The sequence below is a fragment of the Vipera berus genome (assembly GCF_964194415.1).
Source record: "Vipera berus genome assembly, chromosome: 1".
Classification (NCBI taxonomy): domain Eukaryota; kingdom Metazoa; phylum Chordata; class Lepidosauria; order Squamata; family Viperidae; genus Vipera; species Vipera berus.
In genome coordinates this window covers 235628517-235772695 of record NC_138202.1, presented here as the reverse complement: position 1 = coordinate 235772695, position 144179 = coordinate 235628517, and the positions used below count along the sequence as shown (strand labels likewise).

The 144179-nt window shown below is 39.2% G+C and overlaps 1 protein-coding gene across 1 annotated transcript; it reads left to right on the top strand.

Moving 5' to 3' along the window:
• Positions 1 to 42814: 42814 nt before the first annotated feature.
• COL9A1 (collagen type IX alpha 1 chain) lies at positions 42815 to 135751 on the top strand (the record flags this gene model as incomplete). The annotated part of the gene is made up of 38 exons (XM_081314266.1): positions 42815 to 42867; positions 43428 to 43501; positions 45200 to 45277; positions 45627 to 45759; positions 59270 to 59666; positions 65204 to 65287; positions 66173 to 66193; positions 70877 to 70951; positions 71481 to 71516; positions 71621 to 71683; positions 78109 to 78162; positions 78937 to 78972; positions 83999 to 84022; positions 85708 to 85761; positions 87740 to 87793; positions 88272 to 88304; positions 88693 to 88749; positions 90328 to 90381; positions 91409 to 91462; positions 93454 to 93507; positions 97030 to 97083; positions 97413 to 97466; positions 97867 to 97920; positions 98083 to 98136; positions 101539 to 101592; positions 102994 to 103038; positions 106861 to 106914; positions 107037 to 107090; positions 110287 to 110340; positions 111105 to 111176; positions 115493 to 115528; positions 115639 to 115683; positions 116975 to 117007; positions 121330 to 121476; positions 123184 to 123238; positions 127125 to 127313; positions 133246 to 133323; positions 135567 to 135751. Exons 1-38 carry the CDS (start codon positions 42854 to 42856, stop codon positions 135749 to 135751), a joined length of 2766 nt encoding a protein of 921 aa, XP_081170392.1. The 5' UTR covers positions 42815 to 42853.
• Between the last annotated feature and the right edge of the window lie 8428 nt (positions 135752 to 144179).

Below are 144179 nucleotides of genomic sequence, written 5' to 3'. Positions count from 1 at the left end.
AAACTTGTTCTTGAGCCTCCATGTTTTATAACCTAATTTTTATTGCTTGGAAATTTTGGTAAAACTTTTATTAGAGACAATTACTGTGCATCTTTTTGCTTTGTTGCCCAGCACATTTTGTATCATTTTAATTAAAACTTTAATTTTTTGGTCAAGAAAATAGAGGTAGTCCTTGACTTACAGCAGTTCATTTAGTGACCGTTCAAAGTTACAATGGCACTGAAGAATGTGACATGACCGTTTTTCATAATTACGACCTTTGTAGCATCCTCATGAACACGTGATCAAAATTCAGATGCTTGGCAACTCATTCATATTTATTTTGCTGTGTCCCAAGGTCATGTGATCCCCTTTTGTGACCTTCTGACAAGCAAAGCCAATGGGGAAGCCAGATTCACTTAACAACCAGGTTACTAATTTAGCAACTGCAGTGATTTACTTAACAACTGTGGCAGGAAAAGTTGTAAAATGGGGCAAAACTCACTTAACAAATTTCTCACTTAACAATAGAAATTCGGGGCTCAGTTGTGGTTGTAAATTAAGGACTACCTGTACTGTGTAACCCAGTGGAACTCATAGTTAAAATCTTAATCATTTTTGTGAATTCTTATATTATTCCTATTCAATAGTATATTATATATACTGTTATCTGAGTTATCAGAGGGACCATCTCTACTCAATTATATCTGCTTGTCCAATCACATGTGGCAGAGATAGCATACTGTGGATCCCGTCTGCTAGGGAGCTACACTTGGTAGGTCCCAGAAGATGGACCTTCTATGCTGTAGTGCCTGCCAGATGGAGTTTTCTCCTCCCAGAAGGGAGCTGAATTCCATCCCTGTTATCATTCCACAAGTCTCAAGACCTGGCTATGTCATCAGGCCTGGAGATCCTATGAGACTTGCGATGGCTCCATTATTTTGGTTAGCATTCTCTTCTCTTGTTCTTGTGCTTTTTGTAATTTTTACTAGTGTGTGTGTGTGTGTGTGTGTGTGTGTGTGTGTGTGTAAGTGTATATGCATGTATGTAGGTATATATATGTATGCATATAGTGTCGTACACTATCCAGAGTCACCTTTTGTGAGATGAGGGGAGGGGCATACAAATTTGATAGATAGATAGATAGATAGATAGATAGATAGATAGATAGATAGATAGATAGATAGATAGATAGATAAGTAAGTAAGTAAGTAAGTAAGTAAATAAATAAATAAATAAATAAATAAATAATTTCATGCTGCTATAGGGAGAAATTAATTTACCTCTTGTGATGGTAAAATATTTGTGTAATTTATGTACATTAAGTTTGGAGGACAATTTCATGTTCCTGTTTCTTAATTTATATATTTTGGACATGTTAATTTTATTATTTAATTGATTCCCTATATTCATTTTAATAAACAATTAACATTTGATCTAACCTCCAATTAATGATCCAAAAATCTATACAATGTTTGTTTTATAGTTTAGTTTTGTAAGCTTCAATATGCAGTGAATAAAAATGTCAAATAAAGTACTATATAATAATGGAAACAAATAGTAGAAGTGAGGTTTACATAAAGCTTCAATAATTGGATTTGCCAATGGTTTATATTTTTTTTCTGAGGCTATTGGAATGTTATTTCAAAAAATGGTGCCCTAAACATGTTCAACATAGGGATATTACTGTGATCCTGTGATTCTAATTGCATGGGATCTTTAGAACAACTTCCAAACAAGCACATACTTTTCTAGGAAGTAGAGGAAATCAGGAAAAGAATAGTAATAAAAAGGAAAAGAGGGTGATTTTCAAATGTAAGAATCAAAGAGATGGAGAGTTTATAAACAGAAACTGGAATGCTCAGTGGTCAGATTGCAGCTGGGGTGCCTCTGTATAAGTCTGTGTCCATGTTCATTCATTCATTCATTCATTCATTCATTCATTCATTCATTCATACTGGGCTTACAAGATGCTCCAGTCACGAATGGATCTGAGCAGCATATCTCCTAACCTCTATAAATTGCATTAAACATAATGCACTAAAGAAAAAAAAACAGAAATATTACACAACCTACATATATCACTGGTAACAATCATAAATATAAGCACAAATTTTAGGTTATGAAGAGTCAAATTTATAAAAAGTCATATTTGTGGGGTATTAAAATTCACACATGGGCTCCAAGTGCCATGTCCATATTTCCCTTGGGAAGTAATTTGGTTGTTCCTTGCTGAACAAGGGACACATATTTTATTTTATTTTCCTCTTTTTAAAATGTATCTGTAGTCTTGACAGATGAGCAGATGAGTACATTGAGTGGGAATTCCTTTATGACTCCAAACATTCTAAATTCTTTCTCTTCTTTGTTAAATCTGTAGCAGAGACCAAAAGAACTATTCTAGAGCACATTCCCTTCAATTAATAAATTTGACCCATTGAGCATGATGCTATTTTAAGAATTTTCTTTCCCCAGCTTATTATATATCCCTTCCATACTATCCTTTAAATTGCTTTTGAAGATTTTGAATATTGGGACAAAAATAAAATCTTGGAAGATCATACTTGATACAATTTGCAAGTACGTTTAACCAGTTGAAAATCCATTAAAGCAAAGTATCCACAGAGAGAGAGAGAGAGAGAGAGAGAGAGAGAGAGAGAGAGAGAGAGAGAGAGAGAGAGAGAGAGAGAGAGAGAGAGAGATATTTCATATGCATATTTTATGATGAATTACAGTGATCCTTCTCAAGGTCCATGGTCAAAATCATGCTGCTGAATGCTACACAGTTCTATCTCCATAAGATTTTGTTCCCTTCATCCCCGCTGATTTCATCCACTGTTTATTTTTAATAGTAGAAGAAAAATAGAAGAGTGGACTTAGTCTCAATACAAACACAAAAATACATGAATATAATAAAATATATAATACAAAAATAAATCTGATAAAAATAATATGAAATAGGTCAATTTATTTGTGAGCTATTTTTTTTCCAAGCTATAATATTACTTTTGATGATTCTATGTTGCCTTTTCTCACTTCCCCCCTTTTTTTCCCCAAAGGGAATGGGGCATTGAACTTCTATAGCAAAGACAACATTAATGCCCAAATTTTTAGAAACAATCAGTAGTTTTGAAAATGAACTACTCAAATGGTATATGAATTTTTGTCAATTCTTTAAAAAAAGGGAACAAGAAAAAACTCAAAATAGAATTCTCAGTATCGAGAATGGATAATGAAAATTGAAAAGTATTTTCTATTTTATTGAATGACTTATTCCATAATGAATGAGTTTAGGTTTGCATTGGCACTTCAAAAATCAGAATACTACAATGCAAGTAAACATTTTTCTTTCAAATAATTTATAGAATTGCTATATGTCAAACAGTATTTACAAGCTGACATGTACAAGTACTGTACCTTGAATGAATGACCTGCTTTTTAGTCATCAAGCCACTTCTTCTTGTGACCTAATTCATAGAATAATCTGTAAGTAACAACTTCTCTGAGTTTTTATAAGCTTTTGTTTATTATAACAGTGCTAGCTATCTTATTTTCTGCCAACCAATTTTTTATTATGTAAGCATCATCATCTTAATGAAAACTTTTGGTTCTATGTTAATTGTCTGAAATATTTAAGCTTTAGCTGCATTATTAATGTTTCCAGTAACTGTTTGGTCTTACTTTAATATGATATTATTTCTTGTTGCTACAAGGCATTGATTTTTCCTCTTTCAATCTTTCTGATAGTCTGGTTTTCACAGATATTTGTTACAACTGGAAGTACATGGCCTCCACAGTAAGTACTTTTGTTATAAATATGTCTCTGCTCTTTAATATTTTGTCTAGATTTACTTTATCTTGAGAAATAGAAGACTATTAACTTTAGAGGGTCACGATTTGCAATATGGCTGGCATGCTTTCCTATGGACGGAGAAACAAGGTCTTTTCTCGCATTTTCAAAGACACCGGATCAGGCAAGCGCTACTTAATACTTGGAAAAAAATTAGATCTCACAATTACACCAAAATACCGGTCTGGCTATCCACCCTTGAAGCGATAGTTTACCCAAATCTGTTTGATTTGGGTAACATAATCTCATACAAGGATATTCTGAATGAGGAGGGGGAATTGAAACTTAGGAATGAACTAGAATTACAAGGTATAAAACTCGATTGGTGGGCCTACTTACAAATCCAATCGAGATTTAGGAAGGATAAAAATGAATGGGGGATATATACCTCTGAAACAGCATTGGACAAAATATTATTGGGACCGGACTCTAAACAAATAAGGAATTTTTATAAATTACTTTTGGGATATAAGCTGTTTGAAGAGCAAGTGAAAGACCCCATGTTGACCTGGGCTAACAATTTAGGACATAACATCGACCTAGATACTTGGCAAACAATTTGGGATAGGAATAAAAGGATAACACTGGCCTCATCGTATAAAGAAAATTTATTTAAAATGTTTTACCGATGGCATCTTCCCCCAGCCCGCTTAGCAAAAATGTACACAACAGCATCTCCCAAATGTTGGAAGTGTTCTGAAGAGATAGGCACATACTTCCACACGTGGTGGTCTTGCAGTAAAACACAAAAATTTTGGAGAATGATTTGGATTTGGCTGAAAGAAATATTGAAACAAGATCTGGAGTTTAGTCCAGAACTTTTCTTGTTGGGAATCACGAAAGAGAAATATCCTAAAGATGTGCTATACTTAACGATCCATATTATCACAGCAGCTAGAATATCATTTGCGCAAAAATGGAAAAAGAATGAGATCCCAGGACAAAAAGAGGTTATTAGGAAAATTTGGGATTGCGCTGAAATGGACAAATTAACTTTGGAATTAAAGAATAAAGATCAATCAGACTATTATAGAATTTGGAACAAATTGTATCTTTGGATGGATAAAAAGAAAGGTCTCTATTAGGTTTTACAGACTAGCTCACTGTTTTAAATATTGTGGTATTTCACCGATTTGTAATCTAAGTGTATTTAAGTGTATTTTTGATGTACATATATACATGTATATATATATATTTAAACATTGTAGACAAAAAGGTTTGTCAGCTCGCTGGTACTGTGTCCAATGTTTTTAAATAATAAATTTAATAAAAAAATAAAAAAAAAAAAAATATTTTGTCTAGATTTACTCTTTGATTTCTCTTTCACCCAAAGAGCAGATTTAAAAAATGTAATAATTACAATTATCACAGATTTTTGAGCACAGGAAAATAAAGTACTACTGTTTATCGTCACCTATTTGTAGTGGATTATTACTGCAATATTTCCATTTGATGTAATCGTGGGGTTTTTAATATTCAGCCTCAATTTTTGTCTTCACCAAGAGATTACATCATATCTGAAATTCTTAATATTTCTTCCTGCAATTTCTTCCAGCCTTTCTTATAATATGTTCTACATAAAATAGGATGATGTTATTCGGGTTTGACTTTTTTTTCTATTCTAACTTTTTCTTTCCAGTCAAATTGTTCAGTATGTAGGTAAGCTCAGGCATGTCAAACTTGCGATGTCACATGATGTCGCACAACGTATCAGGACTTTTTCCCCATTGCCGGCAATGGGGTGGGCACGTTTTCGACGTGATGCATCCAGCCCACGGGTCGGCCTGATCTAGCTAGTCACAATGTGTGGTGATTTACAGAATAAAAATCCATAGAATAAAAATCCATTAATACAGCAAAAGTAAATTACATGTAGTCCATTTAGTGATTGTTTGAAGTTACAGCAGCACTGAAAAATGTGACTTATTATCATTTTTCACACTTGCCACCATGGTAGCAACCCCATGGTCACATGATCAAAATTCAGATGCTTGCAGTGTCCCGGGGTCATGTGATCACCTTTTGCAACCTTCTAAACAAACAAAGCCAATGGGGAAGCTAGGTTTACTTAACTGGGTTACTAACTTAAAAACTGCAGTGACTCACTTAAATGTGGCAAGAAAGTCGTAAAATTTAGCAAAATTCACTTCCCAAATGTTTCAGCAACAGAAATTTTGGACTCAATTGTGGTTGAAAGTCAAAGACTACCTTTATATTTTTGTAATTCTCTTTCTTTCTCCTCTGCTTGTTTTCAATGTGATCCTAGAGCCACTGCATCTTCTGAAACAAGCTTGATATTTTTACCATATTTGTTTGTTTATTTCATTTATTTGTTTGGTTTGTATAATTTTGTTGAAGTCTGGATTGCATTATTTTACTAGCATGCAAATTAAGTACACATGTTAGGATTTTATTGTTTCCGATTTATCTTTATTCTTTGGTGAATTTATTTGTAACAACATGTAATGATTTCAATTTCCATGAAGATGATAGGCCACGAAGTGAGTCTGATTGATCGGAGTAAGTATTCATCCCTATATTTTGGACTGTTCAGGGTATCTGTGGTTGAGGCAAGGGGCCTAAATGGCAGCACAACAACATGATCAAAATACATCACAACAACATGATCAAGACACACAAAAAGGAGGTAGTGCTTAAATTGTACGATTATGGTCCCTTGGCCTTCAATAGATTATAACATTCCATCTCACATCTTGGTATTCAAGAGAGAGAGAGAGAGAGAGAGAGAGAGAGAGAGAGAGAGAGAGAGAGAGAGAGAGAGAGAGAGAGAGAGAGAGAGAGAGAGAGAGCGCCAGCATAACTATTTCATGTTATTATGGAGATTAGAAATGACTTGAAATAAAGGATTTCTAAGCATTTTCCCTTTGGAAATGCAATTAGCTCCATAACTTTAAAAGAATTCCTATGCATTTTGATTCAAAATTAAGGCCTCCTGTTGTGGGCAAATAGGAATTACTCCCTGTTAAGTATGCGTACCATAGCAGTAATTCAAACTTGGAGCTTCTGGATCTTACAAAAGGCATAATCACTAGAAGAAATGTTTAGCCTCCCAATAGAGTAATGTTCATTAAAGAAAGGTCTGCAGCCCTTCATCATCCAATCGTGGAACATTTTAAACCATTTTATTTTTACTCAATTTGAATAACGTGCACTCTTGATAATGGATGAAAGATATCATGACACAAAGTGTGTCTTCTGCTTCCAGTTCAGCTCAGGGCCAGCTTGTTCCATGACATCAGTTCATTCTGAGGGCTGAATTGGCATTTTTCTGTTTCCTTGCCAGTTCATGTGAAATTAAAGCACAGCTGGCTTTGTGTGTTTGTTTTACAACACTAAGTCTTGTGAACAGTCAGTTTCTGTATCAGCTGTAGTCTTGTATCACAATGCCTCCCAGGTTCTGGGCGTAAACAAAACTTTGTTCGATAGCTACTGTGTTTTAATTATCCTGTGGAAAGAATAAAGGCAATGCTATCAGCCAACTGGATCTTAATGATTCTAGTCAGAGTTTAGCCAGTTTCACATCTCTGTTAAAAAAATAAGCTTAGTTTTTTGGTGGTTGTATGGGCAAGCATTATCAGAAAACCTAATCTTAATCCTTCTAGTCAGTTTCACAGTCCTTCTTTGAAAAACAAACAAATATACCCAAACCTGTCCAACTTGATTTTCCCTCCTTATGTAAGCAATGCTCACTGAACAGTTGTTTCACTTCCCAGCCTCTAGTCTAGGCCAAAGCCAGCAATTACTTCCTTCAATACATGCGGACATAATGGCTCTAAATTGCCATCATGATCGAAACTATTATAAGTTGTACTTTCCTACAAAAATAATGCTATGTTTTTCTTCCAGCATCTTAATCAAAAACAGAAGAAATAAAAGGCTTTATAGAAACTGGGTGTCCCCCAGTCAACTAAAAATGCTGTATGTGGTGTCTGCTAACATTTTATTTTAGTTTTCATCTATTTGGAGTGGAAGTGAGCTTTCTGTTACATCAGGAACTATGACTCAAGGGTCCATATCAGTGGTGGGATTCAGCCAGTTCGCACCACTTCGGCAGAACCGGTAGCTAATTTTTTGTTGCCGAGGCCCAGAATGGACTTCCAGAAGCGGCATCCACACAGAGAACCAGTTGTTCACATATTTGAATCCCACCACTGGTCCATATTCTGTGAGTCCTGTTTTTTTAATTTCCCTTAATGGCTACTTGATGGGAGCATTGCTTGACTATTGGTGTTCTCAGATTGGTCTCAGCAGCAATGAAGACGTTTGGAGACTGGCTTCCAAATGGTTGATGAGAGGGAAGGGGATGAAAATTGTGCTAGGAAGAAGTGCCCTACACTAAAAGAAGGGTGATATTTTGATGATCAGAGCTGGATGTTGTTGTTCTTGTTTAAACAAGTCTATTTATGCAATGTCTCTGGAATAGATAGAAGGGTGAAACCATGGCTTTATTATAAGCTAACTACACTAGCTCAAAAGGCTGATGTGACTCATAAGGTGCATAACAGAAATAAAAAAAATCTATGAATATGTTGTAGCCATTGAACACATATAACTGGTTATTAAATCCCAAAGTGAATGCTAAAATTTATGACGGTTTTCCATTACTTCAGTAATATAAGTCACAAATCCAATTAATTTGATCTACTGTGGAAAAATGGCTAGTTTTTAAAGTAAGAAAGAAAAGGAAAGGAAAATGGTTATTGATGGAGAAACTTTGTCCTCACATTGTTTTAAATTCAGCTATGAGATCCTGGATTGCTGACTATATTTATGTCGGGGCTTTCTCTATTAAGTCTACCCTCCCCTCTTCAAATTCCTCTGGCATCAGAGCCTAATTACTGTCAGGGCACAAAACAAGATACATTAACATTATAGTACTGTAGCTTTTTTGTTCTGAGCTTTTTTTTAAAAAAAATTAAAATATCTAATTTCAGTAATCATCTTTTTATCTGTATCTTCCTTTCCATCTTCTGCTTTGGTGCCTTCAAGTCAGCGTGGACTCCTTGTGACTGCCTGGAAAAAATCCCCGGAGTTTTCTTGAATTTTTTTTGCCACCATCCACAAAATGAGAAAAGGGATGGATGAATCCAGATACTGACCAGATTCTATTGAATCTCCAGCAGTTTATAAATTCAGCTTGATGCCTCTTTCAAATCCTTCTACTCCAGTGAAAAAATAGGTGCTCTAATGAAGAGCTTAATTATATGATAGTATTATCTCTACATTTTTAAAATTCTTTTCATCAGTTGAAGGAGATGGCAGCAAAGAAGTAGAATGATCTTTTTTTTTTGCATCAAACCTCTCTGAAGAATATTCAAATATCTTAGGATAAAATAAACTAAAAAGGACCTTCCTGCTATAATTATGAAATTATAATCCATCAGAACCAGGAGAGGCATGCTATGGGTCCCATCTGCCAAAGAATTCCATCTGATGGGAGCTAGGAGACAAGCCCTTTTCTGCCACAATACCTGACTTTTGGTACAACATCCCCACTGAGGAGAATGTTAGCCTCAACCCTCTCAGCCTTCCAGAAAGCTTTCAAGGTGTCTTTTTTTAATCAGGCCTGAGGATTCCCCCAACAGCAGGGACACCACACAGTGGTTACATCACGTATAACATTATGATTTCAATCCTCTCACAATTTGGTTTTAATAATTAGTTGAATTGTTTAATTGGTTCTATAATATGTGGCCTTCACTGATTTTATTGTACACTTTCCAGAGTCACCTTGTGCAAGATAGGCAGCCGCATACATTTGATTAAATAAATGAACGAATATATATTCAGGTTTCATATTGGAAGCCTCCTAGTATTTTAAGTAGAATGAAAGGCCAAGTGTTCATTTCCTTTTCCTCAACACGCTTTTCAGGAGATGATAGGCTGATATTTGTGCAAGATCCAATATGGAAACTGGATGTTCAGAAGTCCAGGAAAATGATTTCATCATAAAAATCAAAGATCAGAATTAGAAACTGCTGGTAGTATTTTAGATTTGGTAAAAGATGCATTAGACATTTGCTGTGCGTTAGTAATATTTTTTTCCTCCGAACATGCTTTCTGTTTCTCTTTGACACACTAGAAGGCAAACATCAAGCTATGCACTGTCACCTGATTATAGTATTACTGGTTTCTTTTTTCCACCAACATTAACCTTTTTCTTAAACAGGCAAAAATAAAGAAAGGGTACATTCTTCATAATTCAGCATGTGAAAGGAATTCAAGCATTCGTATCTGTACCATAATTAATTAAGTTTTGCTAAACGAAGTAATCTATATGTATTTCAGGAAAATATAAATAATGAGAGAAGAACTGTATCTAAAGCTGATTAACCATTCTTATTAATATAAACTGTTGTGCCTGCTTTCAGTAGCAGATTGTTTTGGCAGTCTGGTCCACAACCTCTCTGCCCTCAAGTCAGTAAAGTGCTTATATTTTAGAAAATGTGCAAACAATGATTCCCCAGCCTATTAATTTGAATATTGCACTTAGCCCTCTGCATGCATTTTAATATATCTATTGCAGTATTTCTATTCTATATTGCTGTTTATATGGGCATTCAAAGGTGAGATAATGTTGCATACATGATGTAAAATCTGGAATAATACCTTATTGTCTGCAGAGTGGTATATGATACCTACAGGGAAAAAGTCTCTGTAGAAGATGTATCCATTCCAATCCCTAATTGTGGTTTTAAATGTGTTCAGTTTTGTTCCAACACTTCTTAATATCCTTTAAGTAGCTTGATGGAACATTTATACTAAAATAAAGCAATATTACTGACCATCATTTAGAGGATCACTTTAAAAAAAACCAACCCTGAATCTTAATGTTGCAGCCTTTTGTGTTTCTTCTTTGGGTGGAAAACATTTCAAAAAAACTAATATTGTTATTAATTCAAACTATTATTGATATTGATCTAGCTGTCCTAGTTGGCCACCATTTAAGTGTGCTACAGCTGCCAAAAAAGTGAATGCAGTCCCAGCCTGCATCAACAGAAGGATAGCTTCAAGATGAGCAGTGATAGTACTGCTCTATTTGTACTAGTGAGGTCCCACTTGGAATACTGTGTCCATTTCTGGTCTCCATTAATACAAAAAAAAATAAATAAAAATGCTGTGAGCATAGAAAGTATGCAGAGAAGAGCAACAAAAATGACAAGGGTCTGGAGGCTAAATTAAATGATGATCATTTAAGGGAACTAGGTATGTCTAGCCTTACGAAAAGAATGATTAGGAGTGCATGATAGTTGTCTTGCAGTACTTAAGGGGATACCATAGAAAAGAGGGTGTTGACAAAGCACCTGAGGACAGGATAAGAAGTAATGGATGGAAGCTTGTTAAAGAAATCCAACCTAGAACTAAGGAAAAATTTCCTGACAGTAACGATCAATGCAACAACTTGCCTCCTGGAGTTGCTCTGAGCTGGAGGCTTTCAAGAATAATTGAACAAACTTTTGTCCAGGATGGTATAAGATTTCCTGCCTTGAGCAAGGGGCTGGAAGACCTCCAAGGTCCCTTCCAGTCTTGTGATTCTATGAGTCTATGATATGAGAAAAGCTTATTATCACGGAGGTAAATCAGAAGCTTCTATGGACTTGTATGCCTGTACTCTCAAATGGATTTTCTATGTTAGTGATGCCATTTTGAAAAAAAGGATTATTCCCATGATTTCCCTAAAATGATTCCATAACAATAAAATATATTAAATTGTCATAAACATAAGAAAATAAAGAATGGCTGTATGTATTTTGTTTTTAATTTGTAGTCTGAATTAAGCAGAAACAGAATTTAAAGAAATCACAAACTCTTATTAAGAACACCCTGAAATGTGTTTACTCAAATAAATGCCACTGAATATGAAGTGTGATCAGAATTGTTGCTTAGTAACAAAATTAACATATTAGACAAGAACTAAAATAAATGTGGCAAGATAACTAATATGAAACAAATGCAATAATAATGCAGTTATATCTTTCAGGAGAACCAATGCTTTCAATGATAATAATACTAAAAAAATCAGCCTTTTGAAATATTTCCTACCTGAATATTTTGCTGCCTAACCATAATAGAAATTAAATTAATCTGTTTTACATGACACCATCAGCAATGTTGACCTTAAAGATCCAGCACACAGTAAAGATGTTAATTGAGAAGAGTAGAAGAGGCAATTAACAGTATTAATGCAAGAGGAATCTGCAGGCAAACAATAGAATATGAACAAATCACAAGATTCTTGGCCTGTGGAAAGGTTTGGGTGTGGCTACTACTGTAGAAAATGTGCCTACAATCCCTCCTGTTGTGTATTCTACCTCTTCTCTCAGATTACTTGGCAAAAGAGTTATTCAGATCTGAATCATTGTCACAAAAAAGGCAGCATGGGCTTCTACAGGTCTTTTGTAGCTTGATGCATTGTGTAGTCTTGTCAGTCATTCAAAGCAGGCTGGACCTAAAAACCAGAGTTATGGGTAATTATACTACTTTTATTATAAGGTCCCAGTAACAGAATCTTGCAAGTCTCAATGTGCTCCCACCTCCCTTTATCTTCATGAGAACTAGAGAGAGTCATGACTGAGAGGCTTTTGCAAAATACATTTCTGCACTGGACTCAGATTTCATTTATCGGATCATTGCCTGGGTCTTCCTCCTGTTCCTCAGAGTTATTCTTACTGCCCATTACAGATCTCCTATACCTCCCAAAACAATGTTTTGAAATACAAAAGGAATTCACAATCTCTGGATGGACTGGGGAATGATAACTGGGTACTGGTAGAGTTGTAGTAGAATTGCTATGCCTCTACAGAAGATTGAGAGAAATATGGACATATTTCATGTTGTATTTATTATAATGTAGGTTTGTATGCTCATGTTGCACCCTCACTATGGTAAGTTTATTGACTCCCATTGTAAGTAGTTCACAGGTAGACATTAACACCAGTATATTTTTTGATTTTTGTTTTAGGTGGAATTTCTAGGGAACCTAACAATGTGTAAACAGTATTTATCCCTTGGGGGATGGATTTTATAGGGAGGTTTTCTCTTCCATCCACTCAAGCTGAGCGGGTATAGGATATAACAGCTAATATCTTAATATCATAACCTATTCTCAACAATGTTTAAAATATGTTTTACAAATTAATGTTAGAGTGAAAGCAGTATGATACTGAGAGCCCAGAGACTAACGTTAACTGAAACAAATACTGTCCTGTAAATACAAATGAATATAATGAATCCTCCCACTCCCAGGTTTTGATTACAATTTATTTTATTATAATTTATTGTAATAAAAATTCTTACAATGTGGAATCCTTGGTGCTCTCTGAGCTTGGTTGTTTGCTTGCAGATGATTTATTATCCATCTAGGTATTATCATCAGTGTAAGTGAGTATATAGGATTTCCTCCTTGTTTATACAAGAGTCGTGATGGAATGTGCAGCTGGAGGACGGGTGTGTGTGTGTGTGTATGTAGGAATCTTGGCAATTCTATAGTGGCATTCCAGACAGAGGCTCAAAATAAGAGACTTTGCAGTCTGAACTGGATTAGGAATAGAGGAAAAGGTTTAGGGTAGCCAAAGGTTATAGCTTTCATCTGGGGATTCTCCCTATTAGGTGCAAACAAACAAACCTGGACTGGATTGGATTTCACTGTGTGGGCTTTGGGCTTAGGCCTGACAGCATTGGTGGGGGTGTAGTTTTCTCCTTGGTATTTCCTTGATTACGTTATTGTTTTCTCTTTGATTGTTTGTCTGCTGTTAATCATTGCTTATGTGATTATTGGCTGTTGGAGAGGATGTGATCTGGTCTTTTTGTTTCCTTCTTAGCTTATTTTTTTTGTCTTCTTTGAATGATGTTTAGATACGGCTTATTTCTACATGTCTATTGTTGAATGATTTGTCTGAATATCATATGATCAGGAATTCCCTTGTGTTTTTGGATTTAGCTTGATTAGGATGCTGGTTGGGTAATGAAATGTTTGCAAGCAAGCAACCAAGCTCAGAAAGCACCAAGGACTCTACAGTTCAACCTTGAGCTACTACGTTCTATTAAAATTATTACACTTTGTATAAGTTCTCTTTAAACAAACTTTTCTGAAAGTGCAGGGAAATTTAATGGATACTATCTTGTATGAGTAATGAAGTTGGATTTGTAATTTCTGTATTTTGCTCTATGGTGAGTATAAATATGACAAGAAAAGCAACAACAGTTTCTAGAATTCTTGTTTCTAATATAGTTGCCAAACTAGAATAGAATAGAATAGAATAGAATAGAAGAGAAGAGAAGAGAAGAGAAGAGAAGAGAAGAGAAGAGAATAGAATAGAATAACTTTATTGTCACTTTAAATGTACACTTTATTGTCACTTTAAATGTACACTATTCGGCATACATTAAAATGAAATTTCATTGCATACAGCTTTACATACAGGGTTACCATCACCAATATACACTACATCAATATGACCAAAAAATATAATAATTTACACATAGCGACATATATTCTATGACACAGAGAAACAACACAGTCTAGTTCAGATGTATACGTGTACATGGTGTGAGAAGTCAGCCCCTCCCCTCAGAGAAAGATATATTTTTGGAAATATTTAAAAGGCAGAATATATTTCCCTAAAGGATTTAAAGGCAGAAACCAAACCCCCCTCCCCCCAAGTCTCTCTGTCCCAAACAGAAACCAAGTCTGCAGAATTGCAGATGATAATCTTGTCAGAAAGACTGGAACCAGGAAACTGGGATTAGGAAGAAAGATCCCTAGAATCAACACCAAAAATCTAAGAGTCATCAGCCACAGTCCCAGGGAAGCAGGATATGACCTTTGCGGCATAATAGGATTAACCCACTACCATCAGAATACCAGAAAGGCACACCCAGACTCAGGTCAGAATACATGACACAGGAAATACAAAGCCTCAGACAGGAACAGGAAACAACCTCAAGAGCCCCAGAGGGTATAAAAACCCACTCCCTACATGTGCTCTCTCTCTTTCCTTCCAGAGCCATCTTTCTGTCTGGCTCTCCTCTTCAATAAACTGCAACCTTCTTTCTAAAGCAGTCACCATGTTGTTTATTCCCGGCTTGGACTGAACCATGATGGAGACTTTTCCTTCAACAATGGTGAGAAAAACGAATCTTGCGAGTGTACCAGATTGATGGCATAGAGAACAAAGCTGTTACAGAATCTGGTAGTCCTGCTGGAAATACTTCGAAACCTCCTCCCAGAGAGGAGCAACAGAAACAGACCGTAAAGTTGGTGTGTGGGGTGTCTAACAATGCTTCGAGCTCTTACCACATAACGCTCATAAGCAGCATCCTGGATAATGGGAGGTCAGCTTCCTCTAATCTTCTCAGCTGTCCTTACCACATTCTGTATGGATCTTCTATCTGAGGCACTGCAACCCCCAAACCAGATAGTGATGCAATTTGTTAAAATGCTCTCAATCATGCCTCTGTAAAGTGGCCAGGCAGAAAAGAAAAGATGCGTTGTCCTCATCCGACATATGAAAGCTGTTACAGAATCTGGTAGTCCTGCTGGAAATACTTCGAAACCTCCTCCCAGAGAGGAGCAACAGAAACAGACCGTAAAGTTGGTGTGTGGGGTGTCTAACAATGCTTCGAGCTCTTACCACATAACACTCATAAGCAGCATCATGGATAATGGGAGGTCAGCTTCCTCTAATCTTCTCAGCAGTCCTTACCACACTCTGTATGGATCTTCTATCTGAGGCACTGCTACCCCCAAACCAGATAGTGATGCAGTTTGTTAAAATGCTTTCAATCATGCCTCTGTAAAGTGGCCAGGCAGAAAAGAAAAGATGCGTTGTCCTCATCCGACATATGAAATATAGACATTGGTTTGCACGCTTCACTAAGGATGACGTGTGGAGAGACCAATTCAGATTGTTAGTTATCTGCACTCCCAGATATTTAATACCGTTGACCACCTTTGCTTCCTTGATATTGAGCGGATTATGACTATGCCGGCTCTTTCTAAAATCTACAATGATCTCCTTTGTTTTATTCATATTTAGAACCAGGTTACTTTTATTGTACCAGTCCACCAGAGCATTCACCTCTTACTTAAAGGCGGCTTCATTGTCCTCCCTGATAAGATCCACCAGCAGCGTTTAGGGTTCACACCTTCAATCAGGTTAAGGCTGGAGGCATATGTTAAAAGTATACATTTCCTAAAATCACCTTCAAGAAGAGAAAGTTCTTTATCCTGACATATGAATTCCAATGGAAGTGTATCAATAAATTGTTATTGATGAGATTGTGACAGAATTTCTCCCCCCCCCCCCAAAATAAAGCACTATTGATTGGACATTTTGATATATGCATCCTACTGTAAATGATAAAATTAATTGTTAATCAAACAATAAAACAGAATGTGATGGTAGAACCCTGAGTTGTAGCAACCAGTATAGTCTCTGACTTTAGCAGCAACTGAGATGAGATGATAGTAGGGACAGCATTTTTATGGTTCTTAGTAAAACGCACACAGTAGAAATTGCTGTCTCTTAAATATTACAGTATTTTAATTATTTTACTCTTGTTGGCATCAATAATTTAATTTATTTCCTTGTACCCTATGAGCTGTTCCAGAGTGTGGTGTGAAATAATCACTTAGTACCTTAGGAATTTATCCCCTTGTATTTGTATATGTGTGTGAGTGTGTCTCTCTGTGTGTAATCTGGTTAATGCTTGTTGCCAATAAATAGCTAAACAGTGGGTCTGTGGTCATAAAAAATTGTTTAGTATAGCTAAAAGGGGAGGTCAATATCAGAAAGCTATAAATAAATCTTTAATGAATTTAATTCATGAACAAACGAATAAATAAATAAATAAATAAACACTAGTTTTGCTGGCTTTTTAAATATTCCTACTGGTTTTGAAGTGGAGCTAATATATCAGTTGTTAACCCATGCAGTTGTCTAGCTCAGTTTCCCTTCCCATGGAAGAAAAATTGGGCAACACTGAGCTGCAAAACATTGCATGTAAGTAAATATAAATGTTATATCACACCCACACACCCACACACCTGCATTATATCTATTTGGAGCATGTGGCGTTATGCAAAGGGGAGAAAAGGAGTAAGAAATAGTAAGCAAAAAGCTTAAGCACATGAGATGAGAGTGTAGAAAAGGAAATTAGTCAAATCCAGTTTGCACCAAAAACATTCCCTAACAATTTTCTATACCTTTCTATCCTTGTAAGACCTCTTGGGTTCCATTTATAAATAGGGCAAAGTGGGAAGACATCAGGAAATTATATATATATATACGGTGTGTGTGTGTGTGTGTGTGTGTGTGTAAATTAAATTGCTAACAAAGAATTAAGGGAGACTGATATGCATTTCAAACTTATTAGTTTTCATCAGTCAGCCATACCCTTCCGAGATTCGAACCTGGGCTGATTACACTTTAGGCAGTGAGGTTTTCGCGGGTGTTTGTATGTGGATCTTTGGTCATTCGGGTTTTTCCCCATGTAGAATTGAAGGTGTAGGAGCAACGTTTCGACGGAATCCCATCCGTCATCCTCAGGCTGGTGGCTTCAGCTTCCTTCTTCTGGGAAGGAATATATATATAGACTGAAAAATGTTTTTTAGCAACTGAAAGAAAAAAGAAAACTGCATGAGATTAGAAGGGTATAATAATGAACTCTCCATTTCTCTTTGTGGTATTTTTTTATTACCCTTATTACACGTCAACTATATTTTTAAATAACCTCTCTTCATAGTGAAAATCTTCATATGCCTTCAAGCATTTCTCTTAGTCACTTCTTAATTGCTCCTATTTTTGCTAGGCTTAGACACAATCGGTACATTTTATTTAGAAATTCTCACCATGTTACTGACATTTCACAATATTATTATCAGCAGTGTTCAAGCAAACATAAACCAAAGTAGGTCAGTTACTGTATAGTTTTAACTGGAAAACCAAATCACTTAAAAAGATCCATAGATAGTTTCATCATGTGGTTCAAAGCATCCCAAGCTACACTTTGATATAATGAAACACAATTTCAAGCACACTTCTTTTGTCTTTCTTCTTTTCTTCCCTCCCTCCTCCCATTCTTCCTTCAAAGGGCTTTGCTTTCTACAATTCCTTTGTCACGATACAGTCTGCCAGTCGAGTAATTACATTCAAAATAACCATTCTTTTCTTCTGGCGGTTTTAGAAGCAGGTAATTTTTAATATTTTTTTATAATTAGAGTCACACATAATCCCTTGCTCAACTTTCTAAAATAAAAATAAACTAATGATAGGCCAACTCAGCTGCAAATTATATCATCATTAGGCTGACTAGTTCGAGAGATCTCAGTAAAGCAATAATAGCTTAATTCATATTGGCTGTTATCCTATATCATTATGTCTAACTATGGCTTCTGCACATTTTCACGCTGCTGATTTCCAAGGTGGCAGCCTCACAACTAGAACCTGCCAGAGCCTCATTAGCATAAACAAACCCTCCAGCCAATTTTTTACCATTAAGTAATCCTAAAAGATGCACATTCCTTTCTATTATTTCTAGATCCTTCATGCAAATTCATGCAAGTGTCAGAATTAAAGAGAAAACAAACAAACAAACGTATTTAATATGCACTCATTCTAATATTTCAGTTCTAAAGATATCTAAAACAGTTCCAGGATATAATTTTTCTTAATGTCTTAATGTATGCTGTCTATAAAATGGTAGTGGCTTGGATGTATTGTTTCCAACTAAAATGTCTATGATGTTCCTGACACAATTTAGAAAGTGAAACTTCATTATAGTTTATCTTTTGTAACAGTTAATTCTCAAGAGAAACATCCTAAAAACATCCTAAGAAATGGCAATATTTTACAACATAAGTCAAGTAAATCAAGAAATTAGCCCAGTATGAAAGCATTAATAGTGAACTTAGAAACAGCAGTTTAGAAACTTGGGATTCCAAATATTTAATGTCTGTTGAAATAAATAGAGCTTACTTTTTTAAAAAACTGTTTTAAAATTTAAAAGGGAAACCTATGCAGGTCCAGGTGGAACAAAATCCTATTGGTTTCAGTGAAAAACCTTCATTTCCTTCATTTCTAGGTAAATGTATATGATTGCACCCTAAGTAATATTTCCATATGGGAATTTCAGAGTGCATTCTCTTTACGTCTGAACTTGTCTCGCAGGTAATATGATTGGAGATTAAAATTAGTTAAAGTATGAAGCAATATGTATAGGATGCTTAACTTGTAATGATATACAATGCTAATTTACCACCCATAAGTAAAACGTAATCCATAACAATACATTGGTAATACAATTTATGTACAATTCTCAGAATTGCTTATTGTTTATAGTCTCCCTAATGTACACCATGAGTTATTATTAATATAATCACTTGTAAATCTGAGCACTCTCTGCACTGTGTATTGCTTCTCATTAGATGCTTAAGACACTTGAATGAAGTTGGTCACAATTATTCCCACTGCAGAACTGGACAATTAGATTGAGAAACACTCACTTGTTCAAGCCCACCAGTGAATCCAAGTGAGCTAATAAATAAATCTTTTAACAACACTACTTTTATTTTATTCCCTGAACTTAAGAGCATGGGCAGGCCCAACTGAGAATTTAAATTTTTTTTAATAGAGTTTAATGGAATAAATATAATTTAAAAGTCATATTGCACTACTAGCTTTAATGGAGAAAGAAATGTCTGTTAAGCAAGGGAAATCAATTACATTTCTTCTACTTTTTTATTATGTTTATTGGCAAAAAGTGAACAGCTGGTAGAGGAAAGTCACTAGCAATCTTTTGCCAGTCTGATTACTGTTTGTCACAAATTAACGCACTCAACACTTATCTGCACTAAGGCCCAAGTATTATTTACAGTGCTTTAAATTTATTATACGTTAAATACACCCATAACATTATGATCTAGCACTTCTACTCCAGCTACTCCATGTCTTTTAATGCAGAGAACCGAGTCAGTCAATACATTATTTATTTCATGCTACTTGCCTCAGCTGTAAGAATCCATCTGAAGTGCTCTGGCTGGGTATCAATACAGGATCTATAATTTTTCTTTGAGAGTTTTTTTGTTTTGTTTTAGTTCAGTTTAACTATTTTAGTAGATTAAGCAAGGATGTTAAAAGTGTGTGCTGCATGGAATAAAAAACCCAGCTCAAATTATTTATTGATTTACTTGCGAAGACAATGGAGACTATAGTTTAAGAAAGGCAAAAAATATTGAATTCTAGCACCAAATTGTTGTTAAAGAATTTTTATGCTGCATCACTTAGAGTTTACATCAGTGGGAAGATAATTGATAGGCCAAATCCAAAGAGCAATTTCCATTTGTAAATGGGAATTTTCCCAATTCCCATCTTCTTTGTAAATAGAAAATTGAAAATCTTTTCAGTCTTCTGATTACATCATTCATAGCCCAAACAAAGATGGAGCACTAAATATAAAGTCTCTTCAGCTTTTGAAACATTTTTGAAACCTCCTAGCAAGTATGAATATTTTAAAGAAAGATAAAACTCTGAGGAATGGATGGCTGAAGAACACAATAAATTTTTTGCATTTAGAGACCTTGTAATCCATCTCAGGCAGTCAGAATAGAATGGCTGCCTCAGATCTAGTGCCCTCTAGAGGTATTAAACAGTATATTAATTTCTAAATTAACTCCTTAACTTCTTAATTCCCAGGATGCATGTCAAAGATGGACTGAGATTTATGAGAACCTAGGCTCAGCACAGTTGGAAGCCAAGGAAAAACTGTGGTGGGTAAGTCGGTATATTTTACATGATTCCTATTCATTCATAGCAGTTTCCCATGGCATTGCATCATCACATCAAAAGAACAGCCAGTAAAGACAATAAAGACAATTCGCAAGTATGAAGAGTTATCTCATGGTTCTGGAAACTAATCAACACATAAATTAAATTCAATGTGGGCATCCAATGAATGACTCATGTGATTAGGAGAGCAATTAAATCAAATAATCTTCGTATGTAAAAAAAAAGCTGAACTTGGCAAAAATGCAAAGCATGTTTAAAAAGACAAGAGCAGCACTAACACAAGACATCTTAGCAACTAAAAAGGAAAAAGCTTGAAGATACGACATGGAAAATGAAACAGATTGTGTTCTATAAAAGTACAATTCTCCATGAAAAATAAAGACAATAGATTTCCCTCAGAAAGCTGTCTCCATGGACAGCCTAAGTGACTATGTATTAATTTCTATCTTGCCCTTTAAAATAATTCAGTGGTGAATATATCCAACACACCTTCTTCCTCCCACTTTTTGCACAACAGCACAACTGTGAGGTAGATTGGGCTGAGAGAGAGTGACAGGCCCAAAGTCACTCAGCTGGCTAAGGTGGGATTTGGAATTGAACTCTCAGTCTCCCACTTTCTAGCCTGGTGCCTTAACCACTAGACCAAACTGGCTCTCACAGGGTTGTTGTTGTGGGGGACACAGAAGGAGGAATGGCTGTTGGATATGTTTGCCACCTTGAATTATTTGTAAACAACAACAACAACAAATAAATAAATAATAATAAAAATTTGCAAAAGGCGGCCTTACTAGGAACTGCTGCCATCCTGCGAAGATATCTGTAATACCATCAAACATCCACATCTGCCTATCCCAGGTCCTTGGTAAGGACTCGATAGATAGACAAAAATGCCAAATCCAGTCTGAACATCTGGCTGACTGTGTGATGATCAATAATAATAATAATAATAATAATAATAATAATAATAATAATAATAATAATAATAATAATAATTAATAATAATAATAATAATAATAATAATAATAATAATAATAATAATAATAATAATAATAATGATAATGATAATTTGGAAGGAACCTTGGAGGTCATCTAGTCCAACCCCCTGCTCAGGCAGGAAACACTATACCATTTCAGACAAATGGCTGTCCAATCTCTTCTTAAAAACTTCCAGTGTTGGAGCATTCACAGCTTCTGGAGGCAGGTTGTTCCACTGATTAATTGTTCTAACTGTCAGGAAATTTCTCCTTAGTTCTGCGTTGCTTCTCTCTTTGGTTAGTTTCCATATATAAATAAATAAGTACCCAAGACAAATGTAGAAAATGGAGATGGAATTTGCTTAATTTGGCCCTTGTTGATAAGGGCACAAAGTACAGTATACGTTTGGCCTTAACTTTCAAATAAAGGGTGGTGGTGATACAAAACTGCAACAAGTCAATTGCTTAATAAAATATATAGTCCTGATATTCGGTGCTGCAAAGTTTTAAAATTTGAATGCCCTCTACTTAACATGATTTTTTTTCCTGGCTAGACACCCCAAAATATTATGAACCACCTGAATTTAAGCACATAGGAGACATAATATTTTGCTGAATCTTGGACCAGGTGTGTTCATTCTCATTTAAAAGGTTTGGAATTGGGGAAAAAATAAAACAACCAGGGAATGAATAGAAGAATAATATAACACTTTCCATCATTGTCAAATATTGAATTAAATTCATGTGTTCCCTTGAAGGAAGATACATCTATTGTGCTGCTTTTTATACCCATTTCAATTTCAATATTTTAAAGGTTTCTCTCTTTTTAAATCATTTCCTACATTTCTGATGTTTACACTTGAGCATTAATGTTTATATAGCTCAAATGCCTTTATTTTCAAAGCCAAATGACATGATCTCAAAATACGAATTATGCTTAGTGACCCCTAAAGGTTAAGGGTACTCATCTAATAAATACCATATGGCCAATATGAAGTAGAATAACCTACAAAGGCTTCAATAAATATTTTGTAATACAGATGCAAGGATTAGAGACGAAAAAGTATTACCCAGTTATCATTTACCCATTTAATGAGACAGCAACCTCTACTAAAGCAAAACAAAAACAAAACAAAAGAAATGGGACCTACAATGTACTCCAGGCAGTATCATCTATTTGGGTAATATCTAGAACAGATGGTATGAAAAATATGTGATAAAGATATTACAGAAATACTAAACTTGAGAAAGTTTGGAAGTTAAGTTGGGATAAAAGGAAAGATACATGATTGAACCAGAGAAAGGAGAAATCTTTTTGATTCCCACCTGTGTTTTTGCAAGAATAATTTAGATTCTCTGTGATTTGTCTAATACGTGCCACTATCAAGGCCTCCAAAGAGTATCAGGGTAGAAGTAGGATGTCTCTCAATATCTCACTCAGACCTACAGTATGGCCTCTGGTTGCTATATGAAACTGAAGCATTTTAAATGCACACCTAACAATGAGGTGTCACATGTTTTTGGCTTTTGGCAGAAACAATTTAAATGGAAAATATATTAAATACTGGAGTTTGGCCTTTGAGCATTACACATTCATTAGTTTCTCTTTACTTGATTTTGTTGGGAACCTTCTTTCATTTTTCTGTCTCATTGTTCCTAACTACATAATGTTGTGTTAATGTATTTCTGATCTCTGACTCATAATTTCCTGAATTTAATATTTTCAGGGGTTGACAAAAGTATCATTTAATTGCACTGAGATTCAAAGACTTGTTCTTGGTGCATTTATGTACTCAAAACACCTGCAGGTCACCTTGCCTTTAATTTATATTAGATTAACAAGTTTAACCTGTTTTGAAACACTAATACAATTACCTAGTGTAAGTATGCATTCTGTGTATATAATTGGGATTGGAAAACACAGTGAACTCTTAATCCTTCTCCCACTTTGTTGGCTAACAATATCAACATAATAAACACATATAATTTACCTCATTTATGGATAAAACTGACAAATGATATTTTCAATCTGGCTCCTGAGTTTTTAAGAGGAGTTTACCTGCAGATCATGTTACTGTATAATAATGTTTCTCTTCCCGCTAGAAAAGACTAATTTCCGTGGATTAAAGGTTTTACTGAACCAAGGTTTGTTCTGGTCATCTAGAAATTCTGGGTGTGGATTAACATAAAATATCAGATGTATAACACTTTAAGTTTTGAAACTTATAGCCGTATATCTTTAGAGCACACACACACACACACACACACACACTATTTTGAGTTGGGGACTTTTATCTGCATCCAAGCTGGCAAGCTGCCAGTTGTATTTGGACTTGGGGAGAAGAACTTCTCCTTCCGTGTGTTGCACTGGACCCTGGGTGGGGAAAGAGGCAGGCAGGGATAGTAATAGGGTGACTCACTTCCAATGGGAAAATGCGGGTTAAGCGGGAATTATTGTTTCAGGCTGGACATTTCAATGGGAAATGTAGCGATGGCCGTCAGGAGGTGGCGGCGGCAAAGTGGCAACAGCGAGTGGTCCTAGACCCCCTACATGAGGATCTGTTGGCCATCTTTATTGATCACCTGATAGAAGACCGGTAGATTTAGTCATTCATTCATATTTTGGGGGGGCAAGTATTTTTTATTATTTTACATAGATTTTAAATAAACTACAGAAACGTAAAAGAACATGTAGGAAAAGAAAGAAAATACAAAAGAAAAGTAAAAGGTAGCAAAAAAGAAAGATATCTAAAGAAGTGACTTTCCATCCTCTTGGCAGCAGTTCCAAAATAGTAATTTGACATCTCTACCTCTAAAATTACATGTGGGTTCCCTTCTTTCCACAAACAAATGTTTTCAGTGAGTAAATCCTGAAACTGCCAGTTCATTTTTATCCCTGTTTAGCATTTGCATGTGTTATCAGGAAAGGCAGGTAGAAAAATAAATAATTTGACACTAATATATGCATGTTAGAGTTGACTAAGATCTTCTGACTCATTTATGCATGTGAAAGAGATTTTCACTTTAAGCAATGAAAAATAAATACAGCAAGACTGTTGTTAGGATGGAAGGTGTATATGTTTTTTTTCCCCTTATACAAAACACTTTACTATAATTAGTAACTGATCTGATTGAAATCTCCAACTTCTTTCAATTAAGAACAAGACCTGGGACAAATGCCTGCTTATTCACCACCCATAGAATGACCTCATTTCTCTGGCATAATCCATCACCAATTATATCCTGTCAGATTACTCTTTCAAAATGATTGAATGCATTCTCTGCATTATTCCGGTGGAGTCAAAGGTGATGTAGTCAATGTTAAAACTAAAACTAAAATAAGAAAATGAAACCATTTCCTTGATAGAAAATGGCCTCCTTTAACAAATCACTTAATTATGTTTTCATTTCGATCCCTTATATTTCCACTAACATGACAAAAGAGAACTAATTAAAAAAATACTTCCCATCATTTTATTTCCTGAAGTATTTTTAAGATTGATTTTGTGGGAATCATTTTTTAGTACTGTAGCCATAAGGTTTTATTGTGCTCTGTTTCTGAAAAGATTCTCAGGGGATGATGTAACAGCAGAATCTTGCCTAGATTATCTTTTTTGGCACTTGTGCGATATGATTATGCAAGTATTACAGAACATCCACTGAGAACAAGAGCAACTGTTGGCAGACGTTGTTATAAGCCAACTATATTTGCTGTGATGTGCCACACATGTTTATTCTTTCTTTTTTGCTCTTTATTCCATAAATGAAAATGCTGGAGTAAGTTGTCCAGAATTATGGAGTAGATTGTTATTGGCACACTCATGCTACTCAGCTTTATTTCTCTTTTCCATCTGGATCACATTTTCGAATGATTAAGTTTGATGATATGAAGAAACACTGAAGGACAGACATGTCAAACATAAGGCCTGGGGGCCAGATCCGGCCCGCGAAGTGGTTTCATGCAGCCCACGAAGCCATCCTGGAAACAGTGAGGGAACGGCCCCCACTGCCTTGGCCCTGGCCCAGAGACCCTCCTCCTGCCAGAGACCCTCAGATCTGTCCCACTCCTGCCCAGGCCCCCATAGGCACCCTTGATGCGAACGATGTCGAGCTGGCCACGCCCACCCAGTAGGCCATATGCATTCTAGCCACGCCCACCCAGTAGGCCATACACACACTAGCCATGCCCACCCAGTAGGCCACGCCCACACTGGCCATACCCACCCGGCCCCCTAAGGGCAACCGCAATGCTGATGCGGCCCTCAATAAAATTGAGTTTGACACCCCTGCTGAAGGAGAAGGAATGACTCAGGTTGATTATAGACTGATTATAGAAATGGTGGCAGTTCTAGGTTAGCAATATTTTACCTCTTTAAAAAGAAGATTTACAGTTTGTTGATCCTCTGGCATCTAGGTCTACTCTGGCATTTCATACTAGTCATGGTTTATTTTTCCCTTGAAACTTTCAACAGGGCCATTGAGTGTTGTAAGGAGACCTGACACCGGAGACACTTGGGAACTTCATGTGGCTCACAATGTGGACAGTATTTATCAAAGGTATATAATACCAATATTGCAAAAGGTATCATACTTGGCAGTGATGAGTTCCTTTGAGTTTTCCTTCTTTTAGGTATAATTGGCTGTAGCACTTAGAAAAAATACAGGCATCCCAAAACATTTCCCAAATGATTTTCTACGGATGATCTTTAAGCATGTTCTTTTCAGACAGGCTTTCAACCTTCAAACATTCTAGGATTTTATTGCTTCCATTTGCTGAGAAAAGTCTCATTTGTATTTCTGCTAGATTACTAGTTTAAACTGATCTTCCTTTAATTTCTGATTCAGAATCTTTTACCTGGATTATAGGTTTTAATAAAAAAAATAACTCGGGTAAACCCCCAGACACAAAACACACTTTATCCTTGTTATAATTAACCAAAAATTGTCAATAGGATTTTATTTATTTATTTCTTTATTTTATTACATTTATATACCGCCCTTTCCTGAAGGACTCAGGGCGGTTTACAGGGTGATTAAAAAACCAAGATACAAAAGTTAAAAACAAATTTTAAAAAAATTATATTTGTCCCTGCATAAATAAAACCCCAGTTAAAATAAGATTAATCCTCAGCCTGGGCCAGAGAGCTCGAAGAGCCAGGTCTTCAGGCCCCGGCGGAATGAACGGAGGTCGGGGGCAGTCCTCAGCTCCACTGGCAGCTGGTTCCAAAGGGCAGGCGCCCCCACTGAGAAGGCCCTATCCCTGGGTGTTACCCGCCGGAAATCTCTTACCGGTGGCACCCTGAGAAGACCCTCCCTGTGGGAGCGCATTGGACGAAGGGAACTTGATGCCGGCAGCAGGTGTTCCCTCAGATATCCCGGACCCAAGCCATTTAGGGCTTTATAGGTCATCACCCCCCTTCATGGATTACTGCCTTGTCGTGGCGAAGGGGCTTGCGTAATTCAATGAAGCTATGAGCTATGCCGTGCAGGGCCACCCAAGAGAGTTCTGACAAAACGTGATCCACTGGAGAAGGAAATGGCAACCCACTCCAGTATCTTTGCCATGAAAACCCTATGGACAGTACCAAAAGGCAAAACGATATGACGCTGGAAGATGAGCCCCTCAGGTCGGAAGGCGTCCAATATGCTACTGGGGAAGAGCAGAGGGCTAGTACTAGTAGCGCCAGAAAGAATGAAGCGACTGGGCCAAAGCCGAAAGGACGCTCAGCTGTGGATATGTCTGGTGGTGAAAGGAAAGTCCGATGCTGTAAAGATTTTTTCTCCATAGGAACCTGGAATGTAAGATCCATGAATCAAGGAAAGCTGGACGTGGTCAAACAAGAGATGACAAGACTGAACATCGACATCTTAGGTATCAGCGAACTAAAATGGACAGGAATGGGTGAATTTAATTCAGATGACCATCAGGTATACTACTGCGGGCAAGAATCCCTCAGAAGAAATGGAGTAGCCTTCATAGTCAATAAAAGAGTAGGAAAATCAATACTGGGATACAATCCTCAAAATGACAGAATGATCTCAGTTCGAATCCAAGGCAAACCATTCAATATCACAGTAATCCAAGTCTATGCCCCAACCACCAGTGCTGAAGAGGATGAAATTGACCGGTTCTATGAAGCCCTACAGCACCTTATAGAACTAACACCAAAAAATGATGTCCTTATCATCATGGGGGATTGGAATGCTAAAGTAGGAAGCCAAAAGATAACTGGAATAACAGGCAAGTTTGGCCTTGGAGTACAAAATGAAGCAGGGCACAGGCTGATAGAATTTTGTCAAGAGAATACGATGGTCATAGCAAACACTCTTTTCCAACAACCCAAGAGACGGCTCTACACATGGACATCACCAGACGGTCAACACAGAAATCAGATTGACTATATGCTCTGCAGCCAAAGATGGAGAAGCTCTATACAGTCGGTAAAAACAAGACCAGGAGCTGACTGTGGCTCAGACCATGAGCTTCTCCTTGCAAAGTTTAGGCTTAAACTGAAGAAAGTAGGGAAAAGCGCTAGGCCACTCAGGTATGAATTAAATCATATCCCTGTTGAATATACAGTAGAGGTGACAAATAGATTTAAGGAATTAGATCTGATAGACAGAGTGCCTGAAGAACTATGGACAGAGGTTCGCGACATTGTACAACAGGTAGCAACCAAAACCATCCCAAAGAAAAAGAAATGCAAGAAAGCAAAATGGCTGTCTGAGGAAGCTTTGCAAATAGCTGAGGAAAGGAGGGAAGCGAAAGGCAAGGGAGAAAAACATAGATATGCCCAATTGAATGCAGAATTCCAGAGAATAGCTAGAAGAGATAAGAATGCCTTCTTAAATGAACAGTGCAAAGAAATAGAAGAAAACAATAGAATAGGGAGGACCAGAGATCTTTTCAAGAAAATTGGAGAGATGAAGGGAACGTTTAATGCAAAAATGGGCATGATAAAGGACCAAAATGGCAGGGACCTAACAGAGGCAGAAGAGATTAAGAAGAGGTGGCAAAATTACACAGAAGAACTATACAAGAATGAGCTTAACGTCCCAGATAATCACAATGAGGTGGTCACTGACCTCGAGCCAGACATCCTAGAATGTGAGGTGAAGTGGGCCTTAGAAAAGCTGAGCAACAACAAAGCTAGTGGAGGTGACAGTATTCCAGCTGAGCTATTCAAAATCTTAAAAGACAGTGCAGTAAAAGTGCTACACTCAATTTGCCAGCAAATTTGGAAAACTCAACAGTGGCCACAGGATTGGAAAAGATCAGTTTACATTCCAATTCCAAAGAAAGGCAGTGCCAAAGAATGTTCAAACTATCGCACCATTGCACTCATTTCTCATGCTAGTAAAGTCATGCTTAAAATCCTACAAGCTAGACTTCAGCAGTATGTGGATCGAGAACTACCAGAAGTACAGGCAGGATTTCGAAGAGGCAGAGGAACTAGAGATCAAATTGCCAACATACGCTGGATAATGGAGAAAGCTAGGGAGTTCCAGAAAAACATCTACTTCTGCTTCATTGACTATGCTAAAGCCTTTGATTGTGTGGATCATAACAAACTGTGGCAAGTTCTTAAAGAGATGGGAGTACCAGACCATCTTATTTGTCTCTTGAGAAACCTATATGCGGGTCAAGAAGCAACAGTGAGAACTGGACATGGAACCACTGATTGGTTCAAAATTGGGAAAGGAGTCCGGCAAGGCTGTATACTGTCGCCCTGCCTATTTAACTTATATGCAGAGTACATCATGAGAAAGGCAGGGCTAGATGAATCAAAAGTTGGAATTAAGATTGCCGGAAGAAATATCAACAACCTAAGATACGCAGATGATACCACTCTAATGGCAGAAAGTGAAGAAGAACTAAAGAGCCTCTTGTTGCGGGTGAAGAAGGAGAGTGCAAAACTTGGGTTGAAACTTAACATTAAGAAAACCAAGATCATGGCATCTGGCCCTCTCAATTCTTGGCAAATGGATGGGGAAGAAATGGAGGTAGTGACAGATTTTGTTTTCCTGGGCTCCAAGATCACTGAAGATGGGGACTGTAGCCAAGAAATTAAAAGACGCTTGCTCCTGGGGAGGTAAGCCATGGCAAATCTAGACAGCACACTAAAAAGCAGAGACATCACCCTGTCAACAAAAGTGCGTATAGTCAAGGCTATGGTCTTCCCAGTTGCAATGTATGGCAGTGAAAGTTGGACCATAAGAAAGGCTGAGCGCCAAAGAATTGAGGCCTTTGAACTATGGTGCTGGAGAAAACTCCTGCGAGTCCCTTGGACTGCAAGGCGATCAAACCGGTCAGTCCTAGAGGAGATCAATCCTGACTGCTCTTTAGAAGGCCAGATCCTGAAGCTAAAACTCAAATACTTTGGCCACCTAATGAGAAGGAAGGACTCACTGGAGAAGAGCCTAATGCTGGGAAAGATCGAGGGCAATAGAAGAAGGGGACGACAGAGAATGAGGTGGCTGGATGGAGTCACTGAAGCAGTAGGCGTGAGCTTAAATGGACTCCAGAAGATGGTAGAAGACAGGAAGGCCTGGAGGAATGTTGTCCATAGGGTCGCGATGGGTCGGACACGACTTCGCAGCTAACAACAACAACAACAACAAGGTCATCACCAGCACCTTGAATCTCACCCGGAGGGCAACTGGAAGCCAATGCAGCTCGCGGAGTAGAGGTGTTACATGGGAGTATCGGGAGACCCCCATCACAACTCGCGCGGCCGCATTCTGCACCAATTGACTCTAGGCAACGATTTTAGGAACACAATGGGACATAGTCATTTTCATTTACTTCCCTTTTTCTTTTCTATTTTAAAAACAGAATGAACGATCAATTGAAAAGGTAGCAGCATAAGTAATATTGCCCATTAAAACACATCGTTTAATGATATTAATGCAGCTGAAAGGCACTCTCCATCCACCCCTTAGCTAATGATAGAAATGTGTAGGTATAAGTGGCTCCCCACACGGTGTCTGTGAAACCCTTTCCTTGCCTCCCCCAATTTTTATTTGAGCACTAAACTGGGTGTGAATTTAACTTGAGAGCTCCGTATATCTAGCTATGGTATTGAAAGGGAAGTTTCTTAATCTCTCAAACAGTATTAAGGCATAGTTCTATCCTCGTGGTGGCAAACCTATGGCACGTGTGCCACAGACGGCACGTGGAGCCGTCCCTGCTGGCACGTGCACCATTGCCCCAGAGGGACGCAGGGTCAGGCTGCTCCCCTCCGCCTCTCCACATGCACCTGTGCTCTCGTTCTCTCTGCACTGTGAGTCAGGGAACAGCTGCAAGAGCTGGGTGGATCCAGGCTGGATGGTGGAGGCAACTGCCAATGTGAGTCCAGGCATGCCTGCAGAGCAGTTTTGTGCCCCCCCGGCCGATCCGGGTGGCAGAGGCCTTTTCCAAGCCTCCAGAGCTGGGATCCATAGCTGCGGGGCGATTTTGCAGTACCCCAGAGGCCCGATCCGAGCTCCGGAGTCTTGGAAAAAGCCTCTGCTGGCTGGATCTATGGCTGCAGAGTGATTTTGCAACTCATCCCACAGCTGATCTGGGCAGCAAAGGCCTTTCCAAGGCTCCAGAGCTCAGATCCATGGCTGCGGGGTGATTTTGTGGTGCCCCAGCGGCCCGATCCAGGCTCCAGAGGCCTTTTCCAAGTGGTGGCGGCAGGGTGATCCATGCGGGGGGTGAGGGGGAAACGGCGGCAACAGGTTGCAGTTTGGGCACTCTTAAGTAACACTAGCATTAAAGTTCGTTTTGAAGTTTTCAGGGTTGAAAGATTATTTTACGTCTACTCCCTGCTGAGTTCATTCAACATCCTTAGATGCAGTTGGTTTGGAACCTGCCCAGGTTTTGCTCTTCTTTCACAGATCTTCTTTGTTGTTATGTTTTCTAAATATTCAAGAAAGAAGAAAAGCGCGAAGTGATAATTTTACCAATAAGCCTGAGACTTTAGATTTTAATGTTTCATGTTGTTAGCATCTCATTAAGAAAAAAAATGAAATTTGCTATAGGGCCATAATAAAAAAAATATTTTTTGGTTTGCAGTCAGATGAAAACAAAATTTGAATGACATCTGACATTTCCCACCATCATTTTAATCAGCCTAACCTATTAATAAATTGAAGTGAAGTCTAAATATGACATGAAACATAAGGTATAAAGGGACTGTTTATGAAAATACTGTATATGCTTTCAGTGGGAACTTTCTAATTTTAGAACTGCATTCTTCCTTGGATCTGTCAATGTTTGAACATTTTTTCAAAAGACATTGCAGTCATTTTATCTGGATAATAATTAATAGTCAAAGATAGATAAAGGAGATAGTAAACAATATATTTTGAGCTTCCCATTTTTAATATTTCAGTTTCAGTTGTTTAAAAATATTTAATTGGTTGGATGTGCTATTAAGCTATTAAGCTATCTAGCAACCACGTAGTTAGATTTTCCCTGTTACCATCCATCCCTAACCTGGTCCATCAGATTTTCTAATAGTGCACTCATTGCCTCTGTATTGAGGTGATCCACTTTGCTGCTGTTGGTCCTCTTCTCTTTCCTTCTGCTTTTCACAACATTAGACTTTACTCCAGGAAGCTGAGTCTTCACATGATATATCGGAGGTAGGATAATTTGGGCCTGATCAGTTTTGCCTTGAGTGACAACTCTGAGTTGATTTGTTCGATGATCCATTCATTTGTTTCCTTGGCTGTTCACGGTATTTTTAGGAGTCTTCTCCAACATCAAAGTTCAAAAGTGTCAGTGCAAAAATTCTCTTGCTTCATTTTAATTTCTTATGCCATAGAATCCAATTACATTTTCCTCAATGTTTACAACTTTGGTCTTCCAGTCTCTAATCCTAAGCAGCACATCTTTCTTGCATGTTTGTAAATTTCAAATTGAACCTTATCATAAAACTCATCAAGTTCCTCCTCTTTGGCATCTGTGTTGGAGAACAAACTTGAGCCTAACCCTAACCCTAACCCTAACCCTAACCCTAATCACATTAAAGCATTGGCCGCAAAGTCTAATTCTGCACTGTAACCAAGTACAGGTAGTCCTCAACTTACCATCACAATTGTATCCCAAATTTCTGATGTTAAGTGAGGCATTAAGGGTGGGCCAAATTGTTGGGACCCTGAGAGGTGGTTGGGCATAAATAGGGGCCTCTGGTGGAGATATATTAAGAGGCCCCTAATATGTTTTCTAGCTGGCTGTTTTAAAGGATTAGGGAGGGGGGAATGGTAGGGTTGGGAGGGAATTGGGGTGTACCCCACCAACCGGTCGTCAGTCCGGGGCTGAAATGGTTCCCAGTGAGATGGGGTTGGGGTCTCCTGGTTTCCCTGGCATTGGGGTGGGGTTTCAAATTCCCACGACGATTGGGAACGGCAGCGGGCGGTTACACGGAAGGCCTTATCAACACCTGGGATCGCGCCCCCGCTGTCTTCAAGCAGTGGCGTGCTCCAACCCTCTGGTTGGTACCCATTTATCCGGGGGTGAGAGGGATCAGGCCCCTGAGCTCAGGCTGGTGTACTTTAATGCCAGATCCATTGTGAACAAGGCTCCCCTCATCCGTGATTTGATCGATGAGGAACACGCAGGTCTGGCATGCATTACAGAAACCTGGTTGGGCTCAGAGGGAGGTGTCCCTCTGACTGAGCTTTGCCCTCCAGGTTTCTGTGTGTTACATCGGCCATGGGCTCAGGGCAGGGGCGGTGGGGTGGCGGTAGTTATACAGGAGACCTTATGTCCACGGGAGACCACTATTGTACAGATAGGCGGGAGTGAATCCCTCCTCCTGAGGTGTGGCCCTGGGGCTCAGTTGGGCTTGTTGCTAACATACCTGGTGCCCAGCTGTGTAGCAATGGCCCTGCCTGAGCTTCTCGACGCCCTCTCAGGGTTGACGGTTGAGTTTCCCAGACTTATAGTTCTGGGCGACTTTAACCTGCCTTCTCTGGGAGGGTCGTCTGAGTTGGCCCGGGAGTTCATGGCTTCCATGACAGCCATGGACCTGACCAAAGTAATTCAGGGTCCGACTCATGGGGGAGGACACACTCTCGACCTAGTTTTTTTTATCTGGGCAGTGGTTTGATGATCTGAGAAGGGGCTCGCCAACTATTGTCCCCCTGTCATGGTCCGATCATCACCTCCTGTGGTTGGTCTTCCGCTATGCCACCCCCCGCTGCTGGGCTGCAGAACTGACCAGGGGTTCTGCCCCAGGTGCCTAATGGATCCGGAACGGTTCCAGATGGCGCTTGGGTCTATACCTATCCCCCTCACTCACAGCCTGGCCGATGCCTTGGTGGATGCCTGGGAAAGGGCTACCACCGAGGCGCTCGACCGTGTTGTACCCTTGCGACCCCTGACCCAGTGCAGATCCCAGTGGGCTCCATGGTTTTCTGTGGAGGTCCGGGAGATGAAGCGTCAGAGACGAGGTCTAGAGAGCTGTTGGAGATCCAGCCGGTCTGAGTCTGACCGATTGCGGTTAAGAACATTTACGAGGTCTTATCTCGCGGTGATGAGGACAGCGAAGTCTAAATACTTCGCTGCCCTCATCGCGTCCGCAGATAATCGCCTGGCTGCCCTGTTTAGGGTGACTTGCTCCCTCCTTAATCAGGAGGTGAGGGAAGAGCCCTTGCAGGGGCGGGCCGAGGAGTTTAGCTATCATCTGACGGACAAAATCGCTCAGATTCGAGCTGGTTTGGATTCTGACTGGGCAGAGACTGACGGGGAGGAATCGAGCGGTCTAGAGAATGTTACCTGGAGTGAATTTGATCCTGTGACCCCAGATGAGGTGGACAGGATCATGAGGAGACTGAGTTGCCCCACGTGTTTATTGGACCCGTGCCCCTCCTGGCTGGTATATGCAGCTCAGGAGGAGACACGAGGCTGGTTCCAGGCAGTAATAACTGCTTCTTTGAGAGAGGGTACCTTCCCTGCCACCTTGAAGGAGGCGGTGGTGAGGCCCCTCCTCAAGAAGCCTGCCCTGGACCCAGCTATTTTGAACAACTATCGTCCGGTTTCCAACCTTCGCTTTCTTGTGAAGGTGGTTGAGAGCGTGGTGGCACTTCAGCTCCCTCTGTTCCTGGAGGAAACTGATTATCTGGACCCGTACCAATCGGGTTTCAGGCCTGGGTACAGCACGGAGACGACATTGGTTGCGCTGGTGAATGATTTCTGGCGGGCTCGGGACAGGGGATGTTCCTCAGTCCTAGTCCTGTTAAATCTCTCAGCGGCTTTTGATACCATCAACCATGGTATCCTACTGCGGCGTCTCAGGGGGTTGGGAGTGGGGGGCACTGTTTTACAGTGGTTCTCCTCCTACCTCCTGGGCCACTCGCAGTCGGTGTTGACGGGAGGGCAGAGGTCCGCCCCAAGGCCTCTTGTTTGTGGAGTTCCTCAGGGGTCGGTCCTCTCTCCCCTCTTGTTCAACATCTATATGAAGCCGCTGGGTAAGCTCATTCGTGGTTTCGGGGTGGGGTATCATCAGTATGCTGATGATACCCAGCTTTTTCTTTCTACCCCGAACCAACCCAGTGATGCCCTCGACGTGATGTCCCGTTGCCTGGAGGCGGTCCGGGTTTGGATGGGGTGAAACAGGCTTCGTCTCAATCCTGCCAAGACTGAGTGGCTGTGCATACCGGCATCTCTGACTAACCAATCTTTTCCATTGTTAACTATGGGGGGTGAGGTGTTACCCCCCGTTGATAGGGCCCGCAACTTGGGCGTCCTCCTGGATTCACGGCTCAGTTTGGAAAATCATATAGGAGCCGTGGCCAGGGGGGCTTTTGCCCAGGTTCGCCTGGTGCGCCAGTTACGGCCCTATCTGGACCGAGATGCCCTACGCACAGTCACCCATGTGCTCGTGACCTCCCGGCTAGACTACTGCAATGCTCTCTACATGGGGCTGCCCCTGAGGACCACTCAGAGGCTTCAGCTCATGCAGAATGCAGCCGCGCGAGTTGTGATGGGAATCTCCCGATACTCCCATGTAACACCTCTTCTCCGCGAGCTGCATTGGCTTCCAGTTGCCCTCCAGGTGAGATTCAAGGTGCTGGTGATGACCTATAAAGCCCTAAATGGCATGGGCCTGGATTATCTGAGGGAGCACCTGCTGACAGCGTCAATTTCCCATCGTCCTGTGCGCTCCCACAGGGAGGGCCTCCTCAGGGTACCGCCGGTCAAAGATTGCCGATGGGCGATCCCCAGGGGGAGGGCGTTGTCTGTGGGCGCGCCTGCCATATGGAATCAACTGCCAACGGAACTCTGGACTGCTCCCGACCTTCGTTCATTTCGCCAGGACCTAAAAACCTGGCTCTTTGAGCTATCTGGTCTGGACTGAGGGGCTTTAATGTTTTTAAATTGTGATTTTAATTTTTTGGGGCTAGACTTAATTTAATTTTATTTTGATTTTATATTGTATTGTTTTTAAATTTTGCCTTGTAAACCGCCCTGAGTCCTTCGGGAGTAGGGCGGTATGTAAACCGAAATAATAATAATAATAATAATAATAATAATAATAATAATAATAATAATAATAATAATAATAATAATAATAATAATAATAATTTGTTAAGTGAGTTTTGCCCCATTTTCTGACCTTTCTTGCTATAGTTGTTAAGTGAATGACTGCAATTGTTCAGTTATTAATAAGGCTGTTAAAGGAATCTAGGTTCCCCACTGACTTTGCTTCTCAGAAGATTGCAAAAGGTGATCACATGATGCAAGAACACCACAACCATTGCAAATATGAACCAGCCGCCAAGTGTTCAAACTTGGATTACATGACCATGGGGATGCTGCAGCAATCATAAGTGCGAAAAATGACTATAAGTCACTTTTTTCTGTGCTGTGTAATTTTGAACGGTCACTAAACAAATTGAAGTAAGTTGAGGATTACACGTACTGTTCTTTCTACACTCTTAAATATAAAAGCAATAACATTCCTTCTTGGTTTTTCATGTTCTAAGTAATAAGCAATATGATCTTCTGATTGAATGTGCCCAATTCCAAACCATCTCCATTTCCTGATGCCTAAGATGTCGATTTGCAGTTGTTTCATTTCATTTTTCACTGTGTTTGAGCTTTCCCATGTTCATGCTTCTTATGTTCCACGTTCCCATTGTAATTTTGTCTTTGTAGCTTTGGATTTTCTTTTCTCGATGGCAACATCAGCAACTAGATATCCCAAGGGCTTAATCTAGATGTGACATAATCATTATTAATGTTCCAAAAGAGCCTTAACTCTTCCTTATTAGCATATTTTATTTATTTATTTATTTATTGATGGGATTTATATCCCGCCCTATCTCCTGAAGGATATTTTGATGCCATCTGACCTGAGCAGTCCAACGTCTAGCACTATACCACCAATCATTTCATATTTTCTATCCTTGTGATTTTCTTTGTATGAATATAGAACTTTATCGTTGTCTTCTCCTTTGCAGTATTAATTCATGCCTTTGATATTGTCACTAAAGGGATCACCTTCCTCCAACTTCTTCCTACATCACTTCTGCCCAATGTAGGTACCTACTCACTTTAGTTGGGAAGCTGGGATATTCTTCAATGCCTTGGGTGACCCTACTGAGAATATATACATGGTCTCATTCTTCACTCATTCCTCCTAAGAACATCCCCCTGCCATGATGAGGCAGCACAGCAGGTCTTGGGGTGTATGGGGAGAAGAGTGGAAGGGTTTTAAAAATATAATCTGCCTCTAAGTTATTTATAGGGTCAGTAAATAAATCAAAATCAGGCTGAGGAAGTCATAGTGACAATAACAAGAACAAATATTGGAAAATGGTTCAAACAGTTTAATACCTAAATAAAAGGTGAATTCCTATTCTAAAAACAGAGGAAGATTCCAATATTTGATATATATTAAACTTAGCACACGTATACATAAAAAGTATTGGCAGAGAGAACAATAAAGGAAGAAATACACTGCATGAGAAGACACCACCAGAGGTAGCATAAAGGAGAGAAAATCAGCAATTCTGAAAAGGTGAAATTAGAATTAAAGTCAGGATGAATTTTCAGTGGAACTAAGTAGTTATGTAATTTCTGTAGTCATTAACTGAACCTTATGTGTGCATATAACTTATCTTGTTCTCAGTACCTTCCCTTTGTCTTTACTTGAGAAGTGAAGAGAAAAATGGGTCAGAGCCAAGGGCCCATTGCTATGGAAATGTTTGACAGATCAATTTTTAAATTAAAATACTTTTTTCCCCCTGTGGTGCTATGTATGGTCACTAGAAGGACATAATCATGACTTTATGCATGTTTTAGAGTTGGAAGGAAAAAAAACCCCTACAAATTCCACAATCCAAACATCTCTTTGAAAGGAAGCAAAATGAGGGTATATTCTTTGGGCAACAATGGGTGAGTTGTATCGCAGCTAAAGTGCACACTGAAGAGATTTCCTGATTGCCCTCCTACGTCATCTTTTCCTTCTTCTGAGTTGTTTTAAATAGAGTGGAAAGTGTAGGAAGGAATGGGAGAAACCAGATGGCAATCTTATTAAAAAAAAAATCTATATTCAGCCCGCAAGCTACTAACTGCTGACACTTACTATAAATAAGGGTAATAGAGTTTGCGATCTGCTGTGAAATAAAAATAGAATTGGCACAAAAAAAAGAGATGCTTCTGCAGAATTATACCCTTCCTGAACTTAATAGAAAAAGATTTGTGGTTTGAAGGGGGGGGGGGAAGGGGGTTTTATGGTGTTTTATTTCCAAGAATTTGTTGGCCTGCAATGGGAGACAATTGGGCAGTAGAGAAGGATCCTACTGTCCACTATCTGCCCCTTTTCACACTCTCTTTCTGCAACATCAGAATCTTCTTGATCATTAACCACACCGCTCTAGTGAGCATTTTTATTTATTCATTTCTCTCATTTATGTACTCCTAGAATCAGAAGGCTCCTTTTCATAACAATAGAAAGATAACAGGAGAAGAAGTAAAAATAACAGTCCCCTTGGCGAGGTGAGCAGCATAAAAGTTTAATAATAAATTAAAAAAAATAGTCAAGCTATAATAAGGGATTGAAAACCTATACATTAAAGGTGACATCAACATTCAAAAGTTCACAATGATACCATTTTCATGATTCTTAAAATAAAGCCAGAGCTGGTCTTGCCTATGGGGGAAGTTACCTCATAGAATTGGAGTCTGTCACCAACATGGTCAATAATAACCCTCATCTATAAATACACAGATTGTTTTATTTGGTTCCAACTATTCATCAAACATAGCTCTGAGTACAACACACTACAGTAAGCAACACAGGCAGTGATGCGCACATGTCATTGCTAGATTTTCTTACTCTAGGTGGTGTTGCAATGAGCACACCTATGAAGGGGGGGTGAGGGGCCTCCTGGCTACGACCCCCCCTTGCCTATGATTAGCTGTCAGTTCAAGGGGACACAGGTTCCAGGGGGACAAGAATCCAAGAAGATCCACCCCATTTAGAGTAGCACCACAGCAGAAAGAGAACCAACTGATCTCTAGACAAACAACAGCTCAATCTTAGTTTGTTTTGTGTCATCCAGACCAGCATGGTTTCCAGACATTGCATCAAGACCTTCACTGCATCTATGGCTCATCCCAGGATGGCAATGTGTAACTTCACCCCAAACTGATGGGTTATCTCTCTCAATGGTTCCATATAGCTGTTAAGCATCTCAGATGAATAAATGCATCCCTGTGAAACCCCAAGGGGGAGAAGGTGGTGACTGTACCACTGCCAGGAGCCACCTGCTTAGAAAGGAGTGGAGCCCTTTTAAAAAATTGGTTCCAATTTCCAATTGTAACTGAAGAACACCATGGTCACTGATATCAAATGTTGATGAAAGGTTAAATAGGACCAAGAATGATCCATTTCCCAGATCTAGGTCCTGACATATGTCATCCTGAAAGCCATCAACTCCACCAGATAATCTATGTCTTCTATGGCAGGGCTTTTCAATCTTTTCACCCAATGTACCACTTTTAGAAGGGACGCGATGGCTCAGTGGGTTAGGACGCTGAGCTTGTCGATCGGAAGGTTGGCAGTTTGGCAGGTTGAATCCTGAGTGCCGCGTAACAGAGTGAGTGCCTGTTACTTGTCCCAGCTTCTGCCAACTTAGCAGTTCGAAAGCACGTAAAAAATGCAAGTAGAAAAATAGGGACCACTACGGTGGGAAGGTTACAGCGTTCCGTGCACCTTTGGCGTCTAGTCATGCCAGCCACATGACCATGGAGATGTCCTCGGACAAGCGCTGGCTCTTTGGCTTTGAAACAGAGATGAGCACCGCCCCCTAGAGTTGGAAACGACTAGCACGCATGTGCGGGGGAACCTTTACCTTTACCTTACCACTTTTAGGATATGGCAACATCCGAGTACCACCAGTCGCCTAGCTCCAGCCATCTCTCACTTAGGCTTGTGCGGTGCTGTCACCAGTTCAGCTCATTCCCCTCCCCCACTATTACTTTTCTAGGATGGCCGTGTACCACTTGCCAGGTGCCAATGTACCACAGGTGGTACCCGTACCACTGGTTGAAAAGCCTGTTTGATGGTGCTCTGGAGCTGGACGGATTCCACTTTCTGAGGGGAAGGGGAGGTGGGAGGCTGGAGACTGTACAATTTTCATCCAATATAGCTGGGTTCACACAGGGATAATCCAGTGCCTCTTTAAAGGTGGCTGAAACAGTGTCCTCTCTGAATGGCATTAACAATCTCTTGGACTCAGCTCTTAAAACTTCCCCCGGCTACCCAGAGAAGCAAGGATGGAGTCAGATTGAGACTACTGATGGCACGGCTCATAAGGGCACCCTATCCATTTTATCAGAACCCTAAGGTTGACTCAGCCTTCTGTCCTTCTGAGGTGAGTAAAATGATGACCTAGATTGTTGGGGGCGGGGCAATATGCTGACTCTGGAAACCACTTAGAAGGTGTTCTAAAGCACTATGAAGTTGTATCTAAGTGCTCTTGTGATTGCGATTGCTATGCAAAGAGCTTGGAGCAGCTGAGATCAGGGAAGTATACTATAGCACTCCTGAAATTACTAAAAGGATACCCTGTGGAAGAAAGACAAGATGTATTCCCCTTGTTCTAGAGCACAGTAAACAGAATAATGGGCTTACGTTACAAGAAGGTAGAGATGCCAACCTAATGGTATAAAATATTTAAGAGTCATTCAGCAGTGGAACCCATTACCCAAAGAGGCAGTAGACTCCCATTTGCAGGCTGTGTTCAAGCAGAGACTAGCCAGCTATCTGTCAGAGGTGCTTTAATTTAGATTTCTACAAAGACCAAGGGGCTGGGTCCAAAAACCATTAGGTGCCTTCCAGCCTTAGGATTCTTAGAAATCCATCTGTAAAAAGCCGATTGTGATCTCTTTCTTGTTGCAGAGAAAGTACAGCCAAGAGTAATACTGTAGCTCAAGCCAAACCATTAAGATGGAAACTGGGCTTTTCAAAACATCAGTGTGTAATTCTAGCCTCTTCAGAAAACTCTAGTTTCTTCTTCTTAGGCACTCACATACCATTACTGAAGAGAAAGGGGACATTATGCCAGGTAAGTTTATATTGCCTTTTCTCCAAAGATCCCTTTTCTAAATGTGATGTCTGATGTTTTATCTTTCTAGCAGAGCACAAGAACCAGGGTATGTTTGCTCCAATCACATGACTACATTGTGGATAAATATTAACAGAGGAATCTACCTCTTCATATATCTTGGGGCTTGCAGTGTGGTTTATGATGGGTTATAATACCCTGATGCATCTATTGAAAGTTCCTTGCTATATTCAAGAGCAAATTTTCAGCAAGACATAACTTATATTTCTTACCTTCACTTCCACTCTCCTATCCTTCTTGGGACTATCTCAAAAATATTGGGACATTCCTGACTTACTGGAGGAAATGGTCCCCCCCACTTTTTCAAATGTGCACACACCCCTTTTAAAATCTGAAACTGACAATACAATCATCACTTATCCTTCGGAATAAAAAATACAAGGGTAATCAATTAATTAATAAACTTTGTCCATTCATGTTTTCATTTCAAGGCTGGTCCTACCATAATTCCAGGGAAAAGGATCCCTGTATTTCTGTCTCAAAGACAGGTACATCTGAAGGACATCACGAAAAGATTTCAAAATGACTTTTGGGTCAAGCTAGACTCTTGGTGACTTCGTAGACACCATAAATATGAACCAGTTGCCAAGCATCTAATTTTGGTCACATGACCATAGGGATGCTGCAGTGGTCATAAGTGAGAAAAATGGTCATAAATTACTTTTTTCAGTGCTGTTGTAACTTTGAACAGTCACTAAACGAATGGTTGGATACACAAACCTTTGTTTGTAATTCCCTTTACTTCAACATATTTGACTAGCCACTGCTCAGCGTGCCAGTTTCACTTCTGACCTATTTTATCTAGTGCTCATGAACATCATACGAAGTAATATTGCCCTAACTGCTTTTTAAAGATTATTTCTATCCACCCAAGCAGTATCTAATTCCCCGGAAAAAGAATTATTGCTTTTTCCAGCTACAGAAAAATGTCTGCAGCCATGATTACGTATTCTTAAAATGTAGCTAAGCTAAAGAGAGGGGTAGCAGACTTATTAACCAGCCAGGATGGAAAACTGAACTAGGTTATCTGTGTTGTTATCTGGTGAGATTCAGACCTCAGCTATGAATCCTGTATAAATTGCCTGGTTCTGTTCAGCAAAATTCCTGTACTGCAGGAGTGGCTGCCTCATCTGAGAGTCAGTGAAAATGAAAAGTTCCTTTTTTTTCTCAAAGGTTTAAATTTACCCTGAATCGTAGATGTGCCAAAATATACATAAACTTTATTGGGTCAGATCCAGGCACTAGCCCTTCATTTTCTCCTTTTAGTTCCTCCCTTTAGTTTTCTTCCATCACTTGCTAGGTAGCATTGCTAGCCCAAAGTTTCTTCTGAAATCCAACCCCCCCCACCCCACCCGCATTGCTCCTTTCCTCTTTGTATGACCCAGCCAAAATCTTCTCACCCTCCCTTCTAGTATAAGACACGTAAGCTTGCCTAGTGCCCACCTCTACATTTCCTCAGGATTATTAAAACAGTCTCAGAGGTGTGACATCCATTCCTCCACAGATGTCCTGCAGAGGGCAAAGAGACTCTGGGGCACCTTGAACCTTTCTTTAATGGGAACATAATCCAAAATAATTCTCTCGTCTAATACTGTTCTCGAGAAGGTACAAACATGAAGAATGGCTGGTAAGCAATCAAATGTATTTCTAAAAGAATCACTCTCTAAAAATGGAGAAACGTCAATGGACTGTATTCAAAGCAGTCTATATTATTGCTTTTTCCCCCCTATGGCAGTAATATGTGTGTAAGAAAAGGTGCTTGAGAGAATGACTCCAATGCAAAACATTCTGTTGTATGGGGAAATAAAATGTGGTAGATCTGAAACATGTTAAGAAGAATTGCTTGCTTATTGTATTAAGGAAGGTTTGTGTGTGTGTGTGTGTGTGTGTGTGTGTGTGTGTGTGTGTGTGAGAGAGAGAGAGAGAGAGAGAGAGAGAGAGAGAGAGAGAGAGAGAGAGAGAGGTATTACTTTTTAAATTATTTTTATATTAGGTTTTTATCTTTGTAAGCCATTGGGGGTCACCAAGAGTGAGTTGGGTGGTGAAATAAATTTTCATAAATAAATAAATATCATGGAATTATGTATTTAAGTTACACAGAATATATTCATGATTCTAAAATGAAAATGTATGAGATTATTAGGCAGTCTACCTTTATCTTTAAGGTTTTTTTTCTTCTTCTTGCAGGCAGTTGCAATTTCTCTTGTCTGTGAGTTGCTTTCTGGAGATTCTGACATCAGTTACTGTTCAAGGGCAAACAAGTGAGAAAATTCTTCATTACATTAACAAAATGTTTGGTGATCAAAATGGTTCTACTGTATTCAGGTATATGTAAGAGACAACTGTAGGTTTATTTCCTACAGGGCTAAGTTATTCTTCTCATACTATGGATGAGAAAACACCCCCCCCCAAAGTAGAATTTGGGGAACATAGAATCTGATGGCTGACTTTCCTGTCAAGCTCTCCATTGTGACATATTTTTCTGTTTTATTACTACATTAAAAAAAGAACAGAAGTATATTACATTTTTGAAATGAAAGATCTAAGAATAGATATGATTAAACATTATATTGGAACAATTTGGAGAGGATATGAATGGAATTGAGTTAGAAAGGTTAATATAAGGACTAAAAATAGGAACATCTATACTTTACAGAAGTTGTTATATATACACACACAGATATGCACCCACCCATTCATGCACAGATCCAAGCACTATCCAAGCAAAAGTGGTCAAACTTGCAAAGAATTGCAAGGAATGATCATTGCCTTTCTAGGACAGCCTTCCTAAATTTATTACTGCCAGATGCCACATTTCCCTGAATTTCCATCTAACTAATAATGCTGGCTGATATACAGATGGTTGTATTGGAGGGCACTAAATCTGAGAAGGTCATCCTAGAAATATAATGGGATCAACCAACTATAAGAATATTTCTTGGAATAGACAAATTGCTTTTTGCGGTCAGCCAAAAAAATCTCCTTTCAAACTGTAACTCTTTCTTCTAGCCTCCAGAGGCATCTTCCAACTTGACTTAAAACAGTGCATAGGTTGAATTCTACAGCTAACTGGAACCAATGTTTAGTTTTCCTTTTCATTTTTTTTTATTAGGACGGGTGAGGTTGGTACACTAAATAGGCTGATTTTTTTTCCTTTCCACATACAGACAGTGGTGCTTTAGAGAGAGCGAAATGACTGTTTGTTCTTGCAAGAAACCTTCAGTTATGTTTCCCACACTTGCCCTCCTGTTACTGAGCATGTTGTATAATCAAACACGGGGAAATAAAGAGTTAGAACAAAATATCTGAAATATGAAAGGAAAAGGGAAGACCGCCAAAACTTTGACAGGTTTTTCAAAAGCAGAGCTGACATTTGCTTATTTTGGTTTTAGTGTAGGTATGAACTTCACTAACTATATAGGTAGAAACTTTTCAAAGTTATCCAAGCCACAAATTACTCTACACTACAGAACTGTTTCTAGTCCAAACCTATCGTAGGGAAGACAGAGGATCTTCAGAAATAGCAGGGAAAGAACTGAGATTCTCCACTGCTTACACACACACACACACACACACACACACACACACACACACACACGCACAATCTGTAGCATCATTTGACTTCATGAATGTAGCTTATTTTGATTTTAGCTGTACAAAATGTGACCTTGTTTGTACTTTAAGTTTTTATACACGTTCCTAAATAAATAAACTCACTCATTTTCTGGAGCTCCCTCTAAGGAGATTGCTCCAGGTCATAGAGCAGGGGTAGGCAACCTTGCCTCTTTTATGACTTGTGGACTTCAATACCCAGAATTTCTGAACCTGCCATGCTGATTCAGGAATTCTGGGAGTTGAAGTCCACAAGTCATAAAACGCCAAGGTTGCCTACCCTTGTCATAGGTCATTCAACAGCAAAATGGACAGAGATAACTGCAGCATGTCCAATCTTACTGCAGGGTTTCCAATAACATTCAGTTCCAACACGAGGATGGACCTCTGCCCAAGAACCAAGATTGGCCAGGATGATCTACCAGGCAAGTAAACACAAGTTATTACATTATATCTTCCTTCATATAAACTGATATGGAGCATCTTTTTTTAAGGACCACTTATTTTTGTTCCATGAAGTAAATGTGGCTGAAAGAAGCTGCTTTATATATTATTTAATTATACCATCATTTATTATTTTCAAGGTGATACACCTTTATATTTCTAATGTGAACTACTAAGAAACTCAACTATCTGAAACTGAATTTTGAATAGCAGCAAAGTTGAATTAATCAGAAAATACATATCAAAAGAAAACAATAGCAGGGAAAAAAGATTTAACTACATCATTTCGTGGTTTATTTTTTTCTCAAATATTTGTATTCCTTACTTTAGGTTATGACTTAATTTCACAATTCCAGCTTGATAACGCTGCTACCAGAGGCATTATCCAACGTCTGGAGGGCTCCACATCTTTACAAATTGCTTACAAATTAGGTACCAAAGCAGACTTCAGGATTCCTACTAGGTAATTTTTTTTTGCTTTTCCTTATTATTTTTCTATTAAGACTGTCTGTTTATTTGACTGAGCAGCCATTTTTAAAAGAAGCAAATTGTGCGGGCTAGAAAGCCAGAGACCATGAGATCTAGCTTTGCCTTAGCCATGAAAGCCAGCTGGGCGATCTTGGGCCAGTCACTCTCTCTGTCTCTCAGGCCAACTTACCTCACAGATTGTTGCTGTGGGCCAAACAAAACTGTGTTGGATATGTTTACCACCTTGAGTTATTTGTAAAAATAATAAAGGCGGAATATAAATAAATACAAAATAAGTAAAAATGAATTACCCTTCCCATGTTGAGGAATAATAGCTGCACTTGATATCCTTCTGTACAACTAGAGTGCTGGAAAATTTAGGACTATTAATTGAGTGGGGAGTTCACAATTAGAATGGAATGGAATGGAATGGAATAGAATAGAATAGAAATAGAAATAGAAATAGAAATAGAAATAGAAATAGAAATAGAAATAGAAAGAGACCTTGGTGGTCTTCTAGTCCAGCCCCCCAGCCCCCCAGCAGGAGAACCTATACCATTTCATACAAGTGACTGTCTAGTCTCTTCTTAAAAAACTCCAGTGATGAATCACCCATGATTTCTGAAGGCAAGTTGTTCCACTTGTTAATTGTCCTCACTGTTAGGAAGTTTCTCCTTAATTCCAGGTTGCTTCTCTCTTTGGTCAGTTTCCAACCATTGTTTTTTGTCCTGCCCTCTGGTACTTTGGAGGATAATTTGACCTCCTCTTCTTTGTAGCAGCCCCTCAGATACTGGAATACTACTATCATGTCACCCCTATTTCTCCTTTTCTTTAGACTAGCCATACCCAAGTCCTGCAGCCATTTTTCATAGGTTTTAGTCTCCAGGCCTTTAATCATCTTGGTTGTTCTTCTCTGAACTTCTCTGAACAAGTATAAAGGATGTTACTCACTAGTTTTACATTCCTGATAAATACTGAAGGTTTTGAGAATGGTGAAAGTGGGAGAGTAGAGTTAGTGTGATGGTTCTCATATACTGTACCCTTCACATCTTCAGTGAATAGGGAGAAAAAGACCTAGGCAAACAATGTAAAAAAGATGTTGAGATTCTAGAAAGAGTACAGAGAAGAGCAACAAAGATGATTAGAGGTCTGGAGGCTAAAACATATAAGGAACAGTTGCTGGAATTGGGTATGTCTAGTTTAATGAAGAGAAGGATGAGAGGGGACATGATAGCAGTGTTCCAATATCCCAGGGGCTACCACAAAGAAGAGGGAGTCAAGCTATTCTACAAAGCACCTGAAGGCAGGACAAGAAGCAACGGATGGAAACTAATCAAAGGAGAGAAGCAGCTGGAAATAAGAAGAAATTTCCTGACAGAACAATTAACCAGTGGAACAACCTGCCTCCAGAAGTTGTCTGAAATGGTATAGGATTTCCTGCCTGAGCAGGGGATTGGACAAGATGACTTCCAAGGACCCTTCCAACTTTATTATTATTATTATTATTATTATTATTATTATTATTATTATTATTATTATTATTGTTGTTGTTGTTGTTGTTGTTGTTGTTGTTGTTGTTGTTGTTGTTGTCAATGCTACCCTAGAGTTCTATCACCACTTTTAAAAAATGAATATGACTTCATTTTTATTCATTGATATTTATATTCAGGTCTAAATACACATACTTCATATTTCTGTAACTTTTTAAAGTATCCATTGGAAATATATAATGGGAATGAGAAAACTCTCCTCAAATTTAGCCCTGTGCTATTTTCCTTAGTTTTTATGAAGTATAACTGCGTCAAACTTTCCATTGCCCAACTTTTCATTTATTTTGGAATTACAAATGAAGAACATCAAGCAAGGATATTGGACAGCATTAAGCGAGAAAGGCTATATTCTGATAAAACATCTTTCTGTTCTGCAGAGTGAACAATTTAAACCTTTGAAGTATTTACCCGGCAATCACAATCCTGTGTTAGCTGTCAAGAGCTCATGAAATCTGGCTTAGTGGGGCATCAGGACTATCATTCAAAGAGTTAAATTAAAAGGGGCGTGTGTGTGTTCAACCCATGAATGAATTGCAGAAGAGTTTTCAAATAAGTTTATAACGTATTTTGTTCAGATGTGAGTAATATATCGGCTCCTGAATCCGGCGAATAAAGCTGTTTATCCCTCACCACACTGTGCTATCATTTATTTTCACATGAAGCATGCAATTATTTTTAATATTAGTCCGGGACACAACAGCGGCCAGCTATTATGTGGGGAATGGGTGAGTTTTTCTGTATCTCTGGACATGGTTGAAAGGGCCCTGTATTTTCTTATGACTTGGACCTACCGCCATCTAGCGGCTGTGGAAGCTCAGTGGTGCTGTTCACCAAAACTGGTGCTGAAAGATGCTCAGTTATTGTATGGCTGTAACGGGCTTCAGTAGATCGACATTTCCCTCTCGTTGCATTTGTGCGATTTGCAACTGACTCCTTTTACTGTTGTAGTGGTTTTTATTCTTGTTGTTGTAAACCCTAGACAGAGATGATTATACTTTGGTACGACTGTTGCTATTGTTTAAAAAATCCCAACAAATTTTCCCTCTCCAGGTCCTGGAGGAATTGCAAAAGTAGTTGGAATTATGGGTTAATCCCTAAGATTAAAAATGCTACTAACAAAAGTAGGAGTGTAGCAATCCTCTGTCACTTGCATCCAAATGTGAATTAATCTCTTACAGGCTTTATTTCAGAATCTATGGTGTTCTCCCCCCCCCCCCAGTTCCCAGTTCCCTATTTTTCCTCCTGTGTCTCCAACAATAGATTTTCTTTTATTGTTTTCCATATGTTTCTTTGCAGAATAATAATATAAGAATTGCTCTGTATTGAATTTTGCATTGTGAGAAAAATGTTAATGTAAAATTAATTTGGAGGTAGGCTTAGGGGAAAACTGTCATGTAGATAAGAGTAAATTAAATTATCAAGTATTTGGCCCAAATCCCACATATCAGAATTTATCACCAGAAATTGAAGGGAAAAATAAGAACGTGTCTTTATAGCTTCTCACAGGAAACTTAAATCCAGAAGAGGCTATTTCCAGTTCAGCTGTATTAATTACTGATTGAAACCTTCTTTTATATCGTGGCATTTTTCAAACAGCTTTGCACATTTATTCCACTCACAAACAATAATAGGTACAAATAAAACCTACATTTTAAAATCAGAGTGGATATGTAGAGTCCCACAATTATTTGGAGGTTTACTTATATTAAACCAGATTTAACAGAATAACAGAGTTGGAAGAGACTCTAGAGATCTTCTAGTCCAACCCCCTACTTGAGCAGGAGATCCTATACCAGGGGTAGGCAACCTTGGCTCTTTTATGATTCGTGGACTTCAACTCCCAGAATTCCTGAGCCAGCATGGCTCAGCTTGGAAACTCTCCCTTTCCCCTCAGCATGGCTGGCTCAGGAGTTCTGGGAGTTGAAGTCCACGAGTCATAAAAGAGCCAAGGTTGCCTACCCCTGCCCAATTCCATTCCAGACAATTGGCTGTCCAGTCTCTTCTTAAAAACCTTCAATGATTGGGGTGGGGGGTGGGGGAGTATTCAAGGTATACTGCCCACCCCCCAAACATACATTTTAAAAATGTTTTCTTTTGTTTGAACAGACTGCTATCTTTAAGAGGGGAAAGACTGAAATATAATTGTAAATATTAATTGAAGAATGTAAAGCCTTTTTTTCTTTATTGCAAATTCTCTCATTTTTCAGGCCTTTCTTATCGGTGGAATGCTTGTTTGCTATTTTCATAATCGTTCTCATTAAAAGCTCTATTAGAAACACTGCATTCTATCAAAAGCTAAAAGATTAATAATGAAATTCTGTGGCAGTCTTGTAAGGGTGTAGAGCCTTTGATTTAACATAAAAAAATGGGAGTACACAAGTTGTATATCAAACAGTAAACGTTCTAATGGATTGTTTGCAACCTTCCAAAAAGAATGAGATTTTTTTGGGCGGGGGGTGGGGAGGAGAGATTTGGAACTTAGTTGCAAAGGAATAGATGAATTCTATCTATTGAAATTTATTTAGTTAATTAATTAAATTTATATGCCACCTGTCTCATTGTTGAACAACTCCAGGGGGCTTACAACACCATGAAAATGGGAATACAGAATAAAACATTAAAACGAGAAATGCCACAAGAATAGGGTGATGCCATAAGAGCAGTTCTATACTGAGATACTCAGTGAGTAGACTTTTCTGTAAGGTAGAAAAGCAATGCTTAATGTTTTAAAACAGATCTCTTCTACTTATCAATCTTTTAAACTTGGTTGCAATTTTCTTCTCTGGTGACAATGTATAGGGGTGCAGCATTTTATACTTGAGTATACCTCACTGATGTCTTGGCAGCATTATATGCAATCAGCAATTTATTTTTGCTCAAGGACTTAGATAGTCTAGTGATGGGAAAGTGCTGAAGAACTACTGGATCCAGTTTTTAAAATGACTTTAGTTAAAATACTGAAATAACGTTTTACTTATTTCTCTACTTCTGAATAGTTTGCTTTTCTCTTCTAAGTAGCACCACTTATTTTTTATCATTATTTCCTTTGTAATATTATATACATAGTGAGCATACATAGAGATAATTTCAAGGAATAACTGGGGAGAATTTAGAGGATACCAAAAATATCAGGACTAGAATGAGGGTGTTTTTTGTAGTGTTTATTAAATACAGTAGACTGTTCTGTCTTTGTGGAAGCTTGCAGTTAATTAATGTTATTTCATCTGCCTTAGCTTATTTGTTATGAAATATTCTTTTTTTTATTGAAAAGTTTTAACATACAGTTTATCTTTAACAGTCCCCCCTCCCCCTCCCCTCTCCCTCCCTCCCTACCCCTCCCCCCCTCCCCCCCCCGACTTCCCAGAGCTAAATACAAGGTATAGAAAAAAAACCAATCATAAGCAACCATATACTAACAACCATAAACTCTAAAATCCATCACTCTCTAGCTTATACAGGATAATACAAATCTTAATAATATCAAATATATATAGAAAAGAAAAAAGAAAGGAAAAAAAGGAAATAAAAAAGGAAAAAACGAAGGAAGACTTATTCAAATGCTACATAAAACTTCTTAACCCTATATTTGTTCTGAATGTACTCAACCCATTTTCTCCACTCCATAATATAACGTTCTTGCGAGTGATCTTTCAAGTAAGCCGAAATCTTTGCCATCTCTGCCAGGTCGGAAACCTTTAAAGTCCATTCTTCTATAGTCGGCAGTTCCTCTTTCTTCCAATACTGGCCTATTAAAAGTCTTGCTGCCGTGATTAAATTCAACATCAACTTAGTGTCCACAACCGTAGCATCTGTAATTATTCCCAGCAAGAAGAGTTGCGGACAAAACTTTATCCTTTGATGAAAATCTTCTGCATATTCCACCAAATTTTTATCCAAAAAGCCTTAACCTTTTTACAAGTCCACCATACATGAAAATATGTTGCATCTTCATCACCACACCTCCAACATTTTGGTTGATAATTCGGATACATACTTGCCAGCTTTTTAGGATCTAAATGCCATCTATAAAACATTTTATAAAAGTTCTCTCTTAGATTTTGAGCTTGTGTAAATTTTACATTCCTCACCCAAATCTTTTCCCACATGTCCATTGTAATAACTTCTTGAATATTTTGGGCCCATTTTATCATACAATCCTTAACAAGTTCTGTTTCTGAGTCAATCTCTATCAATGCAAGATATATCCGTTTAATATGTGCTGGACCCTGATTTCTGATTTGCTTTATCAGATTTTCATCAGTCATTGTAAAACCATTTTTCTGATCTTCTTTCCACCTGGCCCGTAGCTGGGTATATTGAAACCAATTCTGAACAGTCTTCTCATCTCGCAAGAGACTATATGGTTTCAAACACCAGACATTTCTTTCCAAGTTTAGAATCTCCTTGTACGTAGTCACATCATGTTTGAAACCAGCATGTATATTTTCTATTGCGTGTTTTGGAATTGCCCACAATGGTATCTTGCAGTCTAGCTTATGTCTGTACTTCTTCCAAACTCTCAGCAATGCCTGTCTTAGAATATGCACTCTAAACACATTATCTACCTTCTTATCATACAACAAATATGCATGCCAACCAAACAACAAGTCGTGGCCCTCAAGATTTAATAATCTGTCTTGTGTCAAATTAATCCAATCACTTATACCTGCTAGCGCAGCAGCTTCATAATATAATTTAAGATTAGGCATTTTAAGACCACCTCTTTCACGAGTATCCTGCATAATCTTAAGTTTGACTCGTGGTCTTTTCCCTGCCCAAACAAATTTGTTGATACCTCTCTGCCATTCCTCCAGGTTAGAATCTTTCTTAAGAATCGGTATCATTTGAAATAAAAACAAAAATTTAGGCAGGACATTCATTTTCACTGCTGCAATTCTTCCCAGTAAAGACAATTGCAATTTTTCCCAACTCTCCATTTCTTTTTGAATTTTTCCCCATAATTTTTCATAATTATTTTTATATAATTTTGTATTAGAGGGCGACAAAAGCACCCCCAAATATTTGATCCTTTTGACAATCTCAAATCCAGTTAACCCTTCTAGAAGGGCCTTTTGCGATGCTGTCATGTTTTTGGCCAAGATTTTAGTTTTTTGTACATTCACTTTAAATCCAGAAACCTTCCCATATTGCATTATTATCTCCATCAGGTCCACAACAGAGCTCTCCGGCTGGGTCACTGTAACAACCAGATCATCTGCAAACGCTCTCAATCTATAATCCTGATCTCTAATCCGTATACCCTTAATTCTTTCCGAATTTCGTATTTTTACCAATAATATCTCCAATGTTAACACAAATAATAAAGGCGATAGCGGGCACCCTTGCCTTGTACCCTTCTCAATACTACATACTTCTGACAAACTATTGTTAACTATTATTCGAGCTGTTTGTTTTTGATATAATGCCCTGATTGGTTGCAAAAATTTATCCCCAAAGTTCATTTTATCTAAAACTTTCATCAAAAATTGCCAATTCAATTGATCAAAAGCTTTTTCAGCATCTAAGAAGATTAGCGCCGCAGGGATCTGGTTGTTCCTTTCCAAAAATTCCAACACATCAACTATATGCCTCACGTTATTTTTCATTTGCCTACCACTAATAAACCCAGTTTGATCCCCATGAATCACCCGTTGCAGAACCCTCATCAGTCTATTAGCCAGCACCTTAGCAAATATCTTGTAGTCTGTATTTAAGAGTGATATCGGTCTATAGTTTTTTACTTGAGTAGCATCTTGGTCTTCCTTCGGGATCAGAGAGATAAAAGCAGTTCTCCAAGATGGAGGCACCTTTCCCCCTCTCTGGATTGTCTGGAACAGTTGCTTTAACGGTTGAACCATCTCTAATTGTAAGTTTTTGTAGTAAGCCGCAGTCAAACCATCTGTACCTGGCGCTTTGTCGACCTTCAACTCCTTAATTGCTGTAAATATTTCTTCTTCTGTAATCAATTGATTAATCTCCTCTTTTTGTACTTGCGTAAGAACCGGGATGCTAGCATTCTCCAAATACTCATCAATATCTTTTTCATTAATCTTCTCCTTAGCATATAATTTAGAATAAAAATCCACAAAGGCTTCCTTAATAAAATCCTGTTGAAACACTACCTTCCCCTTATGTTCAATTTTGTCTATGTTAGAAGCCCTCTGCTTTTTCCTTAGTCTATAAGCCAGCCATCTACCTGGCTTATTAGCATTGCAAAAAGTATTATGCCTGGCAAACCTCAAGTTAGTTGCCACTTGATCAGCCATTAATTTATCAAATTGTCCTCTTAATAGCTTGATAGCCTCCTTAATCTTCACATCCAATGGATTCAAAATCAAGGCCTTCTCTTTTTCCTTAATTTCATTCTCCAATTCTTTCCTTCTAGCTTCCAAAGTACGTCTGTGTTTATTATTCATGTATATCAGCACCCCTCTCATATATGCCTTGCTAGCATCCCAAACCATGTCCATAGACGTATCCTTATTCATATTAATTTCAAAAAAATCCTTCATCCGTTGTTTACATTCTTCCACGTTTTTCTGATTTCTAAACAAGTTCTCATTTACGTGCCACGAGCGCCTATCTCTATTGTCCTTATTGATCTCTAACCATACTGGACTATGGTCAGAAATAGCTCTTGCACAGATCTTTACCTTCTTGATCCTAGAAAAAAAGTCATTAGTCAGCAAAATGAAGTCAATCCTAGAAAAAGATTGATGTCTATCAGAAAAAAAAGTATAATCCTTTTCATGCAGGTGTGTGTCACGCCAAATGTCTCGCAATTCCAAATCATCCTTCATTTCAAAAAAAGACTTAGGCAATCTGGCATGGCACGGAATACGCTTAAAAAAACCAGCCTTATCCATCTGTACGTCCAAAACGCCATTCCAATCCCCCATAAAAATAAACGATTTGTAATCCAATTGAGTAAGCTTTGTATGAAGTGAGCTAAAAAAGTCAGCCTGTTGTAGTTGTTGATTAGGAGCATACAGTCCAACTAAAAGCGTTTTTTTGCCTTCTAACAACAAATCTATCATTACGTATCTTCCATGTTTATCTGCTTCAATTAAGTCCACTGTTATAGCACTTTTAACATAAACAACCACTCCATTTTTCTTATTCATTGCAGAGGCAACAAATTGCGTACCCAATCTTGAATTCAATAAAAACTTTTGGTCCATAGCCCTAATATGCGTTTCTTGCAAACATATAACATCAGTCTTAAATTGTTTTAAATATTGAAAAACTTTCTTCCTCTTCTGAGGCGAATTTAGTCCATTAACATTCCAAGTTAAGAATTTAGTCGCCATTCTTGTCGCCCCGAAGCTTCTGGAGCACCTCTCCAATGGCCCTGTCTTCTTTGGGCCGCGCTCCTCCCACTGCCTCGCTGTAAGTACGCTTTGAAAGTTCCATAAACTTCTGCTGGTCTTGTTCTTTTATTTGTTTTGCTCTTTTTAAAGCAGCACGCGTCACCCTTAGCTCTCCAGCATCAGCCAACAAAGTTGTAAATTGATCCCTTCCAGCACCATCCTCCTCTGTCTGGCCATCTTCAGCCTCATGAGATTTTTCTTCACCAGATCCCTTTGCCGCTTCCAAAAGTGATAGTGGGGTTGCTTTTAAAACATTGTTGTAGAAATCACGCGCCTGTGCCACAGTAACCAGACGGTATCTTTTACCTTCATACATCGCCACCAGCCCAACTGGAATCTCCCATCTGAACCTTATATCACGTTGCTTAAGTTCCTGCACGATAAATGCAAAGTCCTTTCTTCTCCTTAAAATCTTTGGAGGGATTTCCTTTAGGACCAAAACTTCTTGGTCAGCAACCACTACTTTAGTGTCGTAGGCAGCTTGAATAACTTCATCTCTGATTTCTCTCTTTGTAAAGTAAACCACCACATCTCTAGGTAGCTTCCTCTGTCTGGCAATCCATGAGTTAACACGAAAAACTTTATCCATACATCCCTTTATTTCAGATGCTGGCTGACCCAATACTGCTTCCAGGGCTTCAGAAATCAGCTGCTTTAAATCTTCTTTAATATTTTCTTTTAAGCCTCTGATTCTAACAGCATACTGCATCTGGTGAAACTGAACAAGGCTTAACTCTCTGTCCATTTTGTCTCTTAAGTCTTCATTCTCCAATACCTTTACTTCTAGTACAGCATTTTTTTGAGTCAAATCTTCCACTTTTTCTTCCAGACCTTGCACACATTCAGCCACACTTTCCACTGTAGACAAAATGTCTACCCTCATCGCACTAAATTTCTCTTCCATCCTCTCTTCTATTCTCTCCTCCATTTTTGCCAATTTATCACCCAATGTTACTAAAATTACCTGGGCATGTTTTTCAAGGGCATCTTGTAAATCCTTCGATGTCAATGCAGCAGGAGGAAGCAAGGTTTGCAACGATGTCTGTTGCACCGGAGACGTTCCAGCACTCCGAAGAGTTTTTGAGGGAGGTTTAGCCGCCATCTTTTACTTTCACTTATGACGCACTTTCACTTTAAGTTTAAAAAGTCCATTAAGCTCGAGAGTAAAAATAAAGATCCTCTTCACCTTTTCCTCTTGTACCGCTCTGCCTGCTCCTTTTATTTCAGAGTCTTTCCTTTTGGCAGGGGTGGTCGTAAACGCCTGGCTCTGCTCCAAGAAATCCGGAGCAGAGACGCTGACCAGCTGGGAGCAACCCAGGCTACGGGGGAGTTCGATCCTTCAGCCGCCCAAGCTTTAAACTCAGGCGGCCCCGGAGAACTCGACCCCTACCTGGGGCCTCACCCCCTCCTCTTCTCCCGAGGAGGGGGCTTCAAATTCACCCGAACAGCTGATCGGCGCTGTTTCGGGTGAAATCTACACAGCTGAGCCGCGGGCAGCCCGAAAAGGCTGTCTCCGGCACTCCGCCGCCACCGGAAGTCCTGTTATGAAATATTCTAATACATAAAATAAAATATGTTACAAATGCTGCATTAGGAGCAGGCTAATAAATGCCAACATGTATATTCAGTATTTGTTGGCATTGGCAAGATTCATTTCGGAATAAATAATTTTTTGATTATTACTCACTGCTTCCAATTTGCATATCTCCAAGGAAACCTTGTAAACTAATAAAAAGCAGAAGTTTATCTTCTGCTTCATCCATTTTCCTTTCCCCCCAATAAATAAATAATCTTCTTATGGCTGGTATATTTTACAGCAAGGACTGGGCATAATATAAATTCATAGAGCCTGAAAGAGGTGACATACAGCTTTCCAGTCAAACTAAGGGCTTCTAAAACCGTTACTTCAGTATGTGAATCCAAGGTTTGGACTTCAGCCACGATACTTGAGGCAAAATGATTGAACGTTAATCTGGTATGCAGATTAATATTAGATTGACACTACCAATGCATAAGAGAGAGAAAAAAGTCCCACTATCATTCTGGCTTTCAATTGTCCAAAATTTGAAATGCATATGATCATCTGACACAATGCTATGCTGAAAGAGTCCTATGAAGAGATTCTTATGTACTCATGCATGGAGCTGTGAATTCTTCTTTGTTTATTCAATTGATTTATGGAAGTAAAGAAGGAGAAAAGAAAGTAGATATAGCATAGATGAGCAAGGAGGCGTTTATGTGTGCATAGGTATGTGTAGTGAAAAAAAAGTAACCACAATGTATATTTGGGTGCATATGTATGTATGTATATTTGTATAACAGGTATACAAGAGAATACATAAATAGATACAGACTGATATGGAGGCAATATCAAAGGAAGTAGCAGTGTGCAAAATGTTTAAAATTCCACATGTCTTAAAGTGAAACACCCTGGTTTGAATTCAGATCCCTTGTTTCAAGACCAAAACAGCTTGTGAAAGATTTTGAATTTGAAACATTTTGTGTCTATGTAGAAGAAAGCCCTTTTGCACTTTTGCATATAAGCTTATGTGCCTTTTGCAAGTCGATCACCATCAGCACTGAAATTAAAGGTTTCAAAGCTTGTCTGAAGTGTAATTTTATCTAGTGGTCCTGTTGATCTCTGTGCTTGGGATGAAGAGATGATCCAGACATCGTTACAATTGCCCCTAGACATTTCAATCAAACTGTAATGCTGACCAAACTATTTTGCATTCTGAGGAAGTGAAGTACCTGAAAGGTACTTTTAGGTCAATAGCCACAGATGGCTAGTTTGAAACTCACAGAAAACACAGCTAGAGTCTGAAATATCTTTGTAGTGATTACAGGAAAGAACTCTTATTACTTTGCTTCTGTAGCATGGTGTAATGATTAAGGTATTGAACCAGCTTTAAAACCACCACAAAAGTGCAACATGTGATTTGGAAATCACCTTTTTCCAGTCCAATGTGCTTCGCAGGCTTTTTTGTATCAAGGTGAAATGAAATGAATGGAGATCCCTGTGTAAGTCACTTGAGATCCTGAAGAACAGGCCAGGTATAAGCCTAATACATTAAGTAGTTAAAAAAAAATGACTAGCCAGCTATTCTGTTTATATGCAAGGAGCCCACTGGGATCAGGGGACCAGAATGAAGAACTTATAGACTCTAGCTAGGACCACTTTGTAGTGCATTTTGCAAATAAAATCAATTGCATCTGTGCTGAGTTGGATAGCACATTTTAAATAATATTTAAAAAGTATGGACCTAAGATGTTTTACATTTGTAGGAGCTGGGAGCACAAACAGGTTTTCTTTGAGAACTAATGTCTACCTACAGCACCTACATGCTCAATTCTTCCACATACAGTATTTTCTTACAAAAGTCTGCCAGAACAAGGTTGTGTTCAGAAATAAATGCTGTTTTGGAAACAATTAACCTGATTTCTCAGTTTGTGAGGACTTATATACTCAAGGGTGGATGACAGAGAATGAGGTGGCTGGATGGAGTCACTGAAGCAGTAGGCGTGAGCTTAAATGGACTCCAGAAGATGGTAGAGGACAGGAAGGCCTGGAGGAACGTTGTCCATGGGGTCGCGATGGGTTGGACATGACTTTGCAACTAACAACAACAACAATATACTCATGACTTACAGCATTTATAAAGACACCACAGAGAGAGAAAAAAATAACACGTGTATCAGACCTGGAGGAGAAATGGATTAAGGTTTTCTTTATAATAAAACTTGTTAATCATCTCAGATTTTGTACAAAACTACAAACCTAATGAGAGAGATCAGAGGGGCAATATTGCACATAGGGGTGGAGGATGAGATTTACTCACTGCTTTCAGCCCAATCATCTTATCACTGAAACTAACCTCAACACTTCACAGCCAGTCAAGATGAATTAATCACATGCTCCGGCAATGATTGGTGGCCCCTGACATGGTAGCAGAAAAGTTGTCCTCTTTTCTTAATGAATTAAAAATGTCTTGAAATGCTTTTTGAAGCTGAAAGAAAGAACAGAGGCACAAAGATGGAAGAAGCCAATTCCCCAAGTGAGAAATTCAGCACAGCAAAGGCTACCAAAGGAAAACAGGAGGGACAGAGATGTTCAGATAGTGAACAGTGTTGGAATGCAGACTTTGACTAAAGCAAATCTGAAGAATCTGGTACAGCCATAAAAAAATAAATCTGTTTTAATACTATAATATTTAATCCAAACTACAAGTTTATAAGGGAAAATAATACAGAACGTGGGATAACCTGATTTCAGTAATCTGATTAGCACCCTTAGATGGTAGTTTTGGATTCATCCATGATAGCACTGTTTTGTAATGGGTAAAAGGTCATGAGCTTCAGGCCTTGTCTTGATTTAGTTGTTCCATAGAGTAAGCTAATACTACTGAATCTCTCTCTGTCAGTAAAGTGGAATTATTGGTTCAGATTCAGATGAATCTGTTTGTTAGTGTTGTCTTTAGGTAGCAGCTTCTTGATTTTTTTCCTTCTCTTTCTCTGAAATGATAATCTACCCCTATGTTAAGTCAACTTAGTAAGCAGCCTATTTTATTTGTATTTTTTAAAATAGATCCTTGTATCCTAAAGGACTACCCGATCAATACTCCATTCTGACTACTTTCCGGATGACTGGGAATACAATTCAGAAATCCTGGAGCCTATGGCAAGTTCTAGATTCCTCTGGAAAAGAGCAAGTTGGACTGAAGCTTAATGGGCAAGCCAAATGTCTTGAATTCTCATATAAAGGAATTGATGGAAGTCTCCAGACAGTATCGTTTTTGGATTTACCTTATCTTTTTGATTCCATGTGGCATAAAGTTATGGTCGGTATAGAAAAGAATTCTGCCACACTTTATATTGACTGTGCTATGATACAAACTTTAGCCATAAAACCAAGGGGGAAGATCAATATTGATGGCTTTACCACATTGGGAAAACTGAAAAATAATCCTCAAATTTCAGTTCCGGTAAGTTGTAGACATTTCCCTTTATAGCAAAAGTGTTTTTTCCAATTTTTAAAGAAATTGTATATGGTAATAGAGGCTAACAGTATAATATGTTTCAAACGGAACATTAAGAAATAGTTCAATAGTTCTGACATTGTAAGGAAAGAGTATCACTTAATAAGGTATAAAGACTGAAACCTCAATACAACTGTCAACCAACCGTCCAGCCAGCAAAATCAATACTATGGTCTTGAGGTGCCATGAGAGACAAACTTTATTGAATACACATCTGGCACTGAAGAAGCAAAACCGACTCTAATTTTCCTGCACAAAAATCTGGTTAGTTAACAATAGCTTTTCATAACCCCCACTCACCATATGTTCACATTGCCCAATCACATCTCTTTGGTTTTTATGGGAATGGTTCACTTCGCTGTCAGACACCTGCTTTTGTAACCTTGGGTCTCACAGTCTGTGGATGGCTTCTTGAAACTCCTGTTTCTTTCCTAGGGTCTCTCCCCCCCTCCCCCCATTTCTATGGCAAGTTGAGTGGTGACAGAAGTCAGCAAACATCTTAGCAATTCAACCTTGACCATAACTAAATATCTGGACATTTGTTTTAAGTGAACTGCATAGCTATAGAAGGGAAACAGGTTGAAAACAGGAGATAATTAATAGAACAGATTAAAAAGGAAGGTGGATCCACTGACAATTTACATCTTAACTCATTGCAAGGTAACTAAAATCTGCAAAACTTTTGCAAATTTAACCATCGCTTTGAATTATATTATAGTTAAGCAGCTTATCAAAATTAATTATGCTGTCAGTTAAAATAAATGTGGCTCAGCTTATGGCTACAGGATTTATTTCTGGTATTGAAGAATATCATAAAAAGTCTGAATGGAAACTGTATCTTCCTGATATGGAAGATGCGATCCTCTTCCTATGAAGACTATGGTTCCAAACTCTAGACTATATATGCTTTTTATCTACGAGTAATATGAAGCATTTTAAAGAATAAAACTAGTACTTTATTTTGGATTATATCTTGCATTTGGCAAGAGATTGAGAACCTCTGGACATTGACCAGATTAAAGCAATGGATTCAACTGCAAAAAGATGCTTGTTGGTGTGAATATGTATTTATTTTCATAGATAGAATTAAAGAGCGAAGAACCTGCCATCTATGGTAGCAGAAAAGAGGGCATGTAATGCTTACACTTTGAGCAAAGGCAACACTTTGCTTTATTTCTAATAGCATAATAAAGCTTTATTCTAATGTCTATGGAGGTTTTCAGTCATCCAGGTCATGGTTGTCCCAAACATGCTTTTTCATGAGGAAACTGGACTTTCTGGTTTTTCTTTGGAGACATAGCACTTCTCATCTAAGAAGCTTCTTCAGCTCTGACAGGATGGTGGGTAATGGAAGGATTTATACTCCTTGCAGACAGCTGTTCATTTCCATTCTTTTAGAGAGTCATTGAGGCCACTTGGAGGTTTAGCTAGGTCCTCAAGGTCACCTGAGTGGTGCAAATGGGTGTGGAGCCTTCTTGGAATTGTTGAAAGAACTGTGTTGTAGACTGGAGATAGATGATGTCATATCCCTCCCCCTCTGTTGAGACAGGGCTGTTCAGTTTTGACATAGATGGCCTCTTTGACCCCTCTTTCAAAGATAAAGGTAAAGGTAAAGGTTCCCCCGCACATGTGTGCTAGTCGTTTCCAACTCTAGGGGCCGGTGCTCATCTCTGTTTCAAAGCTGAAGAGCCAGCGCTTGTCCAAGGACGTCTCCGTGGTCATGTGGCCGGCATGACTAGACGCCAAAGGTGCACGGAACGCTGTTACCTTCCCACTGTAGTGGTCCCTATTTTTCTACTTGCATTTTTACGTGCTTTCAAACTGCTAGGTTGGCAGAAGCTGGGATGAGTAATAGGCACTCACTCTGTTACGCGGCACTTGGGATTCGACCCGCCAAACTGCCGACCTTCTGATCAACAAGCTCAGCATCCTAACCCACTAAGCCACCGTGTCCCTTCCTTTCAAAGATAGCAAAGTCCATATTTTGGACAAAGAGGACCGCTAGACCCTTTCTCTTTTAAATGCAGATGGACTGCTGAACCTTATCCCAATGGGTTTGTTCTCCTATGTTGTGCCATGTGTTTATGAAGTGGTTATTTTGTTTCCCCAATGTACAGATCTGTACCTGTCTCACTGCACTGTATTGCATATATCAAGTTGTTCAGTTTGTGTCTGGATGTTTTATTCTTGGGGTGGACAAGCTTCTGCCTTAGTGTGCTTTTGGGTTTAAAGTGTGCACTTATTTTGTGTTGGCTGAAGATCTTCCTGAGCTTTATTCCAATGTTTTAAAACAGAGGTCCCCAACCTTTTGGCCACCAGGGACCGGTTCCATGGAGAGAAGTTTTTCCCTAGACTGGAGAGGGTATAGGGTTTGCATGCTGCTTGCATCCTGCAGATGGGGCTTCTCTGGTTTGCACGGACTGGTTTCTGGCATGCCGTGGACCAGTACCGGTCCACGGACTGGGGGTTGAGGACCCCTGATATAAAATAAAGGCATTAACAAACATATGGACAACCACTGCAGGCCACCTCTTACTTTAAAGAATGAAATAAAATTGACTTAAATAGGTTTAAGGTTTGAATATGACAGAGGTATGATTGTGTCCCAGTAAACAGTTGCCATAAATATGTCCATCCATGTATGTGTGGGGACATATGTCTAACTTAGTTATCGGAATATTTTATTTAGGTTAAGCCAGGTACTGCATGGTATGTATCAGGTTGTATTCATAACCCTACTACTAGTGTAGGGAAGGTACCCAACTTGGATTAAATGTTGCTAAGCACATTGATTTGTGCTTAGATTGTAAGCCGCCCTGAGTCTTCAGAGAAGGGCGGGATATAAATGGGATTAAAATAAATAAAAATAAATAAATAAATAAAAATCTAATTCTTATAAACCCTTTTGCAAAAATATCAATAGAAGAAAGCTTAATCATGCTTTAAAGCAGAGATCTTTATGGATTTAAAATAATAATGAATCTCATAGGCTGGTGAGGAATTTGGTGTAGTGGTCTCCTGGCCTAGAAACTCGGGGACTTTGAGATCCAGTCCTGCCTTAGCCACAAAAACTTCACAGAGTTGTTGTGGAGAAAATAGGAGGAGGAAGGAGTATTAGGTATGCTTGCTGCCTTAAGTTCCTTATAATGTAACAAAGGTAGTATTGTGTATCGGGTTCTGAAGCGTAGTGAAGACGCCAGGCAGATGAGTACAAATGAACAGTTGCTTTATTGGCAATCATATCTTACTGAGGGGTTAGGGTGTACATGCATTCTTATATACATTCTTATATACATTCTTATATGAGTCCTTCGGGAAAGGGCGGTATATAAATTCAATAAAATTCAAAATTCAAATATACCTTCATACAACCAATCAGATTGAACCCAACAATCCCGCCACTTTGGCTCCCGCCAGAACTGTTAGAGTTCAGTACAAGTGCAGGGGAACTGTTAGTTTCCAGTATACATGTGCATAGATGTTTCCCACACCTCAATACATAACAGGATTAGGATAAAATCTAATCATAAATCAATAAGTCAATAAATCAATAACTGCCCTGCTGTTTTATATCATGAGCTAATGTTGGTCCCAGCATATGGTTACTTCTTATCCCCCTTGCATTAGGCAGAGGATCACTGACTGCCTCTGCATGAAAGGGTTCATGTTTTCTCTTCTTAATCCAATTGAATGAATTTGCCCTAATGAATTTGTCAAATAGCCCATCACGATTTAGTCAGCAAACAGGTTGTCTTTGACTTATGACTATAGCTGATCCCAACATTTCCATTGCTAAGCAAGGCAGTTGCTAAGTGAGCTTTGCTCCATTTTGTAACTTTTTTTTGCCACAGCTGTTAAGAGAACCACTGCAGCTGTTAAGTGAATCTGGCTTCCCCCATTGACTTGGCTTATGAGAAGCCAGCTGGGAAGGTTACAAATGATGATGACATGACCCCGGGACAATGCAACTGTCATATATACATGCCAGTTGCCAAGTGCCCAAATTATGATCATGTGACCACGGGGATGCTGCAATGGTCGTAAGCAGTGGTGGGATTCAAATATGTGAACAACCGGTTCTCTGTGCAGATGCCGCTTCTGGAAGTCCATTCTGGGCCTGGGCAACAAAAAAATTAGCTACCGGTTCTGCCAAACTGGTGTGAACTGGTCGTACGTGTGAAAACTGGTTGTAAGCAGTGGTGGGATTCAGCTGGTTCGCACCATTTCGGCAGAACCCGTAGCTAATTTTTTGTTGCCCAGGCCCAGAATGGACTTCCGGAAGCGGCATCCACACAGAGAACCGGTTGTTTACATATTTGAATCCCACCACTGGTTGTAAGTCTCTTTTTTCAGTGCGGTTATAACTTTCAATCGTCACTAAACAAAGGCCTGTAAGTCAGGGATTGCCTGTATTGTATTCATCAAGCTAAGAAAGCGGACTCTGCCTTGCAGTTTCCTGCCTTTTAGGTGTTACTGTAAATATATTCAAAAGGAAGTCGGAAGATGTGAGCCTCTTCCGTGCAAGCAGACTTGTCCCATGCCGCATAAAATTGTAAGAGGAAGGTGCTAACTCATAGTAAAGGGGTGTAGATTCCCCTCTTCATTCTTTTCCATTCGTGCATTGACAGGAGGAGAAGATGAAGAATAAGTTAATTACAATCTTCAAGACTAATCTGTGTTAAATTAGTTACTACATCCTATAATTGGAAACTTGCAAATTAGGCATGGGAGGCAAAGATGTGTCTATACGTGATTGCTTTCTTTTCTGAAGACACCTGAAAACAAGGAGAATTTTCAAATATATTTAATGATATTAAAACACAACTGGTTGAAAGCAGCACTCCAATTGTAAATGTGCATCCACGAATAAAGTCCTTTTTGGCGTCAGGAACAGTTCCAAATGATTGAAAATCTGGTTAATCTGCGGGTAATGTGCAATGAGAATGTAGAAGGAATGTAATAGACTATTTCCCGAGTATCTAAAATTCCAGAATCTGGGGAAAAATGAAAGCAAAATCACTGACAATTATTCTATGAAACATTAAAAAAACACAAAGAATGAAACTGTAAATGCTTCAGAGAAAAGCAACTTTCATATTATCTTTTTTGACATTCTATCCCAGGGGTCTTCAAACTTGGCCCTTTTATGACTTGTGGACTTCAATTCCCAGAATTCCTCAGCCAGCGTTTCAATTTTTAATTTATAAATGGAATTATCAGATCGTTTTTGGGTTATCTTTGCCTCCCAGCCTCGATTTCCTATTTGTGAATGGTGTCATTGACTAACTATATCACAAAACTGTGAGGATCGAAGTGAGGAAGTCATGCAACTCTCAGTCTTCAGACTTAAGGAAAGGATACCATCAAAGCAATAATTACCAGCCTTAGAGTGGTTCTGTTGCTGAATGACGATGATCAATAATCCAGTATCAGTTTTATAAAATTCTCTTTCTCTTACTGCCTCCCTTTTGCTCTCTTCTCAGTTTGAGATCCAGTGGCTGATGATTCATTGTGACCCTCGGCGTCCTCAAAGGGAAACATGCAGCGAACTCACCATCAGGAGCTCGGTAATCTTAAGGGCAAAGCTTGCTTTTCAACTTTGGAATACAGGCAGTCCTCGACTTACGACCATAATTGAGCCCAAAATTTCTGTGGTTAAGTGAGGCATTTGTTAAGTGAGTTTTGCCCCATTTCACAACTTTTCTTGCCACAGTTGTTAAGTGAACCCCTGCAGTTGTTACGTTAGTAACACAACTGTTAAGTGAATCTGGCTTCCCCACTGACTCGGCTTGTCAGAAAGTCACAAAAGGTGATCACAGGACCTTGGCAAACAGTAAAGGTCATAAATGTGAACCAGTTGCCAAGCATCTGAATTTCTGATCATGGGGATGCTGCAAAGGTGGTAACTGTGAAAAACGGTCATAAGTCAGATTTTTCAGTGCCGTCGTAACTTTGAACGGTCACTAAACAAACTGTTGTAAGTCGAGGAATACCTGTATTCAGAATGCCATAATATAGTTCCCTTTTATAGCAAAGCTTTAAAAAAGACATAATTCAGGATGGGAAGTTGTCTCTCCTTGTCCGATGAAGCCCTTTGCAGCACAGTTCAAGACAAACGCTAGGCAGAAAGTGCTCAGTGCTAAAAGTAGGACAAAGGGTTAAAAACCTGGAGTCATTCAATCCCTCCTTTCTAGACATCAGATTTCCTCCAGTCTAGCTACTCTCCTCCAACACTCATCCGCACAACAGCTGTGCTTTTTGCTGGTTGTGCCAATTTGGAGGAAATTGGAGGGGTTCCGTAACCTTAAAAATCCATCTGTGGCCATTGAAGAAGTAACCATGGCTACCTCGGGCTCCTGCACAAAGTTCATGTGGATTTTTCTGCAAGTCATTTGCCTTTGTCTAGCACAAGTAAGTTGTGCCTAACTTTTTTTTGGTGTTATTTTTTCCAGATAAGTCAGACAATCATAAAGGTAAGTCTTAAAACTAGAAGGATTCTTACTCAGAGGAAGCCTGTAAAAAGTTTCAATAAACTCCTTGCTCTTTGATTCTATTTTGGATTGTCAAACAATTAAAACAGCGTGTATATTTCTAGCGATGCTGCTATGTTGGAGAAGGCATGGGATCTATTATGCCCAGCTGGAGAGCTTCATACTAGGGGAAGTCAGAAGCCACTGTAAAATATACTGCTTGACATATCATGGTTTGAACCTCCACTGAGTTATTTTTCCTGGTTGGTGAGGCTTCACGGGGACCCTATGTGCCATTCAGAGTAATCTAACTAAGGTCAACAAGTATGATTAGGTTGGGGTCCATTCTACCAGTTTTGATGCTTCCCTCCCCCCAGATATATTTGGTACCCTTCTGCCTTAAACCAGAATTTTTAGTCCAAGGAAACTCATTTGTTTTTATTCAGCGCAATCCACAAAGGATTAAGTTAGGTGGGTTAATTATCACTTCAGTTCCCTAAGTAATCTTTTTTATAATTACAAACAGGATAATAAAAGGGATCATTTCCTCCACATTTATGTGTAACCTGGGCTTCCAACTGATCTTAGTGATTGTGAATATAGAGCCAAAATTGATTTTTTAAAAAATTAATTACCTTATAGTGATATACACAGGTAATAGAATAGAGCTGGAAGGGACCTTGGAGGTCTTCTAGTCCAACCCCCTGCTCAAGCAGGAGAACCTATACCATCTCAGACAAGTGACTTTCTAGCCTCTTTTTAAAAATCTCCAGTGATGGAGCACCCACGATTTCTGGGGGCAAGCTATTCCACTGGTTAATTGACCTCACTGCCAGGAAGTTTCTCCTTAATTCCAGTTTGATTGTCTCTTTGATCAGTTTCCAACCATTGTTTCTTGTCCTTCCCTCTGGTGCTCTGGTGAACAATGTGTGGCAGCCCCTCAGATACTGGAACACTGCTATCATGTCTCTCCTAGTTCTTCTTTTCTTTAGACTAGCCAAACCCAAGTCCTGCAGCTGTTCTTTGTATGTTTGTCTCCAGGCCTTTGATCATCTTAGTTGCTCTTCTCTGAATTTATTCCAAACTCAACATCTTTTTTGTGATATGGTGACCAAAATTGGCTGTGGTATTCCATGTGTGGTCTTACTAGGCTTTATAAAGCGGTACTAGTACTTTGCGTGATCTTAATTCTATGCCTCTGTTTATACAACCCAGGATTTTGTTAGCTTTTTTGGCTGCTGCTGCACACTGCTGGCTCATGGTTAAGTGATCGTTCACTAGGACTCCAAGGTCCCTCTCACAGTTACAGTTTTTAAGCCAGGTCTTGCCCAATCTGTACTTGTACCTTTGATTTTTTTCCGGCCTAAATGTAAAACTTTGCTTTTCTTCACATTGAAACTCATTTTGTTGGATAGGGCCCATTGTTTAAGATCTTGGTTCCTGAGTTTGTCTTCTGGGGTGTTGGCTACTCCTGCCAGTTCGGTGATATTTGCAAATTTGATGAGTTCCCCTTCAAATCCCTCGTCTAAGTCATTGAGGAAGATATTGAAGAGTACTGGGCCTAGGATGGAACCTTGTGGCACCACACTGCTTACTTCTCTCCATGTGGATGTACAGCCATTGAGGACTACTCGTTGAGTACGGTTTGCCAGCCAGCTACAGATTCATGTGGTGGTGATGTTCTCTATTCCACCTTTTTCTAGCTTACCAAGGAGTAGGTTGTGGTCTACTTTATCAAATGCCTTACTGAAGTCTAAGTAGACTACTTCCACAGTATTTCGCTGGTCTATTAGTTTAGTCACTTTGTTGAAGAATGTTTGGCATGATTTGTTTTTAACAAACCCGTGCTGGCTACTAGTCATAACTTTGTTTGCTTCTAATTGTTCACAGATCAGTTTTTTGATTATCTTTTCTAGGATCTTTCCAGGTATTGATGTTAAACTGATTGCTCTGTAGTTTCTTGGATCCATTTTTTCCCTTTCTTAAAGATGGGAACCACATCAGCCCTTTTCCAATCCTCAGGTACTTCCCCTGTGCTCCAGGATTTTTGAAAGATGTGGTGTAATGGTTCTGAGAAAACATCTGCCAACTCCTTCAGAACCCTGGGATGTAATCTGTCAGGCCCCAGTGATTTATATTCATCAAGGTTGGATAGGTGTTCTCTTACCATTTTCTTGCTTATTTTAATTTTTGTTTCTAATTTGTCTTTTGCAGTGGTTTTTTTGGTATGTTGGGCTATGGTTTCTTTTTGTGGGAAGACTGATGTAAAGTATGAGTTAAGCACCTCTGTTTTCTCCCTGTTGCCTGTTATTTCCTTGCCATCTTCTGTCTTTAGTGGACCTACAGTTTCCTTGACTTTTTTCTTGTTGTTAATAGTACCAAGATAAGTAAATGGAAGAAAATTGAATGCAGAATAGGGGACTTTGCTGTGGAAAATACAGAACAGGAAAATTTCTTTTCTGTGAATATCACTCAGCTCACTTATTTGAGGATCCTGAAAAGATGATATGTTTCCTAATAACAGTCATTCACTGTTTTGTGAAAGAATTCTCTAGTGACTGACACACAGTAAAGCAGAATTGCATTTATATATGCTTTCTTTTATGAGCTTACATTAAAAATAGATGAAAAGCTCTCATTTTTTGACCGTCTTCAAAGAATGACAGAAAACCAGCTGAGAGTTTACTTAAAAATATTAATGTGTAATAATGCATTTCTCCAAAATGACATGTTAAATCTTTTGAAGCACAGTGAGCAAATCCAACAGATTTGTCATGACTTTTATTTGTATAGACTCAAGCTAGCTTTGCTAGACATTAGAAAAAAAATCTGCCTATGTTTTTTTACAAAGTAAATGAATGTGTACTATGCAGCCTTATGGCTGATTGTGACATGAAGCAACTTACTTTGCAAACAATAATGACTCTTCTGCATAATGTCTGAATTAAAAATAGTTTTTAAACTACTGGTTGTGAGAACTCTGGCTAAAGCTGGAATTGTCACATTCTGAAATTTATAGGAAAACTGCTTTTCCTCTCAGTCATTTAACTTCTCTATGAAAAGTGTGAGGTACAAAAAAGGGCCTGTTAGAAAATCACAGAGCATCCACTGTGAAGTCAGAATTTCATCACCAAAAGAAAACAATGTGTCTTATAGGCCTTGAATTCCCTCCCCTAAATTATTTTTGAAAATGAATGGTTTGGAATTTTCCAAGCCTCTTGGGACTTACAAAAATAGAAATTGATAGATAGACAGACAGATAGATAGATAGATAGATAGATAGATAGATAGATAGATAGATAGATAGATAGATAAAAGATAAGGTTTTATTAAGGGCTATGATATGTATATATAATTAATCTCTTATTTATGTATATGTCTCAGAAGATAAGTCTCGACATACAGTAATGGCAATTTCGCTTAAACTCATTGGTGCAGTTACCATTTTATTTTCCCATTTTACAAGGGAGTGAAGTCAATGGGGTACAATTTTAATTCACAGGACATTATTTTATTCCATTTTATCACAGGGCCAGTCATTGTGAGAAGACATCTTTTCCTGTGTAGAATGAAATGAAAATATAAAGCATAATAATCCCTTCCTTTTCATTCTCAGTTATTGCCTTAAAGCAATGATGGCAAACCTTTTAGAGACTGAGTGCTCCAAAACCAGCCCTGCCCCCACTTCCCCCTCCCCCGCCTCCCCCGGCCACCCCATTCTGCCCCTGCCAGCCCCCAGGGCCACTCACTGCCTCCACGGCCTGCCACACATCACCCCGGCAACCCAGCAGCACCATAGTGGACATGCCCTCCGCCCACACCCCACAGCATCAACTGCGCATGACAGGGCGCGAGGGTGGAGTCTTGTCCCCGCTACCCGGCTGCCATGTCCTTGGCTGCGGTGCTCCGCATGGACCATGCTCAGGGGTGACTCTCCTCCGGGGGGGGCTGCTGGTGAGGAGGGGGCCGTGGGGGGAGGCAGGGCTAGGGTGATGCCGCACGTGCCCACAGAGAGGGCTCTGAGTGCCGCCTCTGGCACGCGTGCCGTAGGTTCGCCACCACTGCCTTAAGAGGTTCTTTCATTAAGGATTTACTGTAGGCCGGTGGAGATTCTCAGTCATCCAGTTCATAGTTGTCCCAAGGGTGCTTTTTTCTTCAAAAGGCAACTGGACTGTTTTTTCCTTGAGGAAGAAGAAGAAAACATTTTGCTTCCTATCCAAGAAGCTTCATCAGTTTCAGAAGCTTCACCCTACCTTCAGAACTTGATGAAGCTTCTTGAATGAGAAGCAAAACCTTTTCTTCTTCCTCCTCTAGGAAAAAAAAACAGTCCAGTTGCCTTTGGAAGAAAAAAGCACTTTTGAGATTTACTGTAGGCATAGGTATGAATTCTGTCTCTGCTCACCTCCACTAACAAGAGATGCATATACGTAGATGCATGCACATCTATCCCCACACACCATTTGTCAATCTGTAGAACTTGGATTATAATTACACACATTCCTCATGACTTACTCTCAGGCGGATTAGAACAGGAGCATATTACCCAATCAAGCAAACTGAATTTGATTAGGTTAGTCAGACTATCTTGCTTGTGGTTCTCAGTTGCTCCTTCCCCTTTTTATAGGATGGTTTGAGTTGCTTCTTCTTCCTACTGCACTTTAAACATTTTTTTTTATTCCTTGCCAGAGAGGCCCTCCAGGTCCACAAGGCCCCCCTGGCCCCCCAGGCCCCCCAGGTGTTCCTGGCATTGATGGCATAGATGTAAGTATAGCTTGTTCTGTGTGTGGCAGGGAGCATTCAAGACATTCCTCCCCAGTATTATACAATGACACTGCTGTCTTACTGAATACACTCTCTGAGTTGTATTCAGCATGCAACACACTTGGGCACAACTCTGTCATGACCTGTAAACTGGTATTAGAAATTTTGTGCTGTTTGGACCGGAAACTTAGGAGGTGCATTCTTTAGACCCAAAGAACTAGAACTGGTGGTGTGAACCACACAAAAAAATATTTTCTGCAGCAGGATCAGGTCCATCGTATAATCTGTCATTTGCATTAGGGATTCTGCAAGATTAGTACCGTATTTATAATCTGCAAATTCCATTTGATTAGCTTTATAGCAATTCTGTCTGCTGGCCATCAGAATTCCTCCATGTAATGTGCATGTGTGTGTGTACAGGGATATTTATCATATCTGCATAATACATATACAATTTACAGATAGAATTGTAAGTGCTATGATGTTAAAATGAATTTCACCTGACTGTGACTTTCCTTGATTCCATTAGGGAGACAGAGGCACTAATGGCCCCCCAGGCCGTCCAGTAAGTACCTGAGAATAGGTAGCATTTTTAAAATACTGTCTTTAAATGAAATATCTGTTTTTATTTGCTAACTTACTTTGTTGGTATCCAATTCACTCCTATAGGGTCCAGATGGTGATGCAGGAAAACCAGGTGTCCCTGGATTGCCAGGAATACCAGGAGCTGATGTGAGTGCAAATTTATGCATAATTTTTGCCCATGAGAAGCTGGTACAATATATGCAGTACGGCTGTGAGTGAACCTGCAACCAAGGTTACTGATCTTTATGGTGTTATTCCAAGCCAGGGGTCTTAAAACCTGGCCCTTTTATGACTTGTGGACTTCAACTCCCAGAATTCCTCAGCCAGGCACGTGTGCCTGGCTGAGGAATTCTGGGAGTTGAAGTCCACAAGTCATAAAAGGGCCAAGTTTGAAGACCCCTGTTCTAAGCTGTTTCCCTGTGCTAAAAAGATTCTTTCAATTTAGAGCAGAGACCAGGTGGGTGAAAGTGACAAGCTGAACTCTCTGAAATTGGGACTTCTTTACTTCACAATTCCCTTGAATTTAGGCAGAGCATAATAACATTATAGAATCACAGGGTTGCAATGGATGTTGGTGGTCACAAAGTCCAATCCCCTGTCACGCGTACCAATCTTTGCACTATCCCAGACAAATGGAAATCTTTTCTTGAAAACCTTCAGCGATGAACCATCTATATTTCAGAAGGCAGTCTGTTCCACAGCTTAACAATCAGGGAATTCATCTTTTTTAAAAAAATTGGATTTCTCACTGTAAAGTTTTTACCCACTGGTTCTTGACTTACCTTTGAGTGTTCATTGGCTTGTGTTTCTGTAGTCTCCAATCCAATGGAATGTTTGAAAAAAAAATAGTTTATAAAATAATGTCAGGACTCTGTTCATCAGCACAATCATCTTTTGAAAACTGAACTTAATGGGATGAAATTTGATATAGTGAGAGGAATTAGTAATGTTGTGGGGGAAAAACACCCCACCCTCATAATATTTCCCCTATTGCCAACTGCTTCCTGGTCACATGACTTATAGCAGAACTCCAGAAATAAGAGACTGGAAAGAATTCCATGCTTTCCTTAAGTGCCCTATGCTGTAAGGGATTTAGAAAGAATCAGCACCTGGGAATGAGCCATTGTTATAAATAGAGCTATGTAATTCTAACTCATCCGTCACTCTCCTGATGCCCTTTGCCTTTGCTGGGTGACAGCAAAGCTGAGAGCCTTTGGCAGAAGGAATGTCTTCTAGGCACTGGACTCAATGGTCTTACAAAATCTTGTTTACTTACATACAATTTACACAGTGGTGACTATTTCCTCCATAGAGAAGCACACATGACATAACTTGAACCTGTTCACGTTTGTTCAGAAACCTCCCCATCTATTTATTTGATGGACTTTATTGCAAAGCAAGTATATAATTATTTGTTATAAATAGAACAGTTCAAAAACTTTGACTAAATTGGTGAAAAATCTCCCTCCTTGCCCTATTATCGAAAAAGACTAATTCAAATGTTAACGCACGCACGCACACACACACACACACACACACACACATACACACACACACTTAAAATACATGGCTGCAAATCAATTTCTCTTTCCTGTGTTCAAAAATGCTGCAGCCAATCCACATACGTGGAAAATCCACAAGTTAAATTTTGATACATATAAATATCAGGGATGTAATAAAAAAAACAACCCATACACATATATCTTCTAGAAAAATATTGACAGTCCTGTCGATGTCAGCTGAAATGCAAGGATCATAGGACAAAACCAAAGCATCTCCAGCAGGGTGATTGCAATCTAACTGAAGCAGTTTTTTTGTTTGGTCATAAAGTCATTTTATGTTCATGCAGAATTCATGTCAAATTGTTTTTAATCTAATTCTCCATTGGTTTTCCAATACAGAACTTTCAAGTTCGTTACTCCTATGATCGTGTAACTGACTAATGGGAATTATATTATCTTTCATCATATCCCTCTAAAGGCAGATTACTGACTTTATGGTCACAGACAGTTTCTCTAAAACATCTAAATACTGTGGAACTTGCAATAGATCCTTGTGGAGGATGGTAGTACAAATAAATAAATGAATGAACTTCAGAAGAAGCAGTTGAAGCTGGACCAAAGAAACCAAATATTAGATGCTTAAGCTGAAAATACTTCCAGGAAGCAGTTGGTAGTAAATCAAGCTCATTTTAAAAACTTCTTTGCTTCCAGAGAACTAAGTTGATGTAAAGTAAAAGTACTATGACAGACCCAGTTTATATATCTTCACACAGATACAGATGGCATTTTTAAACTGGGATTATTTTATACTGTAATCTTTTCATGGGACATGGGTCAAAATTACATTTCTGATTCAATACTTCTCATAGATGTGTTGCCACACTATTTCAGGGATAACATTTACGTTCCCACAAACAGGAATTCCAGTACTTCAGTGAGATCAGATAATCATTTGGTTAAACTGAAAGAAGGGGTAAGTTCTTGAAGTGATTAAAGCTACTATAATTGCCCAGTGACAAACCTGAACATGTGAGAAATTAAATCCACTCTTTAAATGGGTAATTGTGATTTATACAATGAAAATTTCACGAGATGTCCTTGCAAAGAAATGTATTCAGTACGCTGTCCATTTGTTAAAATAATGTGATGGAATAAATATAGGAAAGCTCCTAAACAATTAAATCATCCTTGGAGTTACATTCATTTTAATCACATTTATATTAAGGGAATTTAATACCATGTTTCTAAATCTTCTTCCAACTCTATCAAAGCTGCGGATAAGTTCACATTTACCAGCTGAAAAGAGCTCCTGAAAGCAAAACAATGTATATTTTCTGTGTTGTTGTTGTGATCCATCAGCATCAGATCTGATTTGCAGACTATCCAGACAGAGACTTCTGGTCTATCTTTAAAACATAAAATATCATCAGTATGTAATATTTTATTTTATATTCCAGTAGGAAACAGTAACTCTTTTTTTCCTACTGGACTTCCATGATACTTTCAGAATTTCTAGTTATGCATGATATGACTTGTATAGCCAAATTAAAAAGTAAAGGACAAAAAGATTTCCTTGAACCGATTTGAATCAAGAAACAACACCATTAATTTAACACCCATGATTTAAGTAAATTTAATCCTGTGGTAGATTTGGTAAAGCCAACTTTTATTAAACAAAGAATCTCATATTCTATTTATGAAGATTGTTATTCTGTTTAGAATAACATTCAACAATTGTTGATTAATGAGTCTGGAATTTGTACAACACTCCCATTTATACCCTAAACATCATAGATAGTACAATATTACTTGATTAACTTGTTAGAAACCAGTAATTAAAAAAAATCTCAATAGATTTTTCTCCCATTTCCCAATTTCATTACTATTTAATAGGCAATGAAATTCTGTTTTAGAAGTATAAAGTGTGTTACATTTATATTTAATAAAGACAAAAATCTATGTCAGTCTAGCAATGCCTAGTGATCATAATTCTTCAAAGTTCTGCTCCAACAGTTGCTTCTTTTATATAAAATGTACATACATATCATATAAAAGAAGCTTTTATATGAATATAGCAGTTTATATAACTGCTGTTTTATGTATATTATTTATGTTAAATATAAATACTTACATAATACAATATAATATATAATATAATATAATATAAATATATTTTATATGAAATATAAATATTTATAAAATACTTACTAACAGTTTCCCAAAGATGCTAAAGACTACTTAAAGAATGTACAGTATATAATTTTTATTCAAATTTCTCAAGAGTATGATCTGAAATCATAGTACAATCTATAGCTTGCTTTAACTTTAGCCATCAAGTAATGGGCAGTCATAAAATAATGTAGTTAAAAGCATTTCTGTGTGCACCGATATCTATGGGATGGGACATAAATGACAAAATGTATATTGTAATATCACAATGCAACTTAATTGTTACCTACTTGAATGCAATATTAAAATAAAACATTTTTCTAGTTTACCAAGAAGTAGGTTGTGGTCTACTTTGTCAAATGCCTTGCTGAAGTCTAAGTATAGCATGTCCACAGCATTTTGCTGGTCTTCTAATTTAGTCACTTTGTCAAACAATGAAATGAGATTGGTTTGTCATGATCTATTTTTAACAAACCCATGCTGGCTTCTACTTATAATTTTATTTGTTTCTAGATGTTCACAGATCTGGTTTTTGATTTTTTTCCCCCAGTATCTTCCCAGATATTGAAATTAGGCTGATTGGTCTATAGCAGGCATGTCAAACCCGCGACATCACGTGACATCATGTGACGTATCGCAACTTTTCCCCCATTGCCAGCAATGGGGTGGGCGCAGTTTCGGCATGACACATCCAGCCCACAGGCCAGCAGTTTGACATGCCTGGCCTATAGTTTCCTGGGTCTGATTTTTTTTTACTAACTTAACAACTGAAGTGATTCACTTAACGACTGTGGCAGGAAAGATTGTAAAATGGGCAAAAATCACTTAACAAATGCCTCACTTAAGAACAGAAATTTTGGGCTCAATTGTGGTGGTAAGTTGAGAATGACCTGTATTGCTCTCTTGCAATAAATAAATATTTACTTATTATTTAACTTAGCTAAGACTTGTTTCTGTTTGACAAGAGAACTCCAATCCTTTAATGTTCCATGCCACTAGAAATGTTCCCGGTTTGATATAATTAACTTTAAAAAATAGCAGGCAGAGAACCAAAGCTTGTATCCATCCATACTGTATCTGAATTGCATTCCAAACACAAGCACAATTTAATAACCTTTCAGAGAACCTGGTTTTACATATATCTTCTGCATACAGCAGGAAATAAATTAGTTCAAAGGAGCTTTCATGCCTTCCAGCTTTCCCAAATCACCTGGGGATTTCACTTGATAATCCCAGGTGAACATCTGCCCTTCGGAAACATTTATCCATGCACAGTAGGGGATACGTGCTTGTCCTGGTAAGTATGAATGAAATGAATTTCATGCACTGCTGTGTCTCTTTAACAAGCAGGAGGAGAGCTAAAGGCTTAAAGAGCAGGTTTCCAAAAGCTGCTTAAATTGACGCAATTTGCTTCTGAGTCAGGGGGCATTAACTTCTGAGTAAAAAGGATAAAAGTCAACAAGAAGAAAAATGACAACTGCCTATATTTCCTACCATCTCTTTCTGTTGAACTCTAAATGACTGGCTACTTTCTTCCATCTCAGGAGCAAAGTTAGGAGACTGGAATGAGCCACTTCTGGCACCAGATTTACCCCCCCCACACACACACACATACAACCAGCTGGTCCTTCTGAAGGAAATCAGCTCCATTGTTAATACACCCACTGGCTGTCAAGGCAGCTCTTCTGTGATCTGTCAGGATGACCAGTGCATTGGCTGGGATTTGGTTTTTTTTCAGTGGCTCTAAAGTTCTCAGCATGGCTGAGAGAACATCAGAACTCTACAGTCACTCAAAGCTTTCTTGGTGTGGGAAGCAGAAAGCCCTGGTGACTTGTTTGGAGTCCTTTTGCAAGCCATGGTCTTCTGTACTAAGCTAAGCTAATAGTGGTTCTGTCCAGATCCTCCTACTCTTCTGTTTCATCATTGGCAATTATGGAATTTCTAGTCAAACCTTTCCTAGTAGAAAATCTGGGCAAAAAAAACCCCTACCTCTAACAGGTATGAGTTTACCTCCCTGGTGTTTTTTCTAAAAATTGACAACCTTACTGAGGGAGAAGGAAAATAAATTTCACTGACCTACAGGTAATGCTTGCAGTATATATTCCAATTTATACAAAGCATTAGATGATCGCCTAGGAGTCGTATTGGATCCCAAAATATAACTAGCAAATTGGTCTTGAGTTATAACCTTTGACTTTTTTTTAACATTTTCTGGATTATTTGTGATCTTAAAAGTGGCCAGCAACTCTCGTTACTGGTCACATGCTGTGATAAAATCAGTGTACAGAAGCCTCTTTATTTCTTACTGAAAATAACCTCTTTATTTCTTACTGGAAATAAAAATGTATATGAAAAATACATTATACATTTATGTTCCAAAATATTTAGCTTTACAGTTGTACAAAGGCGTAGATCATGTTTGATAGAACAGGGTTTGAAGCAGAAGGATTCTGATTCATCTTGGCTTCACAGTAAGTCAAGTGGGCAGATATAAAATGCATTGTCCTCAAGTGAAACACCACTCTCAAACCTTGGATCATATTCTGCTACTTCTCACCTTTTCTGAAAAGTAATACCTAAGGTCCAACTCAAAATTTTAGGTATTTCCTTACTGAGTTGAATGTGAGACTGGGAACATATCTCTAGTTTCTGGTAGGAATTTTATAACTGGGGGCCTTCCCTACAGTCTCTTTAAATTGGATGTAGGTTGCTACATGTGAACCCTGAAATCTGTCTGAAGAAACCCTTTTATTGGAAGCTAAAAAGTCTTGAATTCTAAATGTATGTGTGTGTCCACGCATATATAGAGAAAAATGGCTTATCTACCAGGTCATTAACATACTTTTTTTTCAGTAGTTTTAGCCTTTGACTGCACTAAAAGTTAATATTTTATTTCAAAAGGGATTGACAGGACCTGATGGATCACCAGGTCCAGCTGGTCCAAAAGGACAAAAGGTAAGATTAAACTCTTTCATTAGATTTCCTTCCCATTTTTTTCAATCTCCATACTCTTTCATTTAATTATAGGACTGGAGGTGCTTGCCAGTTGCTGAATAAATAATAATAATAATAATAATAATAATAATAATAATAATAATAATAATAATAATAATAATAGCAATAGTAATAGGGTGCAATCCCAAAACAACTGGAGCACCACTTGAACATCATTGGCATTGATAAATTCGCCATTAGTCAATTGCAAAAGGCGGCCTTACTAGGAACTGCTTCCATCTTGCAACAATATCTATAATACCATCAAACATCCACATCTGCCTATCCCAGGTCCTTGGTAAGGACTTGATAGGTAGACAAAAATGCCAAATCCAGCCTGAACATCTGGCTGACTGTGCGATGATCAGTAATAATAATAATCTCAATATGTGAATAAAAATGCCAAATCCAATCTAAATATCTGGCTGACTGTTTGATGAACCATAATAACAACCTACCCTTTTTATACATATATACTTCAAGGTGGCAAACATATCTAATTCTCCTTCGTCCTATTTGTCCCACAACCACAACCTTGTGAGGTGACTTGGGCTGAGAGAGATGATTGGCCCAAAGTCACGCACCTGGATTTTCATGTCTAAAGTAGGTCTAGAACCCACAGTCTCCTCAATTCTTGTACTCTGCCTTTCCTCTAAACAAAAAGTAACACAAACAAACAAAAACTTGTATAAATGTTTTAAATGCTTGAAATGTTGTAACATTTATGATTTTTAGGGTGAAGTGGGCTTGCCTGGAGGCCGTGGACTTCCTGTAAGTCATTGATTTTTTACATGGTGTCTTTTTTAACAACTGGTATTATGAAATATACAGTATTTCCTTAATTATTCTATAAAAACTAGAGCAATTTTAAAAAATACATCTGTAAACCTGGAGGCAGTTTCTGGTCATTTACAAAAGAGCTCAAAAAGTACTCTCCTGTCTTGAAATTGGTAGGATATATTAGTCTTTGTGGTGTTCATATAACTTAATACCAGAAAATAGCTTTGAGTTAATAGCAGAGCTTAAATTCCAGCAGGAAACCGTTCTTAACTGTGAATAAGATTTGATAATAGGGTCTCTTCAGTTGAAGGTGCTGAAATTTCAAACAGGACTTTTGTAAGATCCTCCTCCCTCCCTACTCAATCCAACAAAGGGATTTTACCACTTTTACAAATCAGAGGAACTGTAAAGCAAGCACTAATTGGAAATATATTTAAAATGCATTAAAAGAATTCTAGAATAGGATTCTGGATTGAATAGACACATCTTAAATTGCCTCTGAAAGATGCTCAAAGAAAACTACAAATGTTGGAGAACTACAAAGAAAAAAAGCTTTGTTAGAATTAGTGGTGTAGGGGGAGGGTTACCTTCAAATAAAATTGAATCCCTGCCTTTTAAATAGGCATGTGATGTGTGTAGAAAAAGTCAGGCTTGATCATATGGATATTTTGACATTTTACATCCCACCTGCAGACATACACCTACCTCCCATACTTCTGATCTCACTCTAGCTTTCTCATGGCAACCATTTGCATTTATCATCTTTAACTTTCTTCTCAGATGACACAGCTAAGTCCACATTTCCTCACGTTCTGTGACCTATTTATTATCATAGCCATTTAAGTAAGAGGACCTTACAAGGAAACAATAAAAAATAAACATTGCATGGAGATAAATGAAATATGTAAGGAGGGTAGAAAGACCAACACACCTAGTAAATAGACTTTTGTTTGTGGGCTCTTTCTTTTTTAAAAAATTAAAGCTTAATTAAATTAAATGGATAAATTTGAACACCATAAGGTTGCTGTGAAATGAAGATAGGGGTATCTGTAGAACAGTAGAGCATTATTATCTACAATACAGTGTAATATACTGTTATTATCTATAAGGAAAGTGAATTATAGTATGATATACTATACCAGACATGTCAAACACAAGGCCCGGGGGCCAGATCCGGCCTGCGAAGTGGTTTCATGTGGCCCGCGAAGCCATCCTGGAAACAGTGAGGGAACGGCCCCCACTGCCTTGGCCCTGGCCCAGAGACCCTCAGATCTGTCCCACTCCTGCCCAGGCCTCCATAGGCACCCTTGATGCGAACGATGTAGAGCTGGCCATGCCCACCCTGTAGGCCATATGCACTCTGGCCACGCCCACCCAGTAGGCCACGCCCACCCTGGCCATACCCACCCGGCCCCCTGAGGGCAACTGCAATGCTGATGTGGCCCTCAATGAAATTGAGTTTGACACCCCTGTACTATACTATATACTATAGTATATATACTATAGAAAGACTTATGAAAAAGTTCTCAAAGAGGCTGGTTTTCCAATAGATTGTGTGTGGTAACAACTGCTCAAAATATTTGCAATATCTGCCAATTTAAGAAGGCTGAATTGAGGAAAATCACCCTAAATTTTATAAGTGTGTTACATTGGAATCTCTGGAAAAGGAAAAAAAAACTGGTGGAGATGAAATATAACTTGGAGGCCTTTAAAATATACCGCACGCTATGAACGATTGTTTCAGTAACTCTGTTGAACAAAACCAAAACCACTGTTTTTGGTGTTTGGTATTTTTCTACTGCATGGGCTCAGCCTACTTCATCATGAGGTTATAAACAACACCTTTGGCATAATAATAAGAATATCATGGCATTGTATAAATCAATTTACAAAGCACAATATGGGTGAAAAAAGCATAGGTAAAATGAAAGTAAGGCAGGCACTCATCATGAAATCCTGGTGTTGGCTGGGTCATTATGTCATATTATCTGGCAGAAATACAGCATTTGTATATTTCTTTCTTTATTAATACAATATTTTGTAGACTACGTACTTCCCACGGTTCAAAGTGGATTATATGATGAGCAAGAAAAGCCTAAAATACAAATATCTGCCTCCTCACATGAACTCACTCAAAGTAACCCTATCACACTGGTCTCCAAATACCCAGTGGAAGAATAAGGTATAAATCCTTTTGAAAGGGTAGGATGTTATTTATTTCTGTGCCTCTGGAAGGAAGGTGTTCTGATTAATAGAGGCAGCCGCAAAGAAGTCAGATCAGCAGGACTCACCCTCTTCATTTCATGGAGGGTGGAAATGATCAGCATTCCCCTTTCAAGGAATGCTCAAGATTTGATATGGGAGAGGTGGTTTTCTAAATACCTGAGAAATAATCTGGCACTGCCCACAATGAAGAAATGGTTGGTGAAGACGGTGGAACTTTCAGAGATGGCCAAACTGACCTCTTTGATTAGAGAGAAGACAACATCCACATTTACTGCTGACTAGAAACTTTTTATGGATTTTCTGAATGAAGCAGAAGATGTATTATTTATGGCTTTGCTGATTAGAAAAAGAAGACAGTAGAAAAAAAAGAGAGCTTTTCTTTTTGGGAATCAGAGTGTAGAAGGTAATTTGAAAATTGCAGATATTTGCTGGAAAAAAATTGGAAGCTACTTCTTTCTATATTTTTTATTTTTTCTTTTTGCACTTTTGTCATTTTCTTTCCTTTCTTTGCTTTGCTTCTTAATTAGCTCTGGTTAGTTTTTAATCTTCTTTTCAAAAATTTTAATAAAATTATACAAAAAAGAGAGAAATGATTCTTTGTAGGTGATAATCAGCACTTTGAACTGAACCTGGAAGCAAATGGGTAACCAATGCAATATGAGGTGCTACATGGCTTGGCTCTTTCTCCTCATGCTGTTTAACATCATGAAATTGCTGGGGGGAAATAATCTGTCAATTTGGTGTGATCAGTGTGATGGAGATATGCATCACTATCCCATACCAGGTCAGAGTGCCGTTGACATTTCACCACTAGCATTCTCTTAGGAGAGATAACCATCAGGAACACCATTAGAAATATCTTCTAATTCATTGTTGTCAGTAATTAAAACCGTTTTCCCATGCTGCAATTTGTTTATTAAAATGAAATTTTGGACCAATCTGTCCCAGGGGAGCTACTGAGGGATAGAATTTTTTTTTTCAGTTTCAACCCTGATGAGCTCTTTCATCAGACTGAACAAACGACCATTCCTCTCTGCACACAAAGTGACCTGAACCACCTCACCAGGAAGGAGCGGAGCGGAGATGGTGAACCTTGTGGACTTGGTGTGTCAAAAATTCAGAAAAAGCCTAATCTGACTTTGCTGGCACATCATACCCCTCAAACAAAAGAGAAATAATTCTCTCTCCCCGCCCCCTTCCCATCTAGGCCTTCCCTGAACAACGGCACTTGTCAGTAGGGATGAGCCTGGGCCTTGACTTCAGCCCTAGCACCTCTCAAAAAAGCTACCTTGTGCTGTTCCCCAAGGCATGTGAGGCTGTCCCATGGCCCAGCGCTCCCCAGAATTTGCCATGTTACTTCAGGCAGTATTGTCTTTCTGTCAACAGGGTCCTGCGACCTACCTGAGACTGTTCTGGGTCCCACAAGCCCTTTGTTCTTGAAGCAACTTTGAAAAATGCTCTTCCATGGCCTCTGAACTGTGCAAAAGCACATCCTGTTCTCGCACAGGTTTTTTTTTTTTGAGCCTCTGGATGCCCTGTGAAAGTTCTATTATCTTGCAGGAGCTCTAAATTGCACGAGAACAGGTTGTGTTTTTGAGAATAGTTGTTGGGTGTTGGTGAATAGAATATAAAATCATAAGGATGGAAGAGACCTTGAAGGTCTTCTAGTCCAGCCCCCTGATCAAGGCAAGAGACCTTGTACCACCCCAGTTAAATGGTTATCTAGTCTACTTTTGAAAATCTCCAGTGATGGAGCACCCACGACTTCAAGAGGCAAGCTATTCCATTGATTAATCAGTCTTTCTGTCAGGAAATTCCACCTTAGTTGCTTCTTCTCCTACTTGCTGGTGCTTTAGACAATAAGTCAATCCCCTCTTCTCTGATTGCTGAAATGTGAATGTTGGCATGTCACCCAAAACATCATGGCATGTCATCTTTGACACATGTATCCTAGGTTCACCATCACTGCTTCCATTCCCCACCCTCACAGATCATTCAGAAAGGTATTATGGTCAATATTTACGAGAGGAGTACCATACCACAAAGACATACAACAGCAGCAGCAACTGCAGCAGACTGCAAATGAATTGATCCCCTTTGTTTGCGTAAGGTGCTGCTATGAGGATGGCAATGCTCATGGGGTTCAGGCTGTAGAGCCATTAGGGATGAAATGGAAAAAAAAATATATCCATCTGTAGCTCTTCTGGTTGAAAGCTTCACTTCAGTAAAAAAAAAAGGAAGCATGGAAAATGTTGTCAGTATTTCAAACAAAGGATTAGGGGAGATCTTTCACATTGACTGTGAAGTCAACATTGCTTTCAATGCTTGGGTCCATTCTAGCTTCTTGTAAGCTTTGGATAGCGGAGTCCTTGTCTAGCCTCCTTCCTTTGGGTAAAGAAGACAGACTTTTGTGTCTTGAAAATAAATGTTGAAACAATCCAGAATAAGCTTTCTCCTCATTGTTGCCTGTGGAAAAATATGGTCATTTCTAGGATAGTGTGGCAAGAACAGTGAAACTTGCATTATAGTTTTAAGCATAGATTAATCAAGCAAGAAAACTGCTTTGTCTGCTCTAAATTATCACATTCAACATCTGTCTCAAAGATAATGGAAATGGCTTGAAATTCTTTGCTAACTCAACAAACTGGAGAGATGAAAACAATATTTTATGTTCCCAGTTAAAAATGTTGCTGTTTGTTTTTCCATTCTGTATATTTCTACAATTGCTCTGAGTTGAAAACTAAATATATAAAAATAATAATTAGAAAACTGTTTTTTTTTTCTATTTTAGGGAAAAGGAATTCCTGGACCACCTGTGAGTACATTTGTTGTTGTTGTTGTTCTTTGAAACAGTCTGCACACACCCATTGACTGTCTCAACAAGCCCCCAGTTTTCTTGGCAACATTTTCAGAAGTGGTTTGCCATTGCTTCCTTGTTAGAGTTGAGAAAAAGTGACAGGGTCAAAAATCACCCAGTTGGCTTCATCCTTAAAGCAGGACTAAAATCATGGTCTTTCAGTTTCTAGTTTGGTGCCTTTAACCATTCCTGCATACCCAAACCAACCCTCAAACAGAATGTAATCAGCCATACATAATTAACTGTATAGCCCAGGGGTCGGCAACCTAAAAAAGGAAAAGAGCCACCGGGAACCGGTTCCATCACAAATTAAAAAAACTGGGAGCCGCGTGCGTGTGTCCATGCACGCGCATGCGCGTGTCCATGCACACGCATGTGCAAAAAACATTTTGCGCATGCGCAAAATGTTTTTTTGCGCATGCGCGGACACACGCGGTTGCCATTTTTTTTAAAAGTGAGATGGAACCGGTTCCCGGTTGCCCGCGGCGACGGCCCGTCTGCAAAGCTGCCGCTTTCCGCAGCTTTGCAGACGGGCCGCAGCAGCGTCCTCAAAGAGCGACGCCGCGGCCCGTTCGCACGGAGGTACGCGCGCACCTCTCCAAAGGTTTGGGGAGGTGCGCGCGCAGCTCCGCCCATTCGGGGAGGTGCGCGCGCACCTCTCGGAACGGGCCGCGGCGTCGCTCTTTCAGGAAGCTGCCGTGGCCCATCTGCAAAGCTGCCACTTTCGGCAGCTTTGCAGACGGGCCGCAGCAGCTTCCTCAAAGAACGACGCCGCGGCCCGTTCACGCGGAGGTACGCGCGCACCTCTCCAAAGGTTTGGGGAGGTGCGCGCGCACCTCCGCCCATTCGGGAAGGTGCGCGCGCACCTCTCCAAACGGGCGGTGCCATTCTCCATTTGGAGAGGTGCGCGCGCACCACTGCCCGTTCGAAGAGGTGCGCGCGCACCGGGCGGCTGGGAGCCGCAGGAGACGGCTCAAAGAGCCGCATGCGGCTCCGGAGCCGCGGGTTGCCGACCCGTGGTATAGCCAAACCACAAAAAAAATATTAAATGAGGTTCATATTTGTTTGTGTTATTTCTTCTCCCTTTGGATTGTCTGTCACAGACTGGTGTGTTTCACCCTCAGCTTATCCCATCAATGGTCACGCCAGCTAGAAATGCTGCTTTGACTCATATTAAATTCTTCTGTTTAAGAAAAAAATCATTCCTTGGATTGGTCTAGTTTTCAAAGTAGGGGATGGTTAGCCTTTGGATAGCCCCAGCACTGTTTTTATGGTCCAAGCTTTTTGCATGTTTGGGAAGGGTACTTTTAAAGACATGATGCATGGCCTTAACTCTTGCTAAAGCTTAAGACACCAATTTCACTCTTTAAAAAAAGCAATACTCCCAAATGTTGGATAAGATTACTCTCCCTTATTTTGGGGCATTTGGAGGGCAAAATAGGTACATAAGTCAAAATAAGACATAAGTCAGATATTTTGTCTCTTTAAACCCTTTAAACCGTTACTCCGTGCACCCATCCTTTGCTGCTCTTGAGAGATTAAAAAATTATTAATGATAATATAGTACAGGCCTTGGTTACAAGAAAGTTGCCAATCCCTGTTATGAGAAGTTTAATTAGTTTCTATCTTTTTTCCCAATACAGGGTCCTCCTGGTATAGGAGGACTTCCTGGAGAAGTGGGAAGAGTTGGGCCGCCTGTGAGTACTTTGTTCCATATTCCATTAAATCACTGATTAATATTTGCCTGCTTGTTAAAGCTTGTACCATGCTTTTTGGAAAGACATCCCTCAGGAATGACTTGACACATTGATTACACCTGAACGCACTAAAATGAACCTGCCCTTGAGGTCTATCTTTGAAGGTTTGTTCCAGCTGTAAATATGTATTAGCAATCCCAAACTTGATAATTTTCAGATGTTTAGTTGTAGCCAAAATGTCCAACCAGCACAGAGGGCAACAGATTGTGGAAATCTGCTGTTGATATGGTTCTTTGCAATAGGATGTCACCAATATTACGACTATGTCCAAGAGAAGATTCGTACTTTACCTTTAGTCCATTGCCTATTGTCCTCTATGGAATAAGTAGACTATTGGTTTAATGGTCAGCTCTTATTATATTTGTTATATTCTACTAAAATTGCGTAAGAAGCTCTTCTTAATTCCTATAAGTAGCATTTACTGGAACTCAACTGAATACAGACTAGTTTAGATAGGTTAACATTTTCTCGTGTGGTGAAGTCTCATCTGGGAATATTACTTTACAATTACTGTACAACTAGTCATTCCTATGACTGCTTATACGGAGAATAAAGGTTTTACAGCTCATTCCAACTGGTGCAAATTAAAAAGCAAATCCAATTAAGTCCAGCTTTTCCTCCCAAATAACTGCACGTGCAAATGATGTGTGATATTTATTTATTGGGGATTGTAATGAATGAAGGCAGGGCTAGATGAATCAGAAGTTGGAATTAAGATTGCCGGAAGAAATATCAACAACCTAAGATACGCAGATGATACCACTCTAATGGCAGAAAGTGAAGAAGAACTAAAGAGCCTCTTGTTGCGGGTGAAGAAGGAGAGTGCAAAACTTGGGTTGAAACTTAACATTAAGAAAACCAAGATCATGGCATCTGGCCCTCTCAATTCCTGGCAAATAGATGGGGAAGAAATGGAAGTAGTGACAGATTTTATTTTCCTGGGCTCCAAGATCACTGCAGATGGGGACTGTAGCCAAGAAATTAAAAGACGCTTGCTCCTGGGGAGGAAAGCCATGGCAAATCTAGACAGCACACTAAAAAGCAGAGACATCACCCTGTCAACAAAAGTGCGTATAGTCAAGGCTATGGTCTTCCCAGTTGCAATGTATGGCAGTGAAAGTTGGACCATAAGAAAGGCTGAGCGCCAAAGAATTGAGGCCTTTGAACTATGGTGCTGGAGAAGACTCCTGCGAGTCCCTTGGACTGCAAGGCGATCAAACCGGTCAGTCCTAGAGGAGATCAATCCTGACTGCTCTTTAGAAGGCCAGATCCTGAAGCTAAAACTCAAATACTTTGGCCACCTAATGAGAAGGAAGGACTCACTGGAGAAGAGCCTAATGTTGGGAAAGATCGAGGGCAATAGAAGAAGGGGACGACAGAGAATGAGGTGGCTGGATGGAGTCACTGAAGCAGTAGGTGTGAGCTTAAATGGACTCCAGAAGATGGTAGAGGACAGGAAGGCCTGGAGGAACGTTGTCCATAGGGTCGCGATGGGTCGGACATGACTTCGCAGCTAACAACAACAACAACAACAATGAATGAAGTCTTTCAAAATTTCATAACTTAATCTGCCCATTCTGAAACACCCATTTCTTTGGAATTATTGGTTTTCCTATCTTTATCTATGCACTTCAATAATTTAAAGGTTTACATTTAAGGGATTTCACATAAAAATAAGACAGCTTCATATATATCAGTTGAGAGATAAAAGTAATGAAAGGGACGAATGGTTTGAATCTCTTTTGCTCTTGCCATTTACACTTCTTTTCTTATTCTGTGCCATCAGAATTTTGTTCTGTCCTAGAACATTTTTGCTGGCTAATATAACCAATGTAGAGATTATTTGATTTTTCACTATCCTTTCTTCTAAGGGACTTGGATACACAGCTTATTTTTATGTGCTTGTGACACTGTTTAGGGTGATCCTGGAAGGAGAGGTCCTGCAGGAGTGCCGGGACCCCCAGGGCCGAGGGTAAGTTTGCAGTAGTGATACTGAACATAAGAAGTGTTTCAAAGTAAGTCCTCCTTCCCCAATTCATTTAAAGCAATTTGTATGATACTGTAGGGTAAAGGAATGGTAGAAAATATATGAAGGCTGCCCATGTTCATAGATGATCCCATTTATGTTAAATGAAGACCAAAAGCTAGAAAAATGCTTCTTCTACATGGCAGAAGCCCAGTATGAATGGAGAACGCAATCCTGAACTGAAAAAATTCCAAAGGCACACTGCAATCATATAGGGAATGAGGTCCTACATTTTTCACTATTGGTTCTGTCTGGGAATTTAAATAGGTCTTCTGCTGGTGGTGGAAGATAACTCTGGACCTTATAAAAAGCTCCTTTACTGCATTTGTGGATCTGTACCAACAGCCTTATTAATTCAAATTCAACTCAATGCTTTACAATATTCATGGCTATCCTAATTATAAACTTTGCTAATCTACTTCAGGGAACAGTTAGCCAGCATGGTGGAGATCCACTGGTAAGATATTTATCTTCCTTTTTATGGATGATTGATACCCTCCTGGGCTTCCGGAAAGCCCTTAAGGCCTGGCTCTATTCCCAGGTCTGGGGTTAATGTGGTTGTAATTTACATGGATGGGGGCTGTCATATTTTTATACTGGAGGCTGTCCTATTTTTATACTGTTTGTACCATTGGGCATCTAGTTGTTTTGTGCAAAAAGCATGTTTATGTGGGTCTTAATTGTTTTAGTGGAGGCATGGGAATTGTCTCTATGTGATTTTTGTAAACTGCCCAGCGCCTTCGAGAGTGGACAGCCATACTAATTAAATTATATTAAATTAGTAAACAGCTTTTCTCTCATCAGACTTCTCCTTATTAATGAAATTCATTGCTTCATTTTTTTAGTGTCCAAATACTTGCACACCTGGCCATCCAGGATTTGCTGGAATGATGGGCATGAAGGTAGGAGAAGGGATGGGAGTAATACATTCTGGGTATGACTGGATATTGGTTGGATGTTGATAAGTTTCAAGAGATGTTACAGCAGTACCATAACAATCTGGAGTTAAGGTTAAACTTCACTGGAACATGAAAGTAACATTTATTATATGAAAACCATTTAACAATTTATTAAATGCTAGCTTGGGTGATAGTACTATGGGTAAACTGCTGCGAGAAGATCGCACAGACTGACCACAAATGCAGTATAACAAAGTAGCAATCATGCTGCAATGAATACCTGCAGGCAACAACTGGTGGGATCACAAAATAGACAAACTAATAGAAAATGGAAAAAAGGGCTTCAAACAAACATCTACCACATAACATAGATTTAACAAATGTCAACAAGAAAGACAAAAAAAATCTGAACAGTTGGAAGTTGCAGTACCTGGAGACAGCAAAATTGAAGAGAAAGAACTGGAGAAAATCACAGAATACAAAGGCCTGCAAATAGAAATAGAATGACTTTGGCAAAAGAAAGCAGAGATAGTACCAATAGTAATAGGAACCTTGGATACAATGCCAAAACAACTGGAGCCATACTTGAACACTATTGGCATTGACAAAATCACCATCAGTCAATTGCAAAGGCAGCTTTTACTTGGAACAGCTTACATTCTGCAACAATACCTTTAACACCATCAAACAACATCTGCCTATCTTGGGTTCTTGAGAAGGACTCAAAAGGTGGATAAAAAATGCCATATCCACTCTAAACATTTGGCTGATTGTGTGCCAAGCATAATAACAACAATAGATGGTCCCATTAACTGCATCCAGTTTTGGTCACCACGATGTAAAAAAGATGTTAAGACTCTTGAAAGAGTACAGAGAAGGGCAACAAAGATGATTAGGGGACTGAAGACCAAAACATATAAGGAATGGTTGCTGGAATTGGGTATGTCTAGTTTATTGAAGAGAAGGACTAGGGGTAACATGATAGCAGTGTTCCAATATCTCAGGGGCTGCCACAAAGAAGAGGGAGTCAAGCTATTCTCCAAAGCACCAGAAGGCAAGACAAGAAACAATGGGTAGAAACTGAACAAAGAGAGAAGCAACCTAGAACTAAAGATAAAATTCCTGACAGTTAAAACAATTAATCAGTGGAACAACTTGTCTCCAGAAGTTGTGGATGATCCAACACTGGAAGCTTTTAAGAAGAGGCTGGACAGCCATTTGTCTGAAATGGTATAGAGTTTCCTGCCTGAGCAGGGGGTTGGACTAGAAGACCTCCAAAGTCCCTTTCAACTGTATTATTCTGTTCTGTTAACTCTTGGGGATTGATACTGACCACTTTGGAGAACTCTGATTTATATGTTTTAATCCCAACTTCTCCAACCTGATATCCTCCAACTATATTAGGTTACACTACATATCTGATTTTGGGTTAAGAGTTGAGGTCCAAGATATCTGGAGGGCATCAGATTGGGAAAATAACTGATTTCACATAGATAAAATATCCCAATCATTGCTTTTAATAGGCAATGTTTCTGGTGGCATATTTAGCATCAGTGAAAATATATTTGCCTTATATTTTAGGGTCACAAAGGAGCAAAAGGTGAGAGTGGTGAACCAGGAAAGCAAGGCTTTAAGGTAAGAATGTTACTGCATGCAAATCAACTGGAACAATTATGGTTTATGGAGGAAGAATGTTTAACTTTGGTGTGTATTTAAGAAATACATAGATTCAAGGTACTAGTAATGGTGTTCAAAGCCCTACATGGCAGGGGTCCGGAGTACCTTAGGGAACACCTGCTGCCGGCATCGACTTCCCTCCGCCCTGTGCGTTCCCACAGAGAGGGCCTCCTCAGGGTGCCACCGGTCAGAGAATGTCGACTGGTGGCCCCCAGGGGGAGATCCTTCTCTGTGGGCGCCCCGGAGCTATGGAATCAGCTACCGGTTGAGCTCCGGACGGCGCCCGACCTTCGCTCCTTTCGCCGCGAGCTAAAAACATACTTTTTTGAACAAGCTGGCCTGGCCTGATGAGGGGATTGGGGGGGGGGTTGTTATTGTTATTTTATTGGGTTTTAAAGATGTATTTTAGTATATGGGCATTTATTTAATCTTGTTTTAACTTTTGTAATTTCTGTACTTTTATTCTTGCCCTGTTCACCGCCCTGAGTCCTTCGGGAGAAGGGCGGTATAGAAATATTATTAAATTAAATTAAATTAAATTAATAATCTTCTTAGAATTAATCTTAGCATTTCTCCATTATTTTCATAGCACTCAGTTGCAGCAGCTAATGATGGCCCTGTGACTCATGAAATTGTTAAAAATAATGTGCTTTGCTTTGTTTTGCTTTTTATGACATGCGAACAAATCTTGTGATTTGTAAACTATAGTTTATGTTTTAGCATATAGTTTGTTCAGTCAACCCTGGCTGAAAGCAGTAATGATTTAGTGTGATATTGTGTACCATCAGCTTTTCATCTCCTTTATTGCCTGGTTACAGTCTTTCTCAAATAAGTCAGCCCTATTTAATGTGTGCCGCCTCCACGCTTACATAGATGGGAAATACATAAATAACACAATTCATAATATTGAGAGAAACAGAATAAATTGTGTATGCTAATTTTTAGAATGTGTTATTTACTAACTTGTGCCATGTATATTTTTTAGGGAGAAGAAGGTGAACAAGGACGAATAGGTGACATTGGAGATCTGGGGCCTCCAGTAAAGTATTTCTTTTTATTTAAGTTTTTAGTTAGGTCTCATCATATTCAGATTTAAGGAACTAAATGAAGCCAATAGCCATCTACCCAGTGGTGGGATTCAAATATCTGAACAACCGGTTCTCTTATTGGATGCAGGCCTGGGCCTCCAAGGACTTCCAGAGGTGGCATCCATGCACTTCCAGTGGGCCATTCTAGGCCTAGGAGGCCTTCTCCAGGCCTCCGAGGCCTAGCCTGAACTTCCAGAAGCAGTGTGCATTTAGCTGGTTCTCCGAAGTCAGCAAAATTTAGCTATCAGTTCTGCCGAACCGGTGTGAACCAGCTGAATCCCACCACTGCAGCTACCTCTTATCACTATAAGTTCCTGATCCAACTATGTTGTCATGACTGTTATCATGATCAAACTAATGTGAGTCATTTTTCTCCTGGGTTCAGTACTAATTGAAACCAGAATTACCTGAATTTTTCTTCTGCACATTCCGTGTTGAAATCAATTGCTTAATTTATTACCTGTCTTGCACCAGATCAAAAGGATAACAGTAAATGGGAAGGCCATTCACAATAGGAATAAGGAAACTGACAGCTGGATGATATGAGAAGTAGGATGCCTGATCCCTAGTCTTCTTCCTATACAGGTAGTCCTCAACTTATGACCTCAACTGAGCCCAAAATTTCCATCGTTAAGCAGAACAGAGGTTAAGTGAGTTTTACCCAGTGGTGGGATTCAAATATGTGAACAACCAGTTCTCTGTGTGGATGCCGCTTCCAGAAGTCCATTCTGGGCCTGGGCAACAAAAAGTAGCTACCAGTTCTGCCAAACCGGTGTGAAATGGCTAAATCCCACCATTGGTTTTACCCCATTTTATGATCTTTCTTGCCACAGTTGTTACGTGAACCACTGCAGTTGTTAGGTTGGTAATATGGTTGTTAAATGAAGCTGGCTTCCCCACTAACTTTGCTTGTCAGAAGGTCACAAAAGGGGACCGCGTGACCTTCAGGAACTTGCAATCGTCATAAATACGTCCCAGGTGCCAAGCATCTGAATTTTGATCATGTGACCGTGAGGACGTTGCAATGGTCATGAGTGTGAAAAACGGCCATAAATCACTTGACAGTGCCATTGTAACTTTGAATGGTGACTAAACGGATGGTTGTAAGTTGAGGACTACCTGCAGTGCCAAAGTATGTGTGTTGATGACTGCTTCTTTAGACTTAACTGCAAGCACTTTCACACACCACACCAATCAAAAGCAGTTCACACAAATGATAAATAATAAATTATAAGGTGCATCTAATAATAATATATGATGTAAAATTAAAGTAAAATGTCATTAGTTGCTACTCCATCTAAGTATATCCAACTTTCATAATCTTCCAAATAATAGCAAAAAGGAAGATGATTTTATTTCTGGGAGCTGATTTCACAAAAGATGACTCACAGTTCATTATTTCAGAAGTACTGAGTTCATACAGATGGAGACAGAAAAACATGTACAATGTTTAAGACTTTGTTGTTGTTCAGTCGCTAAGTCATGTCCAACTCTTTGCGATTCCATGGACCATAGCAGACGAGGCCTCCCTGTCCCTCACTTTCTCCTTTCTCCCAAATTCATGTTCATTGCATCAATAACAGTATCTAACTGTCTCATCCTCTGTCGTCTCCTTCTCCTTTTGCCTTCTATCTTTCCCAACATCAGGTTGTTGTTGTGTTTTTTTCCATTTTCTCTTCTCATTAGGTGGCTAAAGCATTTGTGCTTTAGCTTCAGTATCTATCCTTCCAAATATCAGTCAGGGTTAATTTCCTTAGGCCTATGGAATTTTTTTAGAAAAAAATAATCAGTAGAAAATATTTAAAGTAAGATACAATTTTTGTCACAAGAACGGACCCAGAAGAAAAAGGCTTAAGAACTGTTTTATCCAAGGAAAATGAGCATATATGTGATCAAGTCAGGTACATGAGCTTCAAGTTTACACGAATCTTTTGCCTTTCAGGGACCTCAAGGGTTAAGAGGTTTCATTGGGGTGATGGGCCCTAAAGGTGATAAAGTAAGTAACATCAGCTATAGATTTGTGATTTCAAATTGCTTGGCAATATTGATTAATTGAGCAATCTCTTGGTTTTACAGAAGAATTGATATGTGGCAACATTCATAAGGACATAGTGAATATTATTTCATGTGTACATGGTTAATCTTGCATTTCTGCTTCTTCACCTTGCCTTGATTGGATATCAGGGAGTGCAAACCTCAATCTGATCCTCAGAGGACAAGCATGAACATTAGTTCCCAAAGAATGGCCTATCCTGGTGCTTAGTATCTATGGTCCTACTATATATGAATGAAACTAAAACAGTCACTAGAATATTTAGTTACTAAAATGGGATAAAAAACTTTTAACATTAGTGTTAGAACTATTTTTTTAAAAAAAACCCTTATGCTTGTTTTACTACTAGCACATATGTAGATACCCTTGTATAATAATCTATAAATCTCAATATATATTTCTATTTATCAGAAGGATAAAGTTTCTTCAAATCTACATTTTTATTGTTTGCGGTTTAAGAATGAAACTAAAACTGTCATTGGAATATTTAGTTACTAAAAGTGTAATAAGAACTTTTAATATTTATATTAGAACTGTTGTTTTTTTTAAAAAAAAATATGCTCATTTTCCCAGTAGGGCATAATGCATAATGATCTATAAATCTGAAGATACATTCCCATTTATCCAAAACATAAAGGTTCTCCAATTCTACATTTTTATATTTTGTGGTCTAGATATCTAACTGCTACAGTTGTGCATTGCTCTAAGCAACCTCCCTTTAGATCAGGGGTGTCAAACCTTAGCAACTTGAAGACTTATGGACTTCAAATCCCAGAATTCTCCACCCAGCATGCCTGGTTGGGGAATTCTGGGAGATGAAGTCAACAAGTCTTAAAGTTGCTGAGGTTGGACACTCCTGCTTTAGATGATGGGAGATTAAAATGTATGTAACTCATATATTTTTGCCATGGGTATTTTGTTTTATTAAAATTATTCATATGATTCAGTGTTGTATTGATCAATATTTCATCAAATAAGAATAACACACACAAGCAGCACATTTGCTATTCAAACTCTATGATTGGCCATGCAGTCCTATTAGATTCAATGTTTATAGGTTTTGTCTAAGATGCAATTTCTTGATTATGTTGGCTTTCTCTTTTGCTTGTAATTGATTAAAAAATTCTGAGGTAGTTCTACGACAAAGAGTATGTTCTACTTCATCACTTAGTTTAAGACTTCTTTTATCATTTACAGAACAAACCCTATTTGTACTGCCAAAATTTGGTGGTAAACCAGTGATCTTTAACTATGCCATTTAATACCCCTTTGTTTAATGTATAAATATGGGAACTAGATATATTAATCTTCCATAAATAAGAGGACTTTCAGCTGTGAATGAGGTATGTTCTACCAGAAGGAGTAGATGCCCATTTGGGGAGTGCTTCTGGTTCAGCCTCACTCAGGGGTGTCAAACCGCTGGCCCACGGGCCAGATGCGTCATGCGGATGCTACGCCCACCCATTGCTGGCAATGGCAAAATCGTCCTGATATGTTGCGTGACGTCACATGACGTCGCGAGTTTGATATAGTTTCTCAGACTGGAAAAACAGCAAGGAACACCTTTTTATCAACTTCAGCTAATGTACTAACTACGGCTTATCAGTTAGAGGACAGTCTTGACCTGATTCCTGCAATGTGCTCTACATGCGGCTGCTTTTGTATCTACCGGTAATTTGGAAATTGCATTTAGTGCAGAGTTCATCAGCCAGGACAGCCTTAGAGTGACTAAACACACACACACACACACACACACACACCTCCCCCAAAATCTAGATTACTGCTGTGTAGAAAACATTACACAGATTCCCAATTCTTGTCCTGATGATATACAAAAGCGCTGATTACAATGTTTCAAAAGTGACAATGATTAATGTGAAAGACAGAGTGAGATTATTCTTAAACTGAAACTTATCCAGGAAGATTTACCTAGAGACACTATTGGCTTCTCTGACAACAATCTAGGTTTTCTCTGTCGTGGGATCACATTCCCTGTTGAATTGAGGAAGGAGACTTTCTCCTTAGTTTTCAGACATTTTTTTTTCCTAATCAGGCCTTTAATTGTTGGCTTATATTTTTAAAAGTTTTCTTAACCATTTTAGTACTTTACTTCATTCTAATTATACCTTTTTAAAGAGAGACAACTCACCATGGGTTCTACTGGCGATGTCTGAAATTCAAGAGGCCCAGAATTATCCAGATTTTCATGGCTCTTTTTTATAGATATGTAATCCACCTTGGTAGAGCAGGATTGGTGACAGAATAATAGCAAAATTTTGTGTCGTGAACCATGATAAGGATACCTTGTGATGTTTTAGCAGTTCATCAAGAGAACAAAATCAGGATGGGTAGTTTCACAGGGCTGGTCATATTGTAAATAATTTTCATTTATTTACTCTCTTTTATGCCATTCATTCCCAATAGCTATGGGTAGGTAATAGTGAACAATTTCAAAACAAAACAGAAATTGAATCCAAATACCAAACACACACACACACACACACACACACACACACACACTGTACACTCATATGCCATGCCTGTCACAAATCCCACCTACATTTTCACTATCCTCTACTATCAGTTGGAAGAGGGAAGTTTTTACAAAGGGGGAATGAAGCAGACTGAAAACATGCTAGTAGGGAGCTTCAGAGAATGGGAGTGATAAAAAAGCAACTTTTGCAGCCCAGGGGAATGGCAGCCTTGAAAGGATGAGGCATGGAATAGCTGGTTATATGAGGTATATGGTTGGAGATATATATGAATGCCAGAAGTGGCAGTCTCTTGGATAAACAGGCTTAAAGCCACATAAGGCCTTAAAGATGATGGGCTGCACTTTGATTCATATCTAGAAGGTTGGTGGCAACCAATGGAGCAGGGAAGGCAAGAGGAGTCACTTGATTATATTGGGGAATTCCCATCACTGCTTGGGCTGCTGCATTCTATACTAGGTGTAGCTTCTACATTTTCTTCAAAGGCAGCCTCTTGTAGAACACATTTCAGAAATTCAACTGGGAAGTGATTAAGGCATCAGTGACCATGATTAGGGCATTTCCACTGCAACATTTGTTCAGCCCAGGGCATATTGATAATACCAAGCAGCCATGCTGATGAATGACTTCTCCAAGGAGTTTCATGTAGATGTTGAAAAGAAATAAGGAAAAGTGGGATCCCTGAATATATTATAGTATGGAAGTTTCTGGGCAGATCTCTTCTCTCTCACCACCATTCACTGGAAGTTTTCCTTCAAAAGGGAAGAGAATCTATAACAAACAATGGCCCCTCTTCAAACACATACTGTATAATCCTTGTGCTACTCACCTCAAAGGGAATGGAATGGGGTGTAGGAATCAAGTCTTGACCAATATAAAACTTGAGTTTGTCCTTGTTGGAATTGCTAAGTAAATGGAATTTTTTTGAGATCTTGAATCATAATAATCCTTGTTCTTGGTCTTTACAATATAGGGTGCTCGTGGTTTTGACGGAGAGCCTGGTCCTCAAGGTCTTCCTGGGGCAGCTGTGAGTTAATCTGTCTAATTCTAAAGTCTGCTGATAGCCTCAGGATAGAATTAAACTGATTGCCTTCACCCTCACATTAACAAACACCGTAATCTCAATTTTCATTCAAAACAAACAACCAAGCACTAATGTTCAAGACACCACAATAAGGGCCCTAACACAAGGGCCCTTCAACCTCCAGTCTGCACACAGAAGATTCCTAACATGAGAAGCTACAATTGAAGTCAATGTGCATTTCCTGTAATTGCTAATCATTCTGTTGAGTTGATATGGTTATTTCAAGGAATTGCTCAGAGATTGCTAATCACTATATCTGCATTCCTTTCTAGGGTGATCGGGGACCAAGAGGTTCACTGGGAGAAACAGGCCCTGAAGGAGAGAAGGTAAGTTTTTAACAGTCTTATAATAATTGAGAAAAATAAGAATATCTCCAGCTGCCAGCTAAAACTAGGGATGTTTGTTGGAATGCAAGTCCAAATATGTCCCATGGGGTTTGTGCAGACTTTATTTCATATAAATGACACAGATTCCACATATCTAAGTGTAAGCAAGTTTATTGCCTTCAACGTGACTTCCTCTGTGATGGGCCAGTGCATAATCAAAATTTGCACGAAAAAAGAACTTAGAAAGCAAAAATAGATGGGAGGTAATGCTGATATCCAATCTTAAGAGTATCTGAAATGTGTCATTTCTTTTGCTTTTTTCATCTCTACTTGTATACATGTCATACAGTATTTTCAACATGCTTTTTTGTCGTTTTTTTTAAATATCTCTTACTTTTAGGGTCCACAAGGCCTTAGAGGAATTACTGGACTTCCTGGGCCCAAAGGAGAAACTGTATGTATGCCATGCTTCTTAGGTATAATAGAATTTATTATTTATATTTCCAACAAATTTAAATTGCCTTACAAGACCAGGTAAAACTGTGTGTGACTTAAGTATACGTTTGTGACTTACATGATACCAGTGTATAACATGCAGTACTATTTCTTCTTCAAGGGCTTACCTGGAGTTAATGGCCGTGAAGGTATACCTGCCATGCCAGGAGCAAAGGTACTTAGAGTAAAATTAATATATCTGTTCTAATTTAATATAGCCAAGTGGGGACCAGGAAAATATTATGGAGAAGAAGAGCAGTTAGATGAATTAGTATGAATAGGTTTCTCAGCTGTTAGTAATATAGAGCCACCAAACTGAAAGGCTGTAACAATGGCTGGTGCCTTCAGAACCTGAGAGTCTATACAGGCCAGTGACAGCAGATGCATCCTACTTTTTATTAGTTCACCAATCCAAAGTTCTTCTTTCTTTTCTCAGGCCAGCTTTTCCTGCCAGAAGACCCTTTATCAGCCATAAGAATTAAATAGTTCATATACCTGTATTCAGAGAGCTGTTTGGGGTACTTCTTAAGGGACCAGGATACAAATAAGGAGACTGTAAATGTTAGGCACAGGCACAAAGCCAGCTAGGTAAGCTTGGGCCAGTCACTCTCTTTCAACCCTAGGAAGAAGGCAATGGCAAGCCACTACTGAAAAACTTTGCAAAGAAGGATATATATATATATATATATATATATATATATATATATATATATATATATATATATAGATCTTCGGTCATTCGGGTTTCCTCCCGCGTAGAACTAAAGGTGTAGGTGCAACGTTTCGACGGAATCCCATCCGTCATCATCAGGCTGGTGGCTTTAGCTTCCTTCTTCTGGGAGAGGCTAAAGCCACCAGCCTGATGATGACGGATGGGATTCCGTCGAAACGTTGCACCTACACCTTTAGTTCTACGCGGGAGGAAACCCGAATGACCGAAGATCCACATATAAACACCCGCGAAAACCTCAGAAAACACACATATATATATATATATATATATATATATATATATATATATATATATATATATATATATATAATATATCCTATTATGTTCTCTCTCTCTATATATATACTGCTCAAAAAAATAAAGGGAACAGAAAATAAGACATCCTACTATTAAATACAGTACATTGTGTTGTTTAAGTGTTCCCTTTATTTTTTTGAGCAGTATATATCCTACATATGCTCTGAATATAGTAGATATTTAAGGGGGAGAATACATACATACATACATACATACATACATACATACATACATACATACATACATACATATACTGGATACTGAAGACCAGAGATGGAAATGGTTGTTTTTGTGCAAGAATCATTTAGCTAAAAATGGTCCAGGTGAAATACTGAATAAGCCAAGTGTTACCAACTAAAGACAGAATGGTGAGGACTCTGGCTCACAAATTCCACACCAAACAACTTCTTCTTCCAAATATATGAGGAACATTCTCGAGTGGCATTTCTACTCCCTATCTTTACAGAGATGAAATAAGGAATGCAACAATTTCTGATGGCAAATATGATTTCATCACATAATGCTTATTAAGTATCAGAACCTGGTTTCATTTTTCATATTTAAACTTGCTACGTTTAGGCCAAGGTGGGCTGAATACTATAGGGAAAAAAAATGGAAATCAAAAGAAATTAGTGAGGTATTTTTTTAATTTGGTAACCAGTTTTCACATTAGTTTTATTTATTTTTTTAAAAAAGCATTCTGTATTTGATTGATCTATCTTATTCTGTTACCTGTTTGATTGTTGCTTGTCTGCCTGTCATGTATACTGCTGTATTGCACACTGACTCCTGGGAAAATAATGAAGCATGAACCAAAATGTTCCTGGTAAACCAAAAATTAATTTTATTTAACATGGAAATATCCATAGTAACAGTTATTAATTTCAACAATTCATAAATTAATCAGAGCATCCTATCATCATCAAGTAGAATAAAATCATCCAATTAACTGCTGAAAGGTCTCCAGAACAGCTCCATTTTCTGCTTAGTCTCCTTGAACAGTCAAAGAAGAAGATAGGATATAAATCAAATACATGCATACCAGAATACGTGCTGATGGTAACAAATATAGATGGCTTTCAGAGAAGATTTGCCAATTCATGGAAGACAGAACTACAGATGCCTACCAGCCTTTATAGCTAATTGGAACTATTCTGGGCAGAAGTAGATATATTTCCAAATGAGAAATGATTCTGTGTACTAAATGCAAGGAAAACCCTCTCTCTGTATGTGACCCAGTTGCTCAAAGCCAGACTGCGTGAAGACAAATGTTGAAAGTGGTGTCACTTGGGTGTGACTAATGGGATCTTCATGTACACAACACAATGATTCAGAGAAGATCAGTATCACTTGAGTCTGACATATATAAATGATATTTCCTGCACAAGTTCACCTCTCTCCATTTATATCTTTCTAATTAATCCCCTGCAAGCATTTACTTCCTGAGACAGGGAAATGCCTGTTTCTCTAGCTTGCTCAGTCAAAGTAGCTCTCCCTTTCTTAAGATGGGTATGAAGGGTTTGCTCCCAAAGAGTTAATGGTGGATCCATGCCAGTGAAAGTGTTATGTATGGGGCTTAAGCAGTAGCTCAGCGTACCTGGCAAGGTATATAAGGGGTACAGGTAACCCCCTTTGTTCAGTACAGTCCTACCCACAATAAAGAACTGTTGCTGTACTCATCTGCCTGCTGTCTTCCATGCAGTCCAGAACCCACTACATAATAGAAAGTCCTAGTGATTGTCACTCATGCAGTGGAAGATATGTGTCTAGCTACTGCTTTCTTCTGTTTGTCTTCCTTTTGTGACAAGTATTATACATACTTTCTGTCTAGTCTAGATCAACGTTTCTCAATCTACGCTGGCTGGAAAATTCTGGGAGTTGAAGTCAACGCATCTTAAAGTTGCCAAGGTTGAGAAATATTGGTCTAGATACAGGCATCTCTTAATTATTATTTAATCTACATACTAGGTTACATACTAAATGAATACTATCTGCATTCTGTTTTTGTTTTTTTTACAATGTCTTTACTGCTCCCTTAAAATGACCGTTTGGTGGATTACAAGCACTAAATAAAGATTGAATTATCAAGTGTTAGTGCATAGAGTAGAACAGGAGTCTTCAAACTTGGCAACTTTAAGACTCGAGGACTTCAACTGCCAGAATTCTGGGAGTTGAAGTCCACGAGTCTTAAAGTTGCCAAGTTTGAAGACCCCTGCAGTAGAAAGTCCATATGTCTTCAATATGATCTTTCCAGAGGCAACTTCCTGCCTGTTTTGAAAATACAGAAGTACACTCGATAGCCTGTTCTAGCAGGATGATGTTTACATGCTGTGTCCTTATTTCTTGGGTGAATGTTGGTGATTTACTTTAACTGGATCATTTACTTAATACCACATTTAAGGTATGTGGCAGGGATGGTATTTGCCAAAGGTAGGAAACCTATTTATATCCTTACTATACAGCTTTGTATACCATGTAAGCAGATGGCTTGATTCTCTACCAAGATTTCTTCGGAGTTCACCTGAAATACGAGTATTTTTTTTTCAGGGTGAACAAGGCAAACCTGGACCTCCAGGTGATACAGGCATTCAAGGAATCCCCGTAAGTGTTTTCTATATTTTTTTGCATATTTAAAATGTAAACAAAGTTAAATTTCAAAGCTAACTAAAACTGGATGTTTATTGAGCCAGATTTTTTAAAATTTTAATAATCAAATTGCATGCTTATAGTATATGTATACAGTGGGAAAAAGGAAAGGCAATCGTTCTTAAAAAGTTAATCAGTCTGGCAAATTGCTCAATATAGTTCAAATAATGGAAAAAAACCTGGTAAATTTCTGGCTGATTACTGTGTTGGGTGGAGCAAATTGCACACTAGGTACTACCTTGGGAAAAAGTTGATGAGGGACAGATGTTTTTAGGGAAGATCAGTCAACACTTGAGCAGCATGATGTCCTTGTAGAAAGATATGTCAATTGTTCTTGGGTATGTTATACATTACATTCAGCTATTCATCGAGACCGCTTTTAATTCAATCCCCAAAGGCAGTCTGGGAGAGAAATTGGTGGCATCCTTCATCAATTGTTGATCATGACGGTAATTTAGTACAAGTCCAAAAATGACATTTTTACTAACAAAAAAAAAACCCCTCAAAGGAATGAAATAAGGCAGTATCTTGGCACTTTTTAATTTCTACAGTAATTCTTTGATGCAAGTCCAGGCAAAACCAATAGATCAGTGTCACTCATTTTGCACGTTGACCATGCAACTCCTTTCTGTAAAAACATAAGAGGCTGAAAAGGCAAGTCAGCCACCCTGAGTGGGCTGCACCTAATACTTAGCAATGACCCAGCCATGCCCACTCACCCACGCCCACCTGGTGGCACTCAGATGGCCATACCTTCTCGGTCATACCCACCTGGCTACAGTGAATTGTCCCATTCCCTTTTGGGCCAGTCCCTTTTCTCAGCCAACCCCACCTCACAGGGTTGTTGTTACGGGGAAAATAGGAGGATAAAGGAGTATTTGGTATATTCACTGCCTTGGGCTATTTATAAAGTAATAAAGGTGGGATAAAGATCTAATGAATAAATTAAAAAATGAATAGATCTATATTTTGTAAAACTGAGGACCTCCCCTTCTCCCAAAACTCATTAAAGAGCTCTTCTGTGTTCTGTGAAATATCTACCTATGCTGGGTTATTTTGAATTGATGCATATCTGAATAGACACCTTTTTAATAAGTCATTAGGATTGGACATGCCATACATAGGACATATCTATCATTATAATAGGATACATCAATTACCTTGTGCCTATTTATTCTGGATTGGAGCATTCATTTTTCTTAGGTTCCTGGTGAATTTGAGGATATGAAGCCTCATTAATTAATATTTACAGGGTTTCAAGAAAAATGGTTACAAAGTAAAGCAAACTTTTGACGTTTCCATTAAGAAATTTCACTACAATATTTCAAATATTTTCAATATCTGCTTATTTTTTAGGGCTTAGCTGGCTCTGCTGGAGCAAAAGGTGTTGCTGGCCCAAAGGTAAAGCATCCTAGGAAATTTGGAAATAGTCCATCCTCTTTACAGATGGAACTGTTACAGAAAGAAGTGTTTATTTCTTCTCTTGGGAGCCTAAATGCAACAATCTCGTTTACAGTGTCCTCTTTAGAGTGCTGAGCAGAAGGTCGAAGGAGAGAAAGTTTATTTAGACAGACAGCTTCACGGCTGAGCAGAGATTTAGATCAAAGTTCCCACAGTCCAAATTCAAAACACAAGCTTCTTTTCAGGCTTGACTTTATTAATGGGTCTACTGGGATTATCATTTTTTACAAGTTACTATTTTCAAAAACCCTAAAACAGTTACTGACTCTGAATTTTTATTTCCCTTTGAGCCCAGTGTTAGAGCAAGCCAAAACTGAAGTGAGATTTTGTGTGTGTGTGTGTGTGTGTGTGTGTGTGTGTGTGTGTGTTCATACAGCATGCTTAAGTTGGTTAAGGAAAGAACCATTTACTCTGGATATGGGCAATAGGCTAAACTGCGGTAGAAATTAGTCAAACAGATTGGTTGATACGACATGCTAAGCCTGGGGTGGGCAATTAATTTTCCTAAGGCATCACATGAGAAACTGGGACTGTTGGGGAGGGAGGGCTGAACTAATGTAATCTGATTTGATGTACTCAAAGTCCCTCACCTCGACGCTTCAGACTGCTCCAGGTGAGGGGTGGGCACTGTGCAGGTGCAGGGAAGGGTTTTCTCTCCTTGCCCTCCCACAGACAGTAGCCAACTCGGCTTCTTCTCCTGCCCCTATGGTGCACTTATTTACATTTGAATTCTTTTTCCCAATTGACCTCACATGGGATGGACAGTTACAGCCAAAGGTGGTCTTGGGGGGGGGGGGATAAAATGCCTAGGTCTGTACTAAGCCGTAAAAGAAAGCCTAACCAAATTGCATGTTCCACAGCCGGGCTACTGAAGAAGTCTCTCTCCCCACTCTCCCATTGGTGTTGGGGAACTTAAAATGTCATGCAATGGGAGCTGGATTGGGAAGAGCTCAGGATTCACAGCAACTAAGGGCTTATCCCAGTAATCTCACGGTTAAGCTCATTTTGACTTTGCAGCAGTTGCCTTGGGGTCTGGATCTGGAGGTTAGTACCATCGTCCCTTTGTCATGGTCAGATCATTTCCTAGTCTAGCTATAACGTAGCTTTCCATACCTCACAAGGTTGGACCCATTTGGATGGTCTGCCTCAAGCACCTTATGAATCCAGCTACTTTCTGGTGAGTGCTTAGAGATGTTCCTGATAATCTGAGGAGCAAAATCATAGAATCCTTGGTTCCCTGCTGGCAACAGATGACTTGGCCCTGAGATCATTCCTGGTGACCTCTCTTGGCTGAGGAAGCAGTATCCTTGAGGCAGGAGGTCAGTGACTTGGTGTTTCTCCTGAACCTGTAGCCCACACTTGAAGAGTAAGTGGAGGCTGTGGTCAGGAGAGCCTCACCTAGCTTTGGCTAGTTTACCTGGAGTGTGAGAATTTGTTTCAGTAAATCATGCCCTTATAAATACTTGGTCAAACTACTGCAACATCCTGTACGTGGTGCTGCTTTTAAAGACCACTTCAAAATTTCAGTTGATTAAGTTAATGCAGCAACCCTTACATTAGCTTGTACTCACTGGTCAGATAGCATTACACTTTGCTAGTGCTCTGCATTTCTATCGGCTTCCAGGTGCAATTTAAGGTATTGGTATTGACCTATAAAGCTTTTACCAAGCTACTTTCGGGACTGTGTTTGCTTGCATGAGTCAGCCTGACCTATTCTTGTCAGAATGCCCCGCTGGTGGTTCTCCATTTGGAAGTGTTGCTTATCTATGGCAGTGCCAGTACTTTGGAATCATCTCCCATTGGAAGCCAGACTTCATTTGCCATCTGGAAAGAGTGAAGACAGAGCACTTTCAGAAGGCAATAAAGATCTAACAGTTCTTTTTAGATTTACTCTCTGCATCATATTTGGGATATTTGCTTTCTATAGTTTATCTTCCTGGATTTTATTGGATTCTGAATATTTTAACATGTGCATTCTAGTGAAATTACAGAGAAGCTACAAGGGGGTAGAAATGCAATCAATAAATTCACCTGGGAAATTCCGAGGGACTAATAATGTTTTAATCACATTTAAAATAAAATATTCATACAGGGTTAATAGCTATATACTGAGGCTTGGAATAAACCATTTATTAAAAATTCCTTGTTTAGGAAGAGAGACAAATATTACATACCAGACAGCCCATGACCCCTTGAGTCATCATTTCAGAGATATGTCCTTACCAGATTGCTCAAGGGCTTCAAAGGTGATGGAGCTTCTAATGTACTACCTTCGCTGTAAAAATTAGGATACATTCATGTCATAGTCAAACATCAGCACAGGAAATATTTTATGACATTTCGTATTATATTGTGAGCTGTTTTATAATTATTTTTATATTGAAGTACGCATGGTTAGGATGCTGGGATGGAGGTTAGCAAGCCCGTGTTTGAACCTGAAGCTGCCGTGGGTTTGGTTGAGCTCAGACCCTTTGCTCCAAATCATGTTGGGGACCCCCAATTGGGTATCCCTTAGGCAACAGTGATGCCACTAGCTAATCCTTTCAACCCGGAAGTGCTGCAATGTTTTCGACACAAATGCTATGCTATGTTTGTTTCATAAAATATTTTATAAAATTAACCAAATTCAATTCCATCGGAGTCATGGTGACCAGGGAAAGCATGCTGCAGAACCACCTCATTGTCAAGGTGAGCAACCAGGCAGGCAGGCAGGCAGGTGAAAGAAGGAAGGAAGGAAAAGGAAGGAAAGAAGGAAGAAAGAAAGGAAGGAAGGAAGGAAGGAAGGAAGGAAGGAAGGGATGAGAATGTGAGGGAAGGGGGGAAGGAGGGAAGGAGGGAGAAAGGAAGGAAAGAGCATTAGAAAGAGAAAAAGAAGGAAGGAGAGAGGCATGGGAAGGAAGGAAGGAAGGAAGGAAGGAAGGAAGGAAGGAAGGAAGGAAGGAAGGAAGGAAGGAAGGAAGGAAGGAAGGAAGGAATGTGAGGGAGGGACGAAGTAAGTTTTTGGATGGATTCTTTAAATTAGTCCACTTAAGATACTTTTGTTCAAAAACTGTTGCCCTATATATAATTTTGCCCAGTGAAAGATTACAGGAAGGAGAGTTTTAGTAGTATATAGCTATATCATAAATTGTATCTAATATTAGAAAAAGAATGGAGGGCAATTATATTATGACTGTGTGGCCCTTTGGATTTGATATAAAAATAGCACTTTGGAGCACAGAGGGGTGCAACCATTACGCCTTTCTGCAACCTAAAAGCAACTGGGACTTTTTCCAGGAATGTGTGGCTGTCTTCTGCAGCTAATAAAGCACCTGCTGGAGTTGGAATCCAGAGACCTGGACAGCCCTCACTTATGTAAAATGAAAGGAAAGCACACAATCAGTTCATTTAAAGGTAGCGAATGCATTACAGAACTGGATTAAAAAGCAAGTTTATGCATTGTTAGTTACAACAGAAAAACAAAAACTACTCTGAAAAAAATGGAAGATGGTTCAGAACGGTCTAGACATAGAAAAATAATTTGTTAAGTTTGCTCTCAATCTCATTGTAGATGAGGTGGAAACGGAACAGAGAATTACCCTGTTACTCGAACGTATCTCATGTGGTCAAATAAGGAAAAAGTAGACAGAGATGGAGAAATAAAGACTAGTGAAAAAGATTTTTAAATAAGGTGGGCTGGTTAAGTGCCTTATCCTGCCACTGAAATGGCCTGAGCGTGGCTGTTATACTTTAAAGGGGCTAAAATCTTTTTTTCTCCAACAGGGTGATGTTGGTCCTCCTGGGAAACCTGGCTTGATGGGAAATTCGGGCAAATCTGTAAGATCATTTCTATCTCAAGTGTAACCTTTTTTTTAACCAGAAGACTTGCATTTTTTCTTCTTCTGAAATATCAATCTTTAAATATATACTGTGTATTGTTCCTGCAATCCCGCCAATAGGGAGAACAAGGACCACAAGGAGAACCAGGATCCCTGGGACCCAAAGGACCATCAGTAAGTTCACTTGCTTGGCTTTTGGTTTAGACTGAGGCTTTGGATTTTCTGATCCTGGCTGTTAAAAGCAGGGCTTTTTTTCCTCATAGAACGCTCAGAACGGAGTTCCGGCACCTTTTTTGGATGGAACCTTGTAGGGTAGGCAAGGCGGGTTGTATGACATGTGTGAGTTCCGGCACCGTTTTCTTTTACAAAAAAAAAGCACTGGTTAAAAGAAATCACTTTCTGATGAGAAGTAATTTATAAACGGGGAAAATTCCAGAAGTGGTGGATTTACACCCACTCCCTATCCTTGCGAGAGTACCTTTGTTTTGATTTGCATTTATTTTCTGTGTCTTGCTCTGTTTTACTCATCCTCGCTCCCGTCACTATGCAGCAAAACATATGTTAAAAACAAGTTGCATTAAAACTAAGGCACTGCAGTAAAAATAAAGGTGAACTAATTGTCTGTAAAAATCCAGCAACCGCTGAATTAAAATCCCTGGATGGAAATAAATGTCACTGCCTCGCACTTTATGGAATTAGAGGTGATATTCCACAACTGAGGCACGGCCCCAGAAAAAGTTCATTCTCCCTGTTTGTTTGCCCTCAGGAAGCAAAGGGAGGAGACTCACTTTGGGCAACCCTTGGGGAAAATCCATCTTCAATTTTTCTGGACCTCGGTGGATGCGACTAAAAAGGGAAATAAACTTTGAATTTTATTCAAAGGGAGAGAAAAAATGCAATGTAAGGGACAGAACTCAAGCTGAGGATCATGTACTTATTTTTATACCTCTGTAAACCTAAACATATAGTGAGCATTCTTGATCTTCCTGTAGGAAAGTCATTTGATATGTATATCCTTTTATATGGGATGTCCTTGAAATTTACCCTACATTTACAAAATCCACAGTCTATTTGAAGGCAGGCAATCAAGGAGGCATTGGTGTCCATTTATTTTCTAGTCAATTTCCAAGCTGAGCCTTGTTTGAAAAGTGATTCCACATATTGTTGAGATGCAGCACATTACTTCTGTATTATTGTTCCAATCTAGTTGTGTTAATACATAACCCAGGTTAGAATTAGGCTTTCTTGCTGTGCTTCTCATCTGGTGATGTACAACTCACTAGTAACTTTCTTGCAAATGCTACCATGCTGACTAATGCACAAACACAATTTTTGGTTATGGGTCTTGTTTTTTCCATCTCCCTCAAGCAAAGACTGTTTTATACTTCACAGAAAGAAAACCAGGAAAGCTATCTCACAAGGCTTGTCCAGAGTTTGCCTTCGAAAGTAGTTAGGCAGATTATTTGGAATTTTGGCAATCACATTGTACATAATCTGGAAGGCTACAAGGTCATCAACCTTTTCAAAATGAATTTAAAAGCCAAGTTATATTCAATAAATTGAAGTTCAGAATTTGACTCCCACATTCTAGAACAGTTCCCGGAAGCTATGAGTTCTCCAAAAGGTTTTAATTTAAGAAAAGGAGGGAAATATGAAATACATATATGTTTGGATAGTAACTATATTAATTATGATTCATTTTAATTAAATGCAAATGAAATCCAATCAATTATAGTTTTTATTCTGGCCCTGTTTTGTTTTGTTTTTTACTTTTCAATGCACAGCTTCCAGTTTGCAGTTCAAAGGCTGAGCATGATCCTTTGACTAGAAAATACTTACATATACTATGCATCGGGCATAGATAAATCTAATCCCTTTAATTTATAATTGTAATGTACATGGACAGCCAGTGAAATTGCAAATGATCATTGTAGGAGGGCAGCCATGTTAGTTTATAGCAACCCCAAATCAAAAGGACTTTGATACCCTTTTCAGATTAAACCCCTAATATTAAAAGGAATAAGCTTTTGTGAGCTACAATTCATGTCATTGCTGTATCTTATGAAGCAATCTACAGCTCCTGAAAGTTTACAGTATGTCTTTTAATAATATTTCATGACATGAAAAGGTGCTATCAGACTCTTTCTGAGTTTTGCCTAATAGTGGCTCCCCAAAAGTAGTTTGAAGAAGCAGGATAGGAAGAGTATCTTATGCCTTTGAAATTTGGTTTCGGAGAAGACTCCTGAGAAGACCACGGACAGCCAAGAATGTAGAGCAATGTATCATTGAACAGGTCAACCCTAGGTTCTCATTCAAAGCACAAATAACCAGGCTCAAATTATTTGTCCAAATTATAAAATCTAGCTCTGGAAGTGGAAGGAAAGAGAAAAAGAGGATGACCAACCACAAGATGGATGGACTCAGTTACAGGCAATGAGTATACTAAGGGACCGTGATGGGACACGTGAAGGAACAGGTTAGGGATAAATCTTCTTGGAGAAAACCTACCTGTATCGTCACTTGGAGTTGAAAATGACTTGGCTTTTCACATAATCAATCAATCAATCAATCAACCAATCAATCAATTGAAAGTAGCTACCTTGCAAACATTTTCCTATATAGTGTATCATGACTCTTGCAGGGACAAATTCTCTGGGCCTCCACAAGAAGTTGCTAAATAGGCATTTATGGATGATGATGATGATGATGATGATGATGATGATGATGATGATGATATTATTATTATTATTATTATTATTATTATTATTATTATTATTATTATTATTATTATTATTATTTGCAAATGGCATTCCTCAAGCAGAGAGTCATTTCAGATGCGATAGCAGAATCCTGCACTGCTTTCTCCAAATTGCATGCCTTTTCAGCAATTAGTCATGTACAAGAGCAGCCCCCAACCTTTTGGGCACCAGGGACTGGTTCCATGGAGAAAGGTTTTTCCGCGGACAGGAGGGGGCTTCGCTTGTTTGCGTGGCCTGGTTTCTGGCAACCCTGATGTAGTATAACAGTCTCAAGAAGCTAGTGTGACTTTACATACGGTATATCTCTGTGCATTGCTACTAAACCGTTTCTTGGAAGAGTTGCAATATGAGCTTTTTTTAAAAAAGCATGTATGCATTTATTAGCTATCTCTCTTATTTAATTAACTATATTATTTTTGTCATATAATTGAATTCTAGGAGGGGGGGTTTGCAATAACTTTCTTTTTCCCTATTGTGCTTCTTTGTGCGATGAGAAGTCTTTAAATTGCTTGATTTTACTGAAATATTTACTATTACTCTTCCAAAGTGAGCAATTTGACATCAAGAAATGTAGCTATTTCTACTTCAACAATATTTTTGTTTCCCAAAAGGGTAGCAGAGGTGAGCCAGGCCCCGCCGGTCCTCCAGGGTCACCAGGTAAAACGGTAAGCAGGCAGTCTTGACTTTCACCACACGAGTTTGCTTGGTCAAGGGTTTGCGTTAACCAGGTCATTTCTTCAGGATGTGAAAAGACCAAATGTGAATAGGGACCATTGTCAGCTTCATTCGTTTCAGCTCGCGGCTCAATTGCCCCATCCATGATTTAAACTTCCTAAAAAAAAAAATCTACTTTTTTTTTAACTAACTTTTTTTTTTAACTAACATTTTTATGTGTTAGTATCAGAAGCTCCTTCCCTCCTTGCAGAGCGAAGTTAGGTTTTAATATTCACATACAGGAATGCTGAAAGGCTACCTTTTTTTTTTGTTTGCTAGTAGTTACCCAGCATGAATACCTTCTTTGAAACTATTCGGATTTCATTTGCGCGGTTTCTGCTGGGAGGCCAGTTTCAATATTCAGCCTCTGAAAGAATTCTCTGTTAGAAGGGAATGCGCCCTAGGCTTGGGTGGGCTGTAGCATTTCCCCACATCCATAAAGACCCCATTGTTTAAGCAGATTGATAAGATCAAGAAGGTGCTGTTTCCTGAAGAAGCAAATCACAACAAAGCACGCATTCATTTATTTAAACCATTTATATAGCCATTCATCTTCTAGCCAACTCCAGACTTCAACCCACCCTACTGTTTTGAATGAGATGCACAGCCAGCTGTAAGGAAGGTCTAATCTGAAAACCGGTGGTCTCTCTCAACTCTCCCTTTCTTCTGTGTAAAAGTGCTCTGAAGCCCCTGCCATTTCTGATTGCTTTCACAGGGTGCAGAAGGAGACCTTGGACTGCCAGGTTTACCTGGTCCCCCGGGACTGCCAGGTGCTAAAGGCAATAGGGTAAGCAGATGCAAGTCAGAGGATGCTGCTCACTTGACTTTGTGCCACCTTTAAATCCACCGGAAGGGGAAAAAAATGGAAGGTTATGAAATTATCGTATCAGGTTTTCTTTGCAGCGTTCCTTGAGAGTTATTGTACTGTGTAATGAAAAGATTTTTTTCCCCCTTTAATTCCCCCCCCCCCCGGTCTATTTCTCCTTTGCTAAATATTGACAGAACGATTCATCTTGCTGTTAGCGAAAGAGTCCTTAGTGTAAACCTTTCAACGAGAGAAATAAGCCGAAATATAGCCTTTGTTGGTTCTCACTCTGTGTCCTTCCTAAAGTACTGGCTGCCTGGTTTGGCACCTGAGCCAAATTTGGTTCAAGTCCCTTCCGTCCTCTTCTGTCATAATTTCAAACCACTGATAATCCTTTGTCCCACCTTGCAATTCTTTGTTTCCTGTACGACTAGAACCTCTGTTGTTGCAAAGGTTTTTCAGATAATTGTTTTGTGGAATTTACCTTCTGTTTCTTTCCAGGCTTCTACAGGTGACCTTTCTGTTTCTGAAGTGTGTTACTCTGCAGCATCTGCAGAGGGGCTGTGGGGGATATCAGAGTACTCTTAGTGATGTTGCAGCACCACAGGGGATGCCCCGCCCATTTTCTATGTGTGCTGTGTCATCACACACATGCCCTGAAGATGGTGCTGTGATGCTGCAATGCTACTTCCACTGTTCTGAGGAAAGCAGTGTGACTGACAGGTGCTGACAGCAGAGCTTAGAAGAGTAGAGTCCCATCCTTCTATTTCAGACATGTCAAACACAAGGCCCGGGGGCCAGATCTGGCCCGCGAAGTGGTTTCATGCGGCCCGTGAAGCCATCCTGGAAACAGTGAGGGAACGGCCCCCACTGCCTTGGCCCTGGCCCAGAGACCCTCCTTCTTCCAGAGACCCTCAGATCTGTCCCACTTCTGCCCAGGCCCCCATAGGCACCCTTGATGCGAACGATGTAGAGCTGGCCATGCCCACCCAGTAGGCCATACGCACTCTAGCCACGCCCACCCAGTAGGCCACGCCCACCCAGGCCATACCCACCCGGCCCCCTGAGGGCAACCGCAATGCTGATGCGGCCCTCAATGAAATTGAGTTTGACACCCCTGTTCTATTTGCAATCCAACCTAATTTCAGATGATCGCCTTCATATTTTCAATGCCTAATTATTTACTCAGCTATTTTATTTTTTAAAATGCTTTGTTTTGATCCAATAGACAAAATGATAACGTTCAGAAAGACAAAGCCAATTGGATGGACCTTGGGCCATTCATTCTCTCTCAGTGTTAGAAAGAAGGCAAGGGAAAGCCACTTCTGAAATTTTACCCCCAAACTGCAGGAATTTGTCCAAGCAGTCACCAGGAGTCAAGACTGATTTGAAGCCCCCCCCTTTCCCCTCCTCTCCAAAAAACAGCTATTATATTGGCAGAAGAAATCTGCTTTGGAAGGATTTGTACATGTAGGAATGTGGATAATAGTTTCTGTTTGCCATTTGCTAGTGCTAGCTAGGTCTTTCCATGGCAACAATGGTTTTTGCAGTACACACGATTATTTTTTGGACTATATTTTGTCTACCATTTTTCCTATTGATATTTTCCCCCGATGCAAATACTAATTGGGATCACTTATGCAAACTGTTATATTAGTACACTCTAGGACTGAACCATTCACTTGAAGTTCTTTGTGGAACTTGATTTTTTTTTCCTTTTCTTAATCTAATCTTAGCACACTGGTTATTTCTTCTTTCCAAATACAGGTCAGTGTAGTGGAGAACTGTAGGCAAGGAGTCACAGGATGCAGGGTGATGAGGCACAAATTACCTCCACTTTGTCTGAAACATGTCTTCTCCAAGCCTATTTCAAATATGTCAAATCTATCACTGCAGATATATTTGCCACTCCAATCCCTGACCACAACAAAAGAACTCCAGCAGCCAGCCATGCTGTTACAATTCCAGACATGCAATTTAAGCAGGATATAGTTTACTGCCTTATGGCTTAACTTCCAAGGCACCAATTGTGTGGATCTATTTTGTATGGCTAGTCTTGATCTTTGAGTAGAGCAGTTCATGCACAGTGACAATCACAGGTTGCCATTTGTAAGCCAACATTTGTTGCTGCACATGTCCCTGACTTTGGTGATGATTTTTAAGAACCTGTTAAAGGATTCCATTTTTGTCCCATCTTTTTGGTTTGGGGATATGAAAGTTTAACATAAAATCAATATACGTTTGCCATATACATTTTATCGGATGTTGGTTATGTTAGGGTTCAAATTTCATTCACCACTTGTCTTATGTTCTCCACCTATGATACAAGATTTAATATATTTGGGTCAGTCATCTAGTTCAAGTCCATTATACCCTCACAGATATTTTATTTGAGGATGAGAAGCTAATTATTCACCTTTGTCAGAAATACTTGTGCATGTTCTCTAATATACTACAAAACCAGATTGAACGTATGGGAAATCAGCTATTGGCTAGGTCAGGTCCAAATCACTGGAGAGTAACCAACAATCATCCACAACAGATCCCTGTACAGTTCCCACAATCCAGTCTTGCCAATATTTTGGTTTAGCAGCGTCAGTATAGTCTATAATGTTTACATACATGTTCTTGCAATGTGCTGGTTCTTTCAGCTTTAACAGTGCATTATATAAAAAGCAGTGCCACTATTGCTTTTTTTTTCTTAAATAAACAGCAAGGTACACAATCTCTTGGAAACCTTAGCTAGTAGTAAGCACTGAATATTTTTTTATTTTTGATTGCTTTCCTTATTCATTAGTACCTTTTATTTAGGCCTTACTGCTGCTCAGCAGCTATTGCTATCTGTTAAAGCTAAGAGAGGCAACAGGTATGCATGAAACCATTATTTCATATGTCTCTAATATAAAAGACTGCAGATTAATTTGTCAAAACAAAGACTATTGGGGAGATGGCAAAGAGGAAAGCAGATTCTCTGCCATCCACCCATTCTTTCCACAAGCCTCTTCGCTTCAGAGCTAAGCAAATTTAGAAGAGTGGTTTTATTCAAAATTCTATTTTAAATTTCATTTTGTTGTTTGATTTAATATTAGGCTCTAGGTGTTATTAGCATGAAAAGTTCTTGTTTTTACAAACAAAATTTTTAAAAAAACCCTATAATGGAAACTCTTCCCTATCTGTTCTGTAGAACTAATTGTTCCCCTGTTGCCAGGCTTGTCTAAGAAAAGGCAGGCAAACATTTAAAGAAAAAACTTGACTTAGCATGAAGCTGGGATAGATAAGAACCTTCACGTCTTCATCTGCATCTAATGTCTGCTATGCAATTGTTAAAGCTGAGCCTTGGAAGCTGAAAAATATTTCTCCTAAACAAAATTCAATATATTCTGCAAACTGATTTAGTAAATCTCTCTGGTAGTTTAAGTAAGTGAACCAAGCAACACAGTGAAGATCAGTGGGATAGGCATAGACATAAACGAATATAGGTAACAAAGTACCTAATAAAAATGGAGAAAAGGATCAGTTTTGACATGAAATTAAAAGAGAAAATGATGAATGAGAAGGAAAAGGCTTAACTGAAAAAATATAGAGACATATACAGGATTATTATTATTATTATTATTATTATTATTATTATTATTATTATTATTAAAAAACTTTAAACGTGCCCTAGATAGAAAACAAAAATTAGTTGCAGCACAACTGATTACAGTGTTGCTATCATGATTATCGCCCCAGACCAGTGATGGGATTCAAATATGTCAACAACCAGTTCTCTGTGTGGATGCTGCTTCCGGACGTCCATTCTGGGCCTGGGCAACAAAAAAGTAGCTACCGATTCTGTCGAAGTGGTGTGAACTGGCTGAATCCCACCACTGCCCCAGACCGTCGATTCTTTACAAATGCAGTCATTTCAAACTGCATGGCATTCCTGGAGAGAATTTTTCCTATACATTGATTGAAATGGGCAGTTCCAGATGCCAGAATGAACCGACCTTTGGAAGTGCCTCAACCTTTGCACTGAATGGGGACCTTGCTTTTAGGAGAGTTTTCATTCCAGGGGGCATGACAGTGTAAACACGTGGGTGTGGTTTAAGATGATAAAATGCTAAGTATTTATAGAGCGTGCTTTTGTGTTTTAATGTTGAATTAATATTCCATTCATGTTTTGGGTGATTTGGTAGCAGAGCGCTCTAACAGTCAAATCATACATTTTCATTTTCTAAATACAGACCTGACTCACTGTTTAATTATTAGGCCACATCTGATGACTTTGTGTTTTTTTATTTTTAATTTGCATTTAGGGTTCAGCTGGTGGGCGAGGGCCAAAAGGAGCACAAGTGAGTATATAAACTTGCACGGTCCATTTATTATCCACCCTTGCCCAAAACTCTGGAAAGTATATAATGCCTGTTTACAATCTAGGCTTGTCTCTCTCTTTATATCACAGGGACCTGCTGGGGGAGAAGGAGAGTCTGGACAAAGAGGCGATCTTGTAAGACTCAATGTTCACTCCTTTCAATAGAAAATATTCAGGCTTAAGGCACAAAAACCCTATTGTGTCCTTTAGTGTGACTAAATTGTTCAAGGAAACTGTTATTGCAAACACTGCGTATTTCATAAAGGAACCCTTTGGTAATATAGCAAAATGTTAGGAAGGGATTTGCAATTCATAGAACACTCTAGATGCAGTAAAGTCACAAAGCTTTCCACATTTATTATTTATTCAATTTATGTGGTGGTGTGATTGCAAACAACTAGACACAGCCTCCAGAAAGGACTAAAGACACATCATCGTGATAAATAACAGACACAAATGCCATTTGACCTTAGGTCAGGGGTAGGCAACCTTGACTCTTTTATGACTCGTGGACTTCAACTGCCAGAATTCCTGAGCCAGCATAGAAATCCACGAGTCCAGTAGCCCTGGACTAGGTTATGGTATTCTTCTCAAAGAGAACAAGACCAGTAACCTTCTCCAAATCAAGAAATGTGAGCTGGGTTCTTGGTCCTTCTTGCTCTGTGACAAACTCTTTGCTGAACTTGGTGACAGTCTGAGAACAACCATCATCAACACATCTCTTCCTTACCCAGCAGTGCATGGCAAATTTGTTCCACAAAGCAGCACCTCATTTATGTGAGTTGGTTAGCTTGGAACCCCCCTCCCCTTCCCCCAAGTGGGAGCTTGAAAAGAAGTTTCCCTCTTCATTTACAGATAAATGCATGAATCAGTTTAGCAGCCCTCAAGGCCAAGGTAGTCTTCATTGCTTTATTCTCAGGTGCTATTTCCATATTTCTTTTATAAGACTTCCTGCTGAGTATGATCTTTCCAGGACTTTCACTCATTGCTGGCTGTCCTGCCTTAGAATTTCTGGGCCACAAAAGCTGCAATCCTAGACAGGGCTGAGACTGGGGGAGACACGAACTAACTGGTCTGCACTAGCTGTTTCTGATACAAAAATTTATTGGGTTTCATATTTTTGATTGTTGCAAAGATAACCTCAAGCCAAGAATGCTCCAAAAATATACCTTGAATTTGACATATAAACATTTCTGTGTAGGCGGAAACTCAGCTAAGGTGTAACTGAATATTTTAACTTTAAAATGTGTGGTGGAGTTTGTGGTTATTGCTTTTCATCCTTTTGAAGCATCCCACTAAGATTTGTCCTTTCCTGTAATTGTGATAATACCTGTACAGTATATGTAGAAAGAATCATATGGAATTGATTATATGTCAGACAGCACATATCTATGCCATCCTGACATCATTTATCTTGCTTTGTTAGGGTGATGCGGGTTTGCCAGGCCCTAAAGGAACTGTAAGTATGATGAACTGCAAGGTTACTGAAAATCCAAAACATAATAAATCAACAGAATGTGGCAAAAAAGAGGGTAGTTGTTTGCTTTCACAAATATGTTAAAAATATTCTGTTCCCTAAGGAAAGAAGTTAAGATGGTACAAAACAAAAGTGTGGATTATTCTCTAGAGACTTTTCCAAAAGTGAGAAATGTGGAGAATGGAGGAGGGATGAGCATGTAAAAATGAAGTTTGTTGTATATTTGGTTTGGTAGGCATAAAGCAAGACGAGGCGTTGTAAGCAGGAACTGATTTATTCAGAAGTTAACAGGAACAGAAGCAAAGCAATAGCTGCTGCGCAGCTATTTATGCAGTTGGCCACTAGGTGGCAGCCAATAGGTTTGAAGGAGGCATTCTCCGCCTCAACCTATGGCTCCGCCCTCATAGACAGTTAGTCTGGCCCAGACAGTAACGTTACCCCATACATACAATAAGGAGCAGCAGTTGACAATACATGTGAAATTAACCCAGCATTCAAGCCAATACATTACAAGGTTGGTAAACAATAAAAGCAAATAAAAAACCTGGGAAAGGAATGAAGGGTTTAGAATTAAGCATCGGCAAAGCAGCACCTGTGAAGTCAATTTCTATATAGGGCGGTATCCAGGTCTGCACACCTTCTAGAGCAGAGAGCATCACTGCTAAGGCTTAAACCCTTGGCATCCTTATCCGAGGTTCAGATTTCTGCATGGCTGTGTGTCCAATTGCTTTGCAGTCAGGATGCAACATCTGATCTGGTTTAAAAGATACCGTACTTTAAAATTGTAGTTAGCAGTATCCCAAAATAAACAAGGGGAAGAGTACTGATTGGAACCCTGCCTCTAACTATATATTTTCTCAAGTTGGTTCTTGTTACTTAGATTGCTTTCCACTTTTGCAAATTATCGATTTCATTTCAATATGTGGAAGGTGAAAAATTGAACTCTCTCTTACCTCCATGGTAAAATTCTGATATAGAGCTTTTTTTAAAAAAAAAAATTTTTGGAGTAACTGTTGAATTAAACATTAAGAGATGTTGCAGGTCTTTTTTTAGATAAACTCAAGGGCTTCCACATTTCTCTGGATGTGTGGCGACATGTGCCGGTGGTGTCTGGAGTGGGACCAGCATTTGTTGACTCAGTGGTGTCTGCAGTGGAAAATTATAGTTAATGACATTCGAACAGGCTGGAACATGAAAAGTTAGTTTAGTAACCCACCTTGTCTGAAAGCCATTAGACCTAGTTTCCCGGTGAGGACTAATGGAGAAATATTGTTATATGTTATAAAGTGTTATTTGTCATTATTCATGTGAAGAGAAGAAAAATACTGAAGACGGCAAGAGGATGCCATTTGTTCATATATGACTAAGCAGATATAACGATCTGAATTGGAAAAATGGGCCCTGAATGGTTTAGAATGGGCAAAAAGGCTTTGCAATTTATGTCTGTGAATGGCAGAGGACTATAGTAACCATTCAAGCTTAATAGAGCTTGAATACTAGAGGACTATATTGAATTTCTGAAATACACAAGGTAATGCCTTAGTGCAGGGGTAGGGCAACCTTGGCTCTTTTATGACTCGTGGACTTCAACTCCCAGAATTCCTCAGCCAGCCATGCTGGCTGAGGAATTCTGGGAGTTGAGGTCTACGAGTCATAAAAGAGTCAAGGTTGCCTACCCCTGCCTTAGTGGAACTGAGTTACAATTTGAAAAAACAACACTCTCCTACGTGCTGCAATTACTGCTCTCTCGGAATATTCTCATCTTATCCATTCTATGCATAGTCACCACTAGGGGGCTTTCTTTTCATCTGTGCATTTGAGTCAATGAGCCAGTTTTTCTACGTTGGTTGCAACCATTTATTACATCTGTTGCCATCCACATAGGTAGTCTCCTCGCTGCCCCCAAACCATCTGATCCATATGCGATTACAGATAGTCCTCAACTTACGGCCATTCATTTAGTGACTGTCAAAGTTACGACGTCACTGAAAAGTGGCTTATGATCGGTTCTCTCATTTACAACGGTTGCAGCCATCCCTGTTTTTACGTGATTGAAATTTGGCCGCTGGGCATGTTTTCGCAACAGTGGCAGCCTAGCAGGGTCATGTCATTGCCAGGTGTGTCCTTCCCACTCAGCTTATGACAAGCAGAGTCAATGAGGGGAATCAGATCCTCTTAACGATCATTGTGATTTGCTTAACAACCATGGCCAGAAAAGGTTGTGCAATCAGGCGCGGTCATGTGATGACTCACTTAATGAATCACATTAAGTGGGAAGGCAGTTCTAGTCCCAAATGTGGTCATAAGGCGAGGACTGCTCGTCTCACTTTCAGCTGGAAATCTAGAGAAAGGAGCTAAAATTGATATCATGTGGCTATCTACTGTATTGATAATGAAAACATTATTATAATGCACGAATGCAGGGATGGCATTGTTGAAAGTATTGGCAGGTCAGCAAAATGGCTGTAACAAAATGGGCTTCAAAAAAATAATTCTCCTACCTTTTTTCAGTGCCGAAATATTTAGGTTAACACTGTGCTCCAATGATCCACAGAAGTATCGGCAACTCATCCAGCCACAGAGGAGGTTTTTAGGGATTTGGGTGGCTGGTTTTCCATAAGCTTTTCATGAGAAAGGGGCATGTTTCTTTCAGTGAGACCTGCAGCACAGCACAGATTTGCAATGTGAGTGAGCGAGTGACACATTTCTATAAGGTTATCAAGAAGCACACTGCAGAGATGTGACTTTCTGTCCCTTAGTCCTCACAGCGGCCTCTTGGAGGAGGGACGTTGGGAGATGGAGTTTAGCAACAGCCAAAGAATCACATTCTTATTGGGTGAAAACGTTACTTAATAACCACACAGGAGAAAGCCTGTTCTTCTCGTAGGCATTGCATTTGGAACCGTTGTGGCCCATTGCCATAACTTTTGAAAGTAATTCAGCTGCCATGCCTCCTATCCTTCTTTCCCTCCCTCCCTCCCTCCCTCCCTCCCTCCCTCCCTCCCTCCCTCCTTCCTTCCTTCCTTCCTTCCCTCCCTCCCTCCCTCCCTCCCTCCCTCCCTCCCTCCCTCCCTCTGCAGCTTGCAACAATACAGGTAGTCCTCAATTTACAACAGTTCATTTAGTGATGGTTCAAAGTTGTAACACTACTGGAAAAGATGACTTATGACTGTTTTTCACACTTATGAACATGGTCATGTGATTTACATTCGGATGCTTGACAACTGACTTGTATTTATGATGGTTGCAGTGTCTCGGGGTTATGTGATCCCCTTTTGTGACTTTCTGACAAGCAAAGTCAATGGGGAAACCAGATTTACCTAATTACAACTTTATTACTAATTTAACAGTTGCAGTGATTCACTTAACAACTGTGGCAAGAAAAGTTGTAAAATGGGGCAAACCTCATTTAACAAATTTCTCACTTAGCAACATAAAATTTTGGGCTCAATCAATTGTGGTTGTAAGTTGAGGACCACCTGTACCATCCTATTTTCTTTTTCCCCAAGAAGAGAAATAGCTCACCACCATCTCAAATGCTTATATGGCCAAATTCTATCTTATCTGATATTTCTTTCCTTGACAGTAATATTAATAGAATAGAAAAAAAAAATGACAAGCTTAAATGCCCTTGTAGTTTATAGCCTTCGGGTGGTTAAGCTGTTTTTAAATATTTAATATATTTATAGGATTTGTGCAAAGACAGGAGTTTGGAATTGCTTCGGGGATTCATATTGCTTAAATTATGTTTCACTGCACAGATGCCTGTGGGGACAGGGGAAATCAAATGCTACTTGCTATGCGGAAGCGTCTTTTCTGGTTTAAGAGAAGAACCCAGCCTCTATCAAAATAATAATAAAAAAACCCACTGAAACGTAAGGTGCTACATCAGATTTCCAGGTTATTTCTCCCTCCTAGGACTTCTTTCTAGAATGGCAGATCAAAAATAATGTGAAATGTTATGGTGCCATAACAGCATATCAGAAAAAGGTATATAGTCAGTAGTAGGTGGAAATCTACATGTCTGGGAATGAATCTTATAGATTCGCTGGAAACTTACCTTCGAGGAGACAAAAGAAGACAGCATTCATTGCCTGTTTATTCAACAGCCTTCTCATTTAGCAAGCTCACCTTTATCATTGAACAAGGTGTCAAGAGAGTTATCATAAATCTCACGAAGAAGGAACCAGAGCTGTTCTGGTGCGCTAAACTTTAATTGTGGGCCGATTCCTGGAATAATATAAGGAAAGTCGTTTCTACAAGGGATGAGTCTGCTGTTTATTTCTTGCCCCTGTCTTTGTAAGGTTGGGAATCCTGGCGAAACTGGTTCACGTGGGCCAGAAGGAAACCGTGGCATGCCTGGCATAGAAGGACTTCGTGGGCCACTTGGCCCCCGTGGTTTGCAAGGGGAACAAGGGCTTCCGGGACTGCCTGGCAGCCAGGGACCAGCGGTAAGTGACAGCTTCTTTTTACAATGTGAGCTTTGCCCTAGCAAGCGCAATTCCAGCATTATAGAAGAACAGACGAAGGAAGAAGAATGTTTATTTCATACTCCTTGGCTTGCTAGCACGGCTGTTTAGCTATGAATTTAGATTATCTTTTTTTTTTGTCACCGTCCTTGATAGGCTGTGTGTGGAGTGTTCCACCAGTGCTGTTCTAGCTAAAGCAGCACGTTACAAACTGCAAGAGCCTCGAAGACCTCCTTTTTTTTTTTTACCCAAATCTTTAACGTAGCACAGAGATCACTTCCAGAGGCCTTCTGCATCCTGGACAAGGGCTTCTGACAAGCCCCTGCACTGCCATTACATTTCAAGACTTTGAAGCAAAAGTCTGAAAGTGAAGCAATTGTCTGGGTCTCTCAGAGTCTCCAGAAGGATCTCAAGGATCATAGATGGCTTGTGCTTGCAAATGGAGCTTGAGGGTGACTTGGCCCATCTCTCCAGGGAAACGTGACCTGCCCCAGTTGTAGCCTCACTTGAGAACCAACAGTATATTTCTAACAGGTCCGTTGCGAATCTATTAGTGTTCTGGATCCTCTACGGTCTGAGGTATCTAAGATGTCAGCCATAATATTCTTTCAGCTGAATTTACACATGGCAACATAAGAGTTTTGGGAAACAGTTGGAACCACTAATGAAATATATTTCAGTAACTTTGTGCAGGCAGCAAGAAAGAGCAGGTAGAACTAAATCCATGAACTCTCCACCTTTGAGAGTTAATCCTAGACTCTGAATAATACAATTGCCATTGAGAAGGTCCTACCCCAGCACAGTCAATGCACTTATTTTCATTGTAAAAAGTAACCGTTCCTCAACCAGAGCCTTGGTGGAGCAGTGGGCTAATGCCTCCTTAAGTAACACCAGCTGCCTGCAATTAGTGCAGGTTTGCTCCCACCAGGCTCAAGGTTGACTCAGCCTTCCATCCTTCCGAGGTAGGTAAAATGAGGAGCCAGATTGTTGGGGGCAATAAGCTGACTTTGTAATAATGCCGCTTGGGGGGGCCGAAAGCTCTAATAAGCAGGCATATACATAGAATGAAGGCTATTGCTAAGCACATTGGTTTGTGCTTTAAATTGTAAGCCGCCCTGAGTCTTCGGAGAAGGGCGGGATATAAATAGGGATAAAAAATAAATAATAAAAAAAAACAACCACTATGCTTTTCACTTTTAAAATTGTCCCTTGCTGACATTCATCCATGAAGGTGCTTTTTTTTTTTTTTTGCTAAAGTGCACTTGGATTTGTGTGATAATGAACTTGAACTTGCAATAGACAAAGGGAGCAGTAAGAACTCTTTGCAACTCTTAAGCAAGATGCTGAGTTGGACTAGCAGAGTTTCCTACTCAGGTGGTGTGCCAGGCTCTATGGAGTGTCCCTCCTTGCCTCTGTTCTCATGACCCACATGCTCAGCTCCCATCTTCTTCTGGTGGTCTCCTTTTTGAAGTAAAGCGCTAGGAAGCAGCACAAAGGACTCTCCCAGCGTCCTGTAATGGCTTGGATTCTCATTCTTGGCTTTCTGCTCCTTGTGTTTTATTGAAATTGCTTCAATCTGCAGGCTTGAAAATATGCTTGCAGCTGCAGAATTGTTCCCTTTACTGTTTATGTTCCCATCTACTCCCTCCTCACACAGTCACTGTTATTTTAATGCTGTGCTTGTTTCAGGGCAGAGAGCCGACTGATCTGCATATTAAACAGGTTTGCATGAGAGTAATACAAGGTAAATAAAAATATTCTACTTATATCTTTTTAAGGTTTGGTCATGAGTTTATTTGCACGTGTAGTAAACTCTACAATTTCATGCATGCATGCATGTTTCGTTTTTGTCAGCTCTTGCATTCATTTCGCCCTGCATCGTCTTACACTAGTTTTTTTTTTAAAATCCAGCAGAGTTACTGACTATAAAAGCTAAAGTGTAAGATTCAGGTTTCCTACTCTATCAAGTCCAATCACTCCCTCACACAACCCAACTTATTCCACACGGCTATTGTGTAGATAAAGAAGCAAGGTATGTTTTATCCTACCAGGTACTACGTCCTGCATAGAGCTGTCAAGACTAAGGCAAGGAATAAATACAGCAATAAATGAAATTAATTCAAAGCTCAACTGATCCACAGAGGGAGCACTTTTGACATTTTATAATAATTGCGAGCTTTTGAATTCTCCAGAATGCTTTTTTAGGCAAGATCCTCCATGTTCAGGGAAAATCAGCACTAAGGGAAAGGACTGTTATTTAAAAAATAGTGTCACTGATTTATAACAGTGCCAGTACAAAGTTCCAGTTTTAGAGGGAACGTGCTACCAGCAAATACAGTATATGCTTTTCTAAGTTTGCTGGGAAGAGGAAAAAAAAGAGAGAATCTCTTTTTTTAAAAAAACCCTAAATGCAGCCAGTAAAGTCTTATCTAGAATCAGGGCTTTTCAACCTTTTCACCCATTGTACCACTTTTAGGATATGGCAAAATCCGAGTACCACCAGTCGCCTAGCAAGGTGTCAAAAACTTGATTGGCAGTGGGGGTGGGGTGGGGGGGTCCTTTGGTTTTTATTCCCCCCCCCTTGCAGCAGGTTTTGGTCTCTTCACATGACCCTGGGGCACTGTGACTGTCATAAATATGAATCAGTTGCCACGCATCTGAATGTAAATCACAAGACCCTGGAGATGCTGCAACATTCCAGCTGATCGGTGCTTCTTTTGGGCTCAGCAGAAGCACCAGGATCAATGCCAAGCTCCAGCTGGAGCCTGGTGCTGATCCTGGCACTTTCGCTGAGCCCTGACAGCCCTGTAGCTCCAGCCATCTCTCGCTCAGGCTTGTGTGGTGCTGCCACCGGTTCAGCTCATTCCCCTCCCCTACCACTTTTCTAGGATGGTCATATACCACCTGCCAGGTGCCATTGTATCACAGGTGGTACCCGTACCACTGGTTGAAAAGCCCTGATCTAGATACTCATAGAATCTTACTTGGTAGTGAGCAGAAAGAAAATGATCAAGACCAGGGCTTTTTTTCTCATAGAACGCTCAGAACGGAGTTCTGGCACCTTTTTTGGATGGAACCTTGTAGGGTAGGCAAGGCGGGTTGTATGACATGTGTGAATTCCGGCACCTTTTTCTTTTACAAAAAAAGCACTGATCAAGACATTAAACTATTGACACAGTTGAAGACAATTTTGCCATAAGAATTATGATTCTTGAAGAGATGTAGTTAAAAACAAGGCGTCGATAATAGCAATTCATTTCTTAAGGAAAAAAATTAAACTCTTCTCCAAGAAACACATACCTAAGCTTCTAGATCGCTCTCTCTCTCTCTCTGCCTCACTCACACACATAGATATTCTCCATGGAAATTTTCTTCATGGAAAATTGATTTTGTGATCGCGTTTTTAAACTAATAGGATTATATTTGGAACTGCTAAATAATCATTTGTTCTTTCTTGTTATGGTGGTTGTCAGATCACTGAAAAAGGGACATAACATATACATTACATGCAAATGTTTGCAAATTCAATCCCTAAATCTCTAGGGAGGGCTAAGAATAAACTCTCATCTGAAACTAGCAGTCAAACCTAGATAGATTAGTGACCTGTCTTTCAGGATGCTTTGAAATTGATAAGTTCAACAGAAACCTAGGACCTTTGCCAGGGTATAAGGTTATTCCAATAAGCAGGAATATGGGTTAAGTAAAAGAACTTCCCCCCCCAATCCTGCTATAATTTGTGTAAACACATTAATCGTAAATAATGTTGCTTTTACCTAATGTTGCATTTTATGGAGTTCCATAAACATAGGTAAAAATTTCAAATGTTTGTGTCACGTACAGCAGTTCATAGAAATTGGAGGGCTCAGCCCCAGAATAACCAGTCTTTCTCCTATAGTATATATATATGTAAAACGAGCAGATAATAAGAACTCTGCTTCTTCAGTTATTAATATGCATAAACATGTTACCACCATAGATACGATTCTTGCTTGATGCATTATTGTACTCGTGGTTTGGGATTTTATTATTGTGAAAAATATCTTGCTAGAGGCTGCTACTGAGATCTGCTGGGACGTTACAGTGTTGTATTTCTGAAGTTTAAGAGGTTTTATTGCTCTTTGTGATTTAATTTGAAGCCTTCTTAGTGCAACTATTTTTTAAATTGCCCAACAGAGGACTGCATTCATTTCCCGTTCCAATGTGCTTTTGCTACCAAGATAAATGTTTCCTTCTCCCTTGTCAGTATCAATTATTCTAAAATGGAAAGGCTGCAGCTTGGGGCCAGAGCACCTATTTCCTTTCCCTCTCCCTCTCCCTCTGTCTTTCTGTCTCTGTCTCTCTCCATCCATCTATCCATCTATCCATCCATCCGTCTATCCTTCCATTCCTACCTCAGAGCAATATTCTGATTTAAGCAAGTATTAATGAAGCAAGTTTTATTATTATAACTGATAAGAGATCCATTTACCAGAAACAGATCATAGGGATGACACAGCCTAGAACCAAGCGAGCGACATTTTACCAGGATGTACTCCATGCATATGCCTAGGAAGAAAGGCAAAAGAAAGAGACCCCAGTTTAGCAATTTGTCAGTCAGAATGAGAGACAAAGAAGGAATATGGAACAAATCTTTACGTACTGCTCAGGGCTCCCTCGTGGTCAGAAAGTCCCGAGATCATATAAGGTCAGTGCCACTGGACTGACCTCACCAACAGTCTCAGAACTGGAGGGCAAAAATCAGTCTACTAGATGGAAGCTGATTTTTTTTATCTCGGTGGGGGGGGCATCAATTGCTAGTTACCTTACCTCTTCCTACTTCCTACCTTACTTCTACCTTATCAGACTTACCTCTTCCCTCCCTGTTGAGGGAGAAGGGGCCATGAAGCTTTGCCCTTTTAGGACCCCAGATTCTGAAGTGGGAAATCAGCTGTTTTAAATAAGGCCCTCTCAGAAGGGAAGCCTTAATCTCACTCTCACTTGAACCTCTTGCTACGTGAACAACCAGCAATAATCTGTATACCATCGACCAATTTATAACAACAGAAAATTTCACAATAATACATTATGAACTTAGGAAAGTTATATACCAATGATGCCCACCATTTTGAAATCAGATGTGGAGTTTTGCAATTCCAAAATGCTAGGGGCCATGATGCAATGGTGCAGGGATCAGAATGCAGCCTAACTCTGCCCACAGCCAGAAAACGGACTTATCTCTAGCTCAGTTTTCTGCTGTAACATCAATATTTTCTTTTGCAGAGCTTTGAAACAGTGCAGGTAGCACTTCTCACCCCTGATCTCAAGAGGACTGACACTGACATCCCCCTTTCCCCCCTTTTTAAGCAGGAGAGGAGCCTTATGTCGAATACTAGGCTGTTCGGTTTTCTTCATTTCTTTTTCTTCTGCTTTTGTGAGGGGAAGGGGGACTTTAGTTTTTATTTTTCCACAGCACTTGCAGCGATTCCCGCTAGGACTGTAAGTGAATGACATAGTTTGCTTCATGAATCATGAAAGGAAGATAAGTTTGTCACTTGCCCGCTAACTGCTTAAGAGAGAAGGCAGAGGGGAGAAAGGGATGGCCTGGAAGTGGTCTCCATGAACTTCAATAGTTCATTCTTTTCATTGAGCAGAACAATTTGCACAGATGGCTGCTAGTCTTCGGAGGCCTGAATTTGGGGCTCCTGGCATCCCAGGCCCACCTGGCCCACCTGGCTCCCCTGGACTTCCGGGAGACAGTGGCTTCCCAGGACAAGCTGGATCCCGGGGATTGGCTGGTCTTAAAGGCCCTCCTGGCGACGTTGGGCCGAAAGGTCCCAAAGGTGAGAAATTCAGAATATGGATTTGTGCATCAGATGTATTATTATTGTGACCTGTTTATTAAATTTTATGGAGTCCAGTGATTTGATTCTCCATTAAATGCATGAACGCAGATTCAACTTCATTTGTTTTCCTGAGTTTAAGCTGCAGGGAAGAGGTTGAAGAAGGCAACATGGTAGGGCACTGCATTGTGTTGTAACGCTCCTCCCCTTTTGTAGGGACATGCAATCCTGATGCATTACCAAAAGAGGGCTAATGCCTCCTTAAGTAACACCAGCTGCCTGCAATTAGTGCAGGTTCGCATCCCACCAGGCTCAAGGTTGACTCAGCCTTCCATCCTTCCGAGGTAGGTAAAATGAGGACCCAGATTGTTGGGGGCAATAAGCTGACTTTGTAAAAATGCCGCTTGGGGGGGGGAAGCCCTAATAAGCAGGCATATACATAGAATGAAGGCTATTGCTAAGCACATTGATTTGTGCTTCTTAGTTTGTGAGCCGCCCTGAGTCTTCGGAGAAGAGCGGGATATAAATGGGATTAAAAAAAAGGCAGACTTTGCATGATAATGTACTGTCTGCCATCTTGATTATTTTCATACCTTCCTCCTTCCAAATGTATGCTACTACTGGGTTTGCATGAAGTATGAGAAATATTTCTCTTTTTTATTTGACTCAAGTAAGGAATATGAAGTAATTTTAAAAAGCTATATTTACCTCATGATTGAGAGTCCTTGACTTAAGACTATAAAAAAGAATATTTGTAGCTCAGGGTTGAAATGAGGGTTCCTTGGTGCCCTCTAAGACAGTGCCTCCGTCTTAAGCCCAGTACTCTTCAATATCTTCATAAATGACTTAGATGAGGGAATAGAAGGGGATCTCATCAGATTTGCAGATGGTACAGGAATAGGCAATCCCAGCAGACAAGCTCAGGATCCAAAAAGATCTTGCTAGACTTGAGCAATGGGCTCTATCCAACAAAATGAATTTTAATGTGGAGAAAAGCAAAGTTTTACATTTAGGCAGGAAAAATCAAAGATACAAGTAGAGATTAGTTGAAATCTGGCTCAAAAACTGTAACTGTGAGAGGGACTTTGAAGTCCTAGTGGGTGATCACCTGAATATGAGCCAGCAGTGTGCAGCAGCAGCCAAAAAGATAATACAATTCTGGGTTGTATAAACAGAGGCATAGAATCAAAATCACATATTAATAAAGGTAAAAAAGGTAAAGGTTCCCCCGCACATGCGTGCTAGTCGTTTCCGACTCTAGGGGCCGGTGCTCATCTCCGTTTCAAAGCCGAAGAGCCAGCGCTTGTCCGAGGACGTCTCCGTGGTCATGTGGCCGGCATGACTACACGCCAAAGGCGCACGGAACGCTGTTACCTTCCCACCGGAGTGGTCCCTATTTTTCTACTTGCATTTTTACGTGCTTTCGAACTGCTAGGTTGGCAGAAGCTGGGATGAGTAACAGGCGCTCACTCTGTTATGCGGCACTCGGGATTTGACCCGCCAAACTGCCGACCTTCCGATCGACAAGCTCAGCGTCCTAACCCACTGAGCCACCGCATCCCTTTTCACATATTAATACCACTTTATAAAACCCTAGTAAGACCATAGCTGGAATACTGCAATCAATTTTGGTCATGTGTGTTTTTCACTTTAAAAGCAGGCAACTAAATTTCATTTTTGATGTGTGCTGCTGTGCCCACAGCAAAAAAAAAATGACAATAAAGGTTATCTTATCTACTACCAAAAAAAAGATGTTGAGACTTTGGGAAAAATTCAGAGAAGAGCAACTAAAACGATCAAAGGTCTGGCTAGTCTAAAGAAAAGAAGAAACAGGGGTGACATGACAGCAGTGTTCCAGCATTTGAGGGGCTGCCACAAGGAGGAGAGGCTCAAATTATTCTCCAAAACACCAGAAGGCAAGTTAAGTGTCAATGGTGTTGGAAACTAATCAAGAAGAGAAGCAACCTAGAATTAAAGAGAAACTTCCTAACTGTGAGGACAATTAACCAGTGGAACAGGTGGCCCTCAGAAATCGTGGGCGCTCCATCACTGGATGTTTCTAAGAAGAGGCTAGACAGTCACTTGTCTGAGATGGTATAGGTTTTCCTGCTTGAGCAGGGGGCTGGACTAGAAGATCTCCAAGGTCCCTTCCAGCTCTGTTCTACTCTGAGCTTGGTTGTTTTCTTGCATATGTTTCATTACCCAAACCAGGCAACATCACCAGTGCTAGTCTGATGCTAGTCTCACACTCAAACTCATGATGTTACCTAGTTCAGGTAATGAAACGCCTGCAAGAAAACAGCCAAGCTCAGAGTGCACCAAAGACTCCTTACGATTGTTCGCTGAACACTGACGACTGAAAGTTATGATGGCCTTGGGAAAAGTGCTTTACAATCTGTACTTGCACTTATGACGGTCGCACCATCCCCATGGTTACATGATTGCAATTTAGGCACTTGGCAACTGGCTTGCATTTTTAACCATTTGCTGCCTCCTGCAGTCCCATGATCACAATTTGTGACCTTTTTGGTCACTTTCCAACAGAAAACAGGAAAGACTATCCATTGGGGAGGCTAGATTTGGTTCATGACTATGGTAAAAATGGTGGTGAAATCAGGTCTGGTCACATGATGACTCAATTAAACAGAATAACAGAATTGGAAGGGACCCTGGAGGTCTTCTAGTCCCACCCCCTGCTCAGGCAGGAAACCCTTTTACAACTACCTTAACTTACAACAGAAATTCTTGTCCCAGCTGTAGTTGTAAATCGAGGACTACAGTATTTGCACTTCAGTTCACTCAGAGTTCTCCAAACAATTTGGGTTCTGTTATAGTGGCAGTGTTTCTACAGTAACCCTGAAGTGGATAACATCAAGTAAAGCTGACTTAACCCTATGACTTTCATTGGGGGGGGGGCCCTTAGCCTGTCTGTACTAGAGTAAACAGAATTTCCTCTGCTTTACAAATAAGAAGCATCAGTCATTGGAACAGGCAGAAGATGTAGCATCCAATCCAGATCATTGTATATGGGGCATCTCAATATTGTTAGCTCTAATCAGAAAAATGGGAAAGAAAAGATTTGGGCAAGATAGGTTACTTTTTGATCCTGAGCAAATTGGGATTTGGGAGAGTGGGAGTGTAATTTGCTTTACTCTGTTTTATAAGGTGTTATTTTTTCAAGATCCGAGGTGAGTTTTCTGATCCTTATTCAGCTGTTGAGTGAGCTCATCTGGCAGATGAAGTGAGATGTCACCAATATGTAGAAAATACTCTATTTCCTTAATGTTAATGTTAATGTTAATGTTAATTTTATTTGTATACCGCCCTTCTCCCGAAGGACTCAGGGCGGTGAACAGGGCACATATAAAATACAGGATATAAAAGTTAAAAAAGAATTAAATACAAGGCCCAAGCTAAAACAATAAATAATAATATAAGAACCACAATAAAATCCCAACCCATCCCCCATCAGGCCAGGCCAGCTTGTTCGAATAAATAGGTCTTCAGATCGCGTCGGAAGGAGCGAAGGTCGGGCGCCGTCTGGAGCTCAACCGGCAACCGATTCCATAAGTCCGGGGCGCCCACAGAGAAGGCCCTCCCCCTGGGGGCCACCAGACGACATTCTCTGACCGGTGGCACCCTGAGGAGGCCCTCTCTGTGGGAACGCACAGGGCAGAGGGAAGTTGACGCCGGCAGCAGGTGATCCCCGAGGTACTCCGGACCCATGCCATGTAGGGCCTTAAAAACCATTACCAAAACCTTGAATCTCACTCGGAAGACAACTGGGAGCCAATGCAGCTCACGGAGCAGAGGTGTAACATGGGAGTATCGGGAGACTCCCAATACAACTCTCGCGGCTGCATTCTGTACCAGTTGGAGCCTCCGAGTGGTCCTCAAGGGAAGCCCCATGTAGAGAGCGTTGCAGTAGTCCAAACGAGAGGTCACGAGCGCATGAGTGACCGTACACAGGGCATCCCGGTCTAGATAGGGCCGCAACTGGCGCACCAGGTGAACCTGGGCGAAGGCCCCCCTAGTCACAGCCACTATGTGGTCTTCCAAAGTAAGCCATGAATCTAGGAGGACTCCCAAGTTGTAATCTGAGTAACGTTTGGCTGCAAGGGTATAAAATTCTGCAATGGGTAGAATTAATTTCTGACGATCTACTCAGGGTAGATGTTCATCAGGTCTGGAGATTCTCCACCTGGTTAGGATATATCGGTTCATAGCTTAGGGTGCAACTTTGTATTTTATCCATTAAGTAAAATTTGATATGCTACTATAAGCCTTTCCAAAGGCACCAACCATGCAGTGGCATGATAAACAGCATTTGGTTTCCAAGTAAACCACAGTTCAACATGAATATGTATCTGCTAGAGGAAACTAATTCTGTGAAATAGTTCTCACACTCAAAGATCAGAGGTGGGTAAAAGGGGGAGAGACAAGAAGTGAAAATTAACAAAGCTTTAGACCAAAATAACTTGCTCTCTGACAACCCTACAAGATAATTACACTGGGACACAGTAATCAGCACCTAAAAGAAGGAGAATGTGAATGAGTGGGCAAAATAAAGTAAGCCAGCATGATAATAGCAGCTAATTAACCTGCACAAAGGAAGAATGCAAAGTGCATTTTATAACTCACAAGTTACAAAAGAGAGGAATAGGTGAGAAATGTAATGTTTCCAGAAGAATGTGGCCTGGCAAGAACGGGCTATGGATTATTTAATAAAATCTATAATGTTTTAACAGCATTCCTCCTAATGACAGTTCGCTTTCCATCTTCTAGGCAATTCTCCAAAGCAAGCCAGGAGGAAAGGAAATTCTGAAAGGGGCAGGAGCAGCTTCAGGAAGGATGCTGAACTCCCATTAGGGCAGCCTCCATGCTGAATACTAGAAAAGGAAGGAAAATGTATATTCTCTGTAATGTCTCCCACAGCCAAACAAAACTATCCTGATTTAATGAACCAAATGGCCTTTTCTGGTTGTCAGCATTGCAGGGAACTGAAGATCTGCAGTATCAGCTATTTCAAAGTGCACTTGCATTCCTCTGGCATTGCTTAACTATTCCTGATAAAAATCAAAGCATCCTTTATGCTTAATAGGATGTGAGCCAAGGCATAGAAACCCACTTTTGCTAATTGCAATGAAACATAGGCACTCTTAGAAATCATGAAACAGAGAAAAGGGGCAGAATTTAATGAAAACTAAAACTAAACTGCAAATATATATATATATATAAATCCAAGTCATGGAATTTGAAAATAGGTGTATTTCAATTTACAGTATTATTAAAACTTTCAGATCTTATTATCATGACTAGAGGCCTGCATTTAAACATATAGATTAGCCAGCTTATTCACTTTTAGGCTAAATTCAAGGTAATTGGGGATTTTTTTTTAAAGCTGTAAATCAGGGGTCTTCAAACTTGGCCCTTTCATGACTTGTGGACTTCAACTCCCAGAATTCCTGTGCCAGCTGGCTGAGGAATTCTGGGAGTTGAAGTCCATAAGTCATAAAAGGGCCACGTTTGAAGACCCCTGCTGTAAATAGCTGGAAGCAGATATATCCGAAAGCGCACCAAACTTTAAGAAGTGTTCTCAAAGCTTTTTTCAAGTGCCTTGATAAAAGCATCCACCATAAACATTTAAGAGCATTGACATGGCAGCTTAATCTCTGGCCCGGTGACCTCCTTAACCAAAGCCATAGCAGAACAGAGGAGACTTTATCAGCAATGACACTTTCTTCACAGACTTTTTCTAGCCAAAAAAAGTCTTCTTGACTCGTTTTAATAGTTTTAAGGAGGTGTAACAGTTGATTGTACCCTAATTGGAAATTTTAAACAACAGGTAGTATGCAAATGTTTTAAAGATGCAAGGAGGTAGGAAATATAGGTAAAATAATACAAACGTTTGTTTTCTTGATTTTTATTTTAGGTGACACAGGTGAAAGGGGGGAGAGAGGACTCCCAGGTCAAGGGCCCAAAGGCTTGCCAGGAACAACAGGAGTCCCTGGTAAGCGCTGAAGATGGTCTCCGGGTCATCTGAGAAATGACCAAACTATTTCACATTAAAAAAAAAACATTTAACACACTGCTGGAAATAAAGGCAGCTGCTTTGAAGAATGATTGCTGCTCTCTATTTACATAGCTAAACACACCTATCACGCATTTCCCCCTCTACCCCATTTTTTTTGCCTCCTTTTCTGTTGCAGTTTTGTGGTCTCTATGGCAATAGGTGACTGGACTTGATTGATATTTAATCCCAAGCCACAAGGAGCTGTTTTAGATTAGCGTGAGCTAACCCACTCGTTACGATTTAGGAATCTGTGCAAAGTTGACCATTCTTTTTAACAAACCTTGGTTGAAACATCTTGGCTTAAATACTATGTGTCAACTCTGCCAGGGTGTACCTCTTTTTAAAAAGCCAGTTAGATCTAAGGTTATGGTTCTTGCAACATAACTGCTATCATTTTTTTCTCATCCTGCTTTTTACACTTTTATCATGGTGGGGAAAAACTGAGGATTTACACTTTAATAAAAATCAGCTTGGGAGCCAAGAAGCGATAGGAAAAACGTATTAAAATCAGTTTCAATTGTGTCATAACAGCACAGTATGCAAAATTGCATGAGAAAAGGACCAAGCACAAATTGAATAAATTAAAAATACCACTATAAGTTTCCACTTAAAATGAGTTGTGTGAGGATTTGCAAATCATTTAAATTGATTTTGGTGGCGCAGCATTTTGAAGTTCAGCTTTTGAATACGGCATTGGGGATATAGTGGGAATGGAGGTGGGGGGAAGGCTCTGCAAAAGCCTTCATTGGTCATAACTGAAGCAAAAGTGCCCTCTGGTGGCCAGAAGAATACAAATAATTTGGCATAGTAAAAATAACCTTATGGTAACTTCTAAAACACTGTATTACGAATAATTCTGCAAATAACCCCTTTAGGTTTCTCTGCATTAAAAGTAAAATGTGTTCTTTTGCTTTAATTTCCTAGCAGACATTCTCCCTCTTCTTTTCCCTTATGTTGTCAATGTCACTTTTTAACTTCTTGTCTGCCTTTGTCAGACTGATCATTCCAGGCACAATGGATCAATTGTGAAAAGCAATTTACGGTCTGTGCATATTAGGATGAACTATTAGACCATAGCTTACAAACTGGGATGGTTGGATGTGCATTTTATCTAGTGTGATAAATCCAGATGGTGAACACGTTTTCTCATTGGAGAAACCTATTCCCTATTGACTTAGTGCTAGGCTGCATTAACAGACGGATAGAATCAAGATCACGTGAAGTGTTAATACCACTTTACAATGCCTTGGTAAGGCCACACTTGGAATACTGCATCCAGTTTTGGTCACCACGATGTAAAAAAGATGTTGAGACTCTGGAAAGAGTACAGAGAAGAGCAACAAAGATGATTAGGGGACTGGAGGCTAAAATATATAAGGAACGGTTGCTGGAATTGGGTATGTCTAGTTTAATGAAGAGAAGGACTAGGGGTGACATGATAGCAGTGTTCCAATATCTCAGGGGCTGCCACAAGGAAGAAGGAGTCAAGCTATTCTTCAAAGCACCCAAAGGCAGGACAAGAAGCAATGGATGGAAACTAGTCAAGGAGAGAAGCAACCTAGAACTAAGGAGAAACTTCCTGACAGTTAGAACAATTAACCAGTGGAACAACCTGCCTCCAGAAGTGGTGAATGCTCCAACACTGGAAGTTTTTAAGAAGAGACTGGACAGCCATTTGTCTGAAATGGTATAGGGTTTCCTGGCCGAGCAGGGGGTTGGACTAGATGACCAACTTTATTATTATTAGTAGTAGTAGTAGTAAAGGAGGAAAATGAGAACCCAACTTCCCCTTTTATACAGAAGATGACCGTCTATAGCAGCGTTTTCCAAATTGAAAACTTTGAGATGCATGGACCTCAGTTCCCAGAATTTTCCAACATGCTGGCTGAAGAATTCTGGAAGTTGAAGCCCACACGTCTTAAAAGTTGCCAGGTTTGAAAAAAAAGAAAGGTCCATAGCAACGAGTATTCTGTGTTTAAGACTTTGGAGATTCCCTTTTTCCAGAAGTCCCCGTTGTGTAGACAGCCTCCACTAATACTTTGCATCTTCTACATGGGGTTGGGTTAACAGGAGAGACCATGGCTGATGCAATCATCCTTGCAGATAAGCCTTTTAAAACTACAACGAAAGTGATATTAGGTGCTTTTTCTGAATTTATGGCCCGGTTTTTGTCTTTGCAGGAGAACCCGGCAAGCCCAGTTATGGCACTGATGGGCGAGATGGCGAGAGAGGCCCTCCTGGAGCCGCCGGATCCCCTGGTGTTCCAGGTCCTCCTGGCCCTCCAGGTCCTCCTGGTGTTTGTGAACCATCAGCTTGTTCCATGGAAGCTGGATTACAAGGAGGGCTGAATGTGAAAGGGCCATGAAAACAAAATGCAGCATTGCACTACAGGACAGGATGTTTTGGAAGCCATCTTTGATCTGCAGATATCTACCAACCGCTGAGAGACACAGTCTAGCAAAATCAGATTGTAAAAAATACAGCAAATCTTATCGAGGCCTTGACAGATCTAAATGTTCTGGTTGTCCCCTTTGTCTGTTTCCTAAAACAATACAAGACATTTCAAAATGGTGCTTTCAAAATGGTGCCAAGTGGTTTTTCAGCTGTTAGTTCTTTGGCGGTTCCTAAAGTATTGTCTTACAAAATTAGAGTACACAACAGCCATCTCTAATGCATCAGAACAGTAAGTTATCCCAATTTTTTTCCTTTATCCCTAGGGCCCATTTTAGTGCTATAAGTAGCTAACTGAACTTTCTTTGCATGTCACTGAGATTTAGATGTAGTCACCCTGTTTTTAAAAGTGCTAATTTCTGAGGATTAAGGAATATATACAGTGCTTCAGTGCCAGGTTTATCAGGACTATGTCAGGTGAAATAAACTTAGTTTTCTGCTCTATTTGAAACATCGGGAAGTTAAACCACTGTGAAAGGATTTTTAATCTTTGAGAACAGTTACAATTTATAGCTGAGTTTATTTATTTATAAATATCTTCTCTCTGGTTGTGTACAAACGAAATAAATAACATTACTTAATCCTTTGAATTTTTATAAAAGGTAAATGAAAGTAAAACAAACAGCATTTTTTATTTTTATTTTTGGAAAAAATTGGAAGTAGTAAAAAACAAAACAAGTACATAACATCCTCCAAAAATTGTATTTTGAGTATAGCTTTATTTTTTCATGAAACAGACATCCATTATAATTATCCCTATTTTATGAATCACACGATCTGTCACTTGTAATTCAAAAATAAATAAAATAAAATAAAATAACAAATTCCACATTTCCTGTTTCTTTTTGTCTAGTTTCTGTTCGTTGAAAATGAACTATGTGGTTATTTTCACCTATGCCTTCCTGGTTATTTATTCCAGTGGATCCCTCAAGTTAGTACTGTCCAGATCTCTCTGGTTGTTAAAGCTAATTTATTTGCTAAATTACTGTAAATTGCTTGTTTTACAAGTAGCATACAAAATACACCAATGATCATAATGCTATCCCAGTAATTGAGCTAGTCCTTACAACTTCAGAAAGGTCTGTAGAAATATATGTTGGTGGCAAGTGCCAGCTACTGTGATTGATGACAGATAGAAAAATAACCCAAGTCCAATGCAGAGGAAGGGTCTGATTTTGCCCATGGGAAAACAGTATGGAGATTTTATACATATATGCTCCCAGAATAAATGAATTTTCTTTCTTTCTTTCTTTCTTTCTTTCTTTCTTTCTTTCTTTCTTTCTTTCTTTCTTTCTTTCTTTCTTTCTTTCTCTCTCTCTCTCTCTCTCTCTCTCTCTCTCTCTCTCTCTCTCTCTCTCTCTCTCTCTCTCTCTCTCTCTCTCTCTCTCTCTCTCTCTCTCTCTCTCGACTGGCCACTTCCACTGGAGATTAGAAAACTAGAAAAACATAGAAAAAGCTAAAAACACTGACTCACACAGGCAGCCCAGCCTAAAATAATCTAATAGATGGCAAAATAAAAACATACGTCCTAAATGATTAATGTTGCTGACATTGTTTTGGTTATAGCTTTCTAAGATTCTTCAATAAATAATACTTATTCTAAATTCTTGGGTTTTCCTGTGAGCTTATCTAAGTCCTGCTTGAATGAGTGAAGTCTGGCACAAATGAAGTTAATGGAAAGTGCAACCGCTTTAAAATACATTTGAGTGCTTTCATGGTCCATGACTCACCTCATACGTGTGGTTTAAGGAAACAGGTGTTTGTGGTTTAAGGAAACAGGTGTTTATTAAATTGGGCACTGTCCTTAAGCAGAGTGGAGCAGCCATTTCAGAGGAAATAAGTCAAGCAGCAACAGTACACATCAGAGAGGCAGAACAATGCAAGTTTATTATGTCTCCTAACTGACCAGTCACTTATCACATCAAATAGGAAATACCAGTTGCAATCTAATGCAATGACAATCTAATTCTATACATATGTATGTATGTATGTGCACATATATATACACGAGTCTATGTGTAAATATAATGCCTTTGTCCTCCAGCAGCAAAATACCTTAGACCTGCCAACAGTCTGTATAGAAAATGATTTCATGAAAACTACTTCCGCCCTTAACCATTTTAAAATATCTATTTCCTATGTATAAAAGTAAGGGACGCGGTGGCTCAGTGGGTTAGGACGCTGAGCTTGTCGATCAGAAGGTCGGCAGTTTGGCGGGTCGAATCCCGAGTGCCGCGTAACAGAGTGAGCGCCTGTTACTCGTCCCAGCTTCTGCCAACCTAGCAGTTCGAAAGTATGTAAAAATGCAAGTAGAAAAATAGGGACCACTACGGTGGGAAGGTAACAGTGTTCCGTGCGCCTTTGGCGTCTAGTCATGCCGGCCACATGACCACGGAGATGTCCTCGGACAAGCGCTGGCTCTTCGGCTTTGAAACGGAGATGAGCACCGGCCCCTAGAGTCGGAAACGACTAGCACGCATGTGCAGGGGAACCTTTACCTTTACCTTTATGTATAAAAGTGCATGAATTGTAAACTGATGCTGTAATTATATACTCACCTTTGTACCTAGGAGTAAATCTGTGGAATTCAATGAATGTACCTTCTGAGTCAAGATGTTTAACATTGTGTTATAAATTAATTAATACTATTTATGGAGCGAAGTACTCAGATTGCACTACTATATACACTATTACTCACAAATTCTCTGTTGTTGTTAGCTGCGAAGTCGTGTCCGACCCATCGCGACCCTATGGACAACATTCCTCCAGGCCTTTCTGTCCTCTACCATCTTCTGGAGTCCATTTAAGCTCACGCCTACTGCTTCAGTGACTCCATCCAGCCACCTCATTCTCTGTCGTCCCCTTCTTCTATTGCCCTCGATCTTTCCCAGCATTAGGCTTTTCTCCAGTGAGTCCTTCCTTCTCATTAGGTGGCCAAAGTATTTGAGTTTTAGCTTCAGGATCTGGCCTTCTAAAGAGCAGTCAGGATTGATCTCCTCTAGGACTGACCGGTTTGATCGCCTTGCAGTCCAAGGGACTCGCAGGAGTCTTCTCCAGCACCATAGTTCAAAGGCCTCAATTCTTTGGCGCTCAGCCTTTCTTATGGTCCAACTTTCACTGCCATACATTGCAACTGGGAAGACCATAGCCTTGACTATACGCACTTTTGTTGACAGGGTGATGTCTCTGCTTTTTAGTGTGCTGTCTAGATTTGTCATGGCTTTCCTCCCCAGGAGCAAGCGTCTTTTAATTTCTTGGCTACAGTCCCCATCTGCAGTGATCTTGGAGCCCAGGAAAATAAAATCTGTCACTACCTCCATTTCTTCCCCATCTATTTGCCAGGAATTAAGAGGGCCAGATGCCATGATCTTGGTTTTCTTAATGTTAAGTTTCAACCCAAGTTTTGCACTCTCCTTCTTCACCCGCAACAAATTCTCTAGAATCTATTAAATAATTTGCCTAGGAGCTGGGTAGCATATAGGAAGAAACACAGCCTTAAACCTGTGGTTCCAACAGTTAATTTTTATTTTAAACATAGCAGTAACATAAATAAACAACAGAAGAAACTGATAAGAGAATGAAATATAATGGAAATTGTTGAATGAAATTGAACAATATAAACCAAGTGGAAATACAAATTCTATCAAAACTTCTGAAATTGAATTTTATAAAATTCTGAACCAACTACAAATTCAATGTGGCTGATTTTAAAAATAAATAACCACATGTTCATTATTATAAATGCACACAAAAAAAACAAAAAAACAAAAAAAAACAAAAATCTGTCAGGTTCAGTTCAGTGCCATTCAAAATTTATTTAAGACCAAAGCAGATAAGTTAACATATGCAAACAAGTGAAGTTCTCACTTGTTAGATTTGAAAAACAAAACAAAAATAGAGATGTAAGAACAATAATAAGGCAATATTATTCGGTAACGAAAAGGCAACAATGAAATATGCCTCCATCAATTGTTATGAGCACATGAGATAAATAAATATTTACATAGAAAAGTTCAGAAAATAATTTAAACGCATCTGTATTTTATAAAAGAAAACACCAACAATGCACCTACATCATAATCTAACAGTAAAGTAAGCCTGCTCAAATTCAAAGGATCAGAGAATTAAGCACCTTTAATTGTTAGATTAGGACATTCATTTTGGTTCCTGTAAAATGTGTACATCCATTTGGTCTATTTTATTTATCCTCTCTCCTTACAGTTTTAAAATTCATTCAAAAACTTTTGCAGTTGAAAGCTTAAAACCATCATCATAACGGCCTGTGTTTTCTTAATGGTTATCAGAGGCATGTATTTATATCAAACATATTTGCATGTGGTAATAAAGTGTAAGCTAAATTAAAGACAAGGAAAGCAAACACCCAGGTGTATATTAGCTAAGACCAAATCAACTTCTTATATAAAAATATTGATATTAAAATTTAATATCTGAGATAAATAGCATAAAGCTTCCACAACGTTATCAAGGCATTTTTATTTATGTCAAGATTGAAATGCATACTGCTCCCATAAAGAAATGTGGAACAAAGTGGGGATCCACAGAACCCAGTAAGGATTCCACCCGATGTATACCAGATGCAAATGTGGAAGGGGCAAGATGGTGCCCAAGGCTTTGTTACCCTATTATGTACAAACTACATTAAATAAATGATGATTATATTCAAACTATTCCGGAAGGGAAAAAAAATACAGAATGAGGATTATGCAGCCAAAGATAAGCATTATCAAATCCCTTTGATTCAAAGGGGAGATAAAAACATCTGCTTATCTCCTGATGAAAAACAATGAGACTTAAAGAAAAAAAACAAATATAACCTTGCCTGAATTGTTCCCTTATTTATACATTAATTCTAAGACCAAATAAAATAAAATAAATATATTATCTTGTAAAGACACACACACACAAAAAAGGAAACTTGGAACAAGGTTATTGATTATTTAGTGCACAGTTTCCTATCATATGCATTTAGAGTTCAAACTCTATTAAATTATATTCATAAGTTAAAAAGAAAGAGTGCTTCATGCTACAAAAGTCTAGTAATTTGCTAAGAAACAGAAAAAGTGTTGGGGGACAGAGAAGAAAGCAGTTTTTGTGCATCTCGAGAGATATCAGTGCAAGATACCATAGGGTAAACTGAGGCGCTTCCAATAAAATTTGCCCTCATTATTCCAGATTCAAGGACATATTGTGTATCAGTGTAATAATCTTTCTTTCTGGAAATGGGGGGGGGGGGAAGAGATAGAAATAGAGATAGAGACAGGGATAGAGATAGATAGATAGATAGATAGATAGATAGATAGATAGATAGATAGATAGATAGATAGATAGATCTAAAAACAGACTCCTAATTTTGTGTGTAGCTTTGCTGGAGTCCATTCTTAAATTGAATGTCCCAACGTCCATGCTTACAATTTACTAAGTGGTTGTGTACATGGATTCCATCTGCAGAAATAGACTAACTGTGGATGCTCCAATGTAAGACTTCTATCATTCAGTCACTTAGTCTTCTTCACAGACCTTAGATCAGGGGTATCAAACTGTTGGCCCACGGGCTGGATGCATCATGGCGAAACCGTGCCCATCCCATTGCCGGCAATGGAAAAAAAAGGCATGATACGACACGACACGTCATGTGACGTTCCGACTTTTGACACCCCTGCCTTAGATCCATAGACAGTAGTATGACATCCCCTAGTTTCCTATTGGTTCTTGCAGCTTGTTTAAAAGGGTGCATAAATATGAAAATACACTTTTTTTCTCCACAGAGGTTTGATTTGTAGCATTCTATCTGAATATATCCTCTGTATTTCAGTTTATGATTTCAGTATCACTTAATAGTTTCAGAAATGATTGACTCTATTGGTAGAGAATTTTTTTTAAAAAATGTAAAGTTATTGCAGCTGCCTGCTGTGTGGCACACAAACAATAAAAATATGCATGCCTCAAAATATCATGAGCCACAGTTCAAATAGGCTGCTCAGACTAATACCTAATTTATTTTAATAAAATATTAGAATAAACTTTATTATTTAAAAACTATGTGAAGGCACTAGAAAAACAAAATAGGTTATCTGGGTTTAAAGAGCAATACATTCTTCAAAATGTAAAAATGAACTGAAATTTGACATATACAGACACAAATATAGATTTTAAGGATAAGAACAGAAATCTTGATGTACTTCAATTCATGGAAGTTTTTAAGCAATCTTTAAGTTTGGCCTGTTTCTTCTACAAAGCTACACAATATCTTCAACAGTTTCCTTTCTCAGGAAGGAAACCAAGAGGAAAAAAACTTATTTATCCCAATCACCTAATAAAATCCTGAACAAATGATTTTTCTAAGAAATATAATTACCAAACACAGGCAAATAAAAATAAAAGCAATATGAATTGAATGTATTTTTCCCAATATATATAAATGTTTTGTTTTTCTGATCAATTCAAGTATTATACTTTTACTTTTATGTAAAATGTTAAATAATTTATCATTTATATTTCACTCAGTGAAAAGTCAAAATATACACAAAGCGTCATATTATATATAATCTCAGCTGCTCTATATATTTCCAAAATGTGACATTTTACAGGTTTGTCAAAATATAGCACTTATAGTTATTCTCATAGCAAGGTTTAAATAAAATTCTAATTTTTTTAAAAAAATGAAAATCTGAATTAAATTGGGAATCACTAGAAATGCTTAAATAAAACAAGATTAACATCTCAAAACAAAATCCTACCAAACATTATAATCCAGCTGTCCATCTTACAATACTGAAATATAGATGTCCTTTTGCTCCATCAAAACAGGACAATGATACAATTTCAGAACACATTTAGAAATAATTATGTCACTATCCACTCTACTATGGGCTGCAGTTGCCAACAAATTGCCCACTATAGGTTCTCAGTTACATCTTCCTTTTTAAAAAAAAAATAGCTTTGATATAGATAAATTCATTAGTCCTAAATGGCAATGCTATTCATTAACTAATTCTACTATAACTCTATTTATTTAACTTTACCTTATATAATCATCCTCTCCTCAAGATAAATGAAATGGGAATCTGCTTCAATCCCTGAATTTTTCAGAGAAAAGTTGTGTGTACTGCCAACTATCTTATGTCCAGTGCTTTTTTTGTAAAAAAAAAAAAGTGCTGGAACTCACACATGTCACACAACCTGCCTTGCCTACCCTACAAGGTTCCATCCAAAAAAGGTGCCGGAACTCCGTTCTGAGTGTTCTATGACAAAAAAAGCCCTGCTTATGTCAATATATATGAGTTGAGTGGGATTGCTGATGTTCAACTGCTCTTCTGAACATCTGATTTTCCTACCCGTTCAATAATAAAAGAGGAGCCCAACAAATATGGCTGATCAGGATGTAAGATGATAGGTACTTCTTTCCAAACTACAACTACCTGCAGAAATTCTCTGTTGAGTCTGTCAGAATTTTACCCAAGCTAAAGTCCTGATTGCATTACAATAAACCTTGAAAATACATTACATTTGTGCGATCTTCTATAATCTTTCGTTCTTTAGGTTATAGTATTGAACAATGCTCTACTGTCTATAAAAAGCATGTTGGCTGGAGGCAACGGAACATCCTGATGAAGGATTTGTGGAGAATAAGAAAAATGACCTTGATAGAAATATGCAAGGAAAGAGGGCTAAAAAACTTTTTTTTAAAGTTCTGGAAAACAAGATAATATTTAAAAAGTAGATTAAGCAGACACCTCCCTGATTTGGTGGGGGTGGAGGGAAGGGAAGATAAGAGCTGAACGAGACCCAAAGATTCTGTCGCTGTAGCTACGGTAATTTCAACAAAAGCTACTTCTATTTTTTTTCCTTTTAATATGAAAAAACAAAGTGAGATTACTTCCAGTCTTCTTGTGGCTATTTGGTCTTGTTTACCAAATGGTGTTGACAGGACTATAGATTGGAGATGATTGGACTTGCATAGTATTATAATTACTGTATTCATCAACCTAGATATAAGACCCTGTAGAATAGCTGACTGACAAATGTATTAACTAGGACAAGTTATTACCAGCAGAGCTGTTGAGAACTAAACTAGCTTCTAATAATCAGGCTCTTTTCCCCATATGCAGGGAAAACCCTACAAGCAGTTCCTTATAGGGAGGAAAATGTAAAAAACATGCTCACAACTAGCTTTGATAATGTGAGTATATAACTTAAGTTGTAGTTTATTATGTGCTGTCTGCATTTATGACATTTCCCCCTGAGTAACAATTAATGGGAGAGAGACTCAGATGCGACAATACCAGATCTTGTCTCCAATACCTAGAGTAGAGTATTGCTGG